The sequence below is a fragment of the Tauraco erythrolophus genome, chromosome 1 (assembly GCF_009769465.1).
Source record: "Tauraco erythrolophus isolate bTauEry1 chromosome 1, bTauEry1.pri, whole genome shotgun sequence".
In the NCBI taxonomy this organism is placed as follows: Eukaryota; Metazoa; Chordata; class Aves; order Musophagiformes; family Musophagidae; genus Tauraco; species Tauraco erythrolophus.
In genome coordinates this window covers 116,644,703-116,757,670 of record NC_141465.1, presented here as the reverse complement: position 1 = coordinate 116,757,670, position 112,968 = coordinate 116,644,703, and the positions used below count along the sequence as shown (strand labels likewise).

General features: G+C 40.4%; 1 protein-coding gene across 1 annotated transcript; it reads right to left on the bottom strand.

The window, feature by feature from the left end:
* Window positions 1-6,387: 6,387 nt before the first annotated feature.
* XPO4 (exportin 4) lies at window positions 6,388-87,725 on the bottom strand. Its single transcript, XM_086621545.1, has 23 exons — window positions 87,648-87,725; window positions 63,507-63,612; window positions 59,694-59,835; window positions 59,294-59,432; window positions 47,055-47,171; window positions 46,030-46,183; window positions 37,102-37,214; window positions 34,508-34,665; window positions 34,061-34,235; window positions 29,113-29,289; window positions 26,856-26,998; window positions 26,596-26,741; window positions 25,117-25,294; window positions 23,213-23,372; window positions 21,420-21,589; window positions 20,293-20,467; window positions 18,876-19,169; window positions 17,782-17,962; window positions 15,183-15,301; window positions 14,263-14,393; window positions 13,363-13,480; window positions 12,116-12,208; window positions 6,388-6,855 (listed from the first exon to the last, which is right to left on the bottom strand). The coding sequence occupies exons 1-23, from the start codon at window positions 87,723-87,725 to the stop codon at window positions 6,658-6,660; spliced, it is 3,465 nt and encodes a 1,154-aa protein (XP_086477671.1). The 3' UTR covers window positions 6,388-6,657.
* Between the last annotated feature and the right edge of the window lie 25,243 nt (window positions 87,726-112,968).

Sequence of the window (112,968 nt, the reverse complement as noted above, 5' to 3'; positions counted from 1 at the left end):
ATCATGGATTTCTTTTTCTTCTTACACATTAGCTTGATTTATTCTTCTTTCTCCACATAGGGATGCAAACTTTTTACTTTCTTCTTCTCCCCTCTTCCAGTTCATGTAAGACCTCCTCCTTGGTTGACCTGCCAGACAAATTCCACTTGGAAGGTTGAGCTTTCCTACCTTTCTGCTTATAATGCATGGCAAAGCAGTGAAGGAGAAAAACACCACCAACTCCACCACTCACAGCTGAGGCAAAGGTAAGTTTCATAAAGGCAAAACTGATCGGGTGTGCGTACACTTACACAAACAAGTGTAAATAAAGGCTTTGTACCCAAATCATTCAAGTTTATTTCCAGACCTCATACTTAAGGTAAAGCAGAATAGTTCAATTTTCTACATGAAAGGCTCTTGGATACGCTGCTGTTGTTAATCTAACCAGCAGCTTTCAGGGATTTGCTCAAAATTACCTTAAATGTTTCTGTCCTTTACCAAAATGTTCACTGAACTAAACCAGGGCAATATAAATATATAATCACAATAATTTTACTTCTGAAACCAGTAAAGTTCTAGTGATACGTACAGCCAAGATGTATAGCAAGCTGTCACCACCACAGTCGCCACGTAGTTTTACTTTCAGGATTTGTGCTGCTTTCTCCCCCCCGCCCCCCTCCCCACTCCTCCTTTTTTTCTTTTTTAAGATGCAAGTGCATGAAAGTAAGAGGGGAACATTAGAAAACAGCTCTAGTTTATCCAAATGTAATTGTATTATAGCACATTAGGAGCTGCTGCCTGTAACTGAACTTTTCTGATATACATGGAGTAATATACTGTTGGATGTCATATGGGAACAGATTATGAGTTTGGAGAGCATTTCCGTGCCAGATATAATCAGAAACTGTTTAGATTAAATCTACACACACAAAAAAAGAAATAAAGACCCAGAAAACAGTATTCTTTCTGGGCAGACAAACACCACCAATCATAGTGACCTGAAAAGTCACCATGCAACTTTTTTTTGGAGGACCAGAGAAAATATTAAAATTTGATTATATATTCATAACCACTTCTGGTAATTGTATTCCAGTGTGAGATACTCCTGTTGCATACCTAATTGTTTTTTTTTTTCTGTTAATGGACAAACTCATGCCTTAAGTGCTGATGCAAATTAGTTACTCCATCAACATCAGCTGAATTACTGTGCACTCACAGTAGCCAAAGAGCACAACGTGTAGCCTGAGGTTTCATAACATTCCTATTTTCGTTTCTACCATAAGAAGGTATAACAAATGCTATTTCAGGGATTCAACACAGGTGAGATTTTAGAAAAATATTAAACAAGAATACACACAAATCACACACGGCCAAAACAAAATAATAAAAGTCTTTAGTGGAAAACAATTTTATCCTCCTCCTGCTTATGGATCTTAAAAATACAGAAAGTGTTCATTTCAAAATTGAAATTTCAGTTGTGATAAGGCTTGATTACACGGCCATTTCCCAAGTCTTATTGCAACAAATTGTGAAATATTTCTATGCAACTTCACATCTTCAACTGTATAGGTAAAACAATACTTGAAATAACTAGCACTTCAATCCCTGCATTTTTAATATATAAACTCAATGTAGTACTGAATTATAGATTTAAAATATTTACACACTTGACCAAAAGCAGTACTAGCATTTATTGCCTTAAAACTGCATGTTCACTGCATGGAGGTTCCTTCCTTTGCACAAAGGGAGCAAATAAAAGAGGATAATATTTTTTTCCTACTTATAAACTCTAGAATGGTTCAATGGGAGATGGAAATGTGCTGGGGAAGCTATTAGAAAGGATTTTATCAATTTCAAGTATCAAGTTGTAACAGATTGGAAAATCACGAGTAGTATCTTTCCACTGAGTTTGGAAGGGTCTTCCAAATCTTTTTAAGAATGGCTTAAAAGGACAGGAAAAGCAGGATACAGAAAACGAAGAAATGGAAAAGCAGAGTCTACTTTAATTCACTGAGGAGAAGGGAAAGTCAGGGATATCTTATTTCTCAGTTGCGAATTGCCAAGAAATCTCATATTGAAAAAAGGGTTTTGCAAGACAGCCGAGAGCTTAAGGCTCTAGAGCAAATCACACTTCATGATTTGCTTCATGATTAGTGCTAGAAAGCATTAATCTCATTTACTGCAAAGAGGGCACAATCTATTTATATTAAAAGTAAATTTACAAGGGGGCGGGGCTGGCTCTTTAAAATTTGTTCTCATTAGGCTTTGGTTATACTGAGTGACTGGAACACACATGGGAGAAACGAGTGGTGTTTGTTCCATGCAGAAAAGAGTAAAAAAAACCCAACCCAACCCAACCACCCTACCACACAAGTGGCACTTGTCACAAGTAGAGGCACCAAAGCCTGAATAACTAGCAACTGTCCTCTCACTATGTAGACCAGAACTGAGGCACACTGGTGGGAAATCTTATCTTATTTAAGCAGCCACCATTCCACTTGGCTGTAACTGAAGTAACTACAATTTACAGCAAGCATTACTGTACTGCAGTAGACCAGTCTTGGGGAATACTGCACCACTGCTGCCTCTACTGGGCTTTGTAATTAGGAAAGTCTTCTGTTTTCATTACAGTAAATCTTACACCTCACAAAACTAAAATTAAAATATTTAATATTTACATAGCATCAGATCCTCAATGCATTTTATAGGCATAAGCTAATCCTCACAACATCCCTGTGAGGTAGGTAGGTATTATCGCTATTTTAACAATGACACAGTTCTAGCGACTTGCCAATGGCCACAGAGGATCCAGTGGAAAAACTGATACAAAATTAGAGGAGCCTGGCTCCTACTCCTGCGCTTATATTCATCAAGCTACTTCCATAAAAAACACCCCTTCTTATGTAATTCTTTAACCAAAACTGAAATTACTCGAAGTGTTTTACAAGAGAAATGCTGCAATTTGTATTTTCGAATAGTTTTACAGATCACAAATTAGAACTTGCTTTGCCTTTTAAAGAATTAGATTTTAAATGGACAACTGACTGCTATGAGCAAGCTTATATCCTAGAACTACATGGCTTAGATATAAAGGGATTTACCCAGGTAAACACTGGGGCTTTAGTGAGTGCTCTGCACTATCAAAGAGATGACTCTGATTCAAAACTCTTTCTTTCAACGAGTAGGATTTGGACGTGCTGAGAAAACACGTTTCTTGTTCCTGAGGAAAACGGTGAGCCCTTTATCACTAAACAGTGAAACACAAATCTCTGGGCAATAAGTAGCAGATTCTGGCAGTAATTCAGTGAAGATCATTAAGGCATAAATGCACATGAAAGTGGAAGTTTCTTGTAGTAGTAGTCCACTTCTCCCTGTCCATGTGTTTCTGTGCTGTCAAGAAGGTCTTGAATTTCGTGACCCAACTAGATGGTCATGCTTGCCAGCATCGAAAATTATAGGTTGAACAACAGAAAATTTCTTTGCCAGCATTAGAACTAGCTATTACAATGGGGAAGGAGCTGGCAAAATGGGAAAGAAGCTACTTGATTTCTAGTCTCAGAATGAAAACACTGGAGCAATGATTTGTTTTAGCAAAAAGAAAAATTTGTTACAATTATGTCACGCAGCATTTATAATTCAGTTTGAGTTGCCTTTTTTTCTTCCCCTTCCAAAAACAGGTGCATTTTTAGAACCATTATTCACTTTCCACAGTAAATGGAAAAAATCAATGCAGTGATACCATAAAATTTTCAGAACACTGATGTTCTGAAACAACTTTCAATGCTCACTAAAAACGGTCTAGGAGTCTTTCCTATGGACTTGAACGAGCTTTTTTGCATCTAGATTTACAGCAACTGGATGTGTGAAAGATCACTGAAGGTTTTTGGTTTAGTTTTTTATTTTTTTTTTTTTTTTTGGAAGGGATATAGAAGCCAAATAGTGTAGGTAGCAGCAGCCACCTTGCCAGCGAGAGTATGAATTCTAATTCCCAGAACCATTTGCAACAATTTCATGGATGTCACTAAGCTTTAGCTTTTTCTCTAAAAGAAACAAAATGGCTTGGAAAGATCCCTGTTGAATATAAGATTGGAACAAAAATTAAGAAACAAGAAAGGAAGAATGTTGTGTAGCATAACATCAAGCGGGAAAAAAAACCCAAAACAACCAAACCTTACTAGGACAGTTTCACCTTTAACATATAATATTAATTTTAAATGAAGGGCAAAGGAAAGTTTTAAGCAGCTTTCAAAACTAGTCTTTAAAAGTAAGCATTCACACTTTAGCAAGTTTTGATAGTCAAAAGATGCTGCGCGTCTCTGCTTGTTGTATCACAATGGGCCTGATAAGAAAAGTAATGAGTATGTACGTTACTTTGTCCTGAATGCTAACTCAATTTGTGCTCCCAGTCATCAATAATATTCAAGAGGATTGCAGAATTTTAAAGTTAACAAATATTTTTAAATAGCGAGCCCGCTTTAGGATTAAAAAGATAGTGACAGAGCTGGTTATAAAAGAAATGATGACTGAGGATATCAGTTATTCAGCCAGATCCAAAAAATTTGAAAGTATTTGCTGTAATCTCTTTGAAGATTTTGGCCTAGATATTTGACATCAAGCACATCATGACAAACCAGCAGCTCCTACTGCTGCTTATGTTCCCAGGCTTTAATGCCCTTTGTCTTAAAAAAACACGAGGTTTCAGAACTGCTGTCCTACCCAATGTACAAACTCGGAGAAACTCCAGAAGCAGTTTCAAAAACATAGTGAAACGGAGACAAATTTATAAAATCAGCTTTCACAACAGTTTAAAAACAGAAGGACCTGCCAGGATCATTATCTTTTGTGCAAGTGCACAGTCAAGAAATGTTTTAAAGAAAAGCATTAGACTTTCAAGAAAAAATTGAGAGCACTACCCCTGTTCTAAAATACTACGCAAATTATTTTAGAAATAAAATACTAGCTGGGAAGGTACATTATCTAACAAGTTTTATGGTCACTTTTTAATGTGTAAATCTGCCCTCGCCCAGTTTTCACATAAATTAAAAGAGAAAAGTATAATGAAGAGATGGCATTTTTGGCCTTGTGGATCCATGCTCGAGACAGGTATGGATTTAACTAAAAACAAAAAAGCCTTAGATCACTTATAGCACAGTATTACAGATTTATGTCTTTTAAAAGATCTGGCTATTGTGACTAATTTTGAGATGAATAGCTGAAGAATGGCACAGAGTTGCAAACATGATACATAGCCATGTAAGGTGTATACTGTACATTTTATATAAATTTTAAAAACACATGGGAAATATTTAACAGCATAATCTAGCAGAGGTCTTAAACAAAAGGGCCCACTTCTGCCTCCCTATTTTTCCACAAAAATCAATTTTACTAGACAGGCAGCATTTGTGTTTGCTTCAGTTTCTCTGGCTCATGACTGGAGACAAAGCAGGCTGTGCTTTTATATTTGTGTGCTGCTCTCCCCTGTTGGTCCACTATACTCAGGGCACTATATTCTGCTGTCATAATAGCTAAAGTGCTGATATAAAAAACCAAGCAAGAGCAGAGCAGCTGGGAGGGCTCTGCAGAAGTGGAGCTAGATTCAGCAAAACCAAAAATCCCCCATAGCACTACACATCCCAATTACCTTTCTCGAGTCAAACAAATATGACTCTTGAGTGAAAGGGTTTGACATCCCTGTTCTAGCATAACTGTTTTAAGCTAATGCCCGAACTTTTAAAAGTTTGCCAGTAATTTACACCTTTTGAGTTGTTATTGCTTAAGCAAACAGTTCAGTGTAGAAATACATTGCAGTTGCGTGCAACCCGGGTATGAATCAAAACAGATACTGAAAGTAAAACTACACATGAACCTTGCATTAGACACTCATTCCAAAACGACACGTCAACATGAAGGGCTGCAACAGGTACACAGCAGCTTAATGCCAACATACTAAACCAACTTTGAACAAGTCTTGCCTTAAATTTCTTATCTAAAGTATAGGAGCTTTTTTTTTCCTTTTAAATTAAGGCAATGAAATGGCTACAGTTCCTAAAGTTCATTTTAGGGGAACAAAAATATACACCTTTTTTCTTCCGAACTTTAGGCAGCAGAACATAATGTAAAAACCTGCATCGCATTAAACACGCAATGGCAGGTCAATGTAGAAAAACAAAACTAACCACAAGTTAAAACACCATTTGGTTTTTCTTCCCCATTGGAACACAAACTCAAACTTTAAGAGAGGAAAAGTAAAGCTTAAAATCAGCTAAACTGTTTGGCGCTTTATATGTATCTGCATCATGCTCTAACATGATTTTGGGTAGAAAAGAAACTGGTACATTTATCTGGCCACTCATATTTTAAACCAGTGCGGGGGGGGAAAGGCACTGCATTTATTTTTCATTGTGCCCATATCTGTTTGCACATATATGGAAAAAATTTAAATTCAAATTTCATTCTCTCCCACACACAAGTACGACAGGTTGCAGCTAATCCATAGTAGCAGAAGCTGATTCAAAGTTGACCTCTCCTATTCCATTGTGTTATGTTCAAAATTCCAGGCTCTCTAGAATCTGAGATGGCTGCGAAGAACCCAGAGACAGGTACAAGATTTAGTCAGCGTTCAGCATTTCTCAGTGCATTTTGCAGAAAGGGTCTAAATTAGGCATAGAGTTTTGTTGTTTATTTTACACAGAGAAGTCCACCAACATTTGCCATAAATTCTTCTAAACTCTTTAAGAAGGCCATCTTCTGCTTACGGTCCAGTGTGGGAGGAGTGCTGCTTGCAGTAAGCTTGTTGAAGGCATCTGCTAGCCGCTGGTAAATTACTGGATCTTGTTGAGTTGATAGCAATGTTTCAACTAGCTCTGAATATTCAGCCTGTTAAATAAACAAGAATATTATTAACTTAAAAAAAACCCATAGAATATATACAACTTCTCTCATCAGGACAAAATCCAGAATCAAGGCTGTGACAGAAAACTATCAGTACCTCTCCACCTGTTATCCAGTTTCACTGAGTAGTGTACCAGAAGCAACTATGGACCTGCAGCCTTTCACCTACCTCTAAACCAGGTAAAGCCCTTCTATCAGACCAGGGTTTGTAGTAAGGCTAAAGAAGCCTTCAGAGCCAGGTACAGCGCTTTGCACTGCAGAGTAAGAAGAAAACTTTAAGGCATACCCTTCAAAGTGCCTTCTGGCTCTTACTTAGCATAGGCTTATTCCTGCGAACTGCACTTCTCGTTCTTCACACTTGCCCTGTGTCTGGTGTGCCTTACGGACCATCTTCTCCCACGGGTTTTCCCTTTTCTAGATTCCCTTCCCTGGGACAGAGAACTTAGATTCCTTTCTAAGAGTTTCCTACTTACTCTCATGCTTACTTGGACAGAAAGAGTAGACAAAGAAACATGTTAAACATGACTAAAAGCACATTGCCAAGGGGCACTTGGTGCAAGTCCAGAGTGACTACTGAGCTCCAGGAGCAAGGATGAAGGACACAGGAGGCAGAACAGCCCCTTCAATTCTACTGGCGAAAGGCTTGGGTGGGGGTAGACACTGCATGAAGTTGCCACCTGTAGCTGGTGTCACAGAGTCTCTTTGTCTTAGATGACCATCCATCTTCCACCTACAGAGAGTGGAGGCAAGGACAGGTAGCCTAGGAGGAATACGGAGAAATTGTCCAAGCAACCAGGGATCAGATTAGAAAGCTAAAGCCCCAATAGAATCAAATCTGGCCAAGGACATCAAGGCAACAAGAAAAGCTTCTCTAGGTATGTCAGTAATAAAAGGAAGACTACCCAGGATATGGAGAAGGCTGAGGTACTCAATGACTTCCTTGCCTCAGTCTTCACTGGCAAGAGCTCCAGCTGCACAGCCCAAGTCACAGAAGGCAAAGGCAGGGACTGGGAGAATGAAGAAGCGCCCACTGTAGGAGATGATCAGGTTTGAGACCATCTAAAGAACCTGAAGGTGGACAAGTCCATGGGACCGGATCAGGTGCATCTGCAGGTCCTGAAGGAACTGGCAGATGAAGTTGATAACCCACTATCCACCACGTCAGAAGTTTTGGCAGTCGGGTGAAGTTCCCAATGACTGGAAAAGGGAAAACATAGCCCCCATCTTTAAAACGGGGAAAAAAGAAGACCCAGGGAATTACAGGCCAGTCAGTTTCACCTCTGTGCCTGGTAAGATCATGGAGCAGATCCTCCTGGCGACTATGCTAAGGCACATAGAAAATAAGGAGGTGACTGGTGACAGCCAACATGGCTTCACTAAGGGCAAATCCTGCCTGACTAATGTAATGACCTTCCATGATGAGGTTACAGCATTGATGGATAGGGGAAGAGCAACTGACATCGTCTACCTGGACTTATCCAAAGCATTTGATACTGTCCCACACGACATCCTTGTCTTTACATTGGAGAGACATGGATTTGACAGATAGACCACTCAATGGACAAGGAATTGGCTAGATGGTCACACTCAAAGAGTTGTGGTCAATGGTTCAATGTCCACGTGGAGGCCAGTGACGAGTGGTGTTCCTCAGGGGTCAGTACTGGGGCCAGTGCTATTTAACATCTTTGTTGGTGACATGGACAGTGGGATCGGGTGCACCCTCAGCAAGTTTGCAGATGACACCAAGTTGTGTGGTGTTGTAGACACGCTGGAGGGAAGGGATGCCATCCAGAGGGACCTTGACAGGCTGGAGAGGTGGGCCTGTGAGAACCTCATGAAGTTCAACAAGGCCAAGTGCAAGGTCCTGCACATGGGTCAGGGCAATCCCAAGCACAAGTACAGGCTGGGCGGAGAATGGATTGAGAACAGCCCTGAGGAAAAGGACTTGGGAGTGCTGGTGGATGAGAAGCTCAACATGAGCCGGCAGTGTGCCCTTGCAGCCCAGAAAGCCAACCGTATCCTGGGCTGCATCCAAAGGAGCGTGGCCAGCAGGTCGAGGGAGGTGATTCTGCCCCTCTACTCTGCTCTCGTGAGACCCCACCTAGAATACTGTGTTCAGCTCTATAGTCCCCAACACAAGAAGGACATGGAGCTGCTGAAGCAAGTCCAGAGGAGGGCCACGAATATGATGCGAGGGCTGGAGCACCCCTCCAAAGAAGACAGGCTGAGAGAGTTGGGCCTGCTCAGTCTGGAGAAGAGAAGGCTCCAGGGTGATCTTACTGCAGCCTTCCAGTACTTGAAGGGGGCCTACAGGAAAACTGGAGAGGGACTTTTTACAAGGGTGTGTAGTGATAGGACAAGGGGCAACGGCTTTAAACTGAAAGAGGGCAGATTTCGATTAGATACAAGGAAGAAATTTTTCACTCTGAGGGTGGTGAGGCACTGGAACAGGTTGCCCAGAGAAGTTGTAGATGCTCCATCCCTGGAGGTGTTCAAGGCCAGTTTGGCTAGGGCTTTGAGCAACCTGCTGTAGTGGAAGGTGTCCCTGCTCATGGCAAGGAGGTTGGAACTAGATGATCTTTGAGGTCCCTTCTAATCCAAACCATTCTATGATCATGGTCTCTCTTTAAGGGATGAGAGTTGCTAACAGGAGAGAGGAAACATATGACAAAGTGGCTTAGGAATATCTTTGCCGAAGGCTTGCCAACCTGGCAGGAAGGGCTTTAAAGGGCATGTTGGTGGATGGTGGTAACATCTTGTAGATGAATGAGGAGTCAGAAACCAAGAGTAGTAAGTAAGAATGCAAGGAAGTGTGATGGGTTTAAGAGTGCTCATCAGGAAGGATGAAACAGGTTGAAAGGAGGCTAATAACTCTCTGTGCAGAAATGCATTCAGCTTTGGGAACAAACAGGAAGAGTTAGAGCTCCATGTGCAGATGCAGAGCTGCAACATCACTGCAGGCACTGAGATGTGCTGGGACAGGTGGCATGACTGGAGTGCTCTAACGGACAGACGTAGGCTCTTTCAAGCTCTTTAGGGAAGAAGAGGAGAGAAGATTGCTTTTTATGTGAAAGGGCAGCTCAAGGATGCTTTTCTATGCACTGGGCAACAATCCAGTTGAGTGCTTATTGGTCACGATCAGAGAGGTGGTAAAGATGACATGGTGGGAGGTTTTTACATAGCACCAAAACAGGGTGAGTAGCGGACTAAGTAATCTTCAAGCAACTTGAGGAAGTTTCCAGATCACTTATGAGAGATTATCTCCCTGACATTTGCCGTAATGCCTGATGGGCCACCCAGGGGTGACCTTTCATCTGTGACTCGCAGCTAGGAAGAGCTGGTCAGGGATGTGGTAATTAATGGCAGCCTTGGTTACAGTGATCATGAAATAGTGAAGTTTGGGATCCTTAGGAGAGTGCGCAAAGAGGGCAGCTGAGTAGAGACCCTGGACATCATGAGAGCAGATTTCAGCTTATTCAGGGGACTGGTGGGTGGGATCCTGTGAGAGCAAGCTCTAAAGACAGAAGGAGCTCAGAAGAGCTGACAGGTCTTTAAGGACAACATTTCCAAGCACAAGAATGGCCTGTCCAGACACTGAGGAAAACAATGTAAACATGTCAGGACACTGACCCAACTAAGCAGGGAGTTCATGACTGAACTCCAGTGCAAGTACACATGCAGGAGATAGAAGCAGAGACAGCAACAAAGAAGGAAAACAGAAATACTGTCTGGACAAGAACAATGACAGAAAAGCGAAATTCGACTAAAGCTGAATTTGGCAAGGGACATCAAGGACAACCAAAAGCAGCCTCTACCAGTACATTAACAGTAAAAGAAGAAAGAGAAAATGAGGGTTGGATCCTGGTGCTGAACGGAGCAGGTTGTTTAGTGATAACAGACGAAAGATAAGGCTGAAATACTCCATGCTTTCTTTGCCTTGGTTTACACTGACAGGTTTTCCCAGACCTTTATGACTAGAGACAGGGTTCAAGGAGGAGAGGAACTATCAGTAGTAAAGAGGATCAACCCAGGGATCTGACAAATCTCACACAGACAAGCTCATGAGACCTGACAGAATCCATCCAGGGGTTCAGAAAGTCATTAAAAGGCTGCTCTCTACCATTTTTGAACAACTAAGGAAATCATGAAGCAAGTAATCCTGGAAGCTATCTCTGGGCATGTGAAAAAGAAGGAGATTGAGAACAGCCAGTGCGGATTTACCAAGGGTGAATCACGCTTTACCAATCCGACTGTCTTCTGTGATGAAATGACTACATCTGTGGATGAGCGGAGAGCAGTGGATGCAGTCTTGCATGGCATCCTTGTAACCAAGCTGGAATTTTATTGTCTAGATGGGTGGACTACTATATGAATGAAAACACACTTGTATCATCAGTCTCTAAAGGATTGTGGTTAATTGCTCGTATTCCACCTGGAAGCTGGTTACAAGAAGCACTGAGAGTTCTCATCTGGGCCTTGTCCTGTTAAATATTTTAGTCAGTGACCTGGAGGAGGAGAGGAAATGCAGTCTCCTCAAGTCTGTGGATGAGACCAAACTGGGGAGTGCAGTCAGTGCAGGACTGACATTCAGGGACACCTAGTCAGGCTGAAGGAACGAACTGACAGGAACCTCATGAAATTCAATAAGGACAAATGCAAGGTCCTGCAGCTGAAACAGACTAACCTTCTGCAACTATACAGACTGGAAACTGACAGGCTGGGGAGCAGTTGTACTGAATAAAGGACTTGTAGGTCCTGGTGGACAGCAGGCTAAGCAGGTCAGCAGTGTGCCTTGTCAGCAATGGAGCAGCAAACTGGGCTGTATTTATTATTTGTCTTTACACAGCACTTGTTAGATTAGATGCGGAATACTGTGTCCAGTTTTGGACTCCTCAGCACAAGAAGGTTATTAATGAACTTGAATGAGTCCAGTGGTGAGCCACCAAGACTGTCTGGCAGGTGCTGAAAGCATATGAATCATAAGAATAATAAAGTATTCAAGAGGCTGCTCAGAGAAGCTTTGGAATACCCATCTTGGGGGTTTTCAAGGCACAGTTGGGAAAAGCCCTGAGCAACCTGATCTGAATTCAGTGTTGACCTCACTTTGAGCAAGAGGTTGGACTACAGACCTCCTAAGGGTCCCTGCCAACCTGAACAATTCAATGATTTGCCAGGAACACAGTAACTGACCACTCTCCTTTAACAAAAGACTGGTTTTCAAGGTGTAAGTGTCTAAATGCCATACCTGATGCAAACACACTAATGTGTAGAATGCTTCACCTGCTGCAGTTGTCATTTCTGTATTGTGCTTCTGAAGTACCAGCATATCAAAGACCATCTGAAATCACAAAACACAAGTACACTTTTACAGAAGTGTAAACTTAACTTTCTACTTTACCAATGTTTGCTGCTGAACCTCATCTTCACTTCTGATAATAATGAACATGTATTTGCAGCACTGGAACCTGTTGTTGATTTATATGTGTTCTTCAGAGAGAAATGGCATTTCTTCTATGTTTCTCCAAAACCTGCAGGTATGCCACAGAAATAATGAAAAAAGCCTTTGCTCTTCCAGAATAAAACAGGGAACTTTTTTCCTCAAGTTTGAGACTCCTGCAGCTCACAGAAAGCCAAACAGGGAACACATTAATGAGAATACCACTTAAAATTATAGTACCAATCTAGAGAAAAGGCAGAAAGCTATGTTAACTTAAAAGAAATATAAAGACAAATAAAATTATGTAAGGTGTTTCTCATTCTCTCAGCTTGGCTGATGTATGCTTTTAATAAGCAACCCCCAAAAGTTCAAATGTCAGTCTGGTAAGAAAAGATGTCTTAAGGAAAACTGAAGTGTTTACAAAATTGGAAGACAAGCACACAAATTCCACAACTACTTTGTTCCCAGTTAGCAGGAACCTGGTTGCTACCAGGTAACTCCAAAATTCGATGACAGAGTGGATGGTCCTAAAAAGAAAATACTAAATATGATACTGGATTAAGAAAATGCATAATTCATTGGATACATTGAATAAATGACAGCATTTTCTTTCTAGTTCTTAACAATGCTCTTTTTTTCTGCCTCTTGCTTTAGTACTCTACCCAGCCTCCAGTTCAAACAATTCTGGAAGCTTTCTATTTCACAGCTTTCACAGTAAATGTAATTGCTAAAATTCTCAATCAGGTTCATTCTACAGCTTGTGCGCAGAGCATGGACAAATATAAATTGCATTCTGAGAGGCTCAGGTCTTTTGTTGATTGGCTGTAAGTAATTTCTTCCCTCTACACCTCCATCCTCCTTTGTACTCTAGTCCAATGTCTCCAGTCCTTCATGCTCTCTTTCTTCTTAAACTGCCCTTTTTTTTACAGGTAAAAGGCTGTTTCTTAACTATACGTGTGATCCTGATTAACCTGGTCAGATAGGATCACTGTTTGGCCTCTTGATGCTAACTGTAATGCAAAAAGCGAAAGTAACATGAAACGCAGATGCCTTACCTTAAGAAAGTGCCTTGTTGCTAGAAAAAGGGTTGAATCTGTTTCTTGTGCTTTTGCACACTGTTCTGCTAATGGTGTAACAGCCTCCAGACAGAGCTGGCAAACCTCTGAACTCATCCTGGTAACGGGCGTTAAAGAATCAAAGTCAGATTTCAATTACATTGTGGTTAAACTTCCCAGTTGTGTCACTAGAAAATATTTTAAATGCTTGTACGTTTCAAGATTTTTTTACTATGAAGCTATTAATAAAAATAAATAAATAAATAAAAAACTAGAAAAAGGGGAAAAAAAGAATTCCAACTTTGTTGCCTTGTTTTATTAGCTACACACCCTAAGGTAACATAACCCTCTCTGACATAACATTTTCAGAAAGACTCCCTTATGGTCAAGCTCATCTGTTTCTGACACGTGCCACAGATTAGTGAAAATGGTACTCCCGTTATGAGAGGGAGAGCCCATTGGCACCCTGACAGGAAATGCTCTGGAGCCAGCCCAGTAGAACAGCAGCAATGTTTTGTATTACCAGCTGAGAAACTAATTCAGGAATGGCTTTGGGATACCAGCTGAAGGCTTATGAAGTTACATACTCTGAAATGAAGTAATGGAGGAGGCGGGAATGGCTGCCAGAAAAAACTTACATGCTCAACCACTTAACGGCTGCATTGAAGCGACACAAGTCAGAGGAAATTTAGCTAATAGTAGAATCTCAACAGACACTACAGTGAAACTCCCAAGCACCAGCGAGCAGAGAGTAAGAGTCAATTACCAATATATAATTATACATATAGATACTGACAGAAAAGGAAAAAGGCAAAAAACCCCCCGCAAAATCAGATTTTAAACAGGTCCTTATAAAAGCAACTCAGATTTTTAAACACTCCCAAGTTCTAGAAAGGATACGATGACATCCCTAACTCCAGTGAGTACATTAGGCTCTTAAAGAGGTCTTCTGGAAGTTGTGGAATTTTCTCAGGGAATATCTCACAGATGAAAGTGATTAATTTGTAATATTGATTACACAGGGATGGAAACTGCCAAAAGAAAAACAATGGTGATTTTAGATCAGTCATATAACTCTATGCTGACATAATTTCCACCTGTACAAAGAGACAGGACTGATGCTTTTCCACAGAAGAAGAAAACACAATTTTAGCAGACAACTTCAGAGCAATTAGAATTGCTACAACTTCATTAGCAAACACTGTGGTACAAAAAAAAAAGATTGCTAAAGCTGCACAGTTGATGGTGGGAATCTGGTACCTGGTCTGTATAAATTCAAGGAGTTTTACTTCAGACATGAGCAAGTCTAGTCCTCTTGGGTAAAAGCCTCACGAGCATTTGGAGCACGACAGAGGGGCTTCTGGAGTATATCTTTTGACTCAGTTTCATCTAAAATGGATGTAGCGCTCTCAATCAGCAAGCGCTACCAGATGAGAAAGCATGTTAAAAGGGGACAACTGAGATACACTTCAGAAGTGTTCCCCTGATTCAGAGCAAATCATTGTTCATGCTTCCTAACACATTTCTGACACTATCAGAAAAAGGATTCCATAAGCCACATTTCAGGTTTGGCTAATTGTTGACCTGCACGGACTCACTTTTAGAAGAAATAAGTTTTGTTTAGGCCCTTCAAATATGCATTTTTTTCAGCTTACAATATTTCTTTTCAAACAGTATCTAGAACTGTGGAACAGTTATTTATGTTTAAAAAGTCTAGAAAACTCAACTTACAGAGGTGGAATGCATATAGGATGGAATTCTGGGAATTCATTACTATAAAGCTTTCATATTCTGGCAGCTATGTGTAAAAATATACTTACCTTCAGCAGATCCTGGGACATTAGAGGCAGAACTAGATTAACCCCATATAAGACAACATCTGCTGCTGATACAGATCTATTTGTAGCTTGCCCAGGCTCATGTCCTCTAAACACTTCATCTGTAGAAAAGAAAAAAAATGTTTTGTGTAAAAGAAGGATTAAACTTATTGAAGGAAGAGTCCCATTTCTTTATAACACAGATATTTTTAAAAATAGGACTATTCCCCTCTCGCAAACAAAAACATGAGGCACTGTATTAAAATAGAAACTGAGTGAGTGGAGGCTGCCACATCACTCTATATTTATATTCATTAGGACTAGGCATTTCATAATCACATGTACCAGATGGCATGCTAAAACAGAACACTGCAGATACTGAGGGCTCCCTTCCAGTACAGAACACTGCATTTGTTTCTAATGATAGCTGCTTCATGCCTGCACACATAAACAGATAGTGAGCAACATATTACTGCATTTTTGTACTTTATATAGATACTATGTATTTACATATATATTTTTTATAAACGCAGGAGAAAAAAAATGGGAGAGATGGAGACATGGACAGTGGGGTCAAGTGCACCCTCAGCAAGTTTGCAGATGACACCAAGTTGTGTGGTGTTGTGGACATGCTGGAGGGAAGGGATGCCATCCAGAGGGACCTTGACAGGCTGGAGAGGTGGGCCTGTGAGAACCTCATGAAGTTCAACAAGGCCAAGTGCAAGGGCTGCACGTGAGTCGGGGCAATCCCAAGCACAAGTACAGGCTGGGTGGAGAATGGGTTGAGAGCAGCCCTGAGGAAAAGGACTCGGGAGTGCTGGTGGATGAGAAGCTCAACATGAGCCGGCAATGTGCACTGGCAGCCCAGAAAGCAAATCATATCCTGGGCTGTATCAAAAGAAGTGTGGCCAGCAGGTCGAGGGAAGTGATTCTGCCCCTCTACTCAGCTCTCATGAGACCCACCTAGAATACTGTGTTCAGCTCTGGAGTCCCCAACAAAAGAAGGACATGGAGCTGCTGGAGCAAGTCCAGAGGAGGGCCACGAATATGATGCGAGGGCTGGAGCACCCCTCCAAAGAAGACAGGCTGAGAGAGTTGGGCCTGTTCAGCCTGGAGAAGAGAAGGCTCCGGGGTGATCTTATAGCAGCCTTCCAGTACTTGAAGGGGGCCTACAGGAAAGCTGGAGAGGGACTTTTGACAAGGGCGTGTAGTGATAGGACAAGGGGCAATGGATTTAAACTGAAAGAGGGGAGATTTCGATATAAGGAAGAAATTTATTACATTGTGGGTGGTGAAGCACTGGAACAGGTTGCCCAGAGAAGTTGTGGATGCCCCATCCCTGGAGGTGTTCAAGGCCAGGTTGGATGAGGCTTTGGGCAACCTGTTGTAGTGGAGGATTTCTCTGCCCATGGCAGGGGTTTGGAACTAGATGATCTTTAAGGTCCCTTCCAACCCTAACCATTCTATGATTCTACGAGTTAATGCAGAAAATTCTGTAGTTTAGATGTTGCCAAGTTTTCTCCAGTTACAGGTGAGACCTATGTTTCCCATCAACTGGCAGTGACCTTACTTTTCTAATTTCTGCATTGAGTCAGCAACAGTGCAGACAACTTCCAATACATTTGATCTCTGGGCATTACATTCAGGTAGTAGTCACATTCCTTAGTTTTGTGGTAAGCATTTTACAGTGTTTTCCATGCAACTAACATCCAATGCCTGACCTCAAAGAGAATACGTTAAATGGTATTGACTTGTCCATTCAATGGACAAAGTCTAAATCTAGTTCTGTATTTGCGTTGTACGTGCATGACAAAAACCCACACTGATCCACTGAATTTCGGAGCACAAGGTTCTCTCTTCCAAGATGTACCTCAGAAAAGCACCTAGGCAGAGTCAGTTTGTTACTGAGCACGTTTTCTATGCAAACTGTATAGGACATGGTATGATCTGAATCATGTGAATGTGTTTCAGCTTACTCAAAAGCAATGCAGCATAGCTAAGCTAGAACTGGCAGGTCATACTCAGGGCTACCGCGATTTTAAGTGGCAAATGTATAAAAAAGTAACAGGCCGGGATAGAAAAAAAGAACCCTTAACTATACCCACATGCCATAAAGCATGTTCTGTGAATGAGGAATACAGAAAATGCTCAAATGTGACAGAATTTTAATGAGCTCAGCATTTCACAAAAGTTGGATTTTGTACTAGGAAGAGAATCCATCTGCCTTCTTGCAGTAATTCACTATTCATAGATTCATAGATTCATAGATTTCTAGGTTGGAAAAGACCTTAATTCCAACTTCTGTTTTTTTTTTTCTCTATAAAACTGCTGCTACACCATGTTCAGACTTGCAACATTCAGATTTCAAGCTGTTTCATATATGCCATATTTATTTTATGAGTGTGATAATAATTTCAAGTGCTAGAATACTGTGAAAAGTCCTTCCTTTGCTACCGACACATTAAATAGTAATTTCCATATCCTGATCTAATCAAACCTAAACTTCAGTTTTCACTTTACCTTGGATTGACCGCATGCCCCACAATTGTTTTTACAGTTTAGAATACAAGTCATAGTTCAGCAATTACCAATTCCTTCATACCTGTATCACTGAAATCTATGAATTCTTTCGATAGAAGGTTAGTGAGAAGCTCCATAATAAGAAGGAGATCTTGGTACTGGTCTTCTTCTGCTGTAACATCTATCCGTTGTCGACCTAGATTATTCTTGGAATACACCTGCAGCAGAGTTAGGCAGGCCTCATACAAGTTCATGGCTTTGGCCTATAAAACAAGGTTAGATAATAAGAAAAATTCCATATGCTAGAAGTGACACACTTTGTTTTAAGATGGCATTTCTTGGTTGACGATACCTCAAGATTTTAATTTCGGTTATATAACCACTTTTTATAACAACTGCACACAAGATCATCAAGGAAACAGACACTTTAAACAATAAGAACACTTACAACCATACACTGATGTGCTGATGATTGAAACAGCAGAACATTGCTTTTATCAATGCCTTAATGTTAAAAAAAAACACAAAACAACAAAACCAAAACCAAACAAAGACAACAGATCTCACTAATCTCACAAACTAGACTGCCAACAAAATTCCTTGAGGACTCACTTCCCTATCTAAATTTGGAGCCATAATACTGTTTGTCCATACCCAGTTTGGAATAGGCAGGAACTCTTCCAGATGCAAAAGCAAAATTAGCCAACAGCGCAAAGATGTTAGCATCCTGCACCAAATCATTTTATCCACTAACTTCTTGGTATCTATTAACACCTTGTTTAGGACCAAGGCAGTGTCTCTATGGTATGTGGTTGTGACATAAAACAGTGCTGCAATTCTCCTAGACCGGCCTTCAGAGAAGTTTGGTAGGGTTAAAAAAGTACTTAACATGGTCTGCACTCTCTGCCACCTATGCATAGAGTTAGACTAGTCATGAATTGTGGTTAAGTTTATAAGAACAGTCTAGATGTCCTGCTTTTAATCTTTGCAAGTGTATGTTTTTTAAAAAAGGAATTCCTCTAACAGATGTGACCGTATAGCATTTCTTTCTCTATAGAATCTAAAAATCACTACACTTTATTTTGTTTAAGGGATAGCACTGTATGCACACGTACATGCACATGCACGCACACACACACACACTCTTCCCCACCTTCCCATTCTGGTTGTATTTACCTCTCCAAGATAGCAAATTTGTTTATGTGCAACTTCAACAAAGACTTCTATTATGAGATTAACAGTTTCTGGTGTGTTTTTGTATACTTCCATTAATCCAATGCAATTATTAAGGAAGTCCATTAGGAAATTGAAGAGAATTGCTACGTTATCAATCTGGGTAGCCTCAGCAATGCCACAGAGTGCTTCTAATGTAGCAGTGATTTCCTGTTTCACTTCCTCCTCCTGACAGATCTGCTGAAAGTTTTCTTGGTTTATCACATTCAAGAATCGCTGCTGAAGTGGCTGAAGAACCTTGAAATTTTTAGAAAAGTCACATTAAGATAAGCATACTATTATATGAGAAGTGAGGTTTAAGTAATTTATAATTTAGCAAGTTCATGGGTTGCTTTTGGCATGGCAGTACAAGAATCAATCGTTCCAGTTTCCAATGGCTCAATAATGTTATTATCTGTCATATTAACATAAGCTAAAGTGGTAGTGATTAGTGATTTTCATTATTATTCATCGCCTGCAGGCTTGTTTCAAAATGAGCACCTCCATAAATATTTTATGTTATTTTGTAGTGTTTAAACAAATTACAATTACTTTTTCTGGCTCATAGTACTTGATACTCTTCCAAATTCAGTATTAGGGGAAAAAAATTTCTACAGTTTGTCAATGAAAGCATTAATTAAGACTCATGTTCACAATTATCTTTGTCATATTATGATTTTCAATAGCACAATCTCTTTTGTAACCAGCTGTGTTCAGAACCAATTCAGAAACTTCAATAAAAAGTTAAATGTTTTTCCTAATTACTTCCTGCGCATTATAGTCTTATCTTCAATCACTAATTTCATAGCTTTGCTAATAAAAGTAAGTTTCTCTCAGAAGGCTAATGCTTTACAAACTCATGCATTCCTTCCTGATCACATTTCAACTACTTTTTAACATCAGCCTTTCTGGTACCAAATATCTGAGCTTTAATGGAGGCAGGGCACAAAAAGCTGATCAAGGCTATTCATTATGTTCCATATAATTAGCTTTTTACTTACTGTCATTATCATTAAGTGAATAACTGCATAATTTATAATATCACCAAATCAAAATAAAAGGAAGAATTGACAGAGTTCCATGGGAAATTCTTAACCTTTTCTAATGGTCTCTTTCAAGTGTACTGCTATTCTGGCTGCTTCACAAATCTTCCAGGTAATTATTAGTTTCTATTTCGGTTGTAATGTTTTAGGTAAAATTTTTGGCAGCTCATGGGTGCCATATGACTATTGACCTTCAAAGACAGAATAATTTCATAAATTGTCAATATTAGATGTTCAAAATCAAAAGATTCTGTATAAGTTGATTTCGTACCACCATAAACTAACTTCTTTGTACCACTTGATAAGAGGCAGGTAACAGAAGCATCAAAATAGCTTACCTCTGTCCAGTATTGTTGTTTTGTTTCTGTATCCATATGAGCAAAACCTCCTAAAACTAAAGCTTTCATTAGTGTTCTCTGCACAGAACTGGACAAATAGTGAAGAGGAGGGCTTCGCCTTGCAAATTGTTTAGCTAAATTCCACCAGTTTTCACACTGAATAACTAAGTTTGCCCTAAAAGAGGGAAAAACGGTTTATATTTAAAGACTTCACAAAATTGTACGAACAAAGCATAGATTGCTAGCAGTTGCCAGAAGTTTTTTTTCTTTTTTTAAAATTCCTTTATTCGAAGGCTAAATTGCCTTTTGACTTTCATCTTAATGCCTCACCTCTAAGATTTCTGAAGTATATACTCTGACAATAGTTCAATTCATATGGGAGAAAAGCAGGGAAGTGCTTTAGTTTTACACACATACACACACAGAGTTAATGGACATACTGCATGGATTAAAAGCTTAGTCTCATTATGTCATGATAAAATAAGCAGTTTATTCCAAAACTATTTCCTGTGGGTTTTAATTTTTTTTTTAAAAGATAATTCAAGAGTTTAAATCCTCAAACTTCAGAACAGTCTTTCAGCAGACTGTGAATGCATGGTTACATGTATAATTGCATGTCAATTCACAGAAGTAAAACATTCAAGAATTTTCTGCTTCACAGTTTGTAATACCAGAGAAAACTTGGAAATTCATCTGAATCCACAAAATCCTGGATTTTTTTTAAAAAAATCATATGTTTACAAACCACTTTTTATACTGGCTTAGCCAGTATCTGACTCTTAATCCAGAGGAAGTTGTTCAACAAAAATAAACAACAATGCAAAAATCCTTGCAATAAGAGTGGAGACCAGGAGAATTTTCCATTCTCACTGTTTAAGAGTGAGACACAAAGGTAAGGGAAGGAGAGTGCACTTCTAAACAATAATAAAAATTAGATTATGTTTTGCCAAATGTAGGTCTCACTCCTCACTTTGTCAAACAATTTTTTTTTCACTTATAGTATGTTACTGAAGTAATTTGACTTACAGAGACATGAATATGAAGTGCCCTATATCTGGATTAATTTGGCCAAAAAACCTAAAGGAAGCAAAAGAAATTTTTTGACTTCCAGAGGTATAGCAACTTACCGCTCTCTCCTTTCCACTAATGTTACTAGCAGTTGTACAGTATCATTTGCAAGGTCCTGCTCTGAACTCCACACTGCCAGGTTACTGATCACTTTTTCTAAAAGGTAACCCACAATCCACTGGGAACCCTCTGTATCAGCACCAAATGCTGTACTAAATGGCAGACTTATCTATAAGAAAAGCATTAAAATGAGTGAGTTTTACAGAAGCCAGAACCCCAAAGTGTATGGTAATCATTGTCAGCAAATTCTTTTCAGGCTGTCACTTCTTCCCTACTTAAAATAAACAAATGTTACACAGACAAAGGCAAAGAACACCTGTAATGGAAAAAATCTTTGCCAAATTTATCTTGCAATTCTAAGCACAACACCTAAAACAAATAAAAGTTTCAACCTTAATACAAAATCAGGTTTGAGTATGCCTAGCTTTTCACACCAATGAAAGTTCAAAAGCTTTAAAAATTAAAAGAAAGATTCCCCAAATCATCTCTCAAAAGTGATTCCATGAATTTCACCTCAGAACTCAGTGATAAATTAGACATAAACCTAGCTGTTGATCTAGATTGAATCTTGCAAAAACTTATTTTCACCACAATTTTTCTGCATCTGCTTTCTGCAGATTGTTCCTTCAATCTATACATCTTTTAGGAAAGATTTCACATTCTGGTCCTGGCACATTAAAATATGCTTCCTTGAAATTGCCTGTTCTCCTGTCTTTAAAAAAAGTTTCTCAAGAGTCAAATCCAAGGATTTTGTAATAATTGTGCAGGGCTTCCTGTCAGCACACCACTAACATTTTTAACTTTAAAACTCATCATATATACATGATTGAGCATAAGGTTTAAATGGAGGTTTCAATCACTTTCACACGTCAAGACAAACTAAACGTGTGCATTTCCTATATACTCTCTTTTGTTTCTTCACATTCTTTCTCATATGGATCTCCTTCTTACATGCTCTCCAATTTTTCCCCAACTGGTACCTTTACAAAATCTTAGTTCTGCTGTAAGAACAAGCTGAATAATATGATTCCAAGTATTTATAAGCCTATGGTACGTCTATTTTTGTTAAGGAGAGGCCTCCTGAAGAGTTAGTAATCTTAGTTGCTTCGATAATGGAAATAAAGGGGAGGAGGAGGCCAATAGGATCCTAAGGATGAGTGGCCTCTGTCAGCTAGGTGGATTACAGTTAGTTCAATAAGCAAAATCAAGATCAAGGTCTAATCATGATTAGTGCTGTCCAAACATGATAAGAAGTTGGCCTTTACAAAGAACGCACCATTGAAATCATGATGTATACAATGAGAACATACGAGAACGGGGAGAGGAGAGAAAGTAGCATGACATTAGCTAATGTATACTACCTGGTGATGGTGTTAGACATCTAATTCATAATCATGACCAGGTTGCTCACTAAATCACCCATCAAGGGCAACCACTGTATTAGAGATGAACTGTAAGATCTGGCGGATAGTGAGAAGTAGCTTATAAGATTGCTGTAGTCAGTGAGTTTCACCCACTATGCAGTCTGAGAGTGTGCTATGCAATGGCAAAAAAAAAAAATAATCACATTTGCACCAAAATGTGCAAGAGTCATCCCCTAACAACTTATAATTCTAATTAAAAAAACTGAAGAAAACATCAACTTTCAAACAATTTCGAAAATAAACCACAATCCATTTAACATTAAGAATGCTTTATCATTGCACTTCAAAATAGCTACACTGACATCTGCATTCACAGGATAATACCATTACTAATACTCACCAATTAATTCATAGAATTATATCCTTACCTGATCATACAGCTTCTCATCTACCAAGAGGTAAGTCTTTGCCCAGCGTTTGAGGAACCATACAATATCTTTGCCCATCTGGGGGCTCAAGAGGTGTGTAAGATTTGCCCTTATTGCTCTAGATTCTACTTCTGACACTCTTAAAATAGCAGATAGCAACCTGAAAATTTAAAATACAATGAGGATGCTGAGAGTGGCTTTTGGAGAAGCAATGTGACTACCAAACACTTTTCATTTTTCATGAAATATGACAGAAGGAACAGGATAACACAAAATAGTTCAACTCTAATGAAGTAAAAAGCAACTGAATTTATTGTTTTTTTAAATGCAAGGAGAGACAGACAGGATAGACTGGTAAAGATCCTCCAATAAGTCAGGATATGCATTAAAAGATAAGGTGATTAACATCCAAATTACTGCAACAAAGAATTTTCACAAGCATTCCGATATCGAGGGAACAAAGACAAATGGATTACTACTTGGAGTGCTTGAAAGGCTTTTTTGAAAAACTGATTGTCCCTTCCTTGCACCATCAAGCTTAGTGACCAAGTGGATCCTAATTGTGCAGCTTTTGCAGTGTGATGCATGTTAAAGAACAAATGTAGAAATAACCAGTTATTTCTCTCTTTCATTACTGCAGAGAAACAGTCTGAAATTGCAGATCACTAGGTGATTGCATTAATACAAGCAGTCCATAAAACTACATTAAATATTAGCTTTTGTAGTATATCAATTAAATTTGGTAAGAATGCACAAGGAATTTAGGAGCTGACAGCGGTCTATTTCTTGACATTTCAGAGCTATTGCTGGGGCACCTCAAATCTCTCCTTATTTAGATCTGATTTTATCCCATCACCACTGAGACATCGCATCAAGAAATCCTGTATGGTGACTACTTCTTGAAACTGTCATTAGTATCAGTAAAGAGTATTCAAGCTTCTGAACATTAGGCACACTATTGCTAATGAAGATCCATGTTTAACAGCCTCTTCCAGAAGAAGAAAACATTAAGTACACAACAACTAACTCTTGAGTGAGAAATCCTCCCTGTTCAATTAAAAGTGGAATGCAATCTTCTGAAGTGTGAGGATGCAAATTAAGGAGTCCTTTGTGAGCATCAGCCTTCTTGCAAAAAGAGAATGGATCTCCCCTCTCTTGCTCTTCTTATAGGCTAATAGTGATATGTGTACATAAGTGACAACAATTCCTCCTGCAGTGAGGACCAATTTTGCTGCTACTTCCAAGCTTGGGCAGTAACTCATGTTTGAAGTAGACAAGCTCACTTATCTATGTTCTTCTGCAAAGTGTTTGCTTAAGCTGTACATGTGCTGAATGAATTATAAAGCATATAGTATATTATCTAAAGATTTTGATCTACCAACTTTTTAGTAATTTAAGTCATTTTAAGGATTTTCTATAACAAATAGATCAAATACGGGTTTTCAGTAGAGATATAAACCAATTTCTGTTTATTTCCAAAACTTTGGCTCATGTCCTCTGTTAAGACTATGAAGTCAATCTAGTCATTTCAGCCTTCCCATCTTGACTCAGTTTTATCTGTTTTGATGCCTTACACTCATTTTTTTTCCTTTTCAGTCTTCCCCTGGATCACCTTGACTTGAAACATCATCTGTATTTACCCTGTCTTCCCTTAAACTTAAGGAAAAAAAAAATCACTTCATCTTTATCTTTTCTTAATCTCCTTTATAGCGTTGCCTTAATATGCCTGTTATAAAACCATTCTTATAAATTATTTGCCCTTACAATAATACTAGTTAAGAGACATTTTTTTCCAGTGTTCGGTGTTTAGATATTGCTTTTTTACTTTTCAAATCCACTCATACTGTCACTTTTTTCTCTGAAAAAGCATTTAACATACTTAATAGCATGAGATGCATCCTTACCTAATTACAGAATCAGTTCTGTTGTACCCTGGGATGGAAGAGGCCTTTTCTCCTGGAGATCCCAGAATCTGAAGTGTTGTATTGATGTCAACCTCAGCTGAATGTTTAATGGAATATTCCATTATTTCTGGAGGTATTAGCGGAGTCTCTCCCTGAGTATCATTAGCCAAGAGGTAGCCTTGCATTAAAAAAGAAAGAGTGATCACAACTTTCTACCTTCGGTTAATTTATGGCTTTTTGATTAGACAATCCATTGGCTTAACCGCAGATATCACACCAGAATCGAATGTTTGTACAAACCCTGATCAACACTGTTTAAATATGTATAAGTTAATTTCAGAATCCTTAAAGCCGTTCCGTAGAGAAGAATCTAAAGCAACAAGAAATCAAGACTGGAAAAGAAACCACCAAATTAAGAAAAAAAAAGATAAGCTTTACTTCATATAGAAGTACTACCATTAATTCAACTATTGAAAGGAAAAAACCAAACCCAAACCAACATTTTGATGTCATTTTTTTCTTCTTCCGTTAGCCTTGATTTTACAGCTTCCCCACCAAGTCCACCTCATTTGGGACTTCTGTTCTGCTAGCATTTCAAATCTGTCAGAGGCTTTCAGACACCAACTACCTGTGCTATAATAAAGCTTTCCTTGCATAGCAACTATAGATCAGGTGAAGCATGGGCTTTTATACAATACTCTGGTGTTCAGATAACTAATATCAATTCCAGCTTTAGTTGTTGTTTTTAATGTTTGATCTCATAACCATCTGTGAGCTACAAATACAAACTCCATCTCACAAGGATACAAAAATATCATAAACATGTTCACATCAACATCTGAGAGTGACTAAAACATCAGATGTTCAAAAAGATCACACAAAATATTTCATGAAGTACACATTTCTCCTAACAAATAACAACAAGGTGTCTGTACTTATGTTTTGCAAATTGATGTAAGATGGTTCCATCTGAAAATCAAAACCAAAAAGGTTCTAAATTCAAGTTCCCTGAAACATAACAAAATGCCAGGACATGGATCATCAGCACTGAGAGATTCTGGAACTTACTTGATTCTTTGCCACCTCTGAGTAATACCGTTACCCTGATCTCATGCTGATTCCCTTATAAAGTCATGTGCCCCTAGACAATACAACTGATATCACAAACAGACTAATTTCTCAAATAGGTTGACTGATAACACATCGCAAAAAATCTGTAACAAAATTAGTGGGAATTTCCAAAGGACATTACCTCGTGTAAAGATTTCATCACTCTTTTAAAGATAACGTTCATGTTACTCAAGGCAGATGAAAGTAAAACAAAGACTTTGTAAGTAATGTATGTAAGGTGAAAGCATCGTAAGGGACAAAATTTATAGTCAATTAAGGTTAGTTGATGTACAGGAATGTGTTTTTTCCTAAGGTGTTCCAGTTGCAACAAGAATACCAGAATAAGTACGATTTAAAGCAGTCACTAACCTGTGACTAAAATAAGCCAATGAATATCCTCATACAGGTCATCAAGCACTTTATTGTCAATTGAGCCTGATGCTGGTGAGGCAAGTAACTGCTGCTGATGTCTTTGCAACTGACCATGGAGCCTTGTCACTCGGTCTTCTAATAAACTGTGGACAAAAAACAATCAAATAGCTTCACTGTTTTTAAATTGTTTTGGCAAAGTCAGGCTTTTCATATATGATGGCTTTATTGATTTGCATTCATGATTTTTTTTTTTGTACCTTGTAAGAAGAGGTATACAGTGTTCTGCAGCAATTCTCCCCAGCATGCCTACACTGGCCAGCTGGTCACAGAACTGGTCTCTGTCATCTTCCTGCAGTTCACTTATTTCTTCTTCTTCCCGAGAGGCGACACCATTGGCAGTCTTTGGTTATTTTGACAAAATAAGAAGCAATCAGTTAGTGTTACACTTGTTAAATTTTATCATCATAACAATTTTCTACATTATTTTGGCTTTTTCATTCAAAGTGTTTTGCATGGATGAGCAACAGACTCATACTAAACTAGACACAGAAGAGTTAAACAGAGGAGTAAACATGGCTTCATATTGTTTTAAAATCAGCATTTCGCAAACTCATTAGAAAAATGCCACATATTGTTAATGGTATATTTGCTACCATTTCAAATAGTGCTCTCAAGTCAAAAGATTCACTGTGAAAAGACTCAGGGATAAGAGTTATGAAAATTGATGCTTGTTACTAATAGGTTAAGCACAGGCTGGACAATAGCAAAACAGATTCTTTACACCACAGGGTATGTATATCAGCTCTGTCGAGCATCTGCAAACCCAGTCGTCAGAAGATTGCTGAAGTACATTTGCATTTCAAATTGCATGAACCATTTTAAATACTGGAACTTCCATGCTTTCTCTGATTCATTAGTCAAAGATATTTTTCTCTGCTGTCTGAGATCTTACATAAATCACATAATAGGTAGTATTTTTCATGATGAAATGAAAATAATCTCTTTCATTAAAGATTCTCCATAACCCATTGTTTGAGGGGGAAAAGCTCCAAAAAGTAAATGCTATAACCTCAGGAAAGCAGCCGACTACTACTACTCCTCCTCAACTCAGTTTTATTTCTTGCTGATGCAGAAGTTATACTGTTTGATATCTCAAAGCTCATCTTGGTTGCGCTATAAAACTACCTAAATAATAATCAGACCTTATTCCTTGAAGAAATGAACCATGATATGTAGAAGCTAAGCACCAATGTCAAAAATGTTTTAAAAAATGTTTTTAAGAATCATAAAATTTACACAACTAACAAAGCTTTTCTTGTCACTTGTATTTTACTATCAGTCTGCTTTGTTTCTATAAAGGCTCTGGAAAACTGAATCCATGCACAACTCCATATCCAAAGTGCTTTCAACCCATCTTTTCTTTGTGCAACCCAGCAAATCATTCTCTTTTGGCAACTTCAAAGTTGCAGCTGTTTACTGAAGGGTGAGCCTCTGCTCTCAAAGCAGAGACTGAAAGTTCCTGTTACTGCTTTGATATTGAACAAGAAGCATTCTGAAATGCCAGCTGTGGCTTTTAAAAGGTTACCCGTGGGATAAATGACTTATCTCACAGAATGACATGAATTAACCTGTGTATACAAGTTATGTCAAGACCGCCTGATATGAATTCAAAGTTCTCTTGTGAAATATTTCTCTCTGTTTTGGCACTGTTATTACCATCTGTTACATATTGAGTTAGTAGAATTAAGTTTTATATGGTGCTTTTCAGAATGAGGTATCTCAGAGATCTTTGCACAGCATCAAATTAAAGAGATATTTTGTACAGTTATTGAACTGGATCTATGCAATAATTCATCCAACATCTACATCCCACTTTCTGTATGAGAATCTATTTTAGTAAGAGTCAGACTCCTAGCAAAGAGACTAATCTGCTTTCTTTCTCAATGGTTCAATAGACACTTTGAGATATTTTAGGTTTTCTCTAGAACAGTCACCTCAAAAATTCAATTGGGAATTAATTTTATCCAAAAGAACCAAATAATATTGCGAGTTGCTTCTAGTTTGAGCATAGTCATTCTACATTTTTTCAGATATTTGTGCAAGTCAATTATACTTCAAAAGTATACTTTGAAGGCAACGTATTGGAGGTAACGATCGTATAAAAGGCTTCAAATTTTATTGGGGGTTTTAAGTAGGACTCTAGTCCAGAGAAGGACGGTCAAAACTTTAGTCATTGAATCTGTGGGAAGAACACTAAGATGCACATTGACTTGAATAACAGGTTTACCTTTTTTTTTTTTTAAAGTGATTTCCAACTTTGTATTCCTTTATTTCCTCTTCAGAATGAGAGAAAGACTGGAAAATGACCACTGAGTAACAAATTCAGCAATTTTTTCATTTCCAAAGTCATAAATAGTAATTCTATACTAGCTCTCTTGAGCTACATGATATACTACGCACCAAAAAACATGGGCTATTTACTATATATCAAGAACTACTAGAACAAGGGCTTACCAAATTCCTTGTACCATCAGGAGCAGCTAGATGGCACTGAATGTAGGAATTAAAGACCTGAACAGCATGTTGGGTAAAGAAACCTTTATGGAAATGTTTGTCATCTTGTACCAAAGTAAGCCAAGATTCCAGCAACTTATCATATGCTTCCATATATACCATGTCATCTTTGTCAAGCTGTAAGAGATGAAAGAAACAAACAAACAAAATCTTATTCCTAAACTAAACCAGAGGAACATACTTATATTCGTTATTATTTAACAGATGTTCTTCTAATGTTGAAACAATTAAAAACAAAATCAGTCACAAAACCCATCTAAGGATAGCCAAGAAAATATCAGAATGAACTGAAGCAATGCATCAAAAAGGTCAGTGCAGCTTTTACGCTTGCTAGACTTCAAAAAATGCTGTCAAAGCGTGTAGCTATTTCTCTTTATCTGACATTCAAAACCAGAACAGTCTTAAATTAAGTCTTTAATGCATAATTGCATAAATGCAGGAGCTACTGAGCTTTTGCCACAAAGATGTCAAGCATCTCAGCTCTTATTAATAACAACAAAGAGTTGAGCCAATTAAATAGACAAATATAGAACATGTGCATATAGATTTGTATGTATTCCACTGTTTCTGAAATAAACAGAGAGAAAAGATGTTGATTCTCTGTTCCAGACAAAATAATTGTAAGATTGAGTGCGTTCAAGAAACCTTACTACAGGTAGCCAGTTTTGATGATACACAACTTCTAATTCTATAAGCAAACAAAAAAAAAGAGTGGAATTCCACAGAATAAACCTGCACCTCCAATTGCTTAGTGCATTTTAACTAACGCTTCCTGGTTTTAGTTACTCATACGTGTTTCTACGTAGTACAGAATTCGCAAAAGGAAATAACACATCTGAAAAACAAAGCTCTGGGTTACAGGCAAACTAAAGAACCTAAATGGCAAAGAGGCCATTTCTTTTTCAAAGTGTTTTTAATGTACCTATCAACTTTTTGATTTTATACAAAAATTGAATTTTAGTAAATATATCCAACTTCAAATAACTTAAGGGTGGCTTTACGGACAAACATGCTATTAAAGCAGGACACTTCTTTCCTGTAAGAAGTCTTCTCAACTTTTAACCAACAGGATCACTCACAAAAGTTACTTTGAGATAGCAGAGCTTACTAAAATGATTCCTTGATGAAATAAAGAGATACTAAAGACTTAATCATGCTCCAGACAGAAGAATTCCTGACTTTCAGTGAAGTTACAAACACGGCTGGATGAACAGGCAAGGAAAAGAAAACATTGGCTGGATGACTGATTAAGAGGGAAAACTGATATCTCACTGGTAGCATTTCAAGATGGCTTCACAGCATCATTTTGTAACTGCAAAGTGGTCGCATTTACAGAAGTTAACATATAGGACACACTGATGGAAGTGTTAAAACAAAAGCTGAAGATAACAAGGAGGGAGAAAAAATTGTATTCAACACTAACACAAGCCACAAATTTAGGATGGACACCACAACATGTCTTTTTAAAACTTGGCTAATGGACACATGAATACATAGACAGTCATTCAAAACGGAAACATTTTGACATGTATGTGCAGTATATTTATATATAGAACTCACATATAACTTATAATAATTTGTAAAAATCCAGAGTATAAAGTAATAAACAGACATGTCTTTTCATAAACAACAAAAATTAATTGGAGAGATTTGAGTTCTTGAGAAGGTAATGCAGAAGTTAATGCCATGAAAAAGAACTGTTTTTAACACTTTGTGGTATTGTCATAAGGAAGTTAGGATCAATAAGTGCCTCCATAAACCATGTGCCCAAACAGTAAAAAGAGTTTATTCGTACTGAACAAATTTGGTCACAAAGGAACCTTATTAAAAATTCCCAATCCTTATTTCATATTAGCTACAGCTGGGCTAACAAAGATGTCATAAGGGGAAACTAAGTGACATGCTGTAGACCAGGGAGCTGTATTGTTCTGACGAATCCAACAGAACCAACGGTAGAGCCCAGTTCAGAACTCAGATCTTCAGGAGATGCTAGATACAACCAGTAAAGTCAAAGCAAAGATGCTTAATTTCTCTAACATGGGAAACAAAGAGAAAATTGTAATTCTTCCTTCACAGTCTGCTGATCCTTTGAAGAAAGAACACTTCTAAAACTTGTCAAGCAGCAACAAGCTGGAAAGAGAAGTACAGCAGAGAGGATCAAATTCGGAATGATCTCTCCCATCACATGATATTTTTAAAACATGTCAAGATATTTTTTAAAAAGTCATGAAACAGCAACAGTGCATTAAGATTCATTTTGAGAATAAGAAGCCTTTGATATAATTTCTATTTGACTTTTCATCCGACATCCTGTTCATAATCTTCACAATTCAGATGGACTACTTCTGCATAAGCTTTAAGTGTTGAGCAAGGCAAAGCATAGATGTGGACAAGCACCTTCTCTCAGACCCAGTGCTATTAAAGGAAGAGATCACTGGTCCAACTCGCACCATAAACTAACCCTCAGTATTGCTGAAGCTTACTGCCCTCCACCAGTGTAGCTGTCCTGGCAAGTGTTTCAACTTCCTTCAGCCAGTCTCCCCAATCCTAACTAGGCAGGTTAAATGTAAAACAGCATTTGAACATGATGTTTGGATTGTGGGTTGGGTTTTTCCTCCTTGGTTGAAAATCAGTATTAGCTCCTTTGAAGTGGTTTGCGTATTATGGTTCAGGGCCTCCCAATTTCGACAGTTTCCATAGCAGGTATTCACCTAAGTAGGTTCCTTGGGCCTGATGCGGTTTCTGCAGTGTTCAGATGAGAAGTTCTGCTAGCATATGAAGTGGTGGAAATACAGGGAAAACAGCTTTTCCCATCAGCAAACTTAAGTACGCCTGCCTGCATTCTGCTGCATTTCAGATTTCTGAAAGGTTCCAGGAATATTTTCTGAAGACTCTACTGAGCCTAACACACACAATATTTTACCTATCAATAGTTCTTAATCCCAGATAGCACATGAGCTGAGAGAGGGTGACACTACAAGCAGTTTAAAGAAGAAGCTTGGAGAACACAGTAACCAAGGCTGGGACATGCCGAAGCCAAAAGATTGTTTTCAGGGATGCAAAGTAGTATTTTTACAGGCACAGCAGACAGTATCATTATGTCATCTGAATTAAGTCAGCAATAACTTAAAAGTGTCAGTAGCATGCCTTATTGCTGACACACTATTAAGGTATAAGAATTATTGTTTTGAAGGCTCGTCATTCAGAATTCTGCATCATCCTGGAAATCAGAAAATGAAGTTGAGATATCTGTAAGAGCTATGACAGAATGGAAGGGGTGAAAGTGTAATGTTTCTCTTTCCACAGAATGAATTAAAGATTGAAGGAGAATTCTCTCTTAAAACAAACAAAAAAAATCTTGCATTCTTTCTTTCTGATATTGCTGAATCTGAGAACATTCAAGTTTAATACTGCAAAGACTTTCTTCAGCTAAAACTACAGGATTACGAGAGTGTAGGCAGCCACAGTTTACAAGGCATAACTGGCCAGTCATTTCCAAAACAAACTTTGTACCAGATAGTGGTACCAGGTACCCCAAGCTTTTGTTGAGAGAGGAAGCCTTAGGCTTGAGTGCTGTTTTCATTAGATGTGTTCGCATATTCTAGCTCTCAAGTAACAAGAGGCTAATTGACGAAACAACATCCCTTTAGTCCCATTAATTTAATTGATAGGTGCTTATGGTTTTTCTGAATCTTTTCTATAAAGGCTTCAGGAGCATTCCTAAATATGTTGGTGAGCACCACAACATATATTCAGTGTTCTACTAGAAAAATCTCAAAAGCAGGGCAAGTTTTGACCAGTAAGGTTTGAAAAGCAGATGCATTTTAGATTCTAAATTTAATCACTAATTTTTTGATTAAGACATGAACACACTTGAATGTTTAAGTGAATGCTGGGCCAAATGTAATACGTTTCAACCTTGCAGCAAAGACATGATCTAATGCTCTGCAATGAATGTTAATTAACACATCTGTGATCTCTGGTAAAGAAACATGTCCATCAACATTATAACTAAATACTTCTATAATTATTTTCGAATTCAGGTAATTAAGCCCAGTCAACATAGCAAAACTGGTAAAAATTCATTCTTTCTAATGATAATGGGGAAATATTGGCTTGATAGTCTCATTTTAAATCAATAGCTACTGCACATAAATAGCACAAGTGCAAGATTATTTGCCTCAATACTTACAGGCTTTTTTCCTTAAAAAATGTCTCCTTAGAAGTTTTTATTTTTAATGCAATTTTTTGAAGCAGAAGACAGACTATCCCAACTGCTCTTTAATGTTACAACCAAAGTTTGAAAGAAGTAAACAAATGGAAAAAAAATCCTCTGAATTCCTGTGCTAGATTTCCCGTACACAGAATAACCATTTGAACTGTGTCAGCAATGAAGAGATGATTTGAACAGCTTAGAAGTATGAGGTTGACAATAGATCTTAACAGCTACATTCTCTTAAAACAGAAGATCCTGACTCAGAACTCTTGACAGCAGTTAAGTTTCAGTCTGTCCATATGTTGGTGTAGTCATTTTAAGCTTTCAGGACTTTAGCTCGTTCATTATCTACAACAGTTTTCAGGAGTCCTACAAGAGCAAGGCAGTAATATTTACAGACTCTAATGTTGTCAAATGAATTCATTTTTTTAAAAATGAAAACATTAGACAAGTGCTTTAAATTGAAACAAGCCTGAAAGATGCACAATGTGTAATTATGTTATTTGAAACAAAAAGAAACTCTTCTCAGATGTGATTTCAGAAATATCTAGAAAAAACCCACTGAATTCAAAACAGTTAATAATAAACCAGCCAAATTCTCATGTCACTCATGCTTATTACAAATAGAGAGAAACAAAAAAGATTACCTACTATTTGAGAGCAGATACTTACCACTTCTTCCAAGGCAGCACTTCTTCCAAAAGAACAAGTGAGGTGTGCGAGGCAGTTTACAAATGAAGAGAAAAGTTCACTTGGAATGGCAGTTAAAATATTGCGAGGAAATACGGTTATCAGGTTGCTGATAATACTGGAAATTCCCACTGCTTCAGAATCTTCTATTTCAATTCTAGAAACAGAAATAGAAGTTAGTTTTTTGCCATTAAGAAAAATGCTAAAAGGGAATTGATTTTGTTGATACATTTTCAATCAATAAATCTATTTCCTATTACTTAAGCACCACCTACTTTAAATTGCCTTTTCTTAATTTCAGTAATCCAATAGTAAGCATAAATTACACCCAGAAATTAGCAAGCCATGCCAGTTCTCCATGCAGATACGCTACACTCCAAACTAAAGATTAAAAGATGCCATCTAAATTTAGAGAGCAGGCATACATACCCATTGATAGTATTCAGTAATCCCTCAATGAAGTGTGCCAGGTAATCAACTTGTGAGCCTTCATCAGGAAAGACTGGCCCGTGCAAAGACGCCAGCTGTGCCAGACACTGTAATGAATCTTGGGCCATATCTGTATCTTCTCTGATTTTTCTATGTACCTTTCAGGAAGTGAGATAGTTAATAATACATGGAAAATAGGGTGTTCGTACAACAGTCACATGGCTCTCAAGCCAAAAGAGCACACACCAAAAAAAGCTTACTACAACTTCCATTCAGTCTGAAATGCAAGGGTTTCTACAAGTCTCTAAATTATACAAAACGTCGAGATCGTGACTCAGCTCACAAAATTGCAACCCTTGAATTAACTCACTGAAACTAACATTTAGTTAAGTCTCACCTACATGTTGAAAATTGAACTGTCTACTGAATGTTATGTCTTAAAGAGAGAAACAGATGCCAGCCAGTCAGACATACTGCTCCTTCTAAAAACAGCAATAATGACAGTCATCTCTATTATGCTAACTATGCCTAGGCTACAGAGTCTTGCTAAAGTTAGTCAACAAGTTCAATCAAGATTATATAGATGCTTCTTTAGCAGAGGTAAACACTGAAGACATATACAAAAATGAATGCATCACTTCCTTGGCAACACCCTTAACATTATACAACACCAATGGTAATCTTCCCACATTTCCGTGAACTATTATGTCATCACTTCTGCTGGTGAGACATTCTAGATTAAAATCTAATATGACAGTAATCATAATTTCCAAAACATATTTTAATTACCAAGTGTGGATTTTAATAATTTTCTTAGGCTCATGCCTCCTATACTTTCACATAAGATTTAGCAAATAAATAAGCATAAGGGAAGCTTTTTTGCCCAGAAGAAAATCTAGTTAAAATTATTTCAACAATATTATACATAAAAGTACAGTTAAAACACTAACCAGTTCTCTGTGGCGTTACAGTTGCAGCTTCACTCAACTCCTAACTAGTTGGATTAGCTGCACAGTTAATCTCCGAAAGATCAAACTAGCAGGAGAAACAAATCCTGCAACAGAAATACCCCTCCTGATACACGTCCCACACTAGGCTGAGATTAGAACTGATGGCTCTCTCTAACATGGCAATCCTGCCAACTTTTGCAAGGCTATTAAAATTTCTTAGATCAGATAAATGAATATAAACTACTACCATTCACTGATATTACTTCAAATAGCAAACCAATACTACAAGCTCAACCATTGCAAATCAGGAATCTAAAACTAAAACTGACAGCATGCTGCCCTGGCCAGCGTTCATTCAAAAATAACCATATGCAGGCGGATTTTGCTTTCTCTTAAGTAAAATGCAAATGTATTAAAACAATTCTGCATGTTATACAAAGCATTCTTATCATGAATAAGCAATTGTAAACCAACCAAAGAAACAGATATCTAACTCTGACAACTTCATACTAATAAACGAGGAAGGGTTAATATGTAAGCCAAAAAGTTATTTGCATGTGGAGGGTCACAGCTGACAGTAGCAACTGTCTGGATAGTCTAGACAGCTGTTCAGATTGTGTGTAGCTGCGAAGAGTTCTGCCAGTGATTTTTTCACCTCTTCAAAACTGCTGGAACAGATAAGACTTGCAGTAAAAAAAACAGATTTAAAAAAAAATCCAATTTGTCAAAAAACCTATAAAGTAAGGATATGTATCCAAGCACATATCAGAAAACTCTCAAGCAGCACTGGAGAGTTACATTTACTTTGTCTAATAAAAATTTTGTCCGAGTTTTGGGCACATTATTTCTCTGCTTTGCAAAAATGAAAATAGTCTGAGAATGCTGAATTCTCAGGTCCTAAGAGATGTAACATAAGATAAAATAGCATAGTAAACAAATTTATAAGTCAACATAGGTTCCTGCTGTAGCAACTCCTAGCTGAGGAAAGACTACAAACTTCTCCCTCCAACAGTGGTAGAAATAAAACAATACTAATTTTATCCAGTTTTAATATCATGGTGTTTTTTAAGCTATAAAAATTGAATATTACATTCTTCTATCCCACTCTATCTCTTCCCCATCCCTCCTAACTTAAATCTACTTTAACTTGTTTGGATTTACTTTGTGCTGAGGAAAGAGATACAGAATTCTGTATGTTGAAACTGGCTAGAAAACTGCAATTACATTACTTATTTTCAGCTGTTCCGTTGAACAAATGCTTTAAGACCAGCGAACACATACTGTTCATTTGATCTTTTTTGAAAGCCGTTACACCTTATCTGAAAGACATACTCTACTACTGCTCACCATACTTGGTTTCATTTGATGAATACATGTCCAAAAGCACCAAATGTATAAAAGTTTAGGTAACTATACGCCTTTTTCTTTTGTTAGTGGTCATCAATATAAGCAATTTATAGGCAAAATACATATTCAGTAACCTATGAAAAATACAATCCTTCTGTTTGCTTTGATAAGCAAGCTGAAGTTAACAGAATCAGTCCTACCTGATGCAAAAGGGAGAGTCCGACAATACAGTTTTAGAACAGGAAGGAGCTGCTTTCTCTGTGGTCTGGACTATGAAAGTTGAAGAAAGAAACTTACTGTAAAGAAAAGCTCCATAACTCTGCTGTCCAGGAGGGTCTCACGCCAGGATTCTGTTGGCTTTAGCATCACATTTTGTGAGGATTCAAACATAGCTATATAATGTCTGCCCAGTTATCTGGTGTCAAGGTCAACAATAACATTCCTACTTGGCTTTAAAAAAATCCTAGATACAACAGGATCCATTCAGAAAGAATGTAATGGAAACAAACTTTAAGCCTCTTCACATACACAGCATAATTCATGCATGAGGCCAAGGAATAAAAGGTATTAAGTATTGAAAAAAAGAATGCTCCAGGAATGTTAGATAACAGTTTGATCATAATTATGAGACATACCATAGTGATACGATCACTTTGATAACCAGGGTGTCTAATGTGACACAGCGAGAAGGGAAAAAAGCAACCGCAATTAACAGGTGCTAAAATTTATGCAAAATGGGAAATCATTTTCTAAAAAATTTTCCTGGCAGCTTTTAAAAAGGCCTTATGATAGCTAAAGATAGCTCATTGAAATCTATATCCCATTTTTCTAAATAGCCAAATATGCGTCACAGAATGCAGATATGTTAGCCCTGCATTAATCTGCATTTTTTAATCACACTGTGAAGAACAAAAGCATAAGGCACCACAAGGCACCGTCACATTAAACACATTTGAAACGGACGCGCATGAAAAACGTGCACACCGTGAAGCAACAATTTTGCTGCACTCGTTTCAGTTCTTACCATGTGTTTTGGCATAACTTAATTTGCAAAATTCTGCAAATGCTCTAGTACAGAAAAAACAGAGACATGAGCAAAAACATTTAAACAAGCAGGATACATTCTCTGTCAGTCTGATCACGCAGAAAAGTGTTTATCAAAGATTTGTGAAAGTGCTTCCTTCTGTGCCAACCCCAGTCCAAGTGGTAGGTAAAACTGCTCTAACTCAGAAATGTACGTTTTCATTTGCCTTTTTTAAACCCTTCATAATCCTCTCTGATCCCTTTCTAACCCAACAATCAGAATAAGAGCATACTCAGCTGCATGTAATTTACTTATTGGTAATGAACTGTATTAACTTTTGTACTGTAAGTCATCAGGTATTACAAAAAACATGAATCAAAAGTATTTATATGTCTAGAAGAAACTAAGTTTCACGACGGTGTTATTCAAGAAAGCAGATCCCTTAACTTTCGATGGGTTTTGTTTAAGAGAACAATATACGAAGCAAACATCTAGCTTAACAGGAAAGATTGTGGCACAAGGCAGGATGCACAATTTTAGTTTATTTACACTTGTTTTCTGAGTTCTGCCAAAACCAGAAATTCCTAACACAACTGTGCAGAACCACATTCCAAAAAAGTGACTTTTTCCATAACAGAGAACCAAGTGAACCTTCACCGGTGGTACGTGTCCAAAGCTGTTGTCAGCACATTACAAGGCATAAGAACAATCAAGGATTTTCACATTAGTGCAAAACAAAACCAGTTTCACCATTTTCAAAAGTATCAATGTGTGTTCAACCATACCAGATCTGCATTATTTCAGATGAGGAAAAAAGTAAAAGTCATAGAACTGTATTTTACTTCCATCTGAAATACAGATGTCATTTAAACAAACAAAAATACTTCAGTTCTCCCAGATGAAAAAAAAAAATAAATACGGGCATGAAAGTATCACATGCAAGCATCCTTTATCAGGATTAATATTACAAATTAAAACTAATTCTATCTGGCAAATTAAGCCATGCTTATTTCCTTTCCATTTGGAATGTTTTAGAAAGACCAGTATTTTAAAATTGTTTCTTGACAAGAGCATCCTTTGTTGTAAATCTCCAGTGAAAGACTGGCTTGGAAATACATCAGTATCAGAAGATGATCATAGACACATTATCAGCCTCTGGAAATCAATTTGCTCTTCACTAGGTTGAGTCTACAGGGGGGAGCAGCTACATAACACTTTTCACATGGAATGAAAGAAGGGCTAGTTTGCTGTCACTGTTCTAACCAGCCTCAGTATTTAGCAGCCCGATCCTGTTATTTTTAGTACTGTTTCTCACGCTAATGGTCTGATGACACATCTGACAATAGCAGATTTGTGGGTAAAATATCTGTTCACTGAACAATACAAATTATGCCTGCATCCATCATGGAGATCTTACACTCATTTTCCATCATGTACTCGATGGATGCAAACATTAGCTTAAATTGGCTGTGGAGATACTTGCTGCCATGAAATATCTCAACTTCTTCTGTGCTATGGTTCAGCCTTATTAGCAGCAGCTTAGTTATGTTAAACCTGAAAAAAATTGGCACTAAATTTCCTAGTACATGGCTGTACACAGGACAAATGCAATCTTCATCATCAAAAATTAATTTAATTCTCAATACTTATGAGAAAACAAAAAGTACAGAACTAGCAGAACACTTTTTTGTAAACATTCAAGCTATAACATATATTTATGATAAGCATAGATCAGCCTGCTATGACAGCCTGGAGGGTTTGGGGCTTTTTTTGTTTGTTTTTTTAAATGAAAAACAATTGTAAACTACTTCTGGCAATAAATACAAATGTTTGTAACATTCCCAATTCTACTGAATAATGAGTAACTCTCACTACAGTTCATTTTCAATGACATGGAAATCCAAGCTAAAACCACTACCAGAATCACAGCAACATTTTACCCAGTTCACAAAACTTATGGCACTGATTCCTACAGAGTCTAGAAACTTCCGCTTGAATCGGAACAGATTATTCAAATACATGTACTAAGCTCTACTGAAAAGCATAAGAATACAACTAGATGCCTTCATGTATGATAAGGCTCATATGCTCACTAATCTGTGCCTAGAGAAGAGACCATAATATTTAAGACAAATTTTCTTTATCTTTACCTAAATTATGCTCTATGCTTGTTTTCATTTCATGAGCTGGAGAAATAAGAGTAATCTTTTTAAAATTATAAATTTGTAATTTTAGAATTGTAATTTGTAGAAAAAAAAGTAATTTGAAGTTTTAAGATGCTTCTTGGAGGAACATATTAAAAAAAAAAAAGAAAATAAAAGATGAATGAATGTGTAGTTTCCCTTCATACTCTTTGCCTCTGTCCCAGGAAGGGACTGATGGATAAAGATGATTATCAAAATGTTTCATATCTTAAAGCAGCCCATGAGGGATTATAATGTTTCACCTCAGGACTTCCCACAAATTTCACTATTTGAGAACGGATCCCATTGCCGCCTTCTTGAGAGGCAATGCTTGCCCTTCCACAGAGCAGTAAATTAGGAACTCAAAAATCAAAGCTGAGATTTCTTCTGCCAGACCACCCTTCACAAATTTGTCCACAAGATTGATGAACAACTCGGAAACAGAGGGAAAACTCCTAGGGTGCTAACATCCGAATATCTATCTTAAAAGTTATTTTAATCACTTTGCCTTTGTTGTTTGGAACATTTCTGGAGAGCTTTGTGTCAGTCTTAGACTTATATATTATAAGTAAAAAACTGCACTAGAATGGTAACTGCTTGGCAATCTGCCATCCAGCGTTATAGTGCTAACATACTGATTATATTTGGATTTTTAAGACCTCCTCTGGCTTGCTAGCTCGTCAGCCAAGCACACGGGATGAGTCTAGGAACAACTGTCTAAAACTGATGCAGAGGCTTGCTGCCCCCTATGGAGAAATGCTTCACAAATCTTTATATAACTTACACTCTCGGCAAACATATCCAGCATTCAGGAGAAGGAAGGTATGCTTAAATATTTAATTATTAAACACAAGTATTCTTAACTGTCACGAGAACAAAACTACTTTGTGTTGGAGACACTGGACTCGGATTGCAGCAACGGGCGTAGGAAGTGTAGGAAGACCCAAGCTAATTTTAAAACTGGCCAGTTCCGGAGCCGCTAGCAGTGTAGCCATGCCAGTACCAAGTCTCACCTTGACCACCCAAGTGGATTCTGGAGCTCCTGCTGCGTTTCGCTGCTATGACTATGCAGCTAAGAGTACACAAGCTATTCACTTTAAGCCTAACTTACACTTAAAGCACCTATGCAGAAGTGACTGCCATGCAGATGCAGCTCAAGAGTCACACCTTTCCACTACATACCGGCTGCCATCTGGGATGCTGATGACAAAGCACTGCAAAACTAGAAACTTAAAGCCTCTGGGGCAAGAGAGCAGAAGAGGAAAAAGCCTATATATTTTATCAGTTCTCCTTCATAAAAAGGGTTGTTACTGGTCTCTTTTCCTCTTCTGGTATTAATGCTTTTAAGATGCTCTTACACTGCAATCTGATTTCAGAATTCATTCAGGAAAACCCAGATGATGAAACACTAATTGTTAAAAAGTTCAGTATCAGTACAAACATGTTTAGTGCAATTATGAACAAATTCAGGGGATCTGTCAATCTTCTTTGTTTGCCCAATTTTTTAAGATGAAGTTGTTAGAAAGGATTGTCAAGAAAACACATGGTACCCTAGAAATAATTTCTAAACATCAGTGATTTCAAGGTCAGGTCAGTTTTCACTGAAGAACGATAAGTCTGATAAAAGTAAAATGCAGTTCTCTCTTGAGCTTTCTTAAATATAGCTAATTTGAGTCACACTGAATTTTTCTTTATATCCCAAACAATAGCCAGAATAGTACCCCAACCTTTCATCTTTCAGATGACAGACTGCTGTAGTAAATTCAGGATAATCCTGGGCTGCTAACAAACACAAGACCTTATGAAAGCAGCCCTGCTGCTGAAAGAAATCCATGTTGTCACCACTCAGTACAGGTTCAATCATTTCTGTAGCTGTGCAACAAATCAAACTGGGGACCTCAATCTGCTAAAAAAACAGTTTTCAGCCAGTTGGTTCCCTGCTCAGTATCATGCTCACAGGAGGTGCTAGGGCAGGATGGTTTTTCAGCAGCAATGCCAACTTGAATCATTCTTCAACGCAAACCTCAAGTTTTCTGGAGCATTCTGTGTGTTTTTCATGCACTTCTATTATGCATAACAGATGCTACCAATGTGGGTTGGACCGAGCACAAATCTTGAAAGTCTGCAGAAGTAAATGGTTCACAGGATCTCTTAGAAAGGTGTTTTAAGAGCTTTGTTCTTTTAACTGTGTGGTCCACAAACACACACACTTTAAAAAAAAAAGTGTTCAGATCAGACAAAAGCTTCAGTCAGTTCATACAATTGCCATTACACCATTAACTTCAATGGAACAGCAACGATGCACATTAGTGGAGTGCATCCTGTTAGGTTTACGTAACCTGTATTTTAAATCCAATCCCCTATTCTACATTCACTTGAAAATTTGCCAGCTTGCCTCCAAGCAAGTAGAGGCATCACATCCAGAACAAGAACTAAAGCTCAAGTTCCTCTCTATTCACGTACTATAATTCATGTTAATGAATAAAGTATAAGTAGTTCCATGACAGCTCCTAATGAGAGATAATAGACACCTTTTTGTAGATGGGAGATAGCTGGACAAAAATCTTATGTTCTGTTTAAGAACTTTTGCATTTGAGGACATTCATCCAAAGTCCCTTAGAATGTGGCTGCCAAAACCAGATAAATCCCGAAGTCAAGAGGAAGTGAGAAACATCTCTGGAAGTAAAAGAATATAAATTATATTTAAATCCTGACTCTACAGAACATAATATATATATTATGTCCTTGTCAAGGTGCATTAAAGTCCAGCAACATTCTGCTCTTTAACTGGAGACTTTGGACACGCCCAAGGAGGGAAGATCCTTGAAGGCACTCTTGTAAAGGAGAGGGCTTAGTACTGATCACTTGCACTTCCTTAATTAGTCAAAACATTCATTTAAGAAAAGATGCAGTTAAAACTAGTTCCATCCAAGTAAACAATATTTAACAGTGCTGTAACAGATCTGAAAAAAGAAACTCTACAGAAGCCAACATGCCGCAACAGACTGCCATATGTTCTTAGTGCAAAATAGGAACCCTACGTTATTGTCATTTCCAACAGTACTGCCAAAAACCTCCGAAGCATCTGCAAACACCAGGTGAACTAATACCTCGAGGTAGGAGATAAAAATAACAATAGATTATTGTCTGTGTGTTAGAAAATGAAATGGAAGAAACTGCACATGACTGAAAGGAGGCCTCCTAGGTCATCAGGTCCTGCCCTTCCTACTGCAGGCACATCCTAAAACACTTAAATTACTGAGTTCCAACTTAAAAATAGGTAGGTCCCAGTCTCTCTTCTTTTGTTGCTCCAATGAGATGGCTATTCCAGAATGCATCTTTCATGCCAGCTCTTCTTGCTAGCAGTAGACAATAGAGACTCCTAATAGTCCAATATAGTCTCCCAATAGAGACTCCTCTAACTGGTGCCAGCACTGCCCATCTAACAATGCCACACACAGTTACCCTGTAACAGCACAAGAACTCTTGAGAAGTTTTATGTTTCAATGTAACTTTTGCAACTTAGTGACTTAAATAATGTGCCTTTGGGCAATGGTCACTTTTGAGTTAATGCACATTTATGCTACTTCCTTTTTTTTTGGAGATAGAAGAATCTTGCTAAAGATTATATACAAATACTTCAGATTACTGTTACGCTGTAGGGAATACTGAGAATCAATACTATCTTGCCAGGGGAAATACCAGCTACAGGAAAAAAGATGTATCTGCGGATACAATGGATCGTTTTACTCCATGCTTCGAGTATTAAACTTGTGCCCATTGCTTCAGCATATGTACTGTCAAGATTTGGAAAGAGGATACCAAAAGGATACCAACTGGTCAATCAACACAACAATTCTTACGTTCTTATGTCGTGTTCTACCTATCTAGAAACTGCAGCCAAGTTAAGTTTCACTGCCCATGAGCTAACGATCAACAACTACTTTTAAACCAGTCGTCTTAGGGAAGAGAGATTTATGCCACAATATAATCAACATAGTGCTGCAAACGCCAACACTCATTGAACCTTCATCAGCTAACACCTGCATTTCTCAATGATGATTAAAGCCATTCCAACTTCTGTGAAAACAGGTTACTACATAGAAGAGGGAGACCCAAGCTGGTGCTGTAAATTTTCCAGCAAAATGAAAAGTCCAGTGATAGAAAGCAAAAAGATAGTATCAAGTGGAGCAGAAGTTATGAAAAGCTTTTAAACAGAGCCATGTAAGAGTACTTGTAGTGGTTCAGACTAAAGGTCCATGCAACCTCCATCAGTTGCTAGGATTTGATTAACAGCTGTAGTATGTTCAGTAGGCCAAGTAGCAGAAAACACTGTTAACCTTCAGCAGCAGCATGGCTTGCTTAGCTATTTCAATTAACACGTATTCGCTAGCACCTACAGACTAAATCACTTTGTATTATGTAGAGGTATAACTGAAAGCAGGTACTCCCAAGGCTTTACATCTTGCTTGCGTATATCTAGCTCCATCGCTGCAAACCTTAGCCTTGGATAAAGCGCTCATGAAGAACTAGAGCCTTCACTTCCAAACTGTAACAACATCAGTATTTGGGACTACATCAGAGGTTTGCCCAGAGCAAGACTAAAATTCAGAGGGAACCAACTCAACCCACCCCTGCAAAACACAAGAGCATTTCCTTTCTATTTAAAATTACAGCTTGGGCCAGGGGTGGGGAGTGTTGACACATTGTTTGCCCAAATCCTCTTCCAAAAACTTTTCTAAGACGCAATAATTTGACTCCAGTCTCAGTCTTTCAGGCACATGCACTAAATTCCTCTTTGGACCCCTGCTTAATCACTTCAGTGATTAATAGGAGTAGGATACTTATTTTAATTCATGGCACCTTCCATAAAGACAATATAACTAGTATTCTGTTTTACAGACATGAACCAAGGAATATTCAGTTCCAAATAAATTTCATTTTTGCTGCCCACAGCATAATGAATGGAATCAAAGACAACAGAAACACACAGATACCATCTTCTGACCGTCAAACCAGGAAAGCAAATAAAATCCTTTACAGTGGATTTGAAGGCAGCACCCAGACTCCTCCAGTATGTATAACTTAGTATCAACTGCAAAAGGTTTGAAGAGAAAAGTTTATAAACCAGCTTAAAAATTTGACTCTTGGAAAGTTTACTGAGCATCTTATAGATGGTCTAGCTATTAGAAGAGTCATTGTAATGTTTTACCACAAGTGCTGTCTTAACCCTCTATTAAATAGAGAATGCGATTGATTATTTCTGTAATATTCTTCTAGCCCATTTTTGGGGCTAAGAATTTTAGTATTTTTTTCTTCTCTCCCTCACTCAGACTCTTTCTCTTTCTGATTACCATTGCCTCCTCTACTTTCCATCTCCAACATTCTCTGGACTTTCATAATAAGCACACACCAAAGATGTCAAAATGGAAGCAATGGCACTTGTGTATTGGAAAAAAAAAAAAGACCTGCCATTTCTTCTCTCAGCTACCAAATACTTTTTCTTCAGACCAAGGAGAACCTATTACATGTTCTAGTATATGACCATGCTCTTTTATGGGGAGTTGGTTGAGCAGGCATGTTACTAGATGATGGGGCATTTACCTGCCCCCTCTTCTTCTCTGAGGGAGAAAAGTAGGACAGATGAGATCTCCACATAAAAATTCAGAGCTTAGACTTCTTCACCATTTGGTTCTGCACTAAAGCAGCATATTAGACTTCCTCTCCCCTGCACCAACCAGATAGACCATCAGCACATAACTGGAGGCTGCTCTGCTGAACCAGTTTTGCCTTTTATATAAAATCCTTTAAAACTTTAACAAAGAGCAAGTGCAAGTTCTGTATGTAAGCATCTGTTTAGCAAGCACAGGGGTGATCAAGTAATCAAGAAAACATAAATCAAGGAATAAATACAAGGCTTATACGTTTTACATTTTTCTTCCCTCACAGACTTTACTTATCACCTGGTAGAAGTGACCCAAGTCAGCTGAAAGAAAGGGCCTGACATTAAAAGGATATAATTTGGAGGAAGGAAGTTCCAGCTTAAGACCTGATTGGCTAGTGCAAGATAACGCTGAAACACTGAAGACATCTGAGCATTGAGGTTTTCACGTCTGCTGAATTCCTGAAGTACCTCTACTGTGAGCATGAAGATCTGCCGCAGATCGTCCTCCTATAGTCAGGACGAACACAATATATTAATGCAGTCTTTCAGTTATTAATTAAAATGTTGATTAAAAAGAAATACTTTTCTAAACAGAAAAGAATTTTCTGGTTTCACCCTATTTTTCATTCACATATGGAAAATATTATGAAGTTGTCCCTGCCCATGGCAGGAGGGTTGGAACCAGATGATCTTTAAGGTCCCTTCCAACCCAAACCATTCTACGAGTATAGAAGTTGTCAGTCAGAACCCTCCCCTCCCTTTTGCCAAAATTAATAGATTGTGTTTGTAAAGAATAAGAAAAAAAATTCTCATAAATGCTAGTCATTGAAAGAAAAACTTAATTTTTTTTTAACAACTGGTGGAGGAGAAGGTTGGTCTTTGGCATGAAAAAAAGTTGGTAAGTTGTTCCACAACAGACAGTTTAAAGCAATGCCTTCACAAAAACGTTTCTGCCTGGCCAAACAATACATCTGAGACAACCAGACTACACCATCTGCAATAATATTTTTAAATACATAGCTCTCCTTGGCTTTAAACCAAAGCTATATTTAAGACTATCATTGTTCCACAGGGTATTCGTTTTGTTTGCAATTGGTAGCCAAGGAATTAAAGAGTCCAACCACATAAAGATCTGCAGCTCTACATTCATAAAATGGGCAAAAAGGGATGGCAGCTTTTTGATGTGAGTTTTTAAAAAACACATTATCAACTTGCCTGAAGTTGCCAGTATCTGCATTTATAATATAATATTTGTCCTCTTAAATGCAGTTAGGCACATGCTGTATCTGAATGCACCTGGTGCAAGAAAGTACTTCTGCTTCTCAATGTTTACATTTTAGAAAGACAGGAAGCGTATATTGATACAGAACTAGTTTACCTGAAATATACGTTTACAGTTACCATGGAACTCCATGCTTAATCCAATGTTGCTGGTTTTACTTGAACTTGAGAACTCGCTCAACAACGCCGTTAAAATGGAACAGGCCAAAGTTTGCTATAAAAAAAATAAGGGTGAATAATATAACTAAAAGATGTCCAATAACATAATACCACCTACATTGTCCTTAAATTATTATATTAGCATATTTCTACAACTGTTACTTCAGTTTCTTCTAACACAAACTAGAACAACTCAAACTTTCAGGATCCTTGGGTGAACCATCTCTGGAATCATCCAGGCTCCATCCTTAGAAAAGAAATTCAAATATTTGAGCAATATGAAAGCTAGTATCTGTACGATGATCACTACAAAACAGAAACAAACTTACTGCAATCCATTTCCCAGCCTTGCTGTTTACTTCCTCTCCCTGTGCACAAGGCTTTACAGGTATTCATTTCAGGGAAGATTCGGCTTCCACTTATTTCTACTGATCTAATAGTTTAGGTCACTCTGAAGTTTGTTTTGGCCCTTCTTTGCATTTGCTACACTTACGGTGTTGGTATTTGATCATGATTAAATTTATACCACCAAAAGTGATCACGGCTAGTCAAAAACAACACTTGCAATACACCATCTACTACATATTTTCACTCTCTCCCCAACAAAAAAAAGGAGATAAATTCAGAGAAAGCTCTGAAGCTTGAAGGCTTTTAGATACTTCCCTCCAAAACACAACATCCACAAACCTCAGAAAGAACCTTTAAAGCTACTCTACTAGAACAACGTCTCTGAAGTGATATAAAAATTGGTGCGAAAAAAGCATCTTAATTTTAGAGAAACTTAAACCTTTAAGTCTTCATGGATCTGTATCTTTTTCATTCTCAAAATTCAAGGCAAGGTAAATCAAATGCTTATCCTAAAACACAACTTAAGTCAACTTTCCTTTATGAAACACACTGCTCCAGCCTTTGATGCTGATTTTTTGAAATTAAAAAAAGCTTTTTTTCCTGATGCCAAAGTCCAGTAACCATCATCACCAGTTTTAACATTTTTTTAAAAAACTGATCATTACATACAAAGGGGAGTAAATATTGTACAGTGGAGATGCAAGAAGTACTTCAGAAGTGTGCCATACACTACAGTAACAAGCACAATAGAAACTGTACACTGATGAAATGAAAGCACTTTTTGTTAAAGAGATGTTCTTAACAAAAAACTTCCAAATTACTGACTATTCTCTCAGACTGTTTGGAGCCAAGGTGCCAGGCATGGACAGAGGGATAGGAATTGTTAAAGGGTCATGCATGCCAGCAAGTGTCCAGGGGTTAAACAGAAATATGCACACTACCTCTGAACACCCGAAAGATTAAAGTGGAGATGATACTATTTATGCAAGCTCATACAACAGCTGAGACCAGTGCCATCCACGCACCAACTGCAACATCTTTGTTCAGAAATGCCTCTGAAGTCAGTACCTTGACCCCCCAGACAACTAGTTATCTTAGCCAGTATACACTAAATTAACATTCTTACTTGCTAAATAAGTTCCAGACAGATTGAACACAGTGGCTTCATGATAACATATGGGTTTTCTCTTCTACTGTATAATAAAGCTGTACGGTGGACCAGCATATTGCTGATCAGTTGCTAAATTATTTCTTAAAAAAGGCAAAGATTAGATTTATTTCAAGAAGACTATTTCTCATCTATAGTCGCCACTGTCACGTCACATATGATAAAAGCAATGTTTAGCCAGTGAAAAACAACATCACACTTTAAACTACTCCAACAAAATCGCAATTTTGCCATTTCTATACTAGACTTAGAAATATTTCTAATTAGCTCAAACATTTCAATATTTTATTTCCAAATGTCTACGTAAGCTATTTATACAACAAATATTTTTTATTTAGAGGAAATCCAGATTTGATCCAATATAAAAAAAATTAGTGTAGGCTAACACTGAGTTTTAAATCCAATGTTCAAAGTTCCATATGAAAAGAATTAATCTAGGAGGGAGGAAAAAAAACTCAAACTAAAAAAAACCCCGAACACCCAGAAACCCAAAGTTTGGCTCTAGAACAATGCTTTAGATAAGAATACATGTTTTCAAAGGAATAATGCAAAGTTGCCAGAGAACACTGCCCAATTCCATTATGTGCCAGGAGATGCAGAAGTCTCACAAGGCTCTCTAAATACTTTTAAAAGCAGGCTTTCATTTTATGCTTGAACTACTGACACACTGATACTTTTCAGCTCAGAGAAGCCATGACGTTAGGACATCATTAGTTGCAATTAGAAATCTGAACAGTTTGATGCTCTGTAACATAGTCATTACTATGTGGTATTAATGACTACAATAGTACAACAGTCTGGCTAAAGCTAAGCTGCTCCTGCTTTATCATGCAAAGATCTTCACCCTAAGCCACCATCTAGACCACCACAGGACAAGCAGGGCAGAGATGCAGATTACCCATCACTTGCAGTCAGTTGCCAGTTATTGGAAAATAAATCAGTTAGTTCCAATGACAGGTAAGGAATAATAGGAAAAAAAAAATGTTTGTTCCCACCATGATTACAAATATTTAATATTAACTGAAATAATAGATATTTTCTCCTTCCATTTTCTCCAGTTTGTTTATATGGTATATAATAATTAATTCTTTCTGTTTGGATAGTAACATGCTACTGCGTGATAAAAGCATGTTCCAGATTTTTCTGGTATTTCAAGGAGAAGTTTAAAAGGAAGGTTAAATTTTATGATTGATGGTCACAAAATCTCTTCAAAGAAAGATGTGAAGAGCAATGCATGCGGCTAGGCTGACTGAATCTGCTAAGAGCCTGATGAAGCACCTTGAGCAGTGACCTGCCCCTCTGATTTCACTAAGAGCTATATTTCAGGTAGTTCTGACATCAGTACCTGCTTTGCACATGAAGGAAGTGTGACACACTTTACTCCCTCCAGCAGCACACTGCTTCCCTCCGCTCTCCTCCCTCCCACTGAATTCCCAGCATCAACTCCTTCACCTTGGTATTCCAATACCTGGGGTGCAAATCCTGACCCACTCCCTCACCATCCCAAGGGCACTGTGTGGCCTATGGGCACGTTTATGCCCTCCTGTGACTATCTGCATCAGCGCTTACCCCTTGCATGCATGAGGAATTGTGAGGACTCCCATATATCCAGGTCACCAGAGCAGAAGACCAAATATAAGATATTGGCCAGTAATTTCAAATGTACTGCAACAACAGGCTGAGAGGAGATTGGTTTCCCAGAAGGTAGGTGCCAGCCCCCCGGAGTTTAGCTTACAGACAAGAGCAGAGGAACAGACCAAGACCTGTAACCTGTTCTGGCAATCTCAAGCGTTCGCATAGAGCTGCACACAAACCCACCACACTGCTTCCCAAAACTCCCATAAGACTATAGGAATTTACACAGATTGTTGAGCATAGCAGTAAGATCACCATTTTCATACAAATATTAACAAACTAATTAACATAAAAGAACACGTGCCCTACCCTCTATTGAACAATTCTGAATACACAGCTATATTTCAGAAACTCTGGAATAGAGCTTAAGTTAACTTTACTAAAAGTAAAATTTTACTTTTTATAAAGTAACTCTACTGAAAGTTAGCTACTAATATTTTGAAATAATTTTTTTTAATTTATATGTATGTTTGGTATGAAGACACTTTTTTAAGTACCCTCAACACAAATGCAGGCTATTAGAGGAAAGATTTCAAAAATCTGAAAAACACCACAATTTCATATAAACCAATACAGTTATGCTCTGTGAAATAAAATTACTTACTCTTACACATAACAAAACTCAATGCACTTAATACATGAAAAGTTCTAAGGTGGAGGGTTGGTTTGGTTTTTTATTTGTTTTGTAGTGTGGGGTTTTTTCAAGGTTTTTGCCATGCCACAGATGAGATTAACGATCCAATTTAATAAAACCATACAGTAATAAGAAGAAAATGTATGTGATTCTGGGCATCATATTAAAAGTCGGATCTGAATGTCTATTGCACAGTAATGCCATTAACTTCATACCAGTAAGAGTACACTTTTGAACCTAGTTTGACTTGCTCGCTAGCAATTTCACTAGTTCTGCCACAAGTACATACCCAAACAATAACCCCATCTAACAAAATAAAATACTTCTCTTGTTGAGAGCAGACTGCCTCTGAGAATAGCTTGGCACTCACCCCAGTTAGCTTTATTACCAGGAATAAACTTTATGAAAGATAGCTATACATAAAACAGACTCTCAGCTGCTCAAACAGAAGATCAATGGGACTTGTGATAAGAGATTAACTTGGCAATCAGACACCCAGTAGTAACATCGTTTTACTGGTTTTGTTTTTAAATTACACTAACAAAACACAGACAACAGAAAGACCATGTACTATTTTAACAATACAAAACATTTATACATAATTCATAAAACTCAGATGCAGAAGGTAAATGCAACTTATTCCTCCAAACGGAATGTCCCCTATAACAAAAGTTAAAGTCATCATGTTTGAAGGGATTTCACACTTGTGCCTGGACAGCCCATGGAATAAGTGAACTGCTTCATTTGAGGGTAGTTAGGTTACAAAGCATCTGAAAGGAAGAAGAGTTCAAATACAGCTTAGGAAAAAATGGACATGTGGTTCACCAGCTCCAAGGCAGAAAAGCCAACAGACAAAGCAGAATGAACTACAGCACCAAGTGTGTTTCCTCCATTCTGAAATTCAGAGCAGAGATACAGCTAGGTTGTCAGAGGCTTAATTAAATCATTCACTTTACTACAAAACCTAAACTATCAAGCTCCTCCCTGCACCGTCTGCAAGTGTCATTTATATCCACAGAAAAATGAGTACGTCTATTTAAAAGAATGTCTCATCTGAACAGAAGAAAAATCATAACATCTGCCCTGTTAATGTTAAATCACTGCCAGCCTGCATATGCATTTAGAGAACTTTTTCTCTCCATCCTTGTAATGTTAACTCTGTTACTGAAACCAAAGGGAAGCCACAAGAAGCATTTAATAATATCCCTAAACCCTAACCTTAACTTGTGTGAGAGCAGGAAGAATCAAAGAGTAAATCTATCAGAGGTAGAATTTGCTGTGCTGCTCCTAGGTGATAAAATTCTGTAGTGAGAACATGTCAAAAAGTGATTTTACCAAATAAAGCTACACTTCCTTTATAAAGGTAGTAATATACTTCTTCCTTAACTTCCTTGAATAAGCACAGCTGTACTTGCTAACATTTTCAGAGTATCTGAAACCCCAGAATGTGAGCTGCAACTCCAAATGGAAAGCTTAACAGGACGGCCACAGGACCAAAAGAAATATCTGGACACACAGTAACTGGGGCCGCTCCAGCTTTTCAACTTGTCAGTATCGCAATGGTGCGGGGGGGGGGCGGAACAAGCACTAGGATAATCCACTTCATTTCCCTGTTTGTTTCTTCCCAAATAAGCCAACTGGTAGAAAAAAGCCATAAAGCAGGAACAGGAGGATAGGAATAGGACCCATAACTGCAGTTTTGCACTGGCAGCAGTAAGGGACTAGCTGGGCAGTGCACCCCTTTCCCCAGTTCCCCCTTTGCCACTGTGCAAAGACAGATGAGCAGCACAGGGTTAACATACCACATCTACATCAACAGGACAGGCGGAGAGCCTGCTTCCCTCCCTGGGGGGAACCAGGCAAACCAAGCACGGGAAACCCCCAAGGTTGAGCTGAGGAAGACCATGAATCCCTGGAGGCCACAGGAAAATGATCTCGTGGCATGTGAAGCATGCAGGTTTTGGCCAAAGAGAGAAGGGAAGTACCAGCCTCTACTAATAGTGGAAGAGGTCCAGGCAGAGTTTGCTGGAGTTTAAGGTACAAAACATGCTTTTCTTTGTTTCTCTGGGGACAGGCAAAGTTGTGACGTAGAAATCAGGAGAAGGGAAAAAAAAAAAAGTAACCTCATCAAAAAAAGTGAGGGTCTGAAATCCATTTATCTAGAGGTGACATATCCTTCTTCAGGTTCTTGTCTGAAAGGCACCAGCTGAATCTCCACTCCTACAATAGCTGCATGAACAAATCCAAGACTTTCAATTAAATTCAGAATAATAAATAGAAAGACCAGCCATGCAGCTCACCACCAGCATCACCCAGCTTTAAAAACACATCATCCTGGCAAGTGTTCTTTGGTGAGCAGGGGATCCTCCTCTCCCCCCACCTTTTCCTCATCCTTGTTGCCTGACTCTGCCTGCCATACTGTCAGATATGCCAAGATAGGTTTTTAAGTAGACTCCCACACAGATCCAGTTTATTACTGCACGTATCTGTTCAGAAGAGCAGTACTTCTGAGAGGAAGCGGAACTAAAGACCGAGCAAGTTAGGGTCAATAAACTTCTTAGAGAGGCTTTTCCCCCTCAAGTCTGTTTATTTGCGTGTCACCACAGTAGTAAAAGAAATATAGGTATAACACATGGAAAAGCATCATTTCTTTCTTCCCAGTGAGTCTCTGAGGTCTACAGGTGAGGGCCTCCACATCTCATGAGATGGTAGAACTGAGGAAATGAAGAGTCCTGGATGCCACACATAGTACAGGGGCACACATCTGTCTGCTGGATCACGTCTCCTCACCTCCCAAGCCAGTCTTTGAAACTGTAGCTCTATTGTACATGATAACACTGGGAGCTATCAATTTCTAATATTAAAGTTATTAAGCAACTAAGCTGGAGACTTGGTCTACTACCTCTGGTAAAGTATGCTCTCTTTTAAAAGAAGAATCAGAAAACTTTAAATGGCACCCTGGTTAACACAACTACTAAAACAATACTTATGTTTTAAAGTTCTCCTACATTTCTATTACTGAGTTTTAACCTCATATTTGGAGTAGTTTCTGGACCTCTAAAATCCCCAAATCAATCTTTAACACACTAACTTAGGCCTTTATAGAGCACTTGTGAGCATGAAGGGAACAGCTTAAATATCCTGGTTAACCATCTGTTTTTTATACTTAACATGTCTCAAGGGCAGTAAGGTTCATAGGACAAGGTAATAATTTTATTAGACCAGAAGATACAGCTGAGGATAGAGGTGGGGGGAAAATAACGTACAAGGTTTTCTCAAAAATATAAAAGTCACATGAGCCTCTCCAATTCCTATCCTACCACATGAGACAGCAACAGCTAGACAGGGATCTATAAGTAAAATTCCTCTTAAAGAACAGAAATAAAACCCATAAATACTAAATAAATGTAACTCGTTATCTGTGCAGCCATTATTATTGATAGATTAATTCCAATGAAGTTGAATGCCTAGAGTTCTGCTTATTAATATTTCCCACTGTTCACATGAGATCCATCCACAGCACATTCCTAAGCAGCTTTAGGTAACCCGAAGCATCTGAATCTCCTCTCTAGCCCAACCATGAATATTGGGAAACAGACCAATAGATTTACAGATTTTTAAGAGAGAAGGAACTGTTAGGATCCCAGAGCTCTTCCAGTAAGTCTTGACAAGACTTCTGGCACATACAGAAAAATTTAGGCTTCAGGCATGGAGCTTTATATTAGAACACATTCTACTAAATGCATTGCAGATCTTAAAAAACACAGTTTCTGTTGCTTCCCAGACCTGTCTCAGGTCTACAGCAGTTGAACGTCTCTGCATCTGTCTACCCATATCATGGAAGAAATCCAGTGTGACCCGTATCCTAGTCCATTTTTAAATAAAGTCCATCTGATTGTGTTCACATGTAGAGCAGTTCCTCCTCCTGGGAATCAGTCACTTTAGCTGCCAGGATTTCTGTCCTTCTGGCAGGGATGAAGGAAAAACAAAATCCTTCAGCTATGCAAAAGCAGGCTATTCTAACACAAAAAGAAAAGGTCAAGAAATTGAAGGCATTTATAGTTGAGAAGATCTTGGCCTATACAATTCTCCAAAATCTTGAAATCAGTGATGGAAAACATGTATTTAGCATTTTAAGGCTGGCCTATGATACTGTCTCTACCGCCAGAAGCTCTGTCTCCCAGAGATGAAGATTTTGAAAAGAGATCCTGAAATTACTCTTGGAGGGAGATTCCAGAATCTCCTTCATGAGCAGGAGGATGGCTTGTATCTATGTTATAGGAGGAGCCAGGAAAAACAAAACCAGGAACAGCAAAGCTAATCCTTGTCCTCCCAGAGGATTACTACCTAAACACATTGATAAATTAATACGTAGCCAGACTCTCTGTAGTCTGCTTTCCCTTCTCAGAGAGGTTTCTTCCACAAGATCCATAAAAGTCCATACTGCAGAGAAGCAGCAGCAGGAGCCGGCGCTCCAGGTTCAAACCCTGCCTCTAACCATGCATCCTTCCCATCCCTGTAGTATTACCTCTCCTTAGTGCCTGGTTACTTCCTTAACATGTACACTGTGTTCCACTATTAAGAGATTACTTAATAGTAAAGCCATATTTTGCATCTCCTACACACTTTCCTCTTATCACTATTCCTCTCCTTCTCTTCCTTCCAATCTTCTTTTTGGTTTGTGTTTTGGTTTTGTTTTTTGTTTTGTTTTGTTATTCGTTCTCAACAGTTCATCCATCAGTCTTACTCCTATGTCAGTTTGTCACAACATTACTCAACATACCTTTATGTTCCCTCCTCAAAATACATCCATTTCTAAAGGTATTTTTAACTAATACTCAAGAATTTAAGGTATTAAGCATATCAAATCCTGCAAAAGGACATATCTAAAAGACAGCACCATCTACATTTGCTGCTGTCCTTACTACACCAATCCTCAGGACTTGACCCTGACAACATGTTACTGGAAAGTCCCAAAGATTTCATGAAGCAGGAGTGCCTAACATACATAAAACTAGTACAGATGTCTGATGGGAACTGAGTGGAGGGTTGCAGGGAATGGACTAGATTAAGCACCTACTTTATTCTTTATCTGGGCCAGGAAGCTTCAGAGTCAATAGAGAGGAGAAAGCAAGCAGGAAGCAGGCAAGAGACCACTTGGCTTTTTTCAAAAGGTCTTTCTCACAATTGCAAACTGCTGTAGAAATCCATTATCAACAGCTAAGAGCCATGTTTGAGAGCTTCAAACAGCTTTAAATATGAAGTGACCTCCTGCTGACTCTGTATGTTATTTCTTAGCTGCTGGAGTGAACCTCAAGTAGGAGGACACAAATGGGTGGGCAGTAGGTCAAAGGAAACATGGAGCAGAACTCTGGGAGAGACACAGAACGGGACCGAGAGACTCAACAGAGAATTAGGAGTCACAAAGGTATGATAGATTTCTGAAACTTGAGGGTATAAGGCTGAAGGCAAGAGTGTGCATCACATCACAGGAAAAATGTGTTTAAAAAGTGGAATGAGTCAGAGAGGCACAGAGGGCTGGAAAACATCTGCTGATCTCTCCCAACACCCATATCCTAGCCTCCTCCCTGGCCTGGATGGAGGCCTGTTTTTATAAGTAACTAATACAAACACATCTCCAGTGAAGTGAGGAAACACTTGTGACACTGCATGGCACTGTCCTGATGGTGCATCTTGGATCTTGAAAGCAGGAACACTTCCTTAGCTTCATACCATACCCTGATGCACCCTTCCCTCAGACTCCAAGAGCAGCAAGGCAGCTGCACCACTGTGGTTCCACACTGCCTGACGGGCACAGCTATAGGGACATCAGTAAAAACACCCACTCAACGTTTGAGAAGATAAGTGGATAAGTCATCATATGAATTATCTCACACAACCTTTCAAAGTTGTTATATATTTACACAAGAGGTGTGCTCTGAACCCACTCAGAGCCAGCTCAGTTGTGGCAGGTATTATGCTAACACACTATTTTATATACTGCTTATTACTGTGTATGCCAAGTCCTGGGTTGCACAAAGCTGTGCCAGTACCAGAGTTTCTCTCACAGCAATGTCTCAGAAGATTACAAGAACATTTTTATGAATAAGAGCTATTTTATAATATAAAACCTCATACATACATGGGAGCATGTGTTTATAACCAGTCTGCAAAAGAGTAACAAACATATACTGCGCCTTACAGAAAACATGTTCCTGTTTCTGTAAGGCGCAGAATTATGTGCCATTTTTTGCTAGTATGTTGTATTAGCATACCAGAATAGAAAACATCTTTATATACTGAAAATGTTTTAAATGCTCTTCTTAAAACCTGAGCACAAACACTTTGTAAAAACTACGGAGAAAATAATATGGTATCCTGTTATTACTAAGGTATAGACCCTGCCTACAAAAGGTGGGCCATTTCCTCCTGGCTGCGGAAGATGCAAAGGCATTCTTGGAGCTGCAGCCCAGGCTGGTGAGCAACAACTGGTGACCCTGATGTGATATGTCTGAGAGACCCTGAGGACCGCGACTCCCGAGCCGGAGCCAGAGGAGCCAAAGTCAGGGCCGGAGCAAGAGTCCTTTGGTAACGAAGGTAAAGCCACAAGCCCCGACGTGGTATTCACGGGAGGGAAGCGTGCTGGAGTCGGAACGAATGGACTGGGTCTCTGCTCACCGTAAAGCCTTCAATTTCCTCTAAAAACCAAAAATTGTAAAACAAAAAGGGGGAATTATGGTATCCTGTTATTACTAAGGTATAGACCCTGCCTACAAAAGGCAGGCCATTTCCTCCTGGCTGCGGAAGATGCAATGGCATCCTTGGAGTTGCAGCCCGGGCTGGTGAGCAACAAAATAATACTTGTGAAGAGGGGCTAGATAAAGGGAAATGAAAAGCTGAGTGAGCCAAACTTGGTCTCTGTATGGTGGCAGCAAAGTGAACTGTGGAGAAGAGGAGAGTGAAATCTTGTCCCTTCCCCAGCCAGAGCTCCTTTGCAACAAGCTCTGTTCCACCGCAAGCCTGCAGTGGCATACTCACAGCAGGCAGTTCTTAGCTTGCTGTATGCTGTGGTCAGTGCGGCCCGCCGGTACGTTAGTGCACGCACAGAATACAACTGTAGAAGTTGGACTATGCAAGAGTTAGGTCAGAGAAGACTTCTCTGTTAACATCCAGGTTTCCATTTACTCCGCTTTTGTATCTTTACAGAAAGATCGTATAAACTACATAACATACACAAAGATTTAAAACCTCAGTTGTAACTCCATTTTAACAACAAGCATATGCTCCCTGGGAAAAAAAGCATTAATTTAACATTGTTCTCCTAAACAAATACCCATTTCTATTCAAATTATGCACAACCAAAAAGGCTGAAATATTCTCCTTCAGCTAAATAACAGTGAAATTAAGGTTTAGGAGTATAACTGAAATTTCCATACCCTGGGCAGGGTATCACTTGTGCTCAGAGGTGACACACTATTTTTAGGACTATGACATGAGCTGCATTACTCCTAGCACATTTTGATCAAATTTTCAGAGTTAAACACTTGCTGCTCACATCTCGTACAACTGCTGCTCTAAACGCTCGGCAATATTAGGAGCACATTCCCTCAAGGTTTGTTTGTTTGAGAAAAGCTTTGGTTAAAAGCTTCAGCACAGAATCTACGTAATCTTTGATTTGCGTTTGGTAGGAGAAAAATCACCTCTCTTTAATCTCTAGTTACATGCCTCTATTATGACCTATTCTAAACTTATCTCCTGGCATAGCAAACGGAATTTCACTAAATGCATAGATAGATATTGGACACCTTGTTTCCACTTTGAGCTCAGTATGGAAGGTAACACTTACCCCTAGTAGTATGACACTAAATCTAGAGTAAGTTTTGTATTTCCATTCCACGTTTTACTTCCTCGCACCCCTTTCTCTCCACCTACTCGTCTCCCAGAAAACAGCAGAGGTCTATGCCTCTTGCTGGGTTGCCTACTCCGACAGCTGAGCCACAGAAGGGTGCAGCACTGCACAGATGGAAGGGGAACAGAGTGTGTACAGAACGTGCCAGCTAACGGAGAATCCATTTTAGATCATGCTGTTTTATTAAAGAAACACAAAGGAACAAAAAAAATCCCCCATGGCACTTAGAGTGGCCATTCGGAGAAACCTATTTCCTAAAAAACATATGGTGTACCAAAGAACTACAAATACTATTACTAGTCCCAAAACATTCTTATTCAAAAATGTCAGGCTTTGTAAATGATTGCTTGCATAGCTATCAACTTAATTACTAATTTTAATTTTTAGATAAAAGTAATATACACAATTTTATAGTCACTAAGGATATAGCTTATGCTGCTGACATAGATTGCTTAAATTTTAAGAAAAAAATCAAATACTTACTACAGTGGGATTACCGCTGCTGATCAACTGGCTGACTTCATGAAAAATACTTTTGCAGTCGATTGATTTGTCTAATGATCCCCGTTTCACTATGACCGCTACTGCTAAAAGAATCTGCTCCCGAACGTACTTTTGAAGGCTGTAAACAACATTGCAAAAATATGTTTGCAAATAATTTTTAACATCAATACTCAATAAAATGTTTAACCCCTTTCTTTTTCAAACATTTTGTGTTAATTCATAAGGGAAAGCTGACAACTCTACGGAAGTCAACTAAATGTCAACAATGGAAGATAAATTATTGTTGAAATGGTTGTGTACCACTACCTTTGGAAACAAAAGGATAGCCCAGACTATGCAGAACTCTGCATGTTCAGCAGGTTTTTTTCCCTCTACTTACTTAGGCCTTTGTAAGACATAGGTTAGAAGGAATGTTCGCAGTGACTCGATGCTAGTTTTTTCCAAGAGAATCCATTCTCTTACAACTGCTTCCATTATCGCCGTAGCAGCTTGAAAAAGGACATAGTCCACTTTACTAGTTTCTGTAGGAAAAAACAAAGGCGATTAGAGTATCAGAAGGCATACTTGTATTTATCTTGTATGTATTTCCAGGGAAAAAAAAACCATGGAATTTACTGTTATTTAATTTATTATTAAATTGAATTTTGTTGCTATGAAATCAAACAAGAAATTACACCTCAAAGGGAAGGAAAAAATAAATCATTAACCCAATTATCAAATTGGCCAATATTATCTGAGTCAGAGACTCAGGGGAAGAAAAGTTGGCGGCGCGAGGAGACTGGGCGAAAGAGTAGGAATAAGAATGCTAACACAACTGTGAAACAACAAGAACAAAGACAGACATATTTAGTCCCAGTATATTAAGAGATGAATAATTTGACAGGCATGCCAGAAATGAAGACTCCTCCATCATTTGGGTGCATGCCTTTGGCAAAAAAGCAGTGAATAAAATTACCAACCACAAAAAAAGTGTAAAGAGTCCACTTCCACCTAAAGATAACGTTTGTGTTTAATTATTAAAGCAAAAGTTTTGCAGACTGGTGTATTTCAGGTTTCCTACATTACGTTCAAGCTCCCACACGTATCTTGAGGTAACCAAAATATAACTTTCTACCAAAGTGTAGGAATCATTAGTCCTTATTATGTGAATATCTGATTACTTTATATATAGATGCGCTAAAGAAACTAGAAAAAGGGAAAAGGTGACAGTTTGGATGACTACAAAGTTCAATTTAAAGAGAAACCCCAGAATTTGACATTAATTTATATGACAATAGAAAGCTACAGAGAAATTTTATTTGGTTTTGTTCCTTTGCTTTTAAAAATTTCAACTTGGAAACAGCAGGTAGTATCTCAGTAGCCAGTTTCAAAACATTCCGAGCTCTGTAGATAACACAGAAGGAACATTCAGAACAGGTGTAGCCACAGGTGGCAAAGGCATAAAACAAAATGGTGAAATCAAATTCCTAAAAAAGTGGAGTCTGAGCTATAGTGGGCAACCTGCCAGGACTGGGTTTGTTTGAGAAAGCCTCGGTCATGAGATGATGGGCTTTACACGACTACGAAACAAACTTTCTTTCCTTAATCATATACACACAAGTTTGTAACATATATTTCCTTTATATGCAAGTTCTATATCCAAGATAGCAGCCAATTTGCTAAAATGTTTTAAAGTAATTATCAGGCTCCAAATCTAAACCCTACACAGATAAACATGCATAAATCAAAATAAATCATCTTTAAATCTACTTAGCTTAATCTGGAAAACTAAGTAACTACTTAATTAAAAGATTCATGTGTATGTTTAACACAAAAATGAGCCAAATTATTCCTGAATGGGAACTTTAATTCTGGCATTTTCTAACTTCTGGATCTTTGGCTTTTCAAACTGTACAAAGTTCACGCAAAAAAGAGAATGCTATTAAAAAAAGAGGATGGAATTTCTCCTTTGTGTCAAGTACCGCAGATGCACAACTGCAATCATTAACAGCACAGACACCAAGTGCTCGCTGTAAGCTTATAACTAGTCGGAGCACCATTATCCTCCACACGAAGTTACTAAAGAAAGACAGGACAAGTTCTGCTAGCACATTTAAAAGCTATAGGCTTACAGCAGAAGAACGTAGAGCCTCATGCTTCCTGGATTCAACTCCAGGTTTCTAAAGAAACTGTATGGTATTGGCTCTTCCCCTTTCCCTTACGCTCATCATCTGTTGCTCTCCCTGTATCGCTCACATGCTTTTCTTCCATCAACGCCATCGACATCCTTGTTATCTCTCTCCATCTCTATTCCCATTCCCATCTTGATCATTTTTTCTGATTCTTTTTAAACCCATCTACTCAGATCCTCTGGTTCCTGCCCATCCTTACCTGTACATATCCCTTCGGTACACTTTTATTCTTCATTATGAACAGCTTGTTTCCCTTCACAGTTCCTGATTTCATAATCTCTACCTCTCCCTTCTCACCTCCCAGGTGTTAACCAACTGTTCTTTCTGTCCAGATTGTACAAACGCTTACTCAAGAAGCACAAAGTTTTGGGAAAAGTCTCTCAGTTCCAGGTCCTGCCATCACAACTGCCTATTGGAGAAGTCACTGCCAGGAAAAGCCTGACCCATGTGGAAACATGCTGGTTTCACAACAGTGACAGCATATAGGCAGTTTAAGGATGTAATATTTCTAGACATCCAAAAGGCATTAAAACCAGGATCACATTCCTTCCCATCAGCCACATTTCAGAAGGGGAAAAAAAAAAGAAAAATGTCTGCAATGATGTTTAATTATTAATGTTCAATTGCATTCCCTTCTTTAAGAACAAGATGCAGTGATGTATCCCTTAGCATGGACAGTACTGCTAGGTATTTATTTCATAAATTTCCATTATTTGCTTCTGAGCAGTGACAAATACATCACTTATGAGATCAAAATGTTCTGCAAATAAAGTTAATTATGTTCTTTTGCCCACTTAAAATTCTCCAAAAATCAATGCGAAAATAAAAAGAATCAATTTTGCTGATCCATAAAGCTAAAGGTGTGGTTACAGTCTTCAGGACCAGATGAAGTACTAATATAATATACTAAATCCAGAAGAAACTCATTTGTAGAAAAAAGTTTGGTGTAGGAGAGGAACCACACCCTGCTCTATATATCACAGTGCACATTAGTAGGCCTGCAATATTGACATCACGATATTAATGAATCGCACTTCTCTAATCCAGTAAATTTAGAAATAACTTAAAAAAATACCATGGAATGAATGAAGTATGAAAATAATTGCATTTTAAATGTAATGCTAATATTTCTCTGTTTAATATGGCAAATTCTTTGAAATAAAAGTTTCTTTAGGCGTATGTTCTTTTCCACAAATTTCTAGGTTTTCCTCACCAGGTTTCAGAGTCAGCTTGTGCTGAAACTTAACCCTCGCCTGCCTCCAGCACTCCCATTTGGTCAGTATGGTGGTGCTGAGCAGGAATCTTACATGCTTACTGCTCCTGCAATTTTCAGATTGTTTAGCTGCCAAACTCTAATGAAAGTCTCTACAGTGCCTGTAAAAACAGATTTGTTTTTAAAGACTTGTAACACAACCACATTTACATAATTTCTATTAAAACCCAATAAATTTCTGATAAAAGGCAATATCTACCGATCTCTTTCCTTTCTCCACAGGTATAATCCCACAAAACTCTGAATCGATACTCTATTGCTTCTACCAGCTGGACAGAAACTTTTCTAATTTTTTTTTTTTCTTTTTACATAACAGTTGGGCTGTTAACAGCAACTTGCTAAGACATTCAACCTCAAAAACTCTCACCATGGAAGAGTTCAGCATCAGTGCAAAAACGTCGCAAAGCTATATAAAATTGTATTGCTGATAGATTTAATGGGAATCAATAAGTAATTACACTACAGGCAGTTCTACAAGCTCCATAGATTAGACAGTATTACAATAATCACGTAGCAGAGGAAATTTCAATCTATTAAATCAGTTTAGGAACTTAGCTACATGAAGTTACACCTTACAGCTTTAAAGCTGCCAGAAACAAAACCAAAGGGCAGCAATAGGCTTCACCCTCCATGAAAAGCTGCCTCATTAAAATCAAAACTAACAACTCGTATTCCCAGCTGCAGAAGAACAGCACAGCTCCAGTTACAAAAAGCAGGTACACGCTTAATTTCCTTTATTAAATCTTACCCAAAATGTGTTTGCAAACAGCAAATGGTGATTTTGATTTTCTAAATGACAAGAATATGTGCTCAGCATGTTGGCGTTGTTCATTATTGACCATGGAAGGTGGTGCCTGAAAGAAAAGGAAAGAAAGTTATCCAAGTACTACAAAACAATCCCAGTTGTAAATATACATGAGCAATGTCATGAACCTACACATATTTGCCTTGTTAAACATCAAAATCAAGTCTCTTAGTAAAATTGCCTGTTCTTTCTCAGTCATGGCCTCCTTGTATACCACTGTGTAACTGATATTGTTTGCACATAACTGTGAATATTGAGATGTGAGGCAGAGTGAATAATTCTAAGTTCTGTGTTCCTAATGATGTTTCTGATGAAAGATAAAAGTCAGATCTAAATTCAACCCAATCTTTTTTCTACTCAAACTGAAAACATCATTGCACACCACTAAATGCTGCTAAACACACTCTCAGTCACAGAAACAAAGCATTATTTTTTCTTTAGTTCTGTATTTGTTTTAAAAGTTTGAACTGTAGAATAAATTCAAGAGATTAAAAAAATCATGACTACAGATACGCTCTAAAATTAATCAGCAGTAACATACTACCCTCTAGTGTTTCACATTAAAGTTGACATCTTAAAGATTGAGTGAAGGCTTGAATTTGAGAGAGGGGTCAGCTTGTTTGGGGATGGCTACAGCAGTTCCCCAACTGCCTACATCCATCCCCTTAATTCATGGGCACCTTAAATGCTCAGGCAGCACCTGCTGCTCCACCACTGCCAAAAGCCAGCTCCACAGTGGCTTCTACCTGAAAATCAACTACAGGTAAAGCATGAAACTATGCGGTAACCTGGACCACTGAGAGGTGGGATGTTGGCTTACAGGGCACAGATGAGAGCTAACCACCTGCATTGCAGCCTCACTCCACAGAGCAACCCTGGGATCCTTCCTGCTGCCCCACAAGGTAAAAACAACCCTGCAGAAAGCCTCAGCTGTCCACAAAACGACACCTCGCTGCTCTCCACTTTTGCAATTAACATTCTCCAGTTTCTGCTGTTTGAGATTTATCTAAACAAGGACATGGCATAAAATACTCTTACTGGGGATTGACACCACAAGGCAGCATGAGCTGAACTGATCCTTGAGAAAGGAACGCGCACGCGTAGAAAAACTGCATACAAACTACAGAGCCAGGTCAAGGTGACAGAGCAGGTTATTGAACTTGAGCTGAACTTCCAAACTCCAAATTCGAGTCCTGTCTCTGGCAATCTGAGGAGAATGTGTGTGCCACATATCTTTTGGTTTTGATTTATACCTGCTGCTTTGGGACCTTCACATAAAGACCAAGGTGTTTAAATTAAGAAAAATATATTCCAGTAAATAAAAGATAACAAATCTAATTTAATTCATTCATCCTTGAGAAAACACAGACAACAGAGGATCCAAATACGAGCTAATAACACCACAGATTAAAGCTGCTGCTCTTCAATCATTTCCTCAATAATCTGACTAAATGAAGCAAAGGAAAGCAGGCTGCTGATCCTCAGATCGAGACGGTCCTAATAAACAGCTGTGCTCCTTCTTACACAGCAAATTTCTGACTCTCACAACTTTTCCTGTACAGATATTATGAATGCCTTGGGAAGGGAGAAAAAACAAATGTAGGAAAGTGGCTGCCAAAAAGCCTCATGGATGCAGAATAAATGCTCTATCCCTTCACAAATCTGTTCTATTACAGTCAGTTTGGGGCAGGACCTCCCAGGACAGCCATTTGAACATATACAGGACAGCCCAACCTTACCAGCTCTGGGGACAAATCACAGTATTTGCCCACACCCCGTTCTGGGCAGGAGGCAGTACGCATTAGGTTGCGCACCCATGCAGACGGCAGTGTGCCTTCAGTTCACGTCTGTCTTCCATGTGCTTGGAGCAGCATCTCAGGGTCCAAGTCAGAGGCTGCACACAGATGGGCACACAGAAAAACTTTTGGATATTTGGGGCATTACGCACTGCTGAACAACCGACACAGAAGTGAGCTCCTTGGCGGTACCCAAATCCTTCAAGGACATTGAGCTTCAGCAAACTCCAGCCCAACATAGAAGCCCAAACTTTTAGTAAATTTGTAAGCAAATTTAAGCTTGTAAAGAAGCAGTCTCACTGAACTGGCACATGACACTTATAGAATCATAGAACAGTTAGGGTTGGAAGGGACCTCAAAGACCATCTAGTCCCAACACCCCTGCCATGGGCAGAGACACCTTCCACTACACAAGGTTGCTCAAAGCCCCATCCAACCTGGCCTTGAACACTTCCAGGGATTGGTCATCCACGACTTCTCTGGGCAACCTGTTCCAGTGCCTCACCACCCTCTGAGTGAAAAATTTCTTCCTTAGATCTAATCTAAATCTGCCCTCTTTCAGTTTAAAGCCATTGCCCCTTGTCCTATCACTATACACCCTTGTAAAAAGTCCCTCTCCAGCTTTCCTGTAGGCCCCTTTAAGTACTGGAAGGCTGCTAGAAGGTGACCCCAAAGCCTTCTCTTCTCCAGGCTGAACAGCCCCAACTCTCTCAGCCTGTCTTCATAGGAGAGGTGCTCCAGCCCTCGGATCATCTCCTGCATGCAGCCAGCCATCAGCACGAGCTGTTCCCAACCACCCATGCTTTCTGCAATCTGAAGGACAGTACTTCTCTGTGTGGACTCTAGTGACGTTCACTGCAACAGAGCCAGCTGTACTGAATGCCAGAAGAATATTTGGAACAGGTTATCAAAAACACGGGAATGACCTATACAGCCACAGCTTGACATGCACTTCAGTCAGTGCTATCACAAATAAACCAAAACAAGCAAACAAAAAAGCAGTTCCCACTTTTTTCCCATTGCATGGACAAATATTTCTGGAAATGCCCAGATTGGGGAAAAGACCACGGAAAAGCATCCCACCAAAGGCAGGTTATTTTTATTTGGGTCAGTCCCCCAGCCTGGTTCACCATAAGCCAGCACTGCAGCCTGTGCCAGCACTGCACAGGACGTAATGGCTGGTGACATAGGCTGCTTTTTTCAGCACAATTACCATTTAAAGTACATTTAATCTCCGGCCTCTGTTGCTGTGCAATGCCATGGGAATACTCTGAAGTCTCAAGCAACACACAGCTTTCATCAATGAAGTTTCATGACAACTAAGAATCAAATTTCTTCAGACAATTGACTTATTAAAATAACTCTCTGCTACCAAAAGGAGAGAGGTCTCACTTCTTTCTTGCTCAAGTGCCAGAACCAGTGCAATGACGGGGAGAAAATGAGTGGAGTAATGTTGCCCTTGAAGCCTCACTAATTACAGTCAACTTAGAAGGAATCCTTTGGGTATGACAAAGCATAACATTTTGCAAGTCTGGGGTCATTTATATTCACATTCTTAGAGCAAGAAGAGCAAATCAGGGCTACCTGATCTTGAACTAATTTTGCATTAATGAAGCACATTTGAGTTTGTCATATAGAAATCATATCTATTTTCAGTGTTCTATAATACTTAAGGGCACTTTCAGGGACATCAGTTTTATGGAAAATACTCCCTTATGCTTACAATAACTAGAAAGGAGACCTCTAACTTCCCATTATTTTAAGTCTTCTTCTTCTCCGAAGTCTGAGTATGGAAGACCTTTGACACCTTGAAAAGGCATACAGCACATCATACTCCTGTATTAATTTTAAAAATCGCAATAATTTAATAATACATTATGCACTTAGACTCTAAAATCTGTCCAGGACAGACAAGTGGAACAGGTGAGCTTTGACAGGCCCAACACAGGCAGCAGAGGGAGCTCAGGGCTCAGCGCCTGCTGCCCTCACAGCACCTCAACAGCAGCTCTACCCCGAAAGTCCTGCTCACATCAGGCTTTAAAGGGAAGCCCAGCATATACATACTCTGTGTACGAATTTCACATTACAAGAACACTGGCTCAGGTGAGCCCAAGAGCCCTGGGAGCCAGTGCCCAGCATCCCCTCAGCACAACAGGGTTAGAAATGTACCCTAAGTACCTGTCTCGCTTGGAACGTTCCCCCAAAATACCTACATGTTCCCTGTTTGCTTTCTAATTGTCTCCATCAGACTCTTGTCTACCATCCAGCTTACAGGGAATTAAAAGCCAGTGCAGTAATGATCAGACTCTTCTGGCATGTTGAAATTGCTGCCAGCTATACTGCTTTACCTTCTGTGCTGCCTGATGGTACCACCAACACCCATCCCCTCTCTTTTGCCTTTCAAGTTAGCTACAAAAAGTTCTCCAGGACAAGGATCATCTTTCTGGTTTTAGCATAGTAAGATACTGCCCCACAATAACAGAGTTCCTATATAACACAGTATCATAAACAAACTTATATCCTTTCAGCTACCAAAGCTGTATGGATACAGCACAGGAACAGCAACAGCAGTGTCTGCTGATCAGATCCATCACTACTACTGATGCAAATGGTGATTATTCACACAAGAGAAAGAGAAACTGAAAAAAGACAAGACTAGAAACATTCTGGTAGACTAGGACTAATACTTTAAGGATCACTAAAGTTATCTGAAAGCCTGGACAGCTCACAAGAAAATAATGTAATCCCTTCCTTTTCATGTCAATCAGTTTATTAAAAAAAGTAACAGTTTGTTCTACTTCATTATGTCCTGCTATCACTAGTCTGAACAAAAAAAAAAAACCCACCCTGAAAACAAAACAAAAAGAGAGAGAAAGATTAAGGTAGGGTATTTGATGACAAAATTGCAAAGCAGCCAATAAGCATATGTTAGAAGATTTAAATCCTGCACGTGCTTACAGAAATCACATGCTTTCTCTGTATGGCTGTGAAAAACCTTTACTGTGGTTTTTCTGCACAAGGAAAAAGCATGGGAAAGCCAAGGTCTTTGCTTCCCTTCTCACTTGTCTTCTTAGAAGAACATAAATAATTGTGAAGATTCTCAAGTCATCAACAGTAAATAAGCCAGAGGAAAAAAAAAATCTTTTAAAAAAGAGCAGAAACACTAAACTTAAGGGTAAAACAGATTCTGTGAAGTCAAAAGTAGAAAACACCTTTAACACCTCACAGTCAAAAAAGAGGCCTGGGAGGAGAAAAAAAAAGAAAAAAGAGAGGTGGATGTTCTCCATATTATGGTAAATACAGTACTGAATCCTTAGCAGTCAGCACCTTTATAATATTTTGGGATTCAGGCAGACAGATGCAGTTTGAAGGAACGTGTTGGCACAGATGAAACAGAAAAGCTGTCCAAATCATAGGAACGAACACATTTTTCTGGTGTAGCATAAGCACGCTCCAACTTTCTTTATAAAGACTGGATGCACCGGGAATGACTACAGCTCCGTCTCTACATAAAGATCAGTTATGCCAAGAGCAAGTCTCTCAGTCTGCATTTCCAACGCAGGCAAGCCTTTAAAAACTTGGGCAGTGATCTCCAATGGTAGGAAGAGAGAGAGATCAGGCTCTTATATCCTTGATTAGATTGTTAATAGTTTCCTTTCACAGACTTACATATCACCCTACATTTGATTTTTCACTTTTTGTACATTAAAAAACCCCAATAAAATCAGGTTCTCTCTTGAGAGTGGGCTATCTCAGCTTACATGGGTGTTACAATGACACAACTATTTTGGAAGGACAGGAACTGTCATGTAGAACTAATCTCAAATCAGGATTTGCCTTCCTTGACTATTAGACCAGACACTTCACAAAAAAACTAAATATAACGTCCACACAATTGCTTTTTCTTTCCAGTGTGGAACCTGATAAAAACAAAACTGGATTCAGCTTTCCATCAGAAATAAAAGTTTCTCCTTAATGAATTCGAGTTCAGCACACCTCCTTAAAATCCCCCTTCTCCCCTTTCTTACTGCTACGAGACTGTTGGGAGAAATCGTATCACAGACGAAGCTCCAGCACCCTTCTCCTTACTAACAAAATAGGGGATGCTCCAACATTGTTCATAACAACTGTCTACCTCTGGCAATTTTAGTACAAGCAATCCACTGATCTGAAAAATGTAGAAGTCATAAATGCAACAAATTAACAACATTAAAGCCTCCATACAGCACCGGGTCCTTGACAGCCACAAGAGTACTGATCAGTTTTTAATTAGCTTTCCCATGTTTACTGCCTGCAACCATCCTTCTGTACGATGGGAAGATGAAGAGCACCTGACACAGTAGCACCATTTAATTCCATCAGTTTATATGTCGCCACCTTTTTCCTCTCCAGAATAACCCATCTTTGTTTCTTCCTTATATAACACAGATTTCTCATTTCTAACTTTTAGCATCTTTTTTTTCTGCTCCTCCCTTGATGGTACACCATCAATTTAAAAGATATCACATTGTTCACTGATGCTGCAAGAAAGGACAGCACAACTCAGAACAATTAAAAAGGCTAAAAAAACATTGGCATATGTTACCTAGGCAGAAACTGATTAACATAAACAGATACTACAAATGATTTACAATATTAGTTCACAGTGACACTCAGAACAGAAAAGAAATAAATATGAGAAAGGGTTAGACCAACTGGCATTTGGAAAATACACACATGACTAGGAAACATCCAGTAAAGCTACATGTGGAAAATATAAGGGGTAAAAGTAAGGGACCAGGGGGTTTGGTTTTGTTTTAAATAGTAGTTAGATGCAGATAGAGGATCTGCAGTTAGATATACGGATTCAAAACCACATGCTTAGTGCAAGCATTTCCTACTTCAGTAACATACCTTTAAATATATATATATATATAATTATGACTTGTCATGATGGCAAGTATCAAGCAAGGAAGGTAATAGAGACATGAGAAAGGTCGCAAATGGGTTGCAAAGATCAGATGTCCTCTTCACAAGACTAAAGTTGAAGACACTGTCTATCTGCCAATAACAGGCTGAAAAAGTAACACCACATCCACAGTTGATGTAATGCCTGCTTGGCCGTACTTCTGAAAACACTTTTTGGTTTAAAAAAAAAAAGTATCAAATTCCCCCCCAGGTGATTCTGTTCAGGCAGTTTCACATTGATCATCACAGACATACAAAATACAATATTTTTTAATCATATGTTAGAAGAAGTGACATTATTTTCTAAATTATTTTAGATGCCAGAGAACATTACTTATCAGTTACTTGTGGACAGTGACAGATCCTAAAATTAACAACTTCTAACATTCAACTGACATTATTATTAAAATCAATAACAGAATAGTTTTTATATTTAAGTATGATTCAGTTAACCAGTTTGCACTGTTATCTCTGCACCTTACTTTTGCTAAGAAAAATCCTGCCCATGATCTTGTATAAACGTAATTAAAGATGAGATGAACAGCGTTCATTCCTTGCAGACAGAAAAGTTTGCTAGAGACAAATCCTGATTTTTCACAGACTTTCGCTATGGCAAGACAGAAATGAATACAACTGAATTCAGCATCTTTCTACAATTACACTGAGGGAAATCTGCAAATTATCATGTCACAAAGAACAGTCACGCACTCCTCCAGACTTTGGTACTTAACAGAACAGAGACAGAGTGCACCAGAGTGTTTTAAGCTGACACCCACAGTATTCCTACCTAGAAAAACAGTCCCCTGTGAACAATACAGCCTAAACACTAGTAGGATAATGGAAAGGCAAACATGCCTGCTAAGAGAATTTTCTTGGGTTTAAAAGAAGAGATCAAATCGCTTGTACCTGCTACAACTAAAGTCAAGAAAGAACTTTCTTGCCAAAGGCAATGTTTATGTCTGCAAGTAAAGCACATTACAAACTTGACAAAGATAGGAAAAAAACCCCCAAAATCTGAGATTTCTACTGCAGTGCGACTTAAAATTCACCACAAACTCTCTCCAAACTGAGCTTCCCCAAATATGATGGGGAATCTTACCTTCCCTGCAGTCAAGAGGTAAAATAAAATTGTTCCTGACCTCTGGTCTGTGGGCCGTTATCAGCTTATGAAAAACCAATTAAACACATCGGCTGTTCTTCAGAATGGTGTCTGGACTCTGTGCTGCAGAAAGCCTGGAGGCCCAACAGAGACAAGAATAAGAAACCGAATCTCTATCCATATACAAGGATAAGCAAAAGGTACCACAGACAGCAACGGCACCACCGGGTCTGGACCTTGCTGACAGCCACCATCAGGCAAGACACGCTCGGAGAATGAGGAATAAAGGAAGCCCAGATGGCTCGCCAACATGTCCCAGCAGGCAGGCAAGCCGAGTAACAGTGAGGCATATGCAAAGGAGAAACATCATGAGTGAAACCGAGAAGCATGTGCAGGGGAACACCATGTGATAGTGATAAAGTAGCTGAAGAGTATAGGCAAAAATAGAAAGAGAAAGATTTAAAAAAGGAAAAAAACATAATCAAACGCAAGGGCATGCAATAATTTTTAACTAGTGCACATACTGCATTTAGGACAGCTAAATACATTACTCTATCCATGTAAGCAATTGTTACAGCTGCAACATACCTAAATAATCAAAAGTCATAAAATTTTAACTTACTGTGCTCTTCCATTAAGACACTCAAATCCTCCTAAAAAAGATTTCTGTATCTTAAATAAAAACCACCTTAAAAGAATTACTCCCAAGTACAGTTCTGCTATATAGGTGAGTTATACAAAAGAATCAGATTCTCAGAATAAGTTTAACTCTACCGACGTCACGTCAAGCAACACACCCCAAAACTGCATTACCCTGACTTCGATGGAGTCAAGTCATAATGTGTTTCCATCCCAGTTTTACCAGTAACACTTTTAAAGTGTTTTAAATAGGCTTTTTGCTACAGCATATCATTCAGTAACTGTCACTTGCCTTATTAAAATAGCTAATAAGAGAGATTAAAATAGCTAATAAGAGATCCTATGAGGACAGGCTGAAAGAGTTGGGGCTGTTCAGCCTGGAGAAGAGGAGGCTCCAGGGTGACCTTATAGCGGTCTTCCAGTACCTCAAGGGGCCTACAAGAAAGATGGGGAGAGGCTGTTCAGTAGGGGCAGTTGTGATAGGACAAGGGGTAATGGTTTCAAAATAGAGGGAGGTAGATTCAGGTTAGATATTAGGAAAAAATTTTTTACCATAAGAGTTGTAGAACACTGGAACAGGTTGCCCAGAGAGGTGGTGGATGCTCCATCCCTGGAGACGTTCAAGGCCAGGTTGGATGAAGCCCTGAGCAACCTGATCTAGTTGGAGATATCCCTGTTCCTTGCAGGGGGGTTGGACTAGATGACCTTTGAAGGTCCCTTCCAGCCCTAACGATTCTATGATTAAATACAGGGGTCAGACACAGAGAACTGGATGATTAGACACACTTTCATTCTCAGCTATTCACCCTACTTCTCTAGCAGACACTGATACCCAACGACGCAGGGATGTCTGACCCACTCATGAAGCAGATGCCATCAGCCAACAACCTGGGCTACATGAAGATGCTCAGCTCTATAGTGTTTGGCAACTGCTTCACAAGCGAATTAGATGTTCCTGCCTTGGGCACCAGGCCAGAGGGCAGTTTAGACAACTGGTATGGATAGCAGCTTAGGCTGTCCAATTCAGATCTGTCGTTACATGACTGCCAGAGCCTTGAGTAATAGCTGAGTTACTACAGAAAACCTAGCTAGTACAATAATCAACTATGTTCCAATTGCTTCCTTTGCACTTGCTTTTTGGAACAATAATTTAAATTACCGCAGTAACTCATCTTCCAATTTAAAAGATGCTCAAGACTATTTTGGAAGATTGGTAAGAAAGATGCAATAGATTGCTTCTGACCAGACCTGCAATAGAGACGACGTGCTAGAGATTTCAGACTTTATTTAAGACTTTCTGAACAAAAACTTTTATTTAAAAAAAAATGTATTTCCAAAAAGTAATTATGATTTGAATCATTTAAACCCCAGAGTGCCCAGTATTTTTCACTACCTATTTGGAACAAATGCGTGACTGCTGGAGAAATTACCTCCTACACATCTACTCGCTCACGTCTTGCCTTCATGCAAAGACTTAACAATAGGGGAAAAAAAGACTTTTTTTTGTCTTCATATCAGATTTTGCTTTGTATTTCGAAGCTGAAGTAATTTATTAAGTCTGTTGCAAGTTAAATAGGAGATAAATTGTGGTTTGTGATAAGATCTATTCTCAGTTTTGAAATGGTCTTATATAAGATACTATATGTACACATTAATTGACTGGAGAGCCAAAGTAAATCATCATCATCATCAATATCAAAATGTTTTCAGAGATAAGACTTCTCCAAGATAAGCAACAAAAACTACCAAGATTTTACTTCTCTACTAACAATTTGATCCTCAAATATAGACTACTACATGTTCTCCACTGAAATTACCATTCATTTATGTGCACAATATACTTCACATACACGATGCATGGTAACCAGTCTACAGAGCAACTGTCCTCACTGCATGACGACATCACTTCCACTGTTCATATCTGCTTCTCAGCATCAAAACAGGTACCCAAGACCTGCTGACGGAAGAAGAGCGAGTAGGACTTGAAAGGCAAAAGGGAGAAAGGTGGAATGGAGTCTTTGTTGACGGAAGCAAGACCACAGAGGAGCAAGAGAAAAGAATTGAGGACGATGAAGGCATAGCCCTCAGTTAGCCGTGGCAGAACACTGACAAACGCATGTCTGTAGCTGGTCTACGCACCTATGTGAGCTGTTCATCCTCTATCAGTTCTGACTGTTGTTGGTCTCCTCACAGGATTCATTTAAGACTCTCTCTTTTCTGACCACTGTGCACATTGATTAACAAGAAAATCCACAAATTCAACTAAACTAACAGTACACTGACTCATGTCAACCTTCTGGAAGCATTAGGTGAACAGGATCCACCCAGACTCCATCCACTCACGGAGGACTGCTCCAGCAAGATTTGGAAAAATGACTGAATTCTGCATGGGCAATTCTGCATATCCCGAGAGTTCCAAGTTTAAATTTCTCAATGCTAGACCAATTTCACAGAGTCCCATATAAAGTAATCACAGTAGGAGCACACACGATTATCACAGACCTTACATACACTACGATCAAGATCTGGTTTTCTTTTTAAATCTTAATATTTCCTTTATAATCTCTGGGTCAAGAAAATGCTTCAGTTTGGTTCCAAGAAAATTCAGTGTAAACTTCAAGAGTCTTCCACTTGTGCAAGTTTAGGAAATGAAAACCAGGATACAGCGTAACACAACAGTGAAGACAAAATGCTTTAGAAAAGTACTAACAATAATAAGCACGGCTTAACAAAAACAGCCAGGACTGTGACAGTGAATTTCAAGATAAAGTTTTATGTCACGGAAGAACTGTTGTGACCTCTTTTCTACTCAAAAGCAGATCATAATAACGATGGTAATGACCACACTCATTTTCCAAAGCTCACAAGTTCAGATGTAGGTGATACATAACCTACTTATCAGGCTCACTGTACATCAATATTGTCAGCAACTGCACTCCTATTGCAAGAGGAACTTTCATATTCCCTCTATGTGAAGAAGCATCTTGTAGTATCTATTTTTTTCCTGTTGTCCTATTTCAAATTAAACTTGCTAAAACTACAGCTATAACCACCCATTGTTGCAGGGGTGGCATTATTTTTACTTACAGGCAGCCTTCTACAGTAAGCACGTGCAGATGGACTAGGACATCACAGGGGTAACAGGACACCACATGGGTAACCCTCCATCTGCCTCACACACACCCCCAACATAGAATCACTCCGGGAAAGATTTAAACTGAGATAACGATGCATTTTAGTTTCTGAAAGCCTTAGGCTTTGCCTCCTATCACAAAAGTGCTTCCTCTCACCAAGCTAATAAAGAAAGGCTGGCACACAGGGCAGCCAGCTTCCCTGCCAAAATTCAGGGTTTAGCACTTCCTCTTCCATCAATCTTTCTAAAATTTCAAAACCATTTTGTCCCAGCGTAGTTATTTGGAAAGAGCTGATTAAAAGTGAGATAAGGATTCCTTTAAGTTTTCAACGTTTATCTAAATTTCACATGGAAAACTCCTTTGGCTTAGTGTACTTTCAAAATGGCATGGCCTAAGACACCTACCTTTATTAACAGCTTTTAGCTGTTAGCACATTAATGGAAAGTTACAGACAGACACAAGTAAAATACACATGAAACACAATACCTGAATCATGTACGCAAACAGAAATGTAACTACAGGGAAGAGGAAATCAAGATTTAGCAAAAAAAAAAAAAAAGAGCAACAGAATAGAGGGCAGAGGAAGAAGCTCATCACCTAAGCCAGCCTGCAGGATAAGGAAGCCAAGAGGAATTGCAAAACTGAAAACAATTTTGCAAAGTGAAACACTTCTTTCACTCAAAACCAGGAAAAATTCTGGACTTTCGCTGAACACCTAGAAAAGCTCCTTTCCCTAATGTTTTGCCCATTACCGGGAAATAGCAAAAATATATCTGGAATTGTACATACTTGAGAAGACAGGATGTCATTTACTTTTGCTTTGTTTCTCTTGCGGATACAGCCTGAACCACGTTACCAAAGAAGCTACATCTCAGTATTCGCCCTCCAATACACAAAGGAGCAGGCACACCACATGTGTTTTGAGATATCCTCTTCTAAAAAGCATTTCTTTTATAAAGAAATTTTTTTCTTTACTATTCCACATGAACATATTTTGGGGTTTTGTTTAGAACAGACAATTTTTAAGACTCTTAAAGCTAAGTGCCCAAGTTCACTCTAAGAACCTGCATAAATTAGCTAAGACTCAAGCTCTGAACAGTCACAGGGCTCCACATACTTAACTGAAAAATGATTGTGAAGAAACGTGGTCATATTATATATTTTATTCTTAGCTCTGTTAGAGGGAATGTTATTGTAACATGAACAGGGGAATAGCTCCAGAAACAATATCGTAATTTCTCTTGATATTAGAATTTAATACTTACATATTCCCCACTAAACAACTCATTATCCTGAAGCTACCCAACATCTGTTCTTAATCCAACTTAAAACAACCTCACAAAACAAAGGGTTTGAAGCTAAGCCTCCCTAATTCTTTCAGGAAGACGCATGTCTGTTTTTTGGGTTGGGCTTCTGTTGTTGTTGACAGGTAAGGAAAGCACTATTCATGTTTTCTTCACCAGAGAGGAGCATACGTGTTTTGTAAACCTATTTGCACATTTTCTCAATAAAGATGCAAGACTTCGGGCATCTGGGAAGCTACCAAAAAAAGCATGGTTGATAAAAAGTCAAACAGCAGAAAGATTATTAGCAAAGCCAATAGCAGAAGTCAGTGACTGCAGAGATGATAGAGATAAGCTAAATGTGAATGGTTAAGACCTTAACAACAACAAAAAAAAAACCTAAGGTCAGTGCAGAAAACATCCAAATCTCTGTTTGCACATAAGATGAGTGAAATTTTCAAGTAATGCTTTTCAGCCACTGCTTTAAAACCACACAAACTCAGCTTTGAGACACCTAACATCAAGCCAGCACCCGTAGCTGCAAGGGGGAACATATTTCTTTCCCCCCAAGGGCTGCAGTCCTGTTGCAACAGAGACACAGATCTGGTCTCCTTTTGGGGAACTCCAGTTACTATATACACATATATACAAATAGATGCTGTGGAGGAGCCCTCATGAAATCTACCAGTTCCAAGTGTGTAAAATGCAGCTTTAAGACAAGGAGTGTAATGTAAGCGGAAACTAACTGAGCTGTAAGGCAAAACCCACAGCAGGCAGCATCGTCAGCGCAAACAGTACCTGGGTAAAGTCACGCTAAGACGAATGAGGAACTGACTGAAGGGCCCATGTGATGCCAAGACCACTGATACAAGCCCACGTTGTGGCAGACTGAGTTCAGAAAAGTTCATTCCAAAACCTTGAAGATCATCCATTTGCAAAGCCAGACAAAATCAGCAAAAAGAGAAAAGGACCCTGCCTTTGCTGCATGCCCAAGGCAGAGAAGCTACACAAAATCATAGAAGGTTTGAGTTGGAAGGGACCTCAAAGATCATCTAGTTCCAATCCCCCTGCCATGGGCAGGGACACCTTCCACTACAGCAGGCTGCCCAAAGCCTCATCCAACCTGGCCTTCAACACTTCCAGGGATGAGGCATCCACAACTTCTCTGGGCAACCTGTTCCAGTGCTTCACCACCCTCATTGTAAAAAATTTCTTCCTTACATCTAGTCGAAATCTCCCCTCTTTCAATTTAAAGCTGTTGCCCCTTGTCCTATCACTACACACCCTTGTAAAAAGACCTCCAGCTTTCTTGTAGCCCTTTTAGGTACTGGAAGGCTACTAGAAGATCTCCCTGGAGCCTTCTCTTCTCCAGGCTGAAAAGCTTCAACTCTCTCAGCGTGTCTTCATAGGAGAGGTGTTCCAGCCCTTGGATCATCTTCATGGCCCTTCTTTGGACTTGCTCCAGCAGCTCCATGTCCTTCTTATGTTGGGGGCCCCAGAGCTGAAGGCAGTACTGCAGGTGGGGTCTCACAAGAGCAGAGCAGAGGCGCAGAGTCACCTCCCTCGACCTGCTGGCCATGCTCCTTTGGATGCAGCCCAGGATACGGTTGGCTTTCTGGGCTGCAAACGCATATTGCCAGCTCATGTTGAGCTTCTCATCAACCAACACCCCCAAGCCCTTCTCCTCAGGGCTGCTCTCAATCCATTCTCCGCGCAGCCTGTACTTGTGCTTGGGATTGCCCCAACCCATGTGTAGGACGTTGCACTTGGCCTTGTTGAACTTCATGAGGTTCTCACAGGCCCACCTCTCCAGCTTGTCAAGGTCTCCCTGGATGGCATCCCTTTCCTCCTGTGTGTCGACCACACCACACAACTTTGTGTTGTCACCAAACTTGCTGAGGGTGCACTCGATGAGGGTGCACTGTCCATGTCAATGACAAAGATGTTAAACAGCACTGGCCCCTGTACCAATCAGTGAGGAACACCACTCATCACTGGCCTCCACTTGGACATCGAGCCCATTCACTGCAACTCTTTGAGATTCTAGTCCAGAGAGGACCCCAGATTGATGATGTTTGTCCCACATGACCAGCGTGATACAAGACTGTCCCCCATCCCCAGCCTAGTGGCCTATGGAGGTATAACTTCTCTTGTGCTGCCAACGTCACAGAAAGGTGACAGTTCTGCAGTAACTCATCAACAAGCGTGTAAATGAGCCAGCGTGGTTTGTGTTGGCACCATTGTTACTGCTGTTGTGTTAGCTTTGTTACTGTTCACTATCATCACTAACACCACAATTAACAATAGCTGGAATATTGTTTTATAATACTAAAGGATGGTATAACTCAATGTTGGTTATCATCCAATTGCACCATTAATCCCTGTACAAACTGACGTTTACGTCCCAGAGCCACAGATGCCCCGTGGCACTGGCCAATTCACCAGCCCCTGCAGTACACCCAACTACTGGATTTTCAGGCTCTGTTAATGATGCTGCAACCTGTTTTGTGAATTCTACAAACTGCCTCTGCCCTCCTTCACCTGTTGTTGGGCAAAAACCTCAGCAGCCAGGACATTCATTTGTGATGTGAAAGAGCAGAATTCAGGGTCCTTCCAAAGCAGCCTGAAGAACTGATTGAACATGGCTCATCCACCTCTTGGTGTCTTAAAAGCTACCAAGTTACCAATTATCAAGGAAAACTGGAAACACAAAGTCAAGGTCAGGTTGGATGAGGCTTTGGGCAACCTGGTGTAGTGGAGGGTTTCCCTGCCCATGGCAGGGGGGCTGGAACTAGATGATCTTTGAGGCCCCTTCCAACCCTAACCATTCTATGATTCTATGATATCACCCACTCCAGTAAAGCCTCAATGCCATACAACAGCAAGCCCCCAAAACACGAGCACTCCAAGCATTACTCTTACCAGGAAAATAGAATACTTCAGTGAAGTACACAAAAGACAAGTATCATGTAACTTTTCTGCAGCGTTTCCCATGAACAGATTTCAAAATACATTCATGAAACACGCTGGTACTATTCTTTTCCTTTATCACAATAGGATCCTAGGATTCTGGTTAACAGAAGTGAACAGGGGTTGCCTCTCCAGAACTCCAAGGCTGTGGTTCCCAGAGGGGCAATGCAGTGATGGACAGCTTCTTCCTCTCCTTCCAACCATGCTAATTCCTCTCCATTCCTTCACGTACATTATAAACATTATCTCGAGCTAGCTTTGGCAAGTGGCAGGTCCTTCTGTGAGCCAGTTTGGCTCTCTAAACTCAATATAATCAACTCAGAAAAAAAAAAAAGACAAGTAATGGTTTTCCTCAGACACTCCCTGTTAGGCTGGTTTAGGCTTCTGGGAAAACGTAGCCTATGTCTGCATCATGCTTACAAGCCTGGGATTGCAGGTGTTCATCGCCTTGTCCAAGCCTTTTGAAATCCCAGGGATCGTCATCATAAACAGTAAAATTCCATGGCAAAACACCTTTATGCACTTCATTGATTTCACAGCCACATATTAATTATACAAAGCCTTCAAGAAACCCTAGCATGAGGCTTATTTTCAACACTACTACAGCCGTGCCTCTAACATTTTGCACAGCTGCACATAACGCAGTTGGACTGCATGAGGATAAACACTGCAATGCATAACTTCAGCACAAACCATGATATATCTGTAGCCTTTCTTTATATTCACTTTTATAGTTCTGGAAATTTTGAATTTGGTAGGCACCACTAAACCAATTTATCCAACTTCTAGAGTAAAAAAAAAAGCAATAAAACTTCATTCACTTGCTCCTATAGCAATCCAAATAACTTTGTGTATTTTCCATTAAAAAAAAGAAAATCAGTCCAGATCTGAAGATAAAGAGAATCTGCTGCTGCCTAAGTGATTTAACAGCGTAATTTCACCAAAGTTTCTTTTAGGAACACAGGCAACCTTTTTCCTTTGGGTCAAGATAGCAACATTGTTTATAATGCAACATAGTAAAAATTACCAGAATCAAAAAATCTTTTCCTCTTGCATCCCCTTGCCAAGCCAGTTCACCATGCAGCCACTGAGGTGGGTGCAGTACCACCCTGTTTTGGTAGAGCCAAAGGCAGCACTGTACAGCTGCCACTCACCATTAAGTCCTAGAAATAGGTACATTTGGGGGTTTCCTTTTTTGGAGGCAGGGAAAGAAAAGAACAGGGATTATTTAAAATATTTCCTCCTGCCAGCTCTCCCCCATTTCTTAAATTCCCCATTCTAGCAACTACTCCCTATTCAACAGGATGTTTTAGACAGACTTTAAAGGAATGAAAAAGAACTGAAGACCCACATCTGACATCCTCCCTTCTACGCTGCATCTCCCAGTGCATACGCAGTTTCATGCCTCTCACACACCCCACCATGCATCAAAATCGCTCCGAATGCTACCACATTCCCTTTACCAGGTCATTGCCCCAGTACAGGCATTAGTTCCACTTTGTTTTGTTCTGGGGAAGCCAAGGAGACTTGGAAAGCAGGAAAGGAGATAGATATGAAGAATACATTTTCTCCTGGTAAAACAGAGAAGGATATGATCATCAAAATTCAGAATTCCACCTCTACATCAAGCCAGGACACAGAAGTGGAGACCTTATGTATATCTAATCCAGATAGACTTTTTAGTATTCAAATAGTGTCAGAAATTTATGAAAAGGAATATATTACTTAGCTGCTTGTGACAGCATCAGCCCAACTTAATAATCAAGAGAATTTCTTCCACCCTTCCATATGGAAAGCTGTTAATTAACTAATGAACACAGATTAGGATAACAACAATAAGACTCTTAGGAAGCAGGTTAAAGGGAAGACAGCAGTAGGTAGGGCCTGAAGAATTATCCAGATGGAGTTACAGACTAATGAAGCTCCCCAGCAGACGAATCTAGGAGCAGACACATAGCATTGTCATTGACGAGACAGAATAAAATATACGCATATGCCAATGCAACAGTGACACGTCAGATGAGCATAAAACATCATCTTGATTTAAAGATGAATACTCCCTCTGTGAAACAATCAGGGGAAATAAACTCTAAGCATGAAGAATCTCATTTCACTAGATTTTCACTTCATCAGATGCTATGTTTGCTTTTCGAAAATACCAGAATCTGTATCAATCCTCATATTCCTGTTCTCAACTCCTCACCCTTAGTACCATGTGTTTCAGGTATGCTCCATGCACGTTTGTTCTCAGCTTCTAGGTAAGCTTCATTAGCATGCTGCGCAATGCCGGTACTTACCTCCCAAGCTGTAATCTGAACCGTGTGCCTGTAAAAATGCATCAACCATACCAGTTCTTAAGCAAAAGGAGGAAAAACTATACATACATATGATGAAGTCTAAGTAACTTAGCAGTGCTCCAGAGAAAGATCTGGACTGTTTGGGCATAGTCCCCTGAAAACATCACCTTGCTGCTCTGAAGTAATAAAGAAAAGTACTGTTAAGTACTAGTATGAAAGGAATACAGAGGAATACCAAAATTTTACAGCCATCTAAATCCTCACGTACTCACATCACAAAAGAATGCAGTTCTGGTTAGTCCATCTCAAAAATGGTATCATAAATCTAAAAAGCTACAGAGGAGTACAGGGATGATTAGATATATGGGGAATCTCCCACATGAAAAACTGACAAGATCGTTCAGTTTAGCTAACAGATGACTGGAGGATGCAATATGATAAAGAGCTATAAAAATCACAAAGGATACTGTAGCAGAAAAATCAGAACAATGATCTCGTATTTCTCATAATTCAAGAAATTAATTAAATTATCAAACAGTAGGCTTCTCTCAAATAAAATAACATTGGGGGTTTTTCCAAAAACACCTGTTAAACTCACTACCAGACAAGTATAATATAAAAACTAGGAAAATAAAAAATACAAATGAATTCCAAAAACAACTGGAGACATTCGTGAAAGAAAAGCTGACCAACAATCATTAAACACAATGACAGTATCTTGAGCTCTTAAAACCGCTAATTCAAATAAGGTAAAGGGTATACTAGAGAAAGGATTATCCTTATTTTTCAGACCCTTTCTCTAAAGCAGCAGCAAGAGGCTGTCACTGGAAACAGAACTCAGCTAGGCAGATGTTTGGTCTAATCCAGACATAATATAGCACACATCCAGCTTGTTTTGCTGGGTGATGACTTGGACGACTTCAACAAATTCTCAGCACTGCAATGATTCACTTGTCTTCCGACAGGTAACGTGCTATAACAAAATCAGAGCTAGTCCATCTCTTCCTTTCACTCTTACTATTAGTCATGCCTTACAGTCTGAAAAATTGCCCTGCAACACAGACAGGCTGCAATGAGAAACTGAACATCCTCAGTCCTCAAGGAGGACTGTCATGGTCCTGAACTCCAAGAAAAGTAGGTTAAAAAAAAAAGCCAACCATACAAATTGTCAGAGTAGGTGATATAAACAATTAGTTCTTGGGTTTTAAGGATACTAATGTGCTCCCTTGTGCTCTTATTCTATAAGATTATCTCAATATCTGAAAGAGAAGTTTGTTTGACCAGTGTCAGACTACCCAATTTTAGCCTGAAATCTCCCTCAGAAGGGAAGGATAAGGCACAAACTAAGTAGTACCTTGAGAAGATGGTAATGTGTGGATCCCCACTGTTCCCAAAACAAACCACAGTGAAATGAGAACACTTACAAACTTCTAAAGGGAATTCTTCTGCAAAAGCCTTTGCTCAACTGTTCTTGAACCTGCTAATGCTACCCAGACCCATGTTGCACAGAACAGTTTAGGATGACAGGGACATCTGGATCTTACTTGGCTCAATCCCCTGCCCAAAAGAGAACTCACCGACCATGCTTACTGTGGTTTGGGTTTTTTTTTTTTGCCTTCTCTCCAGCTGGAATTTCCCTTTCTGAAACTTGTAACCTTGTCTTTTCACTGTGCACCTCTGAGAAAAGTCTGGCATTTCTAATATCAAGACAGTCTGACTTAGCAAGTAAATTGTACAGTGAAGGTATATGACACACTTGAGCCAACCTGACGGCTCACTGCTGCTAATAGGGGCAGTCCAGCCCTGTACATGTCCGACAACTTAATTTCAGCCCCTCCATGCTAGCTCTGCAACTGAAATGGCTGCACAGATAGCAAATTCATCTTGCTAACTTGACAGAAATCCATTCCCTTGTTTAATTCCTATGTCATCTCACCAATATTAATATGTTCATCACAGAGTCACATGGGAGAAAGTGGAGCTGCAGGCAGGAACAGAACAACCCCTTTTGGAGGGGGACGGGGGGAGACAAGCTATAACCTGTGACTTTAGATTTAGGTGTCACAGAACATCACATGCTAAAACATTTTAACCTGCTTTATTAAACTCCCATCAACAACTAAACAGTCTTACGCATGCTTCCTACTTCATCCTCTCACCTATGGGATGCCATTTACATTTTTTTCCTTAGTAATACAACCTATGTCTTCTCTCATCCATGAGAATAGCTATTAAAACAGTGCCTAACTGATACAAATTATATTCTGCATTAATTACCACCTGAGCTAAACAGAACATAATAGATAGGAACCACATACATACATAACCATACATTTGGTTAGGGGATGCCATGCCAGTTGGAAACAGAGGAGCAGTAAATTCATTCAGCTCATGCAGATGCTCGTGTATGGTCTTCACCAAGCCAAAGTCACACAGGTGAAAGGTGTATATCAGCCTACGGCACTGAACAGCCACACAGCATTTTACACTTTAAGTTACAAGGCACTACAGGGACCTTACTTCAAGTAAACACCCTTAGATTTGCTGGGAAGGAATTAAGTACCCAAGAAGTGCATACATTCCAATATAGCAAATACTCTCACACCACAGAAAACTGCCACAGGACCAGCATTCAAAGTCATATTTGGCAGCTAATGGCAACTCAACTTCATCTTTTATAACAACTCTTCAACTTACATAAAATTTCAATCGTTTTCCAAACTAAGCTTTGTGAACGTGGGCTTCCTAGAACGTGCTGAAAGGCATTACTAGTAACCAAGGAAAAGCATTTCTATACAGCTGCAGAGGAGCTTGGTGAGAGAACACATTGAATCATTCCAGTTTTCATACATTGCATGCCACGGTTTGCGAAGTCCATAAAGACCAGTGATTTATGAGATCAGAACTAACGTTATCTCTTATATGACATATAAGAGATATGTCATATGTCTTATATGACATATAAGCAGTTTTCCAAAGGAAAACTCGACTAATACAGAGCAATTACAAAAAAAAAAAAACACACTATGAAAATATTTATCAAAGATTGAGAGAGGTCATGGTAATCCATGCTTACCCTCAAGGAAAGTTAATTAAACACATTCAGGTTTTTTTATTAGCATGTCTGAATTCCTCTAGCCCATTACTCTCCCCCAAGACTCAGATTTCAGTTTGAAATCAAGAGAAGTATCACATACACCAACCCCATTCCCTGCTCCATCCTCAGATATGTTGCATCACCTTTGAAGCCTCCCTAGCCAACTGTATTATTTTGCATAGATTGCTACTCATCTCAGCTGGCACATGAAAATCCCACTGAATCCCTCCACCATTCCCTGCCCAGTTAAACCTTGCTGCCATCTATTGTCAGACCATTCGCAGCTCTGCCCTTTCCCATCACTCCAGGTACAGCTCCAGTGCAAGGTGTCAGCCTCTACATGACCTCCACTACTAGCACCAGTTTCACCACCCTCCCCCCAGATCCTCAGATTTTTACATAAGTACCTTTCTAAGCGATCCCACAAGTTCATTTGATCAGTTCACACCTCTTAACTGCTACACACAGTTACTTCTTGCCCTCATCCCCGAGTAGACGTTTTACCAGATTTTACCAAACAGTGCAGTCCTCTAGCTAAATTAAATTAAGATCGTCAGTGTTCAGGCGTAGTCCTGAAACATGATTCAGCCTTTGTTTTTCCACAGTTGCGAGTGAGAAAGAACAGGAGCAAAGCACATAACCCTTTCAGTCTCTGCGCTCCTCCTCTCCTTCGTCACTCCAACAACCTGGTGATTTTTGAGAAGAAACACAGAGCAATTACCCTAAGCAGTTCTCACAGCTCTTCTAGAGCCAAATCAGCTTAAAGCCTGATTCTGCGTCCTTAACCTCATGGGTAGCCTTAGTAAATATCTCTGGTTTATGCAGCTTCCTCAGGAAGAGCCATCTAACTAATGCTTGTTAGTTCAGTGTTGTCTATGAGACTTCCAAGAGCAGCTGTGGAAAAGAAAAAAGAAGAACAAGAAAAAGCTAATGACCACAACAAGTCAGCTTCATACTGTCAGAGGCTGGAGGGAGAGAGGAAGCTAGAAATTCAACACGGATCCTAACAACCATGTGCCTACAGACCTGAGACTCAGTTTTACCAGCAAGTTTAGCACCTATTTTTCAACAGAAAAATTTTTCAATTTTTCATACATTACCATAAAAGTTTTGCATCTTTTCACTGTAATAATATTTTTATTTACTTAAACTCCACATTAAGTTGCATTTCCCCTCTACGGCAGCAGGGCTTAGGCTACGGAGACTATGCCAACACAACTAGCATTAAGTTTTCTAGCACAGATGTGAAACTTTGGACATGTCACTCCATGTGCTATTAGTTTGATACTGAAAACTACCTAACCGCCAGCTTCCTTCCACACACGTGTTCTGTCTCATAATAACACTTATTACGTATTTCCCCTACGCAGTCAGACGCTTCTGGTAATCACAGCGACTGTGTTATTTTTAAAACTGAGATACATAGACACTATGAGAACGTCCCATAGTCTACACAGTCATGTTTCGCAAAGGCACGTATGAAACAAAAGCAACTCAAAGCTTAAAACGCATCGCTGTTTGCATACTTTGAGAAGTTTTTTCTCAAAGGATCGGTGCTTGTTGCTAAGCTGCCCGCCTTTAATTTCCTGTTTGGGAATACAGTCAATGTTTTTTAGGCTTTGATTTCCCAAGGAATAACACACAAGTATTTTGATGAGGACACCCGTGAGTAAAATGAAACGCCTGTTGCTTCACAGTCAGGCTGCTTCAGCAAGACAATAAACTCACAATCATTCGAGCTCTGGTCATTGATCAATTATCGATACCAGGCAAACTTTCCTACTGTTTGCTTGGTTCGCGTGAAATCTCTTTGATACCGACAACTTCAAAACTTTGTTTCTGTTGGAATCACACTTCGGTAAGACAAATTTTGCGTGAGGAAAGCTTTAAGCTAGTCATTTTTAGAAGATCTGCAAGTAAGGCCTGTAAACAACAGCGGCCAACATACAGCTTTTCATTCAAAGGAACAAAAAACTTTCACAAGGACATGCGACCGGGACATTTGAGCATCAACAGTCGCGATAAACGTTTAGCTCCATCACAATCCTGATCTTCGCCGCGCGGACTTTCTCTTCCTTGCCACCATGGAAGGCAGCACGAACAGTTAACTGCTAATAAAAAGACCGGGGCGTGAAGCACCACGGAGCGCTCTGCTTCCACGCCGCAGCAGCACCGTGAGCCTCCGGCTGCCCCGTGCTCCGCCACTGGAAGGAAAACTCTGGAAAGGAGCGGCGCTCAGCCCGCAGTTGGCGGCACTTCTGAGGTCGCCTCCGCGCTGCCGACGGAGCCCCGCTGCCCGCGCCGGGGACAGGGCACGACCTCCCACCGCCGCCGGGGGAAGCGCCCCGGGGCCCCGGCCCCCGCCGCGGGGAGGGAAGAGTTGCCGACCGGCAACTTCGGCGCGGGTTTCCGCGGTGGACAATGGCGGTGCGAGGGGCTAGGGGCGTGGGGTACAGGACGGGACACCCCGCCGCGGCGGGGAGCTCGGCGCGCCGGCTGCCTGCCCGGGGAGGAGCAGAGCGGGCGGCACATGGAGGACCGGCGCGGCGTGCGCGGCGGGGGCCGAGCCCGGCTGCGGGGTGACAGGGACAAGCCGGTGCGGCGGCGGCCGCCCGGGCAGCGGGAGGAGGCGGGGAGGGGGCGGCGGAGGCGCCGCACCCCGCCGGGCTGCGCCCCGAGCCCCGCGCCTGAGGGGTCGAGGGCGGCGGGAGGTTCCGCGGGTGGCGGGGAAGGGGGAGGGGGGGGGGGGGGCAGGGGCCGGCGCGGGCGCCCCCGCCGCCAGGCGCCGCTCCGGGCGCGGCGCGTGCCGCCGCCCGCCTCACCATCAGCACTTTGGCCGCGTTCTCCAGCTGGGCGATCACCTCCGGGCCCCCCCCCGCCGCCGCGGCCGCCGCCATCATGGTCTCTCTTCAATGACGCGCCATGCGCTGCATTCTGGGACGAGGCGGCCGCGCAGCCAATCCCGGGCGCGGCGCGGACCGGCCCGGCCCCGGCGCACGGGCGGAGCGGCGGCTCTGCCGCCGCAGCGTGACCGCCGGCCGCCAGCCGGGGGGGGCCGTGCGGCGCGGCCGGAGACAGCCCCTACCCCTGCGCGCCGCGCACCTTCTCACCTCCCCACCTCCCCTCCCCTCCCCTCCCGCCCGCCTCCGGGGCGGGCCCGGCCCGGTCCGGCGCACGCGGCGGGGCGTGCGGAGCTGCGGGGCGGAGCCCGTCGTCGCCGCCGGTTCGAGGCCGCCGCACCTGCCGGGCCCCGCGGCTGCGCCCGCTCCGCGTGTGGGCGGAGGAGCGCTCCAAGGCCTCCTGGGCCGCGCCAGGGAAAGCTGGCTGAGGCGGGAGCGTCGGGAGCGCGGGGTGAGACCGGAGCGCGGGACTCGTTTGGGTGCTGCCCGGTTCGGTCGCGTTCACCGCGCCGGTGAGCTCGGGTGTTGGTGAGACCGCGGGCAGCAGCTGCTCGCGGTCCCTTGTGTTCAGCGGTGCTTGCAGGTTTTTAGTGGGATGAGAAGGATTAACTTTTAAATCACAGCTCAGAAAGTGATGGGGAGTGGAGAAGGTGTCTGGTGTCTTTACAAATGAGACTGCTTTCTGGCAGGCAAAAATAAAAAGTCAAGGTTTAAAACTGATCTAAAATATGTTTTTCTTCCACGTAACTCCATCTGGAGCTCACTTTACGTTGTTGGATGTGAGTTACAGGACAGCATCACCTCTGAAAAATGTGCTGGAGAAAACGTTGTTACGTTGTTGTACACCCGTAGGAGCAAAGGACACTAGGATTATGCCTTCACTGGTGTTTCATTTTGGTTTAGAAGCTTGTCTTTTAAACAAATCTGATGGTTTCCAGTTCAGTTTGCATGCTGGAGCAGACTTGAAGCTTTGATACCCTCAGATGGACCTAAATTGGAAGATCTGCAACTACCAAGGAGTATTCGAAACATGCAGGACCAGACTAGATATCATTCAGTGTAAGTCCCTCACTGTGTGGACCACTGAGCAGCATCAGATCCGACTAGACGACTACACTTGACTTAACAACAGTCAGGTATTTCCAACCGTATATCCCCCGTTCTCCCAACCTTGAGAAGACATTAGCTGACCTCTAGTGCTGATGTTATGCAAAGTGTGGAACATAGTGGCCAACTGAGCAGGCTGATTGGAGTGTTGAATGCTCACAGTCTGTTCACATAAACCGAGTGTAACTGTCCAGGTGATACAATGTAATAGCCAAAGGCAGAAGGAAATGGGATGACAGCAAGAAATACATTTTACCTATTCAAAAGAAGAATGAAAGCATTTTTCTCCCAAGAAGTGGCAGCTTTCACTGATGAAGGGGGCATGGCAGTGCTCACTACTAAAAAAGACTGGAAGTAGCAATAGAACCATGTAAAAGATTGATTTTGTGGTTTCCCTAGGATGTAATGTAATTCATGCTAAAACATTAAATGTATTTCAGGGTGACATTTAACGTCACTGTTGAAGAACTAGAGGAGATCAGCAGGGCTGCACTGAAAGGAGAGATGAGTATAAGGAAAATTGAACTCACAGTCAGAGATGGAGGAGTTCAAAGGTAGTGAAAGTGTGACAGCATGCTTAAGTCCTGAAGTGTGTTTATTGGGCAAACAGTGCAATGTGCAATGAGTCTTACTCTGAAGAACAGTAAAACAAGATCTAGAGACTTAGAAGTTTGTGTACAAAGAGATAATATAAAAAAACCTCTGAAGATTATGGGAAAAGTTGGTTTAAAGAATTCTATGTTCAGTAAAGGACTACTTCATTTGAGTATTTGTGTACTTGTAGCTTGTATTCTGTCTGGTTTAGCCTCAGATGGCAACTAAGCACCACACAGCTGCTTGCTCACTTCTGCTTCCCCTGAACCCCCTCCCTCAGTGTGGTGGAGAGGAGAAAAATGTGACAAAAGGCTGGAGGGTTGAGATAACAGGGAGGGATCACCCACCAGCCATGGCCCCAGGCAAAACAGACTCCATGTGGGGACAAATCAATTAACTCTGTTACCAGTCACTTCAGCGAGGATAATGAGAAACAAAGCCAGATTTTAAAAACACCTTCCCCCACCCCTCCCTTCATCCCAGCTCTACCTCCTCCCCCCAGCGGCACAGGGGACAGGAATGGGAGTTGCAGGTACATTTGTCACAGCTGTTTCTGCTGCTCCTTCCTCAGGGGGAGGACTCCTTACACTCTTTCCCTACTCCAACATGGGGACCCTTCTCACAGGAAACAGTTCTCCATGAATTTCTCCAACCTGAGTCCTTCCCATGGAATCCAGTCCTTTACCCATCAAACTGTTGTTGACAACAGTTGGCAACAAACTGGCCTTGTCTCTAACTCTGTCTCCTGTGTGGGCCTTGCCTCTGACTCTGTCTTCTATTCCTGGCTAGACTTTCTGGCTGCATCCTGGACCTGACTTATTTTCTTGCCTTGCCTCAGACTCTCAAGAAGACCTGTCACCAACCCAGCCCAGCCCAATCCTGTGGGACTGCACCCTGCTTGGTGAGGGCACTGCCCTGCCTGTCCTGTGGTCAGCCTCCATTCCCAGCTTATCCACCCTCATGGAGCGGCCATGCTCTTGTTTTCCATGAAACAGTCCACCAGAATCTCCAGATTCCTTTTTCAGTCAGTCATCAGTCTATACCAACCCTAACCATTCTATGATTCTATACTGCTGTGGTGGTTATTCCATCTCAGGTAGGGTATGACACCTTAGGATCCGCCTGTTGGTTCCCTGAATAGGCACAGTGGTTTGATCAACCTGTATCTCTCCCTTCTGCCCCTGAAGTTGTCTATTTGAGCATACTTCAAAAATAACATGTTCATTAAATCTACCATTTCTTCACAAATGTGTACAATACGTGCAGACAAAATCTTGCATTTTACCATATCCTCATCAGGTGCATCTTGCCCTCATTTCCAGTGGAAGGACTGAGCGTATAATCTGCAGTAAAATTGAATGTGTTCAAGCAGTCACATTTTCTCTCAGCTACATTGCAATCTCGATGTTCTTTTGGCTAGTCCTAGAAAAGCTGATTGTTCATTTATCTTGTCAGAGTGAATGCTGAAGCTATTTCTGCTGTTGGCTAAAAAAGATGCATCACGTTCTTCCTTAATGCTTCCCTCTTTTGTGGTGTTAATACTCTTAAAATAGTTCAAAGCTTTTGGACTCACTGCCAGAAAAAAAAGTGTTGCCGGTAATGGAGCCTGTGCTTCCTCCTCAAGCAGCCCTTTTCTGGCTTGCTTTCTTCCATGGCCGAAAATATCCAAATAGTGCTAGTTTTGGATAAAGATTAAAATGTTAAGGCAAATGAGCCAACCATTTGTAGTAAAACAGTTATGAATTAGGTTTTTTTTGCTTATTTTTTGGTTTTCTTTAAATATGTGTTGATTGGACAGTCCTGTGCACACACACAGTAACACTAGGAAAGACCTGTTGTAGTCAGGAGCATCCGACAAAGTCTGAGGTAAGGAAATAGAAGTGACTGAGCACTAAGTTAAATGAGATAAGGAAATCAAACTCAGTAGGGAAATGGATCACTAATACGCAAGAGCCGTGACAATTGGCAGCTTGCAAGTGGCAAGCTTGGGAGGAATTAATGTTTCATCATTGGTTAGACAGAAGCTTTCAGAGCCATCCTTTCCTATCAGGACATGCATCTTGATTTATTTCATATTCTTGGTTTCTTGGTGTTCTTAAGACTGTTTCCTGACTGTTTCCCAAATATGTTCAAGAGATCTCTTCCTATATAGCCTGCACTTATTTTTCCAGTAGACTTCATTTCTCTGGCCAGGCCATCCAGTTTGTTTCCTTTCCCACGTGCCTTTTTCCTAACATCTGCCTTCACTGGCTGGATTTCTGCAACAAATCCTGCAACAAACCGTGCAACAAATTCAGCAAATAAATTGCAAATAAATTCTGCAATAAATTCCTGCAATACTTTCTGTTTTATTGGTGGCTTTTAACCAGCACATAGCAGAAGTCTGTTCAGAGTAGTGTCTCCGGTACTAGCTATTCCAGCTGTGGTAGTCTGTGATGCTCATCTCCAGTGACACAGGAGATCTCCCAACGGTGTGAACTACTTGACAGGGTGTCGTGGTTTAACCCAGCTGGCAACTAAACATCACACAGCCGCTCACTCACCCTCCCCCATCTCTGGGGAAAGGGGAAGAGAATTAAAGGGGAAAAGGGAAGGAGACTCAGGTTGAGAAAAGAACAATTTAATAATAATAATTTTAAATTAATAGTGATAAAATAAAAATAATAATATATAAATATATATATTGATAATAATATATACAAACAAGTGATGCACAGTATAATTGCTCACCACTTGATGACCAACACCCATCCCATCTCGTCCTGGCAAACAGTCCTGAAACAGATAAGTTCCGACACCACAATCCCAGACAAGCGAGAGACCTGAAAAGTGAGTGAGAGAGAGACCTCCAAGAGACCAAGAGTCCAAGGGAGCCCTCAGAAGAGAGTTCCCAAGCTTCCCGGCCAACCCTTACCTGTATAGTGGGCATGACGCTGCATGATATGAATATTTCATTGGCCAATTTGGCCTTCAATCCTAAATCTAAGTTCAAATCATAAGGGCAGTTGTGGACTCTCCATCCCGGCCATGCATCCCCCCAGCCTGTTGTGCTCCTGCACACTGGCAAAACATGGGAAGCTGAAAGGTCCCTGATGTCTCAGTGCCAACTATAAACATCAGTGCGCTATCACCATTCTTCTCCTAAGGAATCTCAGACTAAATCCAAAACACAAAGCTCTTATAGCTGCTAAAAAGAAAAACTAACTCTGTTCCAGTCAAAACCAGGACATAGGGTCACTTCAAACGATGCTGCTTAATTCCTTCAGACACCCCGGCTAGATTTCTATACGAGTGGCCTTAGTCAAGGTGCATAGACACATAAGTCACTGTTTCCCTCTTGAGCAAAAGCTTCTGCCAAAATTATCATAAGCAAGTCTGGTAGTGCCAGTCAATGCTGTTGGTCAATGCTTCCTATTATGAACCCAGTTCTCAATTGCGTTTAAGTTGGGCAAAGTTTAAAATTTTGGGAATATAGATTTCTGTGCAAGATGTTACAAGCTTAAAGAATACACACACTTACACTAAAATGGTGTTCACTTGTGAGAACAAAGCTGGGAAAAATGAAGTTGAAAGATTGAACTGAGGCTTTTGCAGAAAGCAGTTTTATTTGAAAAATGGGTTTAATGCTTGAGAAAGAGCAAAAATTTGATTGGAAGGTGTTTCTTCTCATACCCGATAATTGACCTGTGTTTGGCCACGTTTGAACTAATAAACAGAGAAGGCTCACACGTGCTTGATTTGATTAAGCAAACGTAGCCTGCAGATTTCCCTTCTCAATGACAATACATCTTGATGTTCACAGAGGGTCTCAGAACAATCCTTTCCCTCACAGCTCTCAGGCATGTCTGGATGGCATGTCTCATCCTCCAGAGCATGCTGCGGCCCCTCACAGCTTTTGGTTCTGGCTGAAGTCTCTGCAATCGCCATCCACTTCTCCCTTACTCCTGCTTTCCTTCAGGGCGCAGAGAATGGTACTCTTCCTGTTATTCCCCAGATTCTTTTTTGTGAATAAGTTAAGATTCAGCTCTAAATCAGAGTTCTGTGAGAAAGGCAGCTTGTCCATAGTAGGAACCTTATCATTCTTCTTGAGGAGGTGCAGGATGAATCAACATGATTAAGCAGATTCTAGGAATTCTGGGAGCGTACCTGTCTTTGCCTGCCCGTACTTGCATTGCTCTGGTGAGGGGCTTAAACCAGGCTTCATATTTTTGCTGTATGTCTATTTTATGGGGCTTAAATTGATTTCTGGGGTCTATTTGTAGCAGCACTGAAGATCTACAACTGCAAGTAAAGACAAATGAGAGCTTCATTGGAGTAATTAAAAATATACTTACTTGATATCTGAAGAAGTGTTTGTTCCTTCAGATGTTCACACTCTGCATTAGACATCGTCTCTTCAGTGTATTTCTTACAAAGCAGCAGTACACAATGCTGTGAAGCTAGATTAGTCATTCAAGTAATTAATTTCAAGCTCTTAGTTTTGCGGAGAGTGGAGTTTCACTAGGAATGGAGCGTGTCATGAATGGGGTTAACTGAGAAGAGGTAAAATATTAGGCATTTAAGTGAGCAACCTCCACATTGTGAGACTGGGTCTTACTGGAAAGAAGATATGAACCATAACCGCCAGTGGTACACAGATAGAAATACAGGGGATAAGAATGAGGTTACAGAGAATCGGTGCATTTTGTAGTTGTGTGTGTGCAGTACCTGTGACACTGTCAGAGCAGTGAATAGTGACACTGTGACAGTGGCCAGGAGCAGTCACAGCACATCCAGAGCAATGGTTGAGTCACCACAACAGTGGCTCTGGTTCAGTCCGTCAGCAGCCTGCAGAAGCAGAATTCAGGATGTCAGACACATGGATGACTGAGTCACACTCAGTGTTTATTAGACTAATATTCTGCCCAGGAATTGAGGCACATGCCTCACACTTAATTGGGCTTTTCACAAGCAAGGCAGTACATTGGAGTAGATAAGATTGACACCAAGAGGCAAAATGTCAATAGGAGAAAAAGCTGCAGGTTAGCTGGACAGTGTCACTAGATCTAGACTTTTGGCATCTTGGGATACTTATTCCTGTATTTGAAGCTGTAATAGTAAGAGCATAAGCACTGTCTAAAACAAGTGAGTGCATTAATTGTTTTACAGGAAACATGCTATATTTGGTTTTGTATCTGCTTATGTTCTGTTTCTTCACGGCTCTGCTTGTCTAGCAACCACCGTGACAGCTAGCACTTCAGGGTACCAAGAAAGGGGGAGCTGAATTTAACAGTCACTAAGTTTAGCTATTTTGACCTTCAAAGTTATCTTTAGGATTTATGACTGGTTGACCAGAACATGTTGCTTTTGATTCACGCTTGGAAGTTTATCAGCAGTAGCTTACACTAAGTATTTGGAAAACGTGTGCTTCCCTTCACACAACCTCTGTGCTGCCTCTGCCATGGTCCTCTCTGTTATTCAGGGACACTTTACTGGTGCACTAAATGGTAAGGTGATAGTTTCAGCTAGCTTGTTTTCATCCTGTCTGTAACAAACACTTTAAATTCTTCATCCAGCAGATATCTATGTTCAAGCACACAAAATGCCAACTCCGATTGCCAGCTTACTGCTTCTTTCATCTCAAGACTGTTGTGAAGGCAAACTTGCCAACCCAAAAGGGATCAGTGCAGCACCAGGATATTTTAGGCCACTGTCTCTAGACACTTGTTTCATATAAGTGTCATTGACTCAAGATTAAGTCATTCTTTTGATTAGCACAGGCTACAGCACTGACACTTTAGTCTCTCCTCTGAAATCATTCTGTTCTGGCCCTGCTCTAAAGATGCCTTCAAAGGGCTTTCTGCTCCTAATAGTTAATTCCCAAGGCCATTTGCTGAGGAAGTGGCTTTTCCTTCCTCTCAGCAGCTTACAAGTCACAGTCAAGTTCTCATTGGTCCAGCATAGCAATCAAGGACCTGAGTGGAAGTCCTCAGCAAGACCCTTAGGTAAGACTTACCATCTCAGTACTAGGGGAATTCATAGGCCTAATCTGGATGTCTGACTCTCCCCATGTGTTATATAGACACAAAAGAATGGGGTTTGGAGAAACTGTCAGGTGAAACATCTGTGCTAGCTCACAGAAGAAAGTGCCAAGGAAGCCTTTGCAGCTTAAAACACGCACACATGCATAGAATGAATCATAGAATCATAGAATGGTTTGGGTTGGAAGGAACCTCAAAGATCATCTCGTTCCAATCCCCCTGCCATGAGCAGGGACACCCTCCACTACAGCAGGTTGCCCAAAGCCTCATCTAACCTGGCATTGAACACTTCCAGGGATGGGACATCCACAACCCCTCTCAGCAACCTATTCCCAGGTTGTTTTGCATGCACTTGTTTTACTTATAGTTTTTGGTTTGTGGTTTTTTTTTTGTTTTACTTATAGTATTTGGAAACACTGCTTACTACTTTGGAGGTTTCCCTTAAGCACCTCTGACACAAGCTGAGAACTTTTACCCGAAAGTTTTCCTCCTGGCTGCAGAAATACCATGGAGTATTGCGAGTTGGTTCATCATCTATCCATTTCCTATTTTGAAGACAGTCAGGGGAAAGAAAGCTCATAAGTCAGCTGACCTGTCCTCTGTACAATTGCCATAGGCGTGTGTCATGTAAAGAAATCAATTGTAGTAGAGAAAGAAAGGTCCAGTAGTTAGCTGGACATAGGCTATCTAAAGGTAGTTAATTTCTGAGGTCGCAGCAGAAATAAGTAGCAGGAATCATAGTTTAATTTCTCAGCATTTCTGTTCCATATACAGAAGAGATAAGTAGCAGAAAACAACTGCCAGCTGCAGATTCTCTAATAGCTGGAGGGGACACAGGCAGAATGATCATTACATATCATCAATCTGCTGCTTCAGCTTGGGTCTGTAGCTTGCACGAGCTCCCCAAAAACCAAATGACAGAGTACAGTGCTTATCTGAGCTTATGCTAAGGATGAGGAGATTTTTCAGCTTTGGCAGTTCCTGAGTAAACAAGGATTTTCAAAGGATTCCTTGCTCCCCTTCCTTGAGTTGTATGGAGGGAACATAACAATGTGCCTTAGAAAGAGATTCCTGGGTGATGGGTTAGTATGAACAGTGGGCATCACTGTTACCCGCCGTGTTTCCAGGGTGGATAACCACTGTCACCATGGTTTTGAAAGTCTTTCCTCCATTTTGCACCTCCCTGATGGCTCCTGCAAGACTGCACTGCCAGAAATGGACTCTTCTTGTCATTCTGAGGTGGATTTAACTGCTTTATTGAAAACATTAGTATTAATTTTCCTGGTGTGTTGAGACATTAGAAAGATCCTTTAGCAGCTCCAGTTATACTAGATAGTCCAAACATTTGCTAGCCTTACCAGAGATTAATATTGTCCTTGGATCTATGACAGCCTAATGAAGTCAAATAGGAAAAAAATATTGTATATCATCTCAGAGAGGAACATGATAAACCAGAAGTGCCTTACTGTTCTAAGTTTAAGCCCCTCACATTGCAGAGTCACGTGCAGCCATGCATACGCTAACAGTGTCTAAGGCAAGTTAAGTTTCTTGTCCTCACATCTCTTATTGAACAGCTATTCCAGAGTTTGACTTTTGAGAGTTGTAAATCCTTCTGACTTACAGCTTATTTACTTTTGCTGTATTTGCTGCTGGTTTACTGGCATAGGGATAGATATTGTCCTTTATCCCAATTAGATTTTATTCCTGCCTCATGTTTATTCTAGGTATTCTTAGAAAGTTGTGTTGCCCTTATTCTTCGTATTGTGAGTTCATATAGAATTAGAAGAGTTTTCATCCCATAAATAAGTTCCTTCACATAAACAGCACTTCTCCTGTCCTAACATGAGTTGATCTATCTCAAAAAATGACCACCAGAATGATGATACTCCAGACTACGTTTTAGAAGGGCTTTGCTTTTTCCTTAGCGCTGTTGAAAACACATAGACCAAGGTTATAAAATTGCCTCCACTAGTTTCACATCTGCATCATTTTAGTGCCTTAGTCATCCCAAAATCATCTGATATGCTCACAGACATTACAGCAGGAATTTTAGGATGTTAGTTTCAGAAGTCTTACAGTAAAAAACTTCATATCATTTCTGTCACTCTATGCATCAAAGTAATTTAGTTTTTCCTTTTACATTACTTCTAATATGTATCTGAATACTATTTATGTGCTCTACTTTTTGTTCTCAAGCCACTTGTAAAAGTATTAAAATTGGGTCTATTTATAGGCTTTCCACCCCTAGACATGCCCCTTTGAAATGCAGTCTATATGGCAGAAATACCATCTCTACTTTTCAGCAGCAGCCCCTTAGGGATGTCACTGCAGATTGTCAGTGCTAGAATCAGCTCTGCGTAGGGCAATTCATATAAACAACTATAAAGAATTTCCTAATCCTTCTAATAAATTCAGAACAGGAATTCCATTTTTCTCCATCTTGAAGGAGGGTCTTGGCTGTCTCAAGCAGCTGTAGATAATTTTAGATTAATCACCCTTTCCAAAGTTATACCCCCATCCTATTTATGTACTCAACTCCCGTTTATGTACCCAGCCTTTCCTAGTGGGAGCTTTCTGAGACTCCCCAGCCAGCCCCTCCATCAACAGCTGAAAGTCCTGATTTTGCTTTGCTTTCTCTAGTTTGAGGTCTGGCAAATTAGTGAGTACCTCAATGGCCAACTCTGTGGCTTTAGCTGAAGACATCAGTCAGCAAATCCTTTTACTGACACTCTACCTCTCTCGTATGTCAGCATGAGGGAACTAGGGGATAGGTATTTCAAGCTGTTTTTCCTAGGTTAGTTTTTTCTTTGGTTACCCAGGCTTGGTGTTCCAGTTCTGGGAGGTCCATGGACAAGTCTCTCAGCTTCTCTTTGGTTTTCGAGGGGAGTATTGCAAGATTACAGTTCTTCCCACAGTTATCTTACCTTATTCCTGTTAGAGGTTTTCCCCTGGAAGTGACCAAACAATCCTGGGGGACTGCAACTTCTTGCCTGTCATTTATATGTTTCCGGTGCTGTTCATTCTTTTGATCGGTCCATCTAGCATACACTTATTTTGCTGCTGAGACACTAGACCTACTTCATGACTACTGTAAGCTGCCACTGACAAGAATCATAAAATTGTTTAGGTTGGAAGAGACCTTTAAGATCATTGAGTCCAGCCATAAACCTAACACTGCCAAATCCACCACTAAACCATGTCCCTAAGCACCACATCTACACGTCTTTTAAATACCTCCAGGGATGGTGACTCAACCACTTCCCTGGGCAGCCTGTTCCAATGCTTGACAACTCTTTCAGTGAAGAAAGTTTTCCCAATACCCAGGCTAAACCTCCCGTGGTTCAACGTGAGGCTGTTTCCGCTTGTCCTGTCAAAATGGATGGAAAGTTAGTTATTAATGGATTGCTCTTTATGGCTCTAGAAGCTTTCAGTCAAGATCCTCTCCTCCTATTTTCTTTCCAATACAATCCATTCTAGTTTTCTGTCTGATAGATTCCATTCTAGCAATCTTAACTAATAATTCTCTGTGGGACAATGGAATGACTTTTTTTGAACTTCAGAAAACCTAATCTGAAATAAAACAACAGTTTGACCCTGCAGTTTTTTCAGTTCTTCAAAATAAATGCACAAGTACATGAGCATTCCCATTCTGGTATAGATCTTATACAGATCTAATACTGTACCTTATACCTAGAAGTGACGAGAATCTTTTCCAAAGACAGAAGACATTTTAGTATTAATTTTTGAGTATAGAAATATACAACGGCACTTGTGAAATTTTACCATCCTTGCACATAGTTAATCCTTTTGTGTTTCTTAAATTTTTGTCCTCAGAAAATTGCTCAGAGTAGAACTCTGTTATTAGTACAGTGTGTAGACTCCCTCAAAAGTACCCCTGCACATTTTGCTCTTTTCATCTCCATGAAAAACGAAAAATTTGAAAGAGGCTCTGGTACTGGGTGAAAGGTACCAAATGGAGATATTCCACAGATGTGTTTAATATTGTAATGTATTCCCTGACCATTGGAACATTCAACATGCTTTCATGGCTATGCAGCATGTTTACCAGAGGCATTCAATAAGCTGCCTATGTTCATAGATAGGCTGAGAGAGTTGGGGCTGTTCAGCCTGGAGAAGAGAAGGCTCCGGGGTGATCTTATAGCAGCCTTCCAGTACTTAAAGGGGGCCTACAGGAAAGCTGGAGAGGAACTTTTTACAAGGGCGTGTAGTGATAGGACAAGGGGCAATGGCTTTAAATTGAAAGAGGGCAGATTTAGTTTAGATCTAAGGAAGAAATTTTTCACTCTGAGGGTGGTGAAGCACTGGAACAGGTTGCCCAGAGAAGCTGTAGATGCCCCATCCCTGGAAGTGTTCAATGCCAGGTTGGATGAGGCTTTGGGCAACCTGGTGTAGCGGACGGTTTCCCTGCCCATGGCAGGGGGGTTGGAACTAGATGATCTTTGAGGTCCCTTCCAACCCAAACAGTTCTATGATTCTATGATTCTATGATTCATGCACAGATGCTTTTCTTGAGCTGATCAAATTAATTTAAACCCTTTGAAGGTGTATGGGTAGTTTACATTTTTGTCTCCAGTGTTTATTGTTTTTGTCACTACTGAATTTTCATTTCATATCATGCTATCCATTCATATATTCTTATTAAATCTCTCTTAAGTGTCATGGCCTGTGCCTGGTTTGGTTTGTTGTTTGTTTGTTTGTATTTAATAATTAATTTACTTGTACAATCTGCAGATTTTTTACCTAATATTTCCCCTTTCAGATGGTGGTATCTTGAACAATAATGGAATTAATACACAAACTTGAAGCACCTGTTCTTAAATTTTACCAGTTACAGCAAAAATCTCTTTTAGGTTTTTGTATTTTTAACCAGTACCTTTTTATTACATTATTCGAATTCTCATTTCCGGGCCACTTAATTTCTTAAACAGCCTCCTGAAAGACTAAATAAATATAAATTACCTCCTCCTTTTCCATCATTTAATCACAATTTTTAAGTAATACTATGAGATTGCTGGAACATGATTGCCTTGTACAGAAAGCCTGCAAGTTAAACATTAGCATAGCATCTCATTATTTTATAGGGATTTTTGCATTCTCTTTAAGTACCATTTCAACAAATTTGTCAGATACATATAAAAGGTTTTCTGATCTATGATCTTCAAGATCCAACTCGGAGTTGTTTTACAAAGCAGATACAATCATCGCCAGCCCCTGAATGCTTTAGTGCTACAACTGATTTAGGAGATAGATTGACACAATGGCTGGGGGTTAAAGATGAATGCTATGAGCAGTATAGAATTATAGAATCATAGAATGGTTAGGGTTGGAAGGGACCTTAAAGATCATCTAGTTCCAACCCCCCTGCCATGGGCAGGGACACCCTCCACTACACCAGGTTGCCCAAAGCCTCATCCAACCTGGCCTTAAACACTTCCAGGGATGGGGCATCCATAACTTCTCTGGGCAACCTGTTCCACTGCCTCACCACCCTCTGAGTGAAAAATTTGTCATGACAGGCCAGACTGTACTAATGAATTTTCCTGCAGTGGTAGAGCTAGTTTTATTTTGGTTGCACGGATCTTTTTCAGCAAGAGGGACACTTCAGGCAGTCCCCACCCTGACCATCCAGACCCCATCCTTCCAGCCACCCCATTTCCGTGTGCTCCTTCACCATGCCAGCATGACTGTTCATGTCACCATGCACTGAAGTGGTTCAGAAAACTGATCCAGCTAAGATTAGCAGCCTCTCTTTTACTGGGTTATTTTTTGGCTTAAGCCCTCTGCTCTAAATTTGCTGCCTGGTTGCACAATTAGGCCAGCACAACCGACGGGGCATCGCAGGGACGGCGGGGAGCAGCAGCACTGTCAAGCCCGGCTTCAGCGGGCTTGCCGTGAGCTGGGTAATCCTCACCTACACAAATCCAACAAGCAACGTTTGGATCTTCTTGTTGCTTCTCAGCTGCCCCCAGCACGGTTCTAGCACAACCATTTGTGAGGCTGCGCAGTGATCCATGCTGGGGGAAACTTGTCTAACCAAAAAAAAAAAAAAAATCCAGCATTTCTGTTGGCTTATTTTTCAGCAAGATTAGTTCCCCAAGCTGGAAATTTCCATGGTCACACAAACAACTCTCCTGCAAAGAGGGTGACATGGGGCTGAAAAGTCAATGCAGTGTGTTCGGATAATACAGATCCTGAACATCAAGTCACAAATTTGGTAGCCCAGCAGCCTAATTAAGTAGTCTAATCTGCCCCCCAAAATGCTACCCATTGAGGAAAGAAAAATAACAATCTCATAATGGAGATATGTTTTGTATGCTACACATTTCGATAATTTGCTTCCCAAATACCATGGGATTGGCAGAATGACTCTTACTCCTTAGGGGTTGGATTTGGTTTGGGGATTTTGGGGAGCATTACCCTTAGAAGCATGCTTGATTATTTAATATATGAAAAACTACCAAGTTTAAAGTCAACCCTTAATGAAAAACCTCGGTGAGCAAATAACCACTGTCAAATTTAAATTTTGGAAATAATTGTCCTATGCAATCGAAATTAGTAGGTAAGAGACGTGCTTTGGAGATGTGAAGGCAGCAATTCGAATTTGTAATCAGTCTCTACACATCATTTGCAAATGCTCTGACAGTTTATTTTAAAACTTTTAATTTAAAAAACAAGTTGATAATTTATTGATGATTTGCCATCAGAAAATATTTCCAATTAGGATTTTAGTTTAAGAAAACAAGACTATCTGTTGGATTACTCATCTTCATAAGCACAAGTTTTCCCTGTGCAAATGACCTGACTGCTTCACGTTATTCTTAGCTGTAGCATCTGCCAGCACATTTTCAGTAATTCTACACAATGTGTCATTTGAAAGTGAGCATCAGAGTAAACAGTCTGCCTGAATGACTGGAACTATTGAGATAAACAGTTTCGTTAGCCTCAAAGATAGAATTATTGATTATTTACTAAGAGGATGATTTCCCTCAAACTCCGATCGCTCAAGAGGCCGGAGGGGTCAAGTTTTCAGGTTGGCACAGTAAAATTCAGTGAAGCCAGACATTTCTAAGGCTTGAAAGTGCCATTTTCTGAGCAGAAATACTGACTAAAATTTGTCCTTTACCTTGTCTTAAAGAGAGAAAATGGTATCATTCAAAAAAGACTTTTGGTATGGATAAAGGAGGGAGAAACACCACACGTAGCAGGAAGGTATTATACTGAGTTAGATTTGGTTTGTTTCTGTTGGGCATTCAAAGGACTCACGTTGAATAAAATATTGAAGGATGTTTTCTGTCAGGATGTTGGGACAATAAGTGTGACAGGAGTCAGATTATGACCATGTTTGGTTTGTTCTGTTGCAGCTGTTTTGACTCCCTCCATTCTTCAACCATGTTAGTACAGAACTTGTTTTATTTGCTACCATAGGTATAACTCACTGTCAGTAGCAGCATTTAGGAATAACCCATCCAGAGTAATCTCAGACAAACACATATTGGTGCTAATATTCTGAAAAATGGGAAGAGACACAACACGACAGATGATAGCAGGTCTGTAAGATCCCATACAGGAACATTTCAACAGTCCAGGCAATGCCACCAGCAGTAGCTCCCTTTGCTGAGATCCAGCAGCGCAATGTCATCTGCCCTGTGCCTTTGCCAGCTGTAGTTCTGACATCAGGATGTGTCTAAAAAAAAAAAAAAAAGAAATGCAATAGCATTGTTTTGGGCTGGATGAACTCTGAAGCGGAAGGCCAAGGTGATTAAGGCAAATAAACTCTGAGACCATGTTTATTAGCCAGGAAGTGGTTATTACCAAATGGGCAGGAAATGCACTGAAGGCCGATGTACCAACTCCAGCATAGCTATACGTATCAGTCATCTTTTCTCAGTGTTATTGAAATCTTGGAATAACAATAACAATTGCATTAACTTTTGTTTGAGAACAGGCAATTTTTTCTTTTTTTTTTTCAGTCAATCCTGCAACTAAAGCAACCTATTTTTAGAGGGAGTATATCTAGTGTCTCTACTCCAAATATTTTGGTGAAGATAGCGCTCATGAAACGGGACTGGCTACTGCCGACACAGAGGGTGTTTGGAGAGATGGCAGCTGCACTGTAAGACACTGTGGCAAATGACAAGATGAGCAGGGAGAGGCAGGATGGAGCACAAGGAGCACCAGAGCGATCCCTTCAACAGCTGTAACTGCTGGAGACACCTTCTCAGGAAATACTATGATGCTGTCCAGGGAGTGGTGGGATCCCAGGGACAGGATGGGATCCCACTCTGGGATCCACTTGCTGTCCATTCATGGTTTAGCAAAACCCTCCCTCCTGTGCTGGTAGCAGCCATGCAAACTTCCCAGCTCATCAACCACATCCTCAACTGAAGGAATCTCTTCCAGAAGGTTCAGTCTCTGCGACCTGTTTAACTCAGGACTGTATCCAGACCCTGCTGGTAAACTTGTCCATGTACTACCCAAAGCTGCCTAAGACACCACAGCTGCCTACGTTTGAATCCAATCCTTCCTTTCTTCATGTTGTCTCTCCATGTAAGGCATTGCTGTACTTACTCCAGGGGTGCTGCATTTGCAACAGCAGAGGGAAGCAGAGCAGCCACTCTAGCACAAATAAAGGCAGAAGGACAATCACCTCCTTCTGCCTGAGCTGAGCAGCGCTCCTGCACACACACCTCCTCGCCTGATGCAGGAGAAATGCTCCCCAGCATCAGTCTGTCCTGTTACATGAACACATAGGAAAAGTGAATTAGCTGGGGACAATCACCACTAAACTGGGGTCCAAATCGGGAAAGATCCGGGTAGGGGCTGACCCATCAAGCAATAGGTAACGTAGTGATTGATCCAGTCTCTCTGGCATGAAGATAAGATGCCCTTTCCAAGTGTCTTTTTCCTTCTTTTTTTGTACCAGAACTATTCTTCAAACATTTTGCTGTCACCAGTTATCTGAAGCAGAGGATTACCTTATAGTCAACTCTGTGAATGGATGCTTTTCTGAAAACACAGTATTTAAAAAAGAAATAAGTTAAGTGCCACTTGTTAGATATCAATATTAAGCTTTAGGTAATGATCCAGCTTACAGTGAGGACAATATATGAGTAATACATACTGTCATTCAATTTCAAGGCTTTATTAGCAGAAATAAATAAACCAAAGCAAAAAAGAACTCTTCTTATCGTTTTTTTTTAATATTTGGAAAATTCTAGAAGACAATCGGTTCACTGCTGTTTACAAAAGAGTGTAACTTTGTTTTAAGGTCCTGTTGAGGTGACAGTTGTCTTGGTTCTGCTGCAAAGGAAGCCGAGCTGCATGTGTGCTTGTGCTTTGGCCCAAAGACACAGCAGGGGAGCATCTCCATCATAGTTTCAAAGGTTATTCAAGTCTGACACCACGATGTTCACTTCCTCGACTGGCTGTACGACAGCCTGTGACACTGCTCTGTCATGAAGATGATGGCCCTGACTGTGGTAGCCTGTATGCCACAAAGTCATCATAGTTTTGTTCGGGCATTTCCATGGAGCTGTCGTAATTATGACATTTATTTTTAAAAGTATTTTTGGACACTGTTTTCTAAACTGCCAGGCAATTAAATTTAAAACCTGAGAAGTTTCTAAAAATCTACCTGAAAAAGATAAAATCCATTTTCCCTTGCAGTCCAGCTCAGCCTGTTGCTGGGACCTGACTGTTCCTAGGCAGCATTCGCCGGCCCTCGCCCAGTCACTACTCTGTATAGTACATACTCGGCGTCATTTCCAGCTTCCTAAAATACTATTAGTAACACAAAAAGGTCGTGGAAGGCTCAAATGATTTTTTTAACCTAACGGCATCTCCTTACGGACCATGTTAAAATACTGTAGGAGTGTTTTGCCACAAGATGGCCCCTACCAGCCGCCGCTGAGTGGAAACGCAGACCGTTCGCTTCTGTTCCTTATGGGGACTGCGAGTTATTATCATTACGTGCTACCCTACAAAATGCTTTCCCAACATATGAAGCCTGAGAGAAGCGATTAACCTCGGGCTCCACAGTGACTACTCTCTGCCCAGTTCATGAGGTGACAGACATCATCAACATAAATTCTTTACAGTTAACTGGGTTGCAGTTATGTGAAGACTAGATGTCTAAACTGATCACATTTAGGATGATATTGTTGCACCATATCAGCAGATCCCTCAAAGGTGGTGGCTGAGACATTCTGTGAGGAGATGGTCCAGCAGTGGAGATGAGGCTGTGCAAGGGACACCCATCCTGAGAGACTGATTTAAATTTCCAGAGCATTTTTCCTCTCCTTGGATGCTGGAGTGAGAATGTTTAGATTAGCAGTTATTAAGGTTAGCACTCCATCTCATGAGATCATGGGGCTCTCTCATTAGCATCAGTGGTGGCTGAGGACATCCAGACCTCAGCCATAAAGATTGCCGAGAGTAGATGAACAAAAGGAACATCAGTGTCTAAACTTGTGGTGTCACTTATCTTCTATAGCCTTAGATTACATAGCCAGGTCTCATAAATAATTTTTAGGGTGAGCTGAGTGTATCATACAATCATAGAATGGTTTGAGTTGGAAGGGACCTTCAAGATCATCTAGTGCCAACCCCCCTGCCATAAGCAGGGACACCCTCCACTACAGCAGGTTGCCCAAAGCCTCACCCAACCTGGCCTTGAACACCTCCAGGGATGGGCCATCCACAACTTCTCTGGGCAATCTATTCTAGTGCCTCACCACCCTCAATGTAAAAAATTTCTTCCTTCTATCTAATCTATATCTCCCCTCTTTCAATTTAAAGCCATTGCTCCTTGTCCTATCACTACATGCCCTTGTCAAAAGTCCCTCCCCAGCTTTCTTGTGGGCCCCCTTTGGATACTGGAAGGCTGCTAGAGGTGTCCCTGGAGCCTTCTCTTCTCCAGGCTGAACAATCCAAACTCTCTCAGCCTGTCTTCATAGCAGAGGTGCTCCAGCCCTCGCATCATCATCGTGGTCCTTCTATGGACCCACTCCAACAGCTCCATGCCCTTCTTATGTTGGGGACTCCAGAGCTGAATGCAGTATTCTAGGTGGGGTCTCACGAGAGCAGAGTAGAGGGGCAGAATCACTTCCCTCGACCTGCTGGCCACGCTTCTTTGGATGCAGCCCAGGATACGGTTGGCTTTCTGGGCTGCCAGTGCACATTGCCAGCTCATGTTGAGCTTCTCATCCACCAGCACTCCCAAGTCCTTTTCCTCAGGGCTGTTCTCAATCCATTCTCCGCCCAGCCTGTACTTGTGCTTGGGATTGCCCCAACCCATGTTCACGACCTTGCACTTGGCCTTGTTGAACTTACTAGCAATTATTATTAATCTTATTAGAAGCTTATAATACAGTTCTTTGTTGAGGGAGCCACCTGAAACAGCCAAGTCTGATACAGAGAAAAAGAACAACACTTACGTCACCCATTTGGTACTTCTGGTCAGATCTGCAAGTGTTCATGGTCAGTAGACACCCAGAGCCCAGCTTTCTCACCTGTGAAGAAATAAGAATCTGCTTTCATGTGAGCGTAGTCAGTGGCCTCACGGCTGGAGGCTGGAGAGAGGGCCATGTTGGATCTCTGCCTCTCCTGGAGCCAGAAGTTTCTCTTACTCCTCTGGCGACAGTCCATCTCATCAGGCCACTGGCTCTCATATCATGGAAGCCCTCTTGATTTCACATGTTAAAGAAGTTTTATTTTGTATAAATGGCAATATTAAGCCAGAGAGAGACCAACTCTACTTCCAGTTAATATGACACTCTTTTAAAAGATGAATGCATATACTTACTAAAAAAAATCTCTTGAAAAAAACCCATAAATATTTGTACAGGTTATACAGTAGCATCTGCCTTCAGATATGGAAGAAAGAAACTGAAAAATCTTACGCTGAAGCAAAAACTTCACCCTGCACCGCACTGCAGTACCCTAATGAGCAAGACACAATTAGCCACCGTTTGCCTTAGAGATACCCCAAACATGTCTAACGAAATGGGCTCTGATTGTCAGGTAAGAACTCCCTTGTCTAGTTGAGAATCTCATTTTCTGCCAGTCTGGCATCAGCTTGAAGAAGGACCCTCAGCAGCTTGTAAAGAGCGAGGCAAGGTTTGGTGTTTGAGTGCCTTTGTCCTGTGAATTCAGGAACCCCATGGGATTTGGGCTTAGGAGGGGCATCTGTGGTATCTGTGCGGCAACCTGAGAGTTATGAGAGCTCTCTAAATGATGGCAAGAGGCAACTAAAGAAGTCAGATGCATGTAAGCACCTTTAGGAGCTGGGTTTCAGCTCCTTTCAAAGGTATGACATGAGACAGCCATCTTTCAACCCACTGCTCAAGAGTCTGTTAGGGAGAGCTGTGTTGGAGAAGGGAAAATAATCCTAGTGACAAGCCTTTGCATCTCCTCTGCTTAACCTTGGTGATAAAAGTGAAGCCAAAGGCAAAGGGATACTGCCAGGATCACACAACAACACATTTGCTGAACCTTCATCTCCCCTCAATTAACTGTTCTTTCACTGACAGCAAGTGTGAAAAAGAAAGCAAAGCTGCCACTCAGGGGCAGGTGTTTTCCCCCCAAATCTCCACTGATTTCATACTGACCACCTCGTGCTTCTTCTCACGAGGGCTGATGAGTTGTAGCTGCCCCGTGCAGGGACTCGAAGGGAAATGTTTCACCTTTGACTCATATCCCAGGATTTAAAAATAAACTATAAGTTGATTTGCAAAGGCACAGGTGTTCTTTAATGGCTTTTCCCTGGGCTTTGAACAGCCTTCTCTGCTTCTACATTTCTAGTGCTTTTGTCTTGAGATGTTTACCAGTATCTGCTCTGACAGGTTCTAGTATCCCCCTGGTGACCACTTAACTGCTGTTATTTGCTTTAAAAATAAATAAGACACCAGGGGAAAGAGTCTTAATAGAAGCACAACATGCGCATGTTAATATAAGTACATATTAACTCTGGGCTTCCCAGTGCAAGAGAAAGCCATCTGAAAATCAGGCTACAGAGACTGGATAAATTTACGCTGTTCTCCCCGGTATTCTGTAAGCACTTAAAACTCCTGCCAACAATATGCGTTTGTGATCCACAGTGCCCTGCAGCACAGAGTTATTTGGTGCCCACAGGAACCGTAGAAGAAAAACGGGGAGACACAGAGTCTGTCACTGACTGCAGAAGTCCTTCAGAGGCAAGCCACTGTTAATGGTAAAGGAAAATACAAAGAGTATGTGGAATTTGGAGTATTAAAGGATACTACGCTGTGTACAAAACCATTCCATCACTGTGCTCCCAAAGCTGAGATAACTCAGTATCTCAGCTTGGTGGTAAAGTTGTCTCAACTGAGATAAGCAGTAATTATCCTACCCAAAAGAGGGCAGCAGTTAAACTTCTATGGGCTATTCCATGTTATATTCAAAAACAGTTTTTAGTAATGGCAAATGTTGTTTCAAGTGGCTCAATAACTGGGAACCGTGCCAGAGCCTGACAGCAGAAGCTGTTATTTTATTGATATTTCTCAAAGGGAAGTCAAGCCTGATTATGTATGTTGACACTCAGAAAATGCAAAGTAATGTTTAAATTCATAATAAAGGAACGAGGAAGCTTTATGTAAGAGAGAGGATGTTAATCATTTAATTTCAGTCAGTCATTTAGCTGCAAAGTGAATTTCAATGTATTAGAAAAGAGTGCAAAAAACCAGAGATCTGCAACCTGTTTTGGAAAGTTTCCTCCATGTCCCTTGAACTCCAGCTGCTGCCACTGGGGTTGGCCTGTCTGTGCTGCACCATGACTCTTCGTTAGCAGGGAACCACAAAGGTAATTCCAAGCTCACTCATCATCGCTGTTTTCTTCTTCTCGATGGGTAGAGCCATGCTTCATATTCTCTGCTGGATCTCAGCTGCTAGAAAAGAAGATTTTGCCTTCCAGATAAAACTGTTTTCCATCTTATTTATTGGTGCTTTTTTCTGCTGCTGAGACTTCCACCCTCTGGCTGGAGGAGCCTCCAGCAGGTCCTGGCCATCCTTGGCCCAGAGCCACAGACTTCTCCGAGTTGGAAGGGGTCCTGCAGGTCTCTAGTCTAACCTCCTGCGCAGAATTCAGACAGGGCTGCGTAGGGCAGTGTAAGGTCACCTCAAGGTGTCTTACGGCTGAGGTGGAGCAGGAACCAAAGCAGGAATGTGCTGGAAGCAATTTACTCTGCTTTGGCACAACCACTTAATAAATCAGCTGATTCCCAAACCAGATGTTAAAAAATCCCTCCAAGCCATCTCCGCACTGAGCAATTATAATTTTGCAGCTTGCCACTGAGTTTCTCACCCTCTACAGGAGATTTTGAAGTAGACTCAGTTTAACAGAAACGCAACACGAGAGCAAAGCACTGCAGACGCAGAGGCACTGTAGACCGCCTCTAGCACCTCGCCTCCAACCTGCTTGAAGTTCTTCCTTTTACTGTGGCTTTGAGTAATTAGGCTTCAGGGTCATGACTGTGTTAACTACCAGGGCCACGCACAAGACCATTAGGAACATGGAATTGGCTTTAGCTAGGGAGCTACACACGGCAAAGATTGCTCTTGGTTGCCAGGGTTAGGTGGGCTTTGTTTTCAGTCAAGGAACACCAGGAGGACCCTCTGTCAAACAGTGACAGTCTGTGGGGATAGGAAAGGTGGAGATGCCCCAGAATGCTGTGTCCTGTGGTCTTCACGTGCCATGCTCAGCCTGACGGCGGCCAGGCACTCCATGGGCCATGCTCGTCTGTTACGAGAGTTACACGCGAGATGAGGTTGTCGATTAAGTTCATTTTAATTCCAAGTATTACTTGGATTTGTTTGACCTCTTTTGTTATTTTTAGAGCTAGTTTAAATTGGCTGGTCCTGCTATGTGGGAAATTGAATGTTGAAAAAAAAATAATCCGTTAGGCCTAAATTGGAACGCACAGTTGGAAATTTCCAAGAAATTATATTTCCAAAATCTGTTCTGGAAACTTCAAAATAACCTAGTCACAGCAGTTCATTTTTATTTTTATAATTTTGAATATAATGTGTTATATACAATATAAGCCCTTGGCCTTTTCATTACATTTTTTGCTTTGATTTTTTTTTGGAAACAAAATATTTCTTTCATTTTTTGGAAGTGTGATTGTAAATGCACCAGTAAGTTCCCCCAAAATATTTCCATTTTGTCAAACCAATGTTTTCCTATGAGAAGTATTTTCTTTGGGAAAAAAACCCAAAACACTATGGATTTGAATTTGCTTCTTTCCGCCCCGTGACTTGGTCTTCAGTGACACAAATAGAGTTCCCCGAGGGAAATTGTCTGTCCCCACCCGATCCCTGGGAACGGAAAGGCAACTTTCTTCTGGGAGATACTTTCATTTAGATAATTCCTCCTGTATTAGGCATTTGTGGGGCAGAGCACTGACTTGTCCTACTGCACAGCCAGGACAAGGCATACATAGAGAAGGTGGATATAGAAAAGGCATTACTCCCCCTGGTGATGCCACAGCTGTCCTGCAAGGCTTGGAGCAGATAGCCATCATCCCTACCAGTGCTCTGCCATTCGTCTGGCAGTCAACCCATTTATCTGCAGCCCGGTGGGTGCACGTTTTCTGAAAAGGATCCCTTTCAGGTGAGATTTGTGTTCTGGCTGTGCACTGCTCCGCTCAGTGATGGGCAAAGGGTGGGGACGTAGCTCAGATGATCTGTGCACCAACATCTCAACAACTTCGTAATCCCTCATGCAGCCCTTTAGCTGCACTTTCTCTCAAGGTTTTCTGGCTGGACACCGTCTCTCCATGCATTCCTACAGCCACGGTACAACATCTGATGGCAATATGAGACTTTTTTTTTGCAGTGCCACAACATCAAGAACAACCGTGCAATCCCCGCTGCCAGGCTTCTCTGAAGGGCTTGGAGAGCAGCAGATCTGGCTGGTGATGGCCATCTCCTCCTCCGCTCAGCCTCAGCCTCTCGTGCTGGGGGAGGATGTGCCATCCCTGGAGGGTTTTGCTGGACAAAGTGCTGTCTGGCCAGGCCCAGCCCTGGCTGTGGGCCCACAGTGAGTGGGAGGTCCTGCTGCGGATCTCCAGAGGTCCCTTCCAACTGGCATTTCTATGGTCCCATTGTTTATTCACCCCTGGCCCCATTCAAAGCAAACGCCGCCGTAAAGCCAGCCTTGATACCCACTGCTGTTTCTGTCACTCCCCGTTTGGTTTGGGTATCTGCAGTCTCCCCAGTTTCCTTTAAAAAAACTCCTTTTGTGGCAGTTTCATCATAACGTCAGGTTAAACCACACTCTATGCAGATGCTTTTGCAGCTGTTATCCTGTAAACTAGTCCTGAATTCTGACCTTTCTTACCTGTTAGATTTCACGTCTAGAAAACCAAACCAAACCAAAAAACCTCTTACCGATCCCCCAGTGCCGAGCTAAAATCAAACACTACAAACAGCTGGTGAACGTACCTGTAAGGTATGTACATATTCATCGGACAACTGAGCCTTTCATAAGAATTTGCTCATGAAGGTTTGCCCTTGTGAGGAGGACCCAGTGGCAGTTAGACACTTAAAAAGTATATGTGTGTTCCTTTCTTTCCTTTTTGACGGTTGTATTACTCAGCACAATCAGGTATATTTTCAGTGACATTAACTACTCCGAAACTGTCACCAGACCAACAAAAACCACAGGCAGTTATTAAGCTGAGCTTACCGTCGCTATTAAGGCCAAGAACGACCAATGCTATGGAAAGCAATTATCAAAAAGACACAATAACTCATTGGATCATGAGGCTACCGAAAGGACAGGCTGAGCCACTGCCCTCAGGAGTGGTGACTTCATTTTCAGACTTTGCATTACTAAAGAGATCCCATTGGACTTGCCGCATTGCTGAACGACCTGCAGATCCTTTTCCTTCCCAGCCTAATTTCCCCTCTGGCCATAGAAAGCTATCAGTGCTCCCTTTGGAAAGGAGCAGAGTTGTGCAGCCAACTCTTGCCTTGAAAAAAAGAAAGGAAAAAAGCCCACCCATAGCTGACCAACAATATAACAGTAGGAAAAACAGAGAAGCTATTACCTCTGACCAGTGTATTTATGGGACAGTTGATGCAGCTGTTAGAAGCACAGTCAGGAGTTTAGGGGAAAAACTCACCATCTGTGATAAACACGGTGAGCTCCTGCATGGCACTTGACTGGGCAAACCAGCAGCACCACAGTAAGGTATGGCTCTGCTCTCCTTTGAAGCAACCCAGGGATGGAGGCGGTGTGGGAGCCAGGTGGACACGCAACCTCTTTCTTCCCTGACCCAAAGCTGCAGGTCTGGTTCACTACATGACCACATGTGCAGGCTCCCTCCTGCCCAGCAGGACTCTCTGAGGAAGCCGTTGGGTGCTCTGTGCTTCCAAAAAGCCTAAGACAACCAGGAGATGTCAACACAAATGTTCTCAACATGCAGCAAGGCTGGACCATCTTTAAAGTCTTTTTCCTAGCTGCTCCTGGTGATCTAACA

Excerpts from the sequence above, each read along its gene's own strand:
- XPO4 (XM_086621545.1), bottom strand. The coding sequence starts at position 87,725 with ATGATGGCGGCGGCCGCGGCGGCGGGGGGGGGCCCGGAGGTGATCGCC. Across the intron at positions 26,999-29,112 it reads CTGATGGTACAAGGAATTTG|ACTGCCAATGGTGTCGCCTC; the intron begins GTAAGCCCTTGT and ends AAATAACCAAAG. Across the intron at positions 25,295-26,595 it reads TTGGCTTATTTTAGTCACAG|GCTACCTCTTGGCTAATGAT; the intron begins GTTAGTGACTGC and ends TTTTAATGCAAG.